The sequence below is a fragment of the Cyprinodon tularosa genome, unplaced genomic scaffold, assembly GCF_016077235.1.
Source record: "Cyprinodon tularosa strain WSP-4 unplaced genomic scaffold, ASM1607723v1 ctg729, whole genome shotgun sequence".
Lineage (NCBI taxonomy): Eukaryota > Metazoa > Chordata > Actinopteri > Cyprinodontiformes > Cyprinodontidae > Cyprinodon > Cyprinodon tularosa.
The window spans coordinates 190549-334727 of NW_024039484.1; the positions used below are offsets into that span (position 1 = coordinate 190549).

At 37.8% G+C, this 144179-nt stretch overlaps 6 protein-coding genes and 1 long non-coding RNA gene across 25 annotated transcripts; 4 read left to right on the forward strand and 3 right to left on the reverse strand.

Annotated features, from left to right (window-relative positions):
• Nucleotides 1–1741: 1741 nt before the first annotated feature.
• LOC119772772 lies at nt 1742–7666 on the reverse strand. Of its 3 annotated transcripts, none has more exons than XM_038269395.1 (3): nt 7546–7666; nt 6939–7088; nt 1742–3104 (listed from the first exon to the last, which is right to left on the reverse strand). In XM_038269395.1, exons 2-3 carry the CDS (start codon nt 7084–7086, stop codon nt 2128–2130), a joined length of 1125 nt encoding a protein of 374 aa, XP_038125323.1. In that variant the 5' UTR covers nt 7087–7088; nt 7546–7666; the 3' UTR covers nt 1742–2127. The 3 variants fall into 3 exon arrangements, with proteins under 3 accessions (XP_038125323.1, XP_038125324.1, XP_038125322.1); XM_038269396.1 differs by lacking the exon at nt 7546–7666 and adding an exon at nt 7257–7519; XM_038269394.1 differs by lacking the exon at nt 7546–7666 and having other exon boundaries at nt 6939–7192.
• A 4204-nt stretch (nt 7667–11870) lies between these two features.
• On the forward strand, nt 11871–36444 carry znf362a (zinc finger protein 362a). Of its 2 annotated transcripts, none has more exons than XM_038269382.1 (9): nt 11871–12128; nt 17936–17999; nt 22468–22708; nt 22816–22941; nt 25247–25574; nt 27587–27811; nt 30393–30471; nt 32115–32273; nt 32352–36444. In XM_038269382.1, exons 2-9 carry the CDS (start codon nt 17937–17939, stop codon nt 32469–32471), a joined length of 1341 nt encoding a protein of 446 aa, XP_038125310.1. In that variant the 5' UTR covers nt 11871–12128; nt 17936; the 3' UTR covers nt 32472–36444. The 2 variants fall into 2 exon arrangements, with proteins under 2 accessions (XP_038125310.1, XP_038125311.1); XM_038269383.1 differs by having other exon boundaries at nt 22501–22708.
• A 395-nt stretch (nt 36445–36839) lies between these two features.
• On the reverse strand, nt 36840–41963 carry LOC119772743. Its single transcript, XR_005279302.1, has 3 exons — nt 41832–41963; nt 39869–39955; nt 36840–38975 (listed from the first exon to the last, which is right to left on the reverse strand). It is a non-coding gene; the product is annotated as an uncharacterized LOC119772743 (long non-coding RNA).
• Nucleotides 41964–45649: 3686 nt separating this feature from the next.
• Nucleotides 45650–60617, forward strand: LOC119772774 (alpha-1,3-galactosyltransferase 2-like). 10 transcript variants are annotated; one of them, XM_038269401.1, is made up of 8 exons: nt 45665–45719; nt 47426–47477; nt 50082–50140; nt 52595–52636; nt 54930–55019; nt 55422–55517; nt 58764–58901; nt 58987–60617. In XM_038269401.1, the coding sequence occupies exons 1-8, from the start codon at nt 45682–45684 to the stop codon at nt 59669–59671; spliced, it is 1200 nt and encodes a 399-aa protein (XP_038125329.1). In that variant the 5' UTR covers nt 45665–45681; the 3' UTR covers nt 59672–60617. The 10 variants fall into 10 exon arrangements, with proteins under 10 accessions (XP_038125333.1, XP_038125330.1, XP_038125332.1 ...); XM_038269400.1 differs by lacking the exon at nt 47426–47477 and having other exon boundaries at nt 45676–45719; nt 50030–50140; XM_038269399.1 differs by lacking the exon at nt 45665–45719 and having other exon boundaries at nt 47207–47477.
• A 2444-nt stretch (nt 60618–63061) lies between these two features.
• On the reverse strand, nt 63062–113174 carry si:dkey-264d12.5 (coiled-coil domain-containing protein 30). Of its 7 annotated transcripts, XM_038269375.1 has the most exons (15): nt 112917–113159; nt 112591–112658; nt 93358–93531; nt 93131–93251; nt 90741–90952; nt 89926–90021; nt 88420–88585; nt 86677–86748; nt 83403–83518; nt 78224–78336; nt 75633–75774; nt 71810–71946; nt 68597–68714; nt 63800–63855; nt 63062–63714 (listed from the first exon to the last, which is right to left on the reverse strand). In XM_038269375.1, the coding sequence occupies exons 3-15, from the start codon at nt 93514–93516 to the stop codon at nt 63504–63506; spliced, it is 1719 nt and encodes a 572-aa protein (XP_038125303.1). In that variant the 5' UTR covers nt 93517–93531; nt 112591–112658; nt 112917–113159; the 3' UTR covers nt 63062–63503. The 7 variants fall into 7 exon arrangements, with proteins under 7 accessions (XP_038125303.1, XP_038125304.1, XP_038125302.1 ...); XM_038269376.1 differs by lacking the exon at nt 112591–112658 and having other exon boundaries at nt 63062–63669; nt 112917–113170; XM_038269374.1 differs by lacking the exon at nt 112591–112658 and having other exon boundaries at nt 112917–113158.
• Nucleotides 113175–115191: 2017 nt separating this feature from the next.
• On the forward strand, nt 115192–120939 carry LOC119772769 (epithelial membrane protein 3-like). Its single transcript, XM_038269389.1, has 5 exons — nt 115192–115373; nt 117710–117830; nt 117955–118057; nt 118210–118350; nt 120454–120939. Exons 2-5 carry the CDS (start codon nt 117753–117755, stop codon nt 120627–120629), a joined length of 498 nt encoding a protein of 165 aa, XP_038125317.1. The 5' UTR covers nt 115192–115373; nt 117710–117752; the 3' UTR covers nt 120630–120939.
• Nucleotides 120940–123064: 2125 nt separating this feature from the next.
• On the forward strand, nt 123065–141655 carry fam83e (family with sequence similarity 83 member E). Its single transcript, XM_038269388.1, has 8 exons — nt 123065–123896; nt 124405–124551; nt 128735–128859; nt 128942–129367; nt 136783–136839; nt 136924–137140; nt 137226–137426; nt 140476–141655. The coding sequence occupies exons 1-8, from the start codon at nt 123432–123434 to the stop codon at nt 140653–140655; spliced, it is 1818 nt and encodes a 605-aa protein (XP_038125316.1). The 5' UTR covers nt 123065–123431; the 3' UTR covers nt 140656–141655.
• Nucleotides 141656–144179: the final 2524 nt, after the last annotated feature.

Genomic DNA, 144179 nt, shown 5'->3' on the forward strand with positions numbered 1-144179 from the left:
CTAAACAGCTTGGATTTTTGTCTATTTTATGTGTTTTACTTAGTAAAACACATTAAAAATAAAGCAAGTCACTGGCTTAATTAATGGTAACATGTTGAAAGGTTAAATTGATATGTTTCCTGATATGTTCATTACATTTAATTACTAAATGACAAAAGAGTCCTAAAAAGAGCCCCCTTGCGTCTGCTAACTACCAGCTCTGTTATATTAATAAACCACACCTTGCTAAAGAAGCTAGGTGTTTCTTAAATATGAACGCTTCCCTCAGGAACAGTCACAGCACGTTAAAATTGAATAATCTAAAAGGTTGATGATTTCTGTTATAAGCAAAAAATCCAATAAGTTATTTGATCAAATAATGTTTACCTCTTGGAGCTGCATTTTGAATTGGTTTGAACAAATTTTAATTGCTCCAAATTAGTTAAAACCTAATTTGACCTCATTCCAGATTTTAACAAAAACTTTGGCTTTCACACATTTCAAAATGTGATATTGTTACATCATTTTGTCTATTATGGTATTCAACCATCTTCAATCTTTATGTGTTCTTAGGAGGTAATTAGTTCTGTAGAGTTTCAGTAGTTTAGGAAAGAGTTTTAACTGAAATATGTTGGACTTGAAGTCAAATAATTTTTCTTAAAACATTCTTATATCTGGAATGGAGGTGCGTGTGAATGTATTTCTTTAATTGTTGTCCTAACACACAGTTACTGTAGGTTCATATTCACAGAAAACCTTGACAGTCCGAGCATTATTTCATTAAATAACCTAAGTCACAAAAGCATTAAACTTCATAACAGCAGACAAGTCTCGCTGTGATCCCAGCAGCACCAATGCCATGATTATTATAACATATGCTACTGTACTGTAGTTACCTTCAGGGCAATTATACAGATTTTCACATGTATTCAGGGACAGAATGGGCGAAAAACCAACCTGCAGCTCCAGTCTGACAGGATGTATGAAGGTATCGTATGTGGTGACTGTTTTGCACATCGGAATTTTTTTGTGTCCCACAAATTAAAAATTCTCCCAGCTGCAAACTTTCTGTAAAAAAAGCTTTGCTTTCTTACATATAGTCCGTGTATCTTATTATATGCATGTATTGTAATTCAACCCATTAGAAGCTTACAAAGCTTTTGCCTCATTGTAAAAGACAAAAATATTTCCAAATTTCCCAAGCCTGCTGCAAATTCCTGTATATAGCCATGCTTAGCAATACTCTGCCCTGTAGCTCACCACTATCTGTTGTTTTACTAAAAACACTGTGTTAGAAGTTGCACAAACGTTTGACTGATTGTACATAATGTGGTTGTTCTCATATTTTCGAGCTGTCATGTCTGAAGGGAGTGCCATATGATTGAAATACACAACTGATGACTCTGAGCTGCCTTTGGGCCAGCTTATTAGTAAAAGAATGTATAATATTGGGTAAATATGGCTTTCTTTGAATATCCTACATGTCTAGAAAAGTTTGATATACGTAAAGTCAATTAAATTTTAGGATTTTACCAGATTTTATTAGAAAATATCAGATTTGGGGAGCTAAATGTGCCATATTTTTTATTAAAAACCATCAAGTCTTTTCATTAACTGCATACAGTACATCTATACAACTTTGTGTTGTCTACCACATTCCAATCAAATATAAAAGCAAGGTTTATGGCTGTATCGAGGCAACCATTTCTGACTCACCTCTCTAATCTTTATCTGAATGACAGCACAGCATTAAGACAGTCTGTTTGCCTTGAAGTCACTTGGTGTTTATTAAATAGATTTTTATTTCAGGTTGGATCAGCAGACTTTATGTTAAACCTTTAAAGACATTGATTACTCTTGGATCATTCTCATCCAAGCTGCAGTTTTCTGTAACCATAAACATCAGAGGAAACTGATGCTCTGAAGCAGTTTAAAAAGTGCCAGGTGTAGTCTCTCTGCAAGCACGCCCCGACCTGCCTCCTCAGCACCTCTCTGCACTTTTCAAATATTATTACCAACATAGGAATAGCTGCCAGGGAGCGTGTGTTTACCGTCCTGTCAAAGCTGTGTTAACAGGTAAAACAACCAACTGCTTACTACCATTCTCCATGGTCCCGTGGAAACAAACATCAGTCTTTTTTTTTTTTTTTAAACCTCTGTAACTTGGCGAGAGGCTGATGTGTTTCTGCTTTTGGCAAGAACAGAAAGTAAGGACTTGATGCACCCCTGCAGCAGAGTGTCTATAGTCCTGATCAGAAGAATATTTATGCTAAGGTAGAAGGGCAGTGTTAAAAAGAAAAGCACACTAAAAAACCCCATCAGTGTTTTCTCCTCCAGGTTTGAAAAAACCCATAGTTGCCACCGGCTGAGGCTTGTTTCATTGGAATCTAAATGTTGCTCCATGATGAAAGGCAGGGGGATTTGCTTCTGTGTCCTCTTGGTGTCCTGTCTCTCCCCCTTTTCAGACAAACATTCATGGGAAGTGAGGACAAAGTCTCTGTCAGCACACTTTGTCATCAACCCCTCTGGATGCACAGGCTTGAAAGATGCAGGCATGGCTTTGTTCAAGGCCTGCCACCAGCTGTCCCAATACGCCTGGGTTCTGTTTGGTTCTGCAGAAGTCCGTTTACTTCTCTGCAGGCCTGTGCTGATGGTCAGCATGAGCCCAAGCAGGATGAGGAAGGCGGAGCTCCAGTGGGGATTTATCACACTGTGCATGGGACTGAAGAGGTTAGGCAGACATCTGACAAGAGAGTGATCTGTGTCCAAACAAGCAGCAGTCCATCCTTCCTCCAGTGCCCAATGCCACCTGACACTGAAGGCTACGGCGATCCACACAGACAGGCAGCAGAAGAATCCGACCACCTGTGGAAGGCTCTCTCCTTTATCCAGCTGGCTGCTGTCCTCTTCCTCCTCCCCATCATCGTCCACAGTACTGGGAACTGCTGCAACATCAGGCCACAGCACTCTGATCAGGGTCTCCATAGAGATCAGAAACGTGGTTAGAAGCAGCACCGCTCCATAGGTGTGGCTGAGGAAAAGCAGGAACCGCAAGGCGATGACGTCACCAGGTGGGTTCAGCTCGGTCAGCCAGAACTTCAAGGCCCAAAGGAAACCCAGGAAACCTGTAAGAATAAAACGCAGAGATTACGCTGAAACCCAACTACTTGGTACAAAACTTGGTTGGACTTTTGAAAAAAAATTGGGCACTAGTGGATTTTTTTTGACAGTATTCTGTCAGGAAATTGGGTTGATAGAAAAGGGAATGACATGAGGCAAGGTCCTTGGGCCGAAAACAGATTCCAAACAATGCGACCTCAGAACCAGATACAGCCTGGACTGTTTTAAAGTGCAGTTCAGTGAACTTTACCAGCAATGACTGCCTTAACGGTAGAAGAAATGTTTAATATCACTAAATTTGATGAAAAGTAAAGAAATCCTCAGAGCAATAGAAGCTACTCGTTTAGTTGATTAGAATAATCTAAAACAGTCGATTATCCTTCAGATACGAAACCATACTGTCAGATACGAACTGTCCATACTTTAATCAAATATGGTGACAGGTTTATTTTTGTGCTCAGAGGCCCAAACATTTGAAATTAGCATATTGAGAGGCTCGACGTGTGATTTTTCGGCTTAATATTTAAGAAATACTGACTTTTTACTGAGCACAGTAAAAAACTGGAGGGGATAGGAACTCAAATATTATCCACAATTTATTTAATAAACGGAGGACAGTCTATTAATGTCCAAATGCAGATTCATCTAGGATTGTGAAAAATCTGTGCCCGGCTGTATTCAAAAGATAGTTGGCCAGTATCATAACTGATATCAGTTGTTATTCCCTAGATGTCCAGTATTTGTTCTCCCTGTACACACTTTGACTTACCCTATACACATAAAGGTGTGTACTGCTGTACTGTACAAATGTATTTTCAGCCATATGCATAAATGAACAAAACTCAGAGGTTAAGTTTGTCTGTTTTCTCGTATGATTTTATTGTCGTCAGTCTTTAGCTTGCGACTATCCAGTGCACTGTTATGGGCCCCACTGAATGTGAGACAAGAACCCTGATAGTTGTCTTCCACTCTTCAGGCCCTTTGCTTGTGTTAGATCTATTTTCCCTAGATGTGTCTTGTAGCACTTTAGTGGGCGCACTTTTTCATTTAGGGCTGTATTTACTTGCGTGGCCAGGGTTTAGATAAGGTGTTGAGTTATTGTGAGTAGAGAGCAAATTATCTTTGTTATACAAGCTGTAATCTTACTATTTACATTGTAAATAATAAGTTATGTACTATTGCAATGTAAGTTTACATTGTATAGACATGTCACATCTTCCTCTGTGTCATCCCATGAAGAGCTATCGTTAAGTATTAACATAAATGAGATGGTTTTACTCACTTTTAAGATACTTTAGGTGTCTGGCTCCTTTAAAATATTCCAGAATCAATTACTGAGATACTGAAACTCCAATCCTTGTTCAGAAAGAAAACAATCAAGATAAGCAGTGGAGGTTAAGCTGTTTGTTTAGAGAATGCCTACTCATCTAGTATGTTGTTTAATCTGTAAGCCTGAGAGGAGAAGACAATATTATATTATATCAGTACCTTGGCATCAATATCTGCTCAAAATGAAGGTGTTTGATGCTTGGTGTCAAATATTTTGTAAAAATTTAGTCTTTTAACCGTCTCAAGGAGGATGACGTCCATTGAAGAAGGGGGAGGAGACTGTATCCCTGTCAGACACAGACCCTTCAGAAAGCAGAGGCAGACCAGAACAAGACGGATTAATCCCCGATAGGTTGACTGCAGAAGCTACATGATCTGTTTCTTGATTTAGTCTGATGCAGAATATTTATTGAAAACCTTAAATCCATTGATAAAGAGTGAAACACGTGTTATATTTTAAAGAGAAGTAAAAGTAAAAAGCCAAGCTTGGTTTTTAGGGAGATATTAAACCCTTTCCACATTCACGCCCAGTGGGACATGGACCCCAACACTTCAGATTCAATATTGCAATAAAACCTTATTGATAAATCTTCTTCTAAGCTACAAGTGAACTCAGATATTTATGCTACTGTACCACACCTGTTTAATCTGAGAGGTATTGAGATGAACATTAGCCAGCAAACCATCTGTATAGGAATACTTTACTCTTATTCACAATGGTTCATGTCACATCTAACATCTGTTAGGCCTTTGAATGCCTTTTACAGGATAGCACAGGCTGAAAAGGAGTAGGGTAACCAAATCTCTTAGAAAGGTTATGTCTGATCAATCTGATTGGTTGAATCTCTTTAGGCAATTACAGGTAAGGGAGGAATAAACCCCTGTTTTAGCTAATTGGAACGCTAAATTGCCGTTACATCTTAAGAGGCAGGAAGAAGTAAAAGCACGCAGAGAAACAGTGATTATCAGTGAAAAGTCAGGCTGACTGTGTGGCAGCAGCACAACGCCTATCAGGCAGGGACATTCAGATAAGACGCTGCTGTTTTTCGAGCCAACAATCTAATCAGTGCAGGCGCTGTAGACAGACAGATTACATATTCAAATTCAAGACGTGCATTTAGATATCACCGCAAGGTTAGATGTTCAGAATCTAAAAAACATGCCTTTGTTCTTAAGTTTGAGTTCTTCCGAAAAATCCCTTCGATGTGACAGAGCAATATAAAGTACTGCCGACTTGTGAAGAGGAAGAGAGATAATCCGCTCTTTTTAATGTTTTACAGTTGAGTTTGGGAGGAATCTGTATTCAGCTCGAACGAAGTGAACAACCTTTTGGATCTTCAGGAAACTGAAGAAGTTAAGTCTCCTAATTAACCTCTTAGGATCGTCCTGTCCTGGATGACTGAGATCTACACCGACTCAACAAAGACCTAATTTTTTCATTCTGGTCTTTATCAACATTTAGTTAGCATTTCATTTACACCGCATTTAAAAAATAACAAAAGATTGCACAAATAAACATGTAAATGTGTGAATTAAGACTCTGCTAATCTTCTCAAATTGTTTTTTTAATTCATGGACTGTAATGTTTCTAGACCAAAAATTCAAAGAATGAACTTAAACTGTTCACAGGCTTAAAATATATATATAAAAAACTTTAAAAAAAGACACACATTATCTAACTTTTTGTATTACACATCCACTTTATAACGCTAAAATGTTGCCAAGATTCATGTTATATCAAAATATCTAAAGTAACATTCATTTGACCAATACTGACTTAATATGACTCAGTTTAGAAGTATATTTAGATTTTTATGGTAATGCTTTAATTTAAAAAACATATTACTATGAGTAATTTTATCTCAGAAATAAATTAGAACTTCAGTCAAATAAGTAGACAGCCTGAACAGATTCAGATTCAGGCTGCTTTTAAAAATGATTTATAAGCAGCATTATTTACTGCGTCTAACTGGTTAAAAGGATAGATTAATTTTATTTTATGTTGAGTGGAACTGGATGATACAAAGCTGAATATGATATGAATTGATTTGCCTTGTAAAGTGCTTCTGGATTATGGCTGTGGTGATGTGGTGCTATATAAACAAAGTAAGAAGCGTTGTCTTAAATCTGCAGAAAGCCTTGAGTCATCGGATCAAACGCAAATTAAAGAACCGTTTCAAAGCTTTGTGCAGGTTTAATGTCTGATCATGCCATGCAGCATATTTGGGTAAAAAAAAAATTGCTCTGCTGCACCTGCAACCACATGAGAGCAAATGAGAGCTGGACCAACTGGAAGCCAGAAGACCCCAGACCTAAAGGGAAGAAGTACTGAAAATCTAGAAAAGAATGAAAATATGAAGAAGCACTTCACTAATAGTAAAGAATTTAAATTGAAGGTGCGAGAGATGGCTTAATGGGCCTTTAGAGGGGCGAAAAATCAAATAAGACAAAACTACAAAAGCATTGAATAGGAGATTTACGATGAGTGGTGCACCTGATCTTGTTCTTACCTGTGATCAGGAAGTCTGTGAAGATCAAGAGGGAACTGCAACAAAAGCTGACAGGACTGTGGGTTGCAGCCAGAGAGGGCAGGAAGAAGAGACTGCAGGCCAGCTTACAGGCAGATAACACCAACGCTCCTTCCAACACGCCATCCATGGCTGAAAGGACATAACAAACACAGACCAACAGGTTTTTCCTTTGGCCCGAGGGAGGAGGAGCTCAGGCATGTCAGGAACTCGACCAGAAATAAACCTTCTACTGACAAGAAATGTTTATTCAGATATATATATATATATATTTTTTAAAAGCTATCAGTCACTGATTACCATTTGATTTGATACACTGGTAAAGAACCCTGGAGCAGGCAGTGTTTGGAAAAAAACAAAAAGAAGCTCAGGGACAAGCTCAGCTGCATCCCTGAGTCAGGAAGAATTATGAAAATAATCCACCTATGCAGAGACTGAAGGGTGTCTGAAAACCTCAACAGACCACAACAATTTACAATCGGACTGCTTCAAACCGGAAAGAAAGTATTTCTGTGGTCTTTAAGAAAGAAATGTCTCACACATACAAATAAATCTTTAAAAGAGAAGACAGCAAATGCCCTGGACTTACCTGTTCTCAAAAGACACTGCAGAGCAGCATGTCAATATAAGCTTTAAATGCTTCATCCGCCTTTCTCACCTCCCCCTTTTGCTCCACCCTCAAATGGACAACCTGTCATCCCTCCTCCCCCCAGGCTTCGTCCCTGCCCTTCCTGCACCTGGTGAATGCAGGTGACAGTGTGTTCCTGGAGGGTGTGGCTGTGTTTAGGCAGGAAACAAAACCAGTGGAACGAATTCTGCAAACAGATGCTCTTTTAATGTGTCCGTTTTGTTTTTTAAAGTGAAACCTGCTGACCTGGGCAAAGAGCAGGCTGGATGGAGGACATACAAACAACTCTGTTTGTTCAGAGTGAAATGATGAATACACTCTGTGCAGCAGGTTATGCAAAGATAGGTCAAATTGTGCATTTTAATACTGTGTTGCAGTCTGCTCTTATTCATGAATAATAAATGACTTTATGAGGCAAAGGTATCTTGTAGCACGGTTACAAGCAGAATTAACCCTTTTCTGACATAGCATGCCCTTTACATGTTCAAAGACAAGCTGAATCTAATTTAAATTCACAAATGAGTCAAAAACAGGCAGTGATAATTTCAGTCCTTGCATCACATCGTTAGAAATATATACAAGATTTTCGGAAGGGTCTAGGCTTAGTGATATCAACAGGTTTTCCACCACAATTTTTCTTTGAGTTGAACATTGAATTCCAGAATTACATCAAAGACGTAATATTTCTCGTCTTTTAAACCTCCAATTCATGAACGAGCATGTAGATTTTTATAAACTATGATTTCTTCAATGTCTAATGAATGTGAAGAATAAATTAAACCGCAGCTTGTGCAACTTCATCTGCTGAGAAAATCAAGTAGACACTAGTTGGTGAAGTTTTTATGCAAGCTGATGACTTACTCGGATATATTCCTATTTTAATAACTACAGTGCTTAAAAAAAAAAAAAAGAAAGAAAAAGCACATGAACTTGTTCCACATATTTGAATTTTTATTATTACTTGTTATCTGAAGCTTCTCTATATTTGAAGTGACATTGCTCTTCATCCAATGCTGTCTTTAGCCACTGCTGCCTTGGCTGGATTCTGCCACGATGCACATTTCTGTGCCCCAAACATTTTCTCTTAATCCAAGCTTTGTTAAATTTAACAGAGCTCTATGCAACCTGCACTGTTGCAAGAGTATTGCACAGCTGTAAATCAACACATGCCACCTCCACCTAAACTCACAGATTAAGCAAGGAGAATAGCAGCCTAGAAGCAACTGGTTTACTCTGGTTAAGTCAATAAATATTTATTTCAAACAGAAAAATGGTCCATAGTTAAATAAAACCAAAGGAAAAGAATAAGTGTAGGTGACACGCTACACATCTGGAAGGATAACAATTGTCATCCTATTTGAATGTTATGCATAAAATAAATAAATAAAATCTCTGAACACATCATCCTAACCATCAAATATGCTGGGGTCACCCTCAGTTGTGTTGATAATTCACAACTGTTGAATAAAATTATGGATCTTTTGCTAAGAACTGTTCATCTATGCAGAAAGAGTTGATACTGGCAGAAAGTAACAAAAATAAAAATCAAGCAAGAGCTTTAAATGAACAATACAGGTCACAGCCTGTTTATGTGCAAACATGTTGACAGCATTTATGCAAAAGGCTCTCCATCCATTCTATTTTGCAAAAAGTAGAGGGCAAACATGTCAGTTTCTATGTGATCAAAGCTGGTAGAGACTAAAAAACCAGCAGCTTTAAACTGCTGCATTTACATTTGAAACAGATAATTTCCAGTGCTTTGTGTCAGGAAAAAATCCAGAAAACAAGACTTGAAGTAAAAAAAAAAAAAAAACTTGTAAAAAAAAAAAAAAAAAAAAAAAAGGATATAATCATAATTTAGACTAAATCATTTGTCTAAATCTGACTAAAAATAGGCTAAACTGAAATTAATCAAATTAAAATAGGCTCAGTGCAACAGGATTTAAATTGAACTTTTTAAACAATTTCTGTAAAAAGGGAGATCAATTCTGACCTCATTGTATGTAAATAAAACTGAATTGATGTCATATTGTAATCTTATCAGGCTTTGATTTTACATTTTCACTCTAGGCAAATTAGTTGGGTCTCACTGACTTTTAAATGTAAAACTTATAAAAGGTCACACCAAGCAGCAGTGAGTTAATCAGGAACAAAACCATCACAGAAACTTTTCTGTGCTCCAGGGTAGCCATCCTTTATTGTTTCACCCCTGACCTTGCTCCTCCTAACAGCAACAACTAAAACCTGCTAGGTGGGATCAGGTTGGGGGGATTCTGGTATTTAGGAGGGCCTGAGATGCATGTGCTATATCAGAATAATCAGTTTCACCATACAATGTATTCAGATGTATATAACAGAAACTGCATCCAGAAAGATGCAAGCCTTTGCAGTGTGGTGTTCCCATACAATGGTTGCTAAATGGAGTTTATTAAGGTTACTATACATGTCCCAGTCGTCTCTGAATTAATTCAAATATATTAATTCCCCATTGATCCAAGATTTAATCTTGTTACTTTGCATTCTGCATATATATTAAATTAGAATCTAAATATGAACCTCAGTGCACCTGGCTGTTTTCTGACAATAAAATGTGATTGGTTAAGATCTTGTGAAAAGACCAAAAGATTTGACAACCTATTAAGGACAGATTTGTTTTTTTTATTTAAATTTTTTGCTTAAATATTTTCTAAGATTGAAAAAGGAAAATACAAATGCAACATTGGCGATTAAACAACAGGAGAGCAACCTGAAATTGATTTTTTTTTTTTTTTTTTTGGTAAAGCCAAAAACAAAGTGACATTTTAAAAAATGTATTTCACAAATGAAACATTTTTGATTGTCTTCTTTACATTTGTATTCAAACCCCTTTACTCTGACACTCGAAAATATAATCCAGTGGAACAGACTGCCATCCAAAGAAACATAATTAGTAAACAAAGTTAACCTGACAGAAATAAAATCATATAAGAAGTAGCCTAGAGCTGTTCTACAGGGAAAGTATATTAACCCATTATGGTAGAAATGTAAAGCAATATTAGTTTGAATATACAAAATTGTTTGACTCGTGTGAATTAAGCTACATTTAGGAGTAACATCAACATTTATAAATCATGTTTCCTAACATTGTACATTATTTTCTGAAGTGGGCAATTTTCTTATTTTCTAATTTTCTTATTTTTTCCTTAGTGATAAATATTTTTTTGTTTGTTTTATGGGTTTATATCAAGTGCAATACTTTTTATTGTCATTATGCAACCATATTGAATTGTCTGTTAAGACACGAGCTAAGAATACACATAATCTGCAAATTCAAATAACTTATGGAAAAACGTTTAAAAAAGCTTTCCTAGAAGAATCCCTCAAAGATGTAAAAACAACCTCTGAAGAAGTATTATATATCAAAAATGTTACATTTTTTATTCAATTCAGTTTATTTATATAGCGCCAATTCACAACACAAGTCATCTCAAGGCAATTTACAGTTCAACCAGATCATACAGTCACATTGATTCACAGTTTTCTATCTAAGGAAAACCAGTTGATTGCATCAGCTCAATGACTCAAAGGCCATTCCTCACACTAAGCATGCTTGTAGCGACAGTGGAGAGGAAACACTCCCTTTTAACAGGAAGAAACCTCCAGCAGAATCAGTCTCAGTGTGAGCAGCCATCTGCCGAGGCCGACTGGGGTTCAAGGAGACAGAAGCAGAGATACAAACAGCAACTGTAAAAGGTGTCCCCATCCAGGAAACACACAGCCAGGCAGACGAGCTCCGAGCCAACTCCCATGTCAGAGGATAGTTTGTTTCTTGTCACATTTTAAAAAAGGAAAGTCAACACAAATGCACAATTTATCAGCACATGTAGCTTTTCTAAAGCAGCTGAAGTGAAGCAGAAAGTATAACAGCCACATGTGTGAAAGAGATGAATGTCTCTAACTACAGTGAGGGGTCAAAGGGCCCCCCAGCTGAGGCTCAGTATGGCAGTAGTGCCCTCTCCTGATGAGCTCAGCACAGAGACTATTAGCAGCCTGTCATGCTGCTGCAGCTCAGAGGATTAAGACTTAAATTCAATCATTATCTTCCACAGGAAAAATACATAGATGCATCACTTTTTACTCCTCCACTATGTATCTGTCTGCAGTATGTTTGTGTGCTTGGTTTATATTTAATATTGGGTGAAAAAAAAATGAGTCACATTCATATTATAACCCATTATTCCCACAGTAGTGACCTACAGGAGGGTTTTATTATGAGAACCCCCTTTAATTCATGCGCTCACTTTTATTAGAGCTGCGGCGCACATCTGCAACATCTGCACAGAGACGGATGGGTTGAAATCATGAGCCAGAAAATGGGTTAAAATCAGCCTTAACTGGGATTTTTTTCTTTCTCTCTCTTTGCTCTAAAATGTGTTTCGGCTGTAGCACCCAGAAGTGAACAGCAGGCGACCCGGAAGGCTTGAAGTGTGGCTGAAAGCAGACAGAAAAAGCGGAGTCCTGTTCCGTTAGAAATTGTTCTGTTTCTTCTCCTCTCGCTGGCGCAGGTATGTTGGCCTCTCCGTGAAAATAATCCGCCTCTTTCCGCAGCTTTAATCCGCTGCTCTGCATCCTAAAAGTCCTGCGGGATTAGGAATAATAAAAATGACAATGTGCGTTGTTTAAATGTTAATAAATGTTGTCTTAAGCCTAAACTAAAAGCTTTCCTGATCGTCGGGTTTGTGGCACAGCTCGGCGCTGTGGAAAATCCACGCTCATTGCCGTGGGAAGTGTCACTGTGGTTTTTTTTTTCCTCTCTCCAAGCCGGGCTATTCAAACCTGCAAATCAAAGTAAACAATCATGCCTGCGCTTTATGCAAATATGCCGCATGCATTCGCGTCGCAGTGGCCTCTAATGACAGCCGGAGGGTTATCTGCTTCTTACAGTCCTTTCTGCAGAATATGGCGTCCGTTGGTTATAAAAATAAGACAGGGCTGCCATTTTTGTTTTCCTTTTGTCTGATTTTTTTAATAAACTGTCTGAGAATGTGGGAGAGGCGGCGGACAGACCGAGGCGCTGCAGGATTGCTCTCTGTAGGGAAAAAAAACCTCAGTTGGAGCTGGTTAAAGCTTTGCAAAAATCTAAATCTGATATATGCCATTTTTGATTTTTTTTTCTGAGGCAATAACTCGCATAAGTTGATCCTAACTTTATTTAATCTTTTTTTTTCTCCTGAAAGCAACCTTAATTTAGGCATGTAAAGATTTTATAGTTTTCTGTCTGTGAAACGTTAGAAGGGCTATAAGGAATAAATTCATAACTTTTAACCCCTGTGCAACAAATATATAGCCCAGTCCAACTAAAAGAATGTCTTGCAGGTAAAGGATACAATAAACCCTTCATAGAAGGATGCACACTCTTAAATTTATATTTTGATGAAGGATCCCTTTCATTTTCAGCCATCATCTTTGTTTTTAGCAGCCCACATCTTGAAATGGTAATAATTGCCCACTCAGCCTTGCAAAGGTCCTCCAGTTCCTCTGATTGTGAAGGTCCTATGGTGACATCTAATATCTGAGCTGATAAAGCCAATCATAAAAAATGTAACTTCCTTCTGGTGCAGTCATTCCTTTTGGTAATATTTCTCCTAAAAAAAAATATATAAAAAAATAAAAGATTAGCGGTAGATGAGCTTCCATTAACCATCAATTTTAGAAAATTGGAATTACGAAAATATATTTGCTGAATGCAAACTCATGTTCCATCCATCCATCCATCCATCCATCCATCCATCCATCCATCCATCCATCCATCCATCCATCCATCCATCCATCCATCCATCCATCCATCCATCCATCCATCCATCCACTTCTGCTTATCCGGGGTCGGGTCGTGGGGGTAGCAGCTTCAGTAGGGAGGCCCAGACTGGAACACCTCACCAGGGAGACGTCCAGGAGGCATCCTAATTAGATGCCCGAGCCACCTCATTCGGCTCCTCTCGATTTTATCCATAAACTCATGTTTATGAAAAAAAAGTTTGAATGAAGTTTTTTATGGTCGCCGAAATTCTTAGATTTCGCAAAATTGAACTGAAAATTGAGCGCTTTTTTTTCCGTATCACACGACTCATCTGCAACTGGAGCTTAGTGCCTTTCATGAAGACGAGAAGAAGACCCAGCATGTTTGGATTCTGGATGAGACTATATTTTTAACACAGATCTTGAGCACGATGAGCACTAGAGCGGTGACTGATATATAAATATATCTCATGTGTTAACACCCACAGCTGCCATGTTTTCCTTCAGAGTTATCACTAACAGATTCATTTTCACTATATTTCTTATCTAATGGAAATGCCAAAAAAAGTTTTTTTTAAAGTAAAAAAAAACAATCCGCTGGACTTGGTTTTTCATGTGAAGACATTTCGCTTCCCATCCAGAAAGGGTTTCAATTCAAAATACCTGGATTAGCTTTGAGTTCCAAGCTTTATGGAGTAGCCCAACAAAGCCTTTTTATGGCTTAGAAAACATGCAAATTGAACTGAAAGAACAGGTCCACCCTTTAGTAATGGGGAGTCATTGACTAGTTGACCAGGCAAGATGCTTTGAGATGATAGTGGGAAGGAATCAACTCTAATGCTGGCTGCAAACACCTTTCAAAGCCGTTTACTGTATGTTAAGAGAAAAAACAACTTTAAACAGAGGGGGTGATCTCAGGTTCCAGCTCTCAAAAACCTATAACGCAACAATAGTGTTGATTCCTTCCCGCTATAATTTCAACCCCCATCAACATGCAGGGGACCAAAACATTTCGCTTGGTCAGCCAGCAATGACTCTAAAGACTCCCTTTTCAGAGGCATAGGCCAGTATCAGGCATTGCAGACCACCAACGACCTCAATGACTACCAAGGGGTGGACATGTTCTTTCGGTTCAATTTGCATGTTTTCTAAGCCATATTAAGGCTTTGTTGGGCTACTCTGTAAAGCTTTGAACTCAAAGCTAATCCAGACATTTTTAATTCAAAAATCTTCCTGGATGGGAAATAAAACTGCTTAAAACGTGGAAGACAAAGTCCACTGGTTTGCTTTTTTACTTTTTAAACTTTCTTGTAATGACTACGACCTGGATGACTGAGAATCTTCACCAGCATGTTAAAGAAAAATACCACAATTGCATTTTCAAAATTAGCAGCATATCAACATAGTTTGCTACATCTTTAATGGGAACCCAGCTGTTAAAAATAAACTAAGTCAATCTTCTAATTTTATTTTGGAAGGTTTTTGATAAATATACTGTTCTATACTGCAACTTACAAAAACTGGCAATTATTTTATTTTTTTTAGGTAGCCCCACAGAATGATGCTGCCACTACCATGTTTCACATTGTGTTGTTCTTTTTTTTCATGTCAAACAAACCTTTATAACGTTGACCAAAATTTTTGTTTTGTTTCAGCAGTTTTGTGAAGATTTTACCCTGAGCCAGATGTTTTCTTTGAAGAAGGTGCTTTCTTTTACGTGTTAGTCCAGACATATGGAGAGGGAGATTGTTGTCACATAACACAGCGAGTTTAACCAGAAATTGCTAAATTTTCTTTAGTATAACTTTAGGCTTTTAGCATAGCCACTGAACAGTTTCTATGTTGTTGGGTTTTTTATCAGTTCTGGAGAAACATCCACTGTAGTATGTACGGTAATTTAGACCAAAATTAGGTGGATGTTTTTGTTCTCTTATCCTGACTGATACCTTTGCACAGAAATCATTTTATAGTCTCTGGTACTGGTGACATCAGGAAATCTATCCAAAAGACATATCAGTGAAATCCTACTGGAAAAGCTGAACTTGTGGTTTAATTCTGTATAATTCAAGGCATACTGACACCGGGAAGTCTAACTCTGGAACTGAATCACAAAAATGCTTCAACAAAGTAATAATTTAAGGGTGTGTAAATGAATGCAAACAAGCTATTAAAGCGTTCTGAAATCTTACAACTACATGTTGGTAGTCATACCCCTGAAGTTTTTTTTTTATTATTTTTTAAATATGTTACATTTGCAAACTTGAATTAATATAGATTTTGTATAACTGACGAAATGATTTATAACTGTAAAAAACAATAATGAGGCATAGTTTTCAGAAGTTTTTAATCAATCCAAATTCTAAAATGGCTGCAGGATTCTTACTCAGGCCTTTTCGGAGACGGGACATTATGATCCTTCTACAGAGAGAGTGTTGAGAGCTGATTTTCTTTTAATTTCATGCAACCGTTACCTACAGTTGATCTGTCATATCTGAGGAAAAACAACATGGTTTGTGGTTGCAATATGAGAGAAATGTAAATTAGGTAAAGTACCATCTCATGCAAAATATTAGAAATGCTCATTACTTTTAATGATAGGGAAGTAAAAGAATTGAGGTTTATTTGATCATTTATATTAAAAATGATTAAGAGATCAATCCTTGAATTAACAGGATTTAACATGTTAAAATAAACAAGCTACTCTCAATTCATCGCAAGATATGTATATACAGACAGACAGACAGACAGACAGACAGATAGATAGATAGATAGATAGATAGATAGATAGATAGATAGATAAATATTAAATACACAAAGTTACTCGGAACAGCCCTATAAGCTAGAGCAATAAACGGAAAAACCTCTCTTTTTTTTCTTGACTAAAAACCACTGCAATCAGATGCTGGTTTAAAAACCAACACAGCTTATAAAAAGCAGAAAAACTCCCCTGAGGCAGAAAGCCTCTATCGTTATAGAAAATTGCTTTGGAGGAACATTGTATGCTTGTACCTCTAGATGTATTGGTTTTGTTTCTCTTGGCTTGCACATGTGGACTTTGTTATCCTTTTGCTAAGCCAAACAGACTTAGGAATGGTGCTGTGTGCCAAAGCATGCAAGGCAAAATATTTCAAAAAGATTTTAGAGAGGGGTGGAAAGGAGAAGTTGTGAAAAGAAAGGCCTTCAAAGCACAAATTGGATGGTAAGGGTCTCATTCTGCTTGTCAGAGAGAAACATTTTCAGCCTTCCGGTTAAACTTGATTAGTCAGATCAATTGTTGTGCTTCTCAATTAGTCAGAGCTTTTATACTTACTAATAAATGTTTGATGTTATCAATTCAAACCTTGCTGAAAATATTCCTTGTCTACAAGTTTCCATGCAATGCAATTGTAGTTACTTTTAATTTGAGTATGCAAATAAGATGATCTTCTAATAAAATTAGTATTTTTACCCTAAAATAATATAATTAGGTATTACACAATTGATATAGAAGACTGCGGTTGTTTTTTTTTCCTATTTGAAATGTAAATTGTTTTATTCCATTGGTAAAATGTCTCACCTACACTTATTTAAGAAAAACTGACTTACTCAGAATAATTTTTTTTTTGCAGTGTAGCTTCTCACTCTGGAAACGTCTCTTCATTCTTAGAAAGTCGTCTAAATTTGCTCATTCTCTCCTTACATTTTACTAGTCTGGTCACCTTGTTTCAAGGAGGAAAGATAAAGAAAGCGAGCGATTAAAATCTAAGTCACTATGGGCTATGTTCTTTTCTGATAACTGGTTCTCAACTGTTAAAACCACGTGAGAGCATTGAGGCTCCTCCAGAAAATGTATGTTTGTGAATCCTAACAAAAAGCGGCAAATGTAATTTTGGAAATATAAATCCTATTGAGGTAATTCACCTTGCCGCCTCACAAACATCCTCCCTGCTTTATAACATTCCATAGTGACAGTATGAGGATGCAGAGTTTGGACAAACAGAAACTATATTTGTGGAAATACACTATCACAAGACTGATAAATACACCAGTCAGTTACTGCTCAGCTAGTGGGCGACTGTTGCGTTTTTTAACCACATTAATAAATCCACATAAAAGTTTACAGGTCACAGAGTTAAAGTAAAGGAAAGCACACATGCTTTAACAAATCACTAGCCCAAACAGTCAGAAATAACTGTGTGACAACTAGGGAGGCCCTGATGCAATATTGATATGGAAAATCGGTCTGATAACACAAATGTAGGAATATATCGGCTATCCACTTCTTTTTCAAGTCAGTGTTTATATTCCTTGGGTCAGTTCCCTTACCTATGGTTGCTGACTATTGCTCTGTGTTTGAGTATTTAATCAAGATGTTTATAAAATCCCACAATAAGAAATAAGTAATAAAAGCTTTTTAGGTTTGAGGTGATTTATTAGATCAATATTGGTAACAATCAATTCAAGCTGCAATATCTGTAAATAAAAAAGTTGTATTAAAAAAAAAACCCTGGTGACAACAGGGGCTGCAGAAGTTTAAATTTCTTCGATGGAGTATAAGAGATCTGGTCCCTTTCATAATCCTGTGTTTTTCTTTCAGGATGGCTGAACCCCGATTTAACAATCCTTACTTTTGGCCCCCTCCTCCTTCTATGCCTGGCCAGGTGAGACTCATGTTTTACTATGGAAAATATTGTTAGGAGAGTTTAACAAATAAATGTTAAAACATAGGATCCAGCTCCCTGTGTACTTCAGTTATCTGAAATAAAATCTATGATTATGATAAAAATATAAAACACATATTTTTTTAATCTATAAACAGCACATACAGAAGCATGACATCCTATTTTGCGGTTTTTACCAATTGTAGCTAACCTTAGCTTAGCTGAGTTCAGTTTAAAACAATTGGCTTATCTTAATCCAGAAGTTAGAAAAATCCCTTGATTAAATGCAAAACACGTTATCCTAAAAACATCAAATCATGCTAACTTGACCTGCAGAAATGCCTATTTATAAAAATTTTGCAAAACAAAAAACCCCCCCACCTTTACCCTCAGCCAGGGTATTACGTTGACACTGTCTCCTAAAACTCCGGAGTCATCTGGCTGTATTTTAACAAACATGTTAGTAGTAGCCATACATACGAATATTTAGATATAGTGGTTTGCAAAAGCATTCATAAGCCTTTCCACCTTTCCACATCTTGTCACAGTACAACCAAAAACATAAATGTATTTTATGGGAATTTTTTAAAGGCCGACATAAAGTGGTTTACAATTGTTAGGTTGAAAGAGAATGATTCAATTATATTTGTTGCTATTTAGCAACCCTGAGTTAATACTTTGTGGAACCACCTTTCCTGTGATTACAGCTGCAAGTCTTTTAGGGTATGTCTCCTCTGGCGTTGCACATGTTATGAATTACTGAATAAACAGCATGTATACACACTATATTAAAACAAACAAAAAAAACGTCCTCACCCACCGAGGGCGACCTCCCTTTTTTCTCTCCAAGCTTGATGGTTCTGCGCAGCACCTAGTAACACTAAAAAAAAAAATAAAAATTATATATTTATATATATATATATATATATATATATATATATATATATATATATATATATATATATATATATATATATATATATAATAGAGATAGAGAGAGAGAGAAAGATAAATGTGCATAAACATATGCTTTGCAACATGCAAAGATCCGATCAGAATATTCTATTACTCTTAACCCCACTAATAATAATGTTTGTTTTTAACAAAAAAAAACAAAACAAAACCATGAAATTCTGTTTAATATTCAGCGAGTTAAAGTTGATTAAAATTTATTCTGTGCCTGCACTTTATTACACTAAGCGGAGCTGTCGACCGCCCCAAGATGGCACAACCAAATCACATCAGTGCCAATAGGCGAAAGCTGTCGATGCGGGGTCTACTCCTGTTTATGTCTATGTTCATTAAAAGGAGTTTAAGGGGAAATTTTGTTTTCTCTTTCTGAGATTCACAGTTTTTCCTTACATTGAAGATGGAGGTTACTTATTGCATTGTGTTTCTGGAAAAACAGAGTGCTTAGTGCAGTAGAATCACTGATCTCTATTCACTGGATTGACCTTTGGTAGTACATGTTGCTGTGATGTCACCAGCCGCCATTTTGGTACTCTCTTGTTAAACCTGTCAAAATGTAAAAGATACGTGCGCTACAGCATCGAACAACGATGATTTTCTCATTTTCAGGGGGCTTAAGACTTTTAAAATAAATATAAATTCATCATTTTGACACACACTTGCTGTTTCATAGCATCACTAGATTACTGTATTTTATAGTAAAAGATTGGCACATCACATGGCATATTCAGTAAGAAGTCTATAGATCATGTAATATAATTATACAAATTCATCACAACAACATTAGTGTTTTAATGGAGCACTATAATACTGTACTTAGATATTAAGAATACACACATAGAGACAAACACAAACATATTGTTCTCTATCCTCATGGGGACTTTCAATTGACTTCCATTCATTTCTAACCCATTTCTGCAGCCTAAATTTGACCCTTACCCTAACCATTACGGTTCATACCTAACCTTAATCTTAACCTAAACTCAATTCACACCTTAGTCCTAAACCTAACCCTAAAAGAAGCATTTGTACCCATGGGAACCAGACATTGGTCCCCATTAGAGCACTCGGTCTCCACGATGTACTAAAATTTATGGAAAGTGGACCCCACCATGTAATAAATGCATGCCCACGCACACACCCAATCTGTCTAAAGTGCTAAATTGATGATGTACATGTAATATACATGTATACATTACATTGTTATGGTACTTACAAATTTCAAGCTTTTACATCAAGACTGAATTATAAGTATATGTCTGTTAATGCTATAGTATTTTTCCGTTTGCAAACTGTATATATAATAATATATACAAATGATAAGATTTTTTTTATTATTATTGGTTTCTTTACTTAATAGAGCTGCAATACTATCTAATGCAACCACATAATTTTGACCATTTTGTTTTTCAATCCAGTTTAAACTTATTAATATTGCTATTAATTTGACTGCATTAACTGATAAGTCGTCTGTAGTACTTTTCTTCATTCCTTTGTCTAGATGAGGAATATACACTGCTGCCCCAATGCGGCCTGATTCTGGTTCTTTTGATCCATCTGTAAACTTTATCTGAAAAACATTTGAATATATATATTGTTGTACAATGACACATTGTGGAACTCCTTTTTCTTTAGTCTTTATTAATTTATGCAAAACTCTACACATTGATTAATAAATATTCAGTATGGAATATCTGAGTAATGTACAGATAGACTTATCTATTTTATACAGCTCTGCATTTTGAGCTTTTGCATTAGAAATCCATCCAAAACTAAATATATTTACTTTGCTGTGTTCCCAACACTCCTGTAAGATGGTTTTGACCAGATGTGACTGCTCATGACCTTTAATATTAACACACTAAATTAACATTTATTTTAATCTACTAATTCGTAGAGGCATTTCTCCAGTTTCAACTTGTAATGAACTAATTGGTGATGTTTTAAACGCTTCACCACTTTATCAAAGGGCTTTTAATTGTTCAATATCAAGAAGCTTCAGATTGATATCTGCTGCTGCTATATAACTAATGCTAGCATAATCTAGAGTTAAAGGCATAAGAGATTGTAAAATATTCAACAATGACGTTCTATTTGTTCCCCATTCCCTTCCTGCTAAACAAAGTAAAATATTTATATTTTTACATTTTTTCTTGACTTTTTCAATACGTTTTTCATTAAACACAAATCGAATAACTTTAACATGTTCAAGATTTTGACCATACATTTTTAAAAATGTATGTTTTGGTCTCATTGAAAAACAGATAACGTGGGACTTTGTTATTGATAACTTAAAAATTTGTTGGACCATGTTTCAACTTTATTAATTGCATTCTGCATTTTATCCTGACATAATTCTAGGTTACGACCTCAAATCCAAAAGGCTCCATCATCTGGTAATAAAGATTTTCCAATTCCTGGATCTGCTTCACCAAATATGTGATTAATCATTATCATAAATAATATAAGGCTGCATACACTACCTTCAGGAGCAGAGAAAATTTAGTTGCCTTTAAGGGTTTAAATTCAGAGCTTTACCGGGTCATCAGGTGTTTCATATCAGCAATTACTGTAAGTGCTGCAAGAAAGGTAAATGCCTAACCTAACCACAAGGGGTCGCAAATCCTTTCCTATGGTGTCCTATTGCTAGATAGAGTCTGTCCTTAATGACAGCCTTACCAGCCACACTTGGACAGAAAAACATTTTAACTGTTTAAAGTATAAATACCTTAGAGGAAAAACAGATTAATGCTACGATTTTAACCCTTTATGTTCAAATGTTTTTATTTCCTGTGTTGTTTTTTTGAGTCTCAATAGAGATTTCAATAGTTTCCCAAATCAGTTGCTTTGTTTGTCTTTCATTTTTTTTTTTTTTTTACATTTCCAAGCTAAAATTATGACCTCTTTGGTCGATCAGCACAACATACTTATTCTTGTTGAAGAGTGTGTTAGCACTTAATTTTATCTGAAGACATAGGATGTGCACGACCATGATTATATGACTTATGGATTTACTGGATTAAATTTGCCACAATCAATAAACAGATAAAGGTTTTTCTTACAGAAACAACATATTCTTTCATGCATTTTCCATCAAGCTTATCCCAACAACATATGGTTAGAAAGGTTGAATATTAATATAAAAATCTATTTCAGAAACTGTCATTATTTCTAAACTTATTATTTATTATTTCAGAAGTCTTTAGAGATCATCAATAGATGATGATTAAAAGACCTTCTTGGAAAAGTAGAATAAAAGGCACTTTAGGACCTCTGTCTTGTAAGAAGTGTAAATATGTTATCTTTTTTGGACAAATTCTACTTTCAAAATATGTGACAGTGTTAGGATGTCATCCTAAATGGCATTCCTTAAATGTCTCTAAGCTTTGCTGCAGTGTCATGTACTGACCAGTAGAGGGTACCATTGCCCTGTAAAGTGTCACTGATTGAACTGATGCTGGTTGTTCTCTTGTCACTAATGTTGGTTTCTGGCTGTCAGCTGGATAACCTAGTCTTGATCAATAAAATCAAGGAGCAGCTGATGGCGGAGAAGATCCGGCCACCACATCTGCCCACTTCTTCGGCCGCCTCCCAACAGCCTCTTCTGTCTCCCTCCGGCCCGGCCGAAGGCAGCCAGCACGGCATGTCCAAACCTCAGCAGGGGTCAGGGCTGCACAGTCCAAGCCCCTCTCAGCCTGATATTGCCCTGCATGCCCGCCCTGCCTCCAGCTCTGTCACAGGTACTCCAGCTGCCTCCACAAGCCTGAGTTCAATTTTCAAATTAATTTAAAACAACACACACATGTTTAGGTAAAGATATTTAGAGGTGTGTTTTGTTTTTTACTAGGTCGTATTCTTGGAGACGTGAACTTGAATCTGGATGACAAAGCAGCTCTGAAAGCCCGTGGGCTGTGGGAGGACTGGCATCTGCGTCAGCTCATAGACCATCCCTCTAGAACGAACCATGTCTCAGGTAAGCAAACATTTCACTATGTCCTACCAGACAAACAGAGGTGGTGAAGATTCTCAGTCATCCAGGTCATAGAAAGAAAATTAAAAACAATCCACTAGACTTTGTTTCCAAGTTTGAAGACCTTTTGCTTACCATTCAGGAAGCTTTCTCAATTCAAAACTTTGGATCCACTCCTACACTTTAAGGCATGCCAGGTGTCTTTATCAAACATGTGTACATGAAAAAGAGAAAAAACATAATAGGAAAAGTACATTGCAGATGCATAAATGGAGTTAAATAATAATTGAACACAAATAATTATAAAGAATACATTTAATAATGAAATTGATAGATGATAAACAAAACAAAGTAATGATAAAATGATTGATAATAAAATGATAAGATACTCAAAGGAAAGTTGGATTGCAAAGCTTAACTAATATTTTTTAGATAGCACGGTCAAAGCCCTCTTTAAAAACAAATACGTTTTTAGTCCAGTTTTTAAATAATTTATAGTTTAGTGCTTTTACAAGTTTCCGGGAATTTATTCCAGATTAGTGGAGCATATGAACTAAATGTTGCTTCTCTGTTTGGTTCTGGTTTTGTGTATAAAGAGTAGATTAGAGCCAGAAGAAGAGACGTCTGAAGGCTGATACTGATAGCAGGTGCTGTGGTGATAAGCGATGAGGTCATTATTTTAAAGCTCAGAGATAGGCAGAGCCAATATAAGGACGGGGGTGATGTGCTCTACTTCCTTAGTTTAAGTAAGGACGAGGACAGCAGCATTCTGGATCAACTGCAGCTGTCCGATTAATTTTATTAGGCAGACCTGTGAAAACACTGTTGAAGTCAATTGTTATAAAATATGAACACATTGATTAGTTTATTAAGCTCCTGTGGAGACATTAGTCTTTTAATCCTAGGATTTTCATTTTGTTTATACAAGGCTTATATTCTTCCTCTATGGATTTACAGTATGTGTGTGGTTCTCTTTCTTATCAGAGTACTGCCCTTCATTTCTCTATACGTGTTCCTCTTAACTTGTTTTTATTAACAGCATCTATATTTTCCCAATGACACCTAATCTCGAGTAAACTTTTCTGTTCTGTTCTGTTCTGTTTTCTGTAAACTGTTCTGTTGGAGGCATTCATACTTACCCATAATAAATTATAATCAGTTTAAGCCACTCCTGTTTAGGTGAATTGGACTGAATTGTTAAAATCTCACAGGGTCCCTATGTAGTCTGAAAAATTACAAAAACAAATAAAATTTGATTCAAGTATTTTTCAAATAAGAAAATGGAAAAACCTGTTACTGTTTCAACAACGCCTATTTCAAACTGACCATTCCCAACTTATGCACAGATGTTTATCCAGTTAAGAAACTCTGCAAAGTTTCTGCAAGGTCACCTTACACCCTTGTGACCTTCAACAAATACACTGCTTGCTTAAAAAAGTTGAACACACAATTTTAACTTCACAGTATCAAATGAACTAGATGATTATGGGTAAATCCTTCATTTTGTTAATAGTTGCAAATACAGCATAAAAATGATCTTAAAACATTTATATAATGACTTTGGTCATCGCAGTGTGCCAGGAAGTAACTGCTCTGCTGAACCATTAAGAACAAGAGAAGCTTGCATCAAGAAAAAAGTTCAATGTCAAAAATGATTTTCTAAAATTAGCTCCTTAAATCTAATTGTAAATGTAACCATCATAATTATGTGTTTCTTATTTATTGGGTCAAATCAGTTAGTGATTTTGTTTTTGACAAATTGTGCAACACTCTTGCGTAAGCATTATGAGTGGCTTTCATAGAAATCAAAAAAGCAGCTTGGTTGGTGCTGTAGTTTTTAACTCAGCTGCCTTCCAACAGGGCGATCGTGGGTTCGATCCCAGCCTGAGTCATTTTTCTGTTGAAAACTGTTAAGTCTGAGTAGGTATTACCTAATTTCTCTAATAAATTGGAGTCCCTGTTCTTAGCCAAACTTAGTGTGAATTGTTACCTTTGATTTTTGGAGTAAATTCTTTTGGTCGCTACAACTGCAAAGAGTTAATGTGGAATGTACAATTTGAAAGTACAGGGAATATCATTAAAATCCTATTTCTTTATACTTTATTTCACAGATGCCAGTTTATTGTAAAATGTTATATTTAATTTTATCAACAGTATCTGACTTTCTGAAGTTCTCTTTCAGCTGTGCTTTTTACTAACTGTCTGAAGCAAGGACAGATGAGCTTAAAAAGCAGGAAAATGTTTCAGCATAACGCTTAATAATTATATTATTTAAACATCCTCTTATGTTTATTGTTGGGCCTGTCAGGTGTGGCACTGGCATCCAGAACTGGGAACCTCAGCACTTCAGAGATCATAACCCCCACAACTCCCACCTCAAGCAGCCACAGTCGGCTTGGTGGAGCCCCTACCCCTCAACTCATCTCAGGGTTAGCTGGAAGCCACGGCATGGAGCACGGGAAAACAAACGGAGGCTTTGTTGGACTCCTCGGCCCTCCTCCAAAGCAGGAACGAGGGCGCAAGAAGATCAAGGCAGAGAACGGGTCTTCACTTTTGGTGGTACCGTACCCGATCCTCGCCTCTGGCAACGATCAGTCCTGCGTCACCATTACTGCAAAAGAGGGGAAAACATACAGGTGAGATAAAAAAAAATGGTTTGCTAACAGTGCACCTCAGATTCATTGGATTTTTGAATAATGATGAGGTCAGAGTGAAGTTTAATCTGCTGTACCTCAAACCACACAGATACACAAAGCAAGAAACAAATAAAGATAATAAAAGATTTAAGATGTCATTAAGCTTTACTTAGCCGTTTAATTTACCATCAGAAAACTTTGTAGATCATGAGCAAAAAAAAATCTGCAGCCGTAATTAATCATCAGGTCATGATATAATAATACTGTAATAATAATTGAACTTTATTGATCCTACATTGGAGAAATGTACCTCTGCATTTAAACACTAGGCCACCACATGTTTTCCAATTCTTAAGAACTGATGAAAAATAAAGACAACTAGTAAAAACACAAGTAGTGACAGGTAAGTGGAGAAAAGAGAAAAAAAAAAAAAACAATAAATCATACCAGAGCAGGATTTAAAAGCAAAAATAAATCCAGCAGAAGTAACCTAGTTATGCGACGTATCAATTTAACAATTCCCATATCTACCCCTGTCTTGCAAAAAAAATGTTTTATTACTTCCTAGTATATATTCTAACCTGTAATAAGAATAGAGGAAAAACATCTACAGTTTTTCCGGTGGAAACAAACCACGACAGTGAGTAAAAATAGAAATTAATTACACGGATACTGATATGGTTTTATGGGTTTGTTTGTGTTAACATCAATCATTGTGGGTAATTGTGGAAACTTAAAATTCTGTTTCTGAGGTTATTTCTTAGAAAACGTTGTAAAAAAAATATAAAATTGTAAACTTGCTCAAAAGGAAGTAAATATACTTGCATGTAAAGTATATGAGGACGCCTCACTGCATCCATGCAGCGTGGCATGAGGGACCAAGCTGCAATTTTTGCTATTTAGGAATAAAACAGCAACCATTAAGTTTTCTACATTTTGTCTGTTTCATCTTGACATCATGATCATTTTTGTGATTTACCTTTGCTGCATCAAAACAAACAGAAAACATTGAAATGTTATCTTCATTTAAAAAAACAGCTTTTTTAAAAATCCAATTAGCATTAGTTTTACTCTCTGAATTGTTTACTTGATTATATATTTATTATTTGAGATGCATGTTTATATCTGTCTGGTTAAAGTAACAATGTATCATTTTGTCAACCAGGGGCAATTTCCCTGTAACTTTTCAGGTTTAGCCCCCTTTAGCACCCAGCACTGCACTGTCCCTAAATAAAATGGCCTCCCTCTGAATCAGACCACTTTGGACCAGCAGACTGAGAAGTGATTGAGTTACATGTAAACATAAGGCCACTCTATATTAAATCCTAATTCATTGATCATTTTATGAAAACAAAACTGCACTTTGGTGCTGTAACAAGCTGTTTTTTTAAGTTCTTTTTAAATAAAATTGCAATTGACATCAGAAAACTAAAAATATGTCTAATGAGGTAAGGGTCATATCTGTTTTATTCCCTAACAGCAATATGCTGGTGGAGATTTTCAGTCATGCAGGTCATAGTCATTCCAAAAAGGTTTAAAAACAATCCAAGTTTGAAGATGTTTTGCTTCCCATTTCATTATTATTTTTTTTGACTTTTTTGGAAACCCTAACAGCAATGTTTAGCTTAGTTAGCTCTCATGGTTAAGGAGAGCTCAGATATCCATAAAGCAGTGCTCCAGATCACATGACCCATTCAGACCTTCTAAGGTTACGTGGGTAAAATTTTAAGAACAGAGCTGAACAATAATTTAATATGTGAAATAGAGTTACTATTTGATGCAGTGTTGCTTTTATTCCTGTATTTCATACTAGTTTTCTCTTTTGCTGAAATGCCTCCAAGTACTAGTATATGCCTCTATGGTAAAAAAAAAAAAAAAAAAGAAACAATCATTCCTTAACCTTAAGCTAGTCCTTTCTCTTCATGAACAAAGCTTCATCTTCTTTAACAATTTTCTTATTTCTGTTCTGTGTGCTTCTCTGCTTACATATAACCACTGTTTTCTTTTCTCAGATGTAAAGTGTGTCCGCTGACCTTCTTCTCCAAGTCAGACATGCAAATTCACTCCAAAACACACACAGAGGCGAAGGCCCACAAGTGTCCTCACTGCACCAAGACCTTTGCAAACGCTTCATACCTGGCCCAGCATCTGCGCATACATCTGGGCCTCAAGCCGTACCGCTGCTCCTACTGTGAAAGATGCTTCCGTCAGCTCTCCCACCTTCAGCAGCACATAAGGTCAGTCCTCTCGCAGAGATCCAGTGAATCTATAGCAACTAGATCTAAAGCACAATGTTTCCAATTGTACTCATCCTCGCAATAATAATCTGCTCTGCTGCTTTACAGAGAATGCAGATTTATGTAATGTATTATGTTTTATGATACGGTGTATCTGACTTCTTGGGTCGACATTTACTCTCTTTATTGACCACATTTGTGTATCTTCAGAGTCACAGATACTAAAGCTCATCAATAGCGGTCCTGATATTACATCTTAAACTTAGACAAACTTAATTATCATTTTGTATACAAAACGAAATTTTGATACATACAGCTTTTCGACAGTGGATGAGCAGCAGCTTACAGGTGAAATGAACATTTCCATTTATAAAGTGCAGCAGTGATCTAAATGTAAACAGTGTAGGAGAGACATGGTGCAAAAGGCATTGATGTGGAAGGTTCAGAGCAGTGCAAAAATAAATAAGTAAACATGATGCAAAATGCAGTCGAAACACTGAGTTGAATTCTATTTTAAAGATTCACCATGTAGTGCAAGTATGATGTGTATGTGTGATGCAGAGTCTCGATTTGTGACTTGATTAGAGTTTTATGGCAACAGTCTTATGGCAGTGGGGAAAAAGCTGTTACAGAATCGGCTGGTCCTGCAGCGGATACTGCCATGCCTCTTTTCAGAGGGCAGCAGGGAGAGCAGTCCATGGTGGGGTGTGAGGGGTTGCTGATGTTGTTACGGACTTGGGACACGCAGCGCTGGGATGACTTTACGGAGAGGAGTGGAGCCTTGATTATCCTTTCTGCTGTTGTTCTCATGTTCTTCCAACCTGAGGTGCTGCAGCCTCCACACCACACACTGAGACAGCTGGTCAGAACTCTCTCTATGGTGCTTCTGTAGAAGGTCTCGGGGATGGGTGGGGGCAGTTACAGCAGCAGACTGCAGTCCTTTTTCTCTACTAAGTGTGAACAAACTGGAATCATTTTAAGTTTTAACCAAGGGGAGAAATGTCTGCAAATACTCAGAACAAGGTAGCAGTTCTCATTCAACATCCATCTATCCATCCATTCATCCATGCATCCTGTCATCCATCAGGTTCATGGTTGTAATGCAAAAGGCTGCTCCTTTAATTTTTAGAATAAAATGGATTATTTGCCAGATTAACTGCTTATATGTAAATTTGCCTCTGTTAAATCCCATGAGTTCAAGATCATTTGAATACATCATGGTTTTTATGGTTCAATTAAAAATTAATTTAAAACAGTGCAAAAAAAGTTTGGTTTAAGGAGAAATAGAAAGAAATGTATTTATATATTGAAGTTTTTTTATAACGTTGGTTATGTTTTATGAATTGTTTATGCTCTTTTTTTTCAAACTTTTGAGCTTTAGTTTTGGTTTTATAAAAATTTTAATATTTCATTTAAATCAAACACAACAAACATTTAAGGAAATACTAACACATTTTTTCCCCCAAAATGTCTCAGAAAGTATTAAAAGATGAACATTTTGTGCAAAAAACGTTTTTTAACTGCTAGATTTATTTATGATTCTAGTATAAAAAAAGTAAGCAAAAATCTGAATTTCCAAAAATGAACATATTTTACATTGATTTATATGTTGCTTTCTGCTCTTGGTTGACAAATTAGATTCTTGTTTTCTTTCAGCCTGTGAATCATTTCGATTTTGTAATCATGCTCACTCATTCAATAACCTACAAAGCATCAATTAATTTCTTTTTCCAGCTCTGAAACCTGTTAGTCGTGGTTCTAAAGCTAAGTCTTATTAAAGTTAATGAAATAAGGTATGATTGTTGTTGATAGTCCAGATCCTCTAGGTTCAACTGATCTAAGTTTGTCCAGATCTTTAAGAGATCGAAAAGACTTTATTGGAAATTGTAATAACACCCAATTTAGATAAGTCTAACAGTTTAAGTCAGATTGGTGAACAGAGGGGTACCTGAATGTTCATTTGTAGAAAAGGGAAAAAGTCTAGAATATTTAGTCAGGAAATCTAGGGAAGTTTTACTTGTAAGATTTCTTTAACAATCCCAGAAGAAATTTTATTAATGGGAACTAATTTTGGATGAGATGGAAATCCCAACAAAAAAGCTGTGAAAACAATAAGTCATAAGATTTATTTTAAAAATATATTCTACTCAGGCATTTTTGTATCCCTCTATTTTATGTGATTGCAGCATTTCCTTTAGCAGTGCTTTTGTGTTTCTCTGCTTGTTTCCATGTTTGGAGCACATTGGGCCATGAGCACCTGTCAGCCACCATACAAATCTCCTCTGAATTAAAAGCACATTCCCTGTAACTCTTGTAATCTTTCTGTGAAAAGTATAATCACTGTAATTACTGTAAATATTACATGATTCAACATTAGAGAGGAAAGAAAATAATTTGAAACAAATTCTTCAATGGATTTGACAGCATTTAGTTTGTTTTTTTAGGAGTAAAAACATTAGCCTAATTATCTTTGTTGTTTTTTCTGTGGCTTTGTATTTTCTTTTCCTGTGTCGGTTTATCTCTTAGTATTTTATTCCAGTTCTTTTTTGCTTTCCTGTCCGACTTGCTTTTTGTGTTTCAGGATCCACACAGGTGACCGCCCCTATAAATGCCTCCATCCAGGATGTGAGAAAGCCTTTACCCAACTCTCTAATTTGCAGGTAAACATGAGCTGTTTTCTCCACCTATGCTTTTAAACCCTCACCTAAAAATAGCTCTTGTTTTACATAACATTATCCTTATGATCACCATAACTTGACCTCTTCTTTTTGAATTCTTGCTTGGAAAAATTTAACTTCACAAATTCATTACCGAAATGTTTTTATACATGTTTTTGTACACCATGGGTTTAGCTACAAAAAGACAAAAATATTGTAGTACACTGTTTTACAGTGCATTTGTTGTTGTTTTTTTCTATTGTTTTTAATCTTGCTTAAACATTTCCTAACTAAATAGGCACAATTCTTAAATATAAATATACCAATTTTTACATTTTTTGGGTGGAAATCGGGGAATATGTGTAAAAAAAAACTGCATTAGGGAAGAAAAAAAAAGGAAAAAACGATTCAGCCAATCTAAAGTTGTTGAACTTTAGCTTTGGGAGATGCTTTATAGCAGGCTGCAAAAGATTTTGTGCCACAATTTACTAGTGTTTACAGCTATTTTGAGCAAAAACCTCTTTTCCATTTAAATAAAATAAACCCCAGATCATGATGCTTCCATCCCCTTTTAAGTTATAATGTAAAATATAAATAAAGTATCAACAAAGGCTGAGGATGGAAATTACAAATCAGGCTAAAAGCTTTGGGGCCACATATATAGCTTAGTGACAAAGTGAAAAAAAATGTTTTGGTTGCATTTATCTAAATCTCAGTTATTTATGAAGAAAAATCCCCCAAATTCTGACTAAGCCCTCAGGACAGGTTATTCTTTGTTGAAATGTTTTGTCTAATTCTTTGTAAGCAGAAACCAAAAATTTCTTACAAAAAAAATGTATAAAGAAATATTGTTTTAAAAATTTTGGCTGGTCCAAAAAATATACCTTTTTTACTTGAGGTTATGAAAGCTTTCTATATTAGAAAGTTAAAAACGACGTGAGATGGAGATCAGGCGTTGCCAGATCCTAGTAGCTCCGTAATAAAGCTGAAAAACGTCTTCCTTTGCATTACATTTCTCAGACTAGAGCCAAAACCGATAGAAGGTAAAAACTAGTCAAGATTTTTAGCACTGGTGCTGAGTTAAGGAAGCTGAGGGGTTTGGATGCTACATAGAGGTGGCTGCTTTCCTACTTTCCTTCTAGACAGGTGGGTCATGCTGACCAAATGTTTGTATTAGCTTTGGTTGACCTTGCAACTGACTGGCTAACAGTACAGATGAGGGGTGGAATGGGAGCAGGCGAGCGCAAGTATGCCACGTTCCCACTGGGACGGGTTAAACTTGTACCTTTAAACATCCGGGTTTTAAAAAAAGAGTTTATTTTTAGGCAATATCTGTATCACATTTATACCACAGACATGCTACTAGGAATATGTGTTTTTGTTCACTCAAGTTTATATTTATAGGATTAGATAAACTACATTCTTTAGGGTCTTGCAGTTTTTGCAGCTTTAGATCAGTTTCCTTTACCTTGAAAGTGGACAAAACGCCTCTCCAGGTTTTAAAGGTTTCTGACTTCTGGCCAAACTCATAAGCAAACATGTTCAGTAGATCATATGACTTTGCTGTAGGTTTCTTAACAAACACATCTGTCTTTAGCTTTCCCTGAAGCACATAACGGCTGATCTATTTGCTTTGTTCTTCAAAGTCTCACCAGAGGCAGCACAACAAAGACAAGCCCTTCAAATGCTCCAACTGTTTCCGTGCCTACTCAGACTCTGCCTCGCTGCAGATTCACCTCTCTGCGCACGCTATCAAGAACGCCAAGGCCTACTGCTGCAGCATGTGCGGCCGGGCGTACACCTCAGTGAGTTGAAATGAGATTACCTGTGGAAGCTAAGTGAAGCTGTAATGTTTAAAGGTTTTGTCCTGCTGTTTTCTATAGGAGACTTACCTCATGAAGCACATGCCGAAACATGCTATGGTTGAGCATGTTGTGTCCCATCATTCGCCACCCAACAGGACAGATTCTCCCTCTATTCCCATTCGGATCTCCCTCATCTGAGGTTCACAGCGGCTTCCAGCCCTCTGAGCACAGACTCTTACTACCAAGATGGACCATTTAGCTCAGAAATAGAATTCAGAAATTTGAAAAAGGGAAGCTCATCTGATGAGCGGATCCTTCTTCTATAAGTTGTTAATGAGAAAGTATTAACGGGATCATGCAAAGATAATTTCAGCACTTTCAGGCCTGACTCTGACAGACCGAAAATTCTTATTTTTATGTGACCTAAACAAGTATTGCTCCAGGCAGCTACATGGAAAACCTTTTTAAGCTTTGTGTTATACATATAACTTTCTTTTTTATACACTGCTTTAATTATCTCCTGTTAGGTTATATTATAATCTTAAGCAGTCTTCCATTATCGGCAGACCCAGGAAACCCAACCCTGCTAACACCCCTGTTTTGTACAATCCCTTTAATCACATGCATGTTTTATTACAGCTGCGTAATGTCACACAGAAAATGTCAGAAAAAAATCCAACAACTAATTTGAATCCAAAAAATTTCCCAATTTATAAAATAATTCACAGGTGCATAAATGATATCCTTTAAATCAGTGTTTTTCAACCCTAGTCCTCTAGGCACTCCGCTCTGCATGTTTTTGATGTTTCTCAGCTTCAACACACCAGATTCAGATGGTGGAGTGCAGCAAAGCCTGATAATATGTTATCAATTGATAGCAGATGTGTGTAAACTAGCTCCATCCGCCAGAATCTTTTCTGCCTGCGAGTGGTCTAGCCTTGATCAATGCCCCAGGCCCTAGAACTGGCGGGCCAATCACAATACAGAGATGTGTTTTGATATTTCTGGATGCACAGTGGGTGGGGTTTTGAGGGCGGGACGACAAAGCTGCGTGACGCTTGAGAAAGCAAAAGGAAGATGGCAACAACTATTTAACAGTTCACGTTTGACTCAGATTTGGAATCAGTTTTGGAAGGATTAGACTTAAGGTTTTCATTGAATCGTGAGCAGGAAGAGGCTCTACGCTCATTCATTTTTAAGAAGGATGTATTCGCCGTTTTACCAACAGGCTGTTTGTTCACACTCCCCCACCAGCTTTCTGTCAGTTGCGCTCATTGGTCAGAGCTTTGGCCAATAGGCACAGACATGGTTGGAAAAACAAGGGGTTGTTCTCATCAACAATCTTCCGATGTCTTATTCATCGGGGCAGGACTAAATTACACGATTCATCTTACATTTAGTCTGGTGTATCAGGCTATGAAAGCTGAGAAACACCTAATGCCCTGAGGACCAGCGAATACTTTTAAGCTGACAAATCCATTAGTAATCCATGATTTTCTTGGTTTCTTTGGATATAATTATGGTGTTTTGCCAAGAGATAGCTTCATCTGAGCAACTATCGCAAACGCTAACATGCAGAGTTGCTAAACACCACTCGTTACCATCGTTACCACTGTAACTGCTTTGGGCAGATTGGAATAGAAGTCAACCTCTTAAAAAACAAACACACCAGTTGGGTTTAACTTGAAATAATGAATGAATACTCTCAAATTCACCTCATGCCCATTTTAAAGCACAGCAGATGATCTGTGATGCTCTGGGTTTGTTTAACTTGGAGCCAACATCATAAATAACGTAAATGTAATTGAACATCTGTTTGGTATTTGTTCATTCTAAATACTTTTCCCTGAGAAGGTTAATAAACTACTGGCCCCTGTACAATGTAGCTGTATTTCAAAAATATTTCACATTATTGGACAGGACTACACTCTTGTACAGAATAGATAGAATACACAAAAAGAAATGGCGTGACAAAGACACAAAACCTAGATTACAAGTAAAATGAGTTACAGCAGTTTTTCAACTAAAAGCTAGAAAACGAATATACAAGCTAAAAACTCTGATCAATTTGGAGAAGGGATTTAAAAACAGTAAGGGAGCCTGTCTGATGAGCATTCGTTCTATATTTAGGAGTCCTGAAAAAAGCACAGTCCCCTCCAAGCCAAAGTAATTCAGAAAAAAGAAGAATCAATAGAAATAGTTCACTGGATACCAAATCAACCTTTTTTCATCGATCCTTCTTGTCGTCAGACCGAAGTGCTGTGGAAAACCTGTGGAATGAGCTGCAGACAAGGGAGCACAGAAGTAGAAGCAGGAGTCCAGAGCTCTGGGCTCTTTCTGCGTTGTAGTGTATGTGGTCTCCTGGTACATGTATGGCTTCCCTCTGGGTACTCTGTTAGGTTAATCAGTTTCTCTAAATTGCCCTTACATTGTTGGTAATAGCCCAGCAAAGACAGGTGATCAAAAAAACAATAGGAGGAGGCAATTTGTCTTTCCTCCGCTGACAGATCTCCTAAAATTAAAGGCGGGATTTCTTTCTCATGTTTTCTGTTAATTATTTTACTGCACAAAAAGTAGATATATTTTAAGGTTTGTTTTTACACATATTTATGACTGATTGTCAACATATTTCTTAATATGTCTTAGTTAACGTAAAATGTTAGTTTGAGTCCATGTGTGTTTTAACACTAATGCATTAAAAGTGACGTTCCCTTTTTGCCGTACTCATAATCAGATAGATAGGTTTGATTAAACTCTGAATCCGAACATCACAGTTTAAAAAAAAAAAAGGTGATGAAATTTGAGTTTTTCACATCAACGTAATTGCAAAATAGATCAAGACAAGCTTGGTACTTCTGCTAATCTTGAGCTGTTGTTCAATATGATGTTGCACTAATGTGAAGAGAGAAGAGATGAGAGAGAGTAGTAGAAGTACTAAGTGTTAAAATCCTGTATACTTCTTTATCATTTCCCTTTTTATTCAGTTATGCTTTATTGGGATTTTGCTAGAAAGACATTTAATTGAAAAAAAATATATTTTAGCGTTAAATGGTTTGATGTTCTAAGTATATCTGTGATCTCTGGATGAAGAAGTTGCATACATTTGCATAATGCATTCCCAGATTATTCCAAACAACAGCTGTGAGGTTTATCTTACAAGATGCCTTTTTTTTTTTACTTGTCGTGACCTACAAACTGAAAGGCACGTGCACATTTCACAGGTGCTCATCCTCAGCGCATTTTAGGATCATTTCTGGAAGTCTGCTTACAGCTGGTTCAGAATTCAATATTTAAAAATGGGAAAAAGGGAACAGTGAACACTTTTAACAAGACACTTGCCATGCTAGAGGAAGGCATCAGGTTTGGTTCTCTGAAATCATAATGGAGCCAATATTTTAGGTTGAGTACAGATTTAGTTTGTCTCTGCAGCTGTGATCTGATCATTGCATACAAAATGCAAAGTGTAGAGTGTATAAATACATTTGTTGCTTTATGCTTTGCATAGCATTGCTTGCATAATCTGTTTTGTCATCTTACTTTTATAAGACTTTGGTCAAAATGCATCACCTAAGCTCAAGCTTCTAAGAGATTACCTGTTTTACCTGTAATGCAAAGTGATTGGTGTGGTGTCCTTTTTTTCTATTGAGCATAGGTACCTCACAATGCAAACATTTGAAAAAAAAATGCAAATGCTAAAGGTCTGCAGTTTCCAGGAGGTGGACTTCTTTTCAGTGATTTGTTTTTCAGGATTATTTCTTAAACAACATTGTGATCACTCTTTAAGGGTTTCAACTAAATTCTGAATAATCCCTCTCTAGAACCTTCATTCTGACAAAGAATCTGGACCACAATCCATCTTCATTTTAACTGGGATCTATCCACAGTCATTACACTTTTGACATGCACATATTTTTATGTGCCAGTCAAGCATCATTACCATGTTTTTTTTGTCAAGGTTAATTAGACTTTACTGTTTGCAGCTGTAATAAAAGGTGGAGACATCACACATGGAGCTTTCTACTGATCTACAAATACATATTTTGTTATTTTATAAGCATTTATGGCCTTAACTTTGTGTACAACTCTTGAGTTTGTTTTTAATCTGCTTAACATTTGCTTTTTATGTCAGAGCATGAAGAATACTGAAAATAAACTACTAACTATCAAAGCATTTCACAATAAAAATGCGTCAGTTTATTTTACTGGTTGTAAGAGAAACAAAACAAACCAAATTTAGATAATGTACTAGTCATGGGGTTATGGGCACACTAGTATTTCTACGGTAAGTATATTTTTATACTTTTTCCATCATATTTTTGGCAGGTTATTGTACAGCAAAAAACTTTAGGTTCAGTTTTAGGTAAAATTATTTACATTTTATGTGGGTTTCATTATACATATTATAATTGCATTAGCTATGAACAAATGGATGTCAAAACAATTCAATTCAATTCAGTTTATTTATATAGCGCCAAATTCACAACACATGTCATCTCAAGGCACCACAGTAACTCACAGGAAGTGAGTTCCTACGATCCTCAGCTAAAGCACTATTGTAATTCTTCCTAAAGAATGTTGATACCAAATTAACCTTAAACCAAGGAGAGAGTTTCACCTTGATCTTCATGCAGACATCTCCTCAAAAAAACAGAAAGGTTAGATACAATGGGCCTAAACATGTATTACTTTTAGTAGATTTAACAAAATGATAAACAGAAGCTATTTTAAAATGTTTCCACAAAAGTTTCCATCTTAAAGATATTCTGATTGGATATTAGATCATTGTTCTTAACAGAATTTGGCAGGGCTCATTGACATTTGTTTCCTATGTTGTACAGACTTGATAGGTCCATAAATGTTCAACAGGGTCAAGGTCAGAACAATTCCAAAAGCTTAGTCTTAATATATTCATCACAAAACCATCTCTGTGGGTTTAAACCATTATTTCCCATTAATTCTCCAACTGTGTAATTTTTAACATTCTGACCCAAACCCTTGATACAAGGATATTGATTTGGATAGCAGTTTGCTAGTTTTGGTGTAGTGTTAAGGGGTAACAGGCTACAGTTTGTCCAAAGAAAAGCAACTGAAGCAGAAAAATACTGAGCTGCTTGTAAAAAAGCAATATCTCAAGAATAACTGAGAAACAATGATTCAGTTATTGTTTCTTTGCAAGTTACTTTATAGGTTCCTCGTTTTTTTCCCCACTCCAAATGTTTTCCTTCAGCTCTAACAAACTGTAGTTTCATCAGACACCATAGTTTCCTGCAAAAGCTTTGACTAATCTTGGACTTTTTACACTTTTTTCTCATAATCACAAATAATGTATTTTATTTACATTTTATGAAATGCAAGTATCCTGTGAAGGCCATGAAAGTAATCATATATTTCCAGCACCACCCCCATGCTTCACAGTAGGGATGGTGTTCTTGAGATGGTGCTCATCAATCTTGTTCCTTCAAACACGGTTAGTGGAATTATGCCCAAAAAGTTCTATTTTGGTCTCAACTGACCACCTGACTTTCTCCCATGAGTCCTCTGGACGGGCCTTGATACGTACCGGTTTCAGGAGGGGAACCATGATGTCTTAGTGCGGAGGTCTTCAACAGGGGGTCTACAGAGGTATTGCATGGGGGTCGCGAAAGTTTTGGTTGTTTAGGCTTTTTTTATATTCCCTGTAGTGACTATCAACCACCTTTTTGTCGCTTGTGGGTGCGGGGAATCTAGAATTTAACACGCTTAAAAGAGGATGTCGAAACCAGGATATAAGGTATGGGCGTTCCCATTTATTGAAGTGCGTTTGTATATGAACAAACTTTCCAAACAATCCGAGTGGCGGTCTTTACAACAAGTGAGATGGAAAGGTAACTATGGAGAATGTGAAAATAACAGAATTTAACCAGAGGAAGCAGGCTATTGTGTGCCAAAGAAAGCGGTAAAAACTGTATGACCTCCCGTCACCCAAAACCCTTTCTGCCCTCTCACATCTTACCTATAAAGCCTTCCCCTCCACACCGCCACCAGTGGTAGAGCAGAATATAGGTCACCACCACCCAAAACAAATAACCCAGAAACAAACAATACCTAAACACCAACAACTATAAATGGCTCCTACACACCGGCCCCAATTGTGTAGACAGCACAATTCAACAAACATCAAAACAGGAGCCCCAGAAATGTGCAGGCCCAAGCATTTTTTTTTTATACTGGTTCAAATGGCTTCTTGAAGAAGAAATATTTTGGAGATGGGTCTTTCCAGTTGTCCTGTTTGTGTCTTCAACTGTACAGCATGCACAAGTCCATGTTTATCTGGGTAAGTATTTGTAACTCTTCCGAGGATCCAAGAACCACGAGGAGCAGAACGATCCACAACCACCACGATATTGTCAACAGCAAAACTTCGCCGAGGTCTGGACCATTTCTGTCTTTCTTGCAGCAAAGGTAGAAATTCCTTTGTCCACCTTTTCCAGAACAGGTCAGAGAGGTAGGCTACTGCACTTGTCTCCAACGTTTCCTGAGGTAAACATCACTTTCTTGAAAAACACCACGAGCAACAGTAGGCTTTCCTTTGAGCAGCAGAATATGATTTGGAGTTAGAGCTTCCAAATCATTTACATCATCCGAAACCTTTGTAATGGGGCGATCATTAAGGATAGCTTCCACTTCACATAGAATGGTTTGAAGACTTTCGTCATCCAAGGTCTGCTGGTGAAGAACAGAAAGTAACACCCTTTTGACCATTCTGATGAGCCGTTCCCACACTCCTCAATGATGGGATGCAGCAGGTGTGTTAAAAATCCAGTCAATCTCTTTCAACAACAGGGCTTGGTGGATTTTGGTATGATCTACAGCTGCCAAAGCCTCCCTTAATTCACGCTCTGCACCAATAAAATTGGTGCCATTATCCGATCTCATTTGGCATACTGGACCTCTGCGACATACAAAACGCCTGATGGCTTTGATGCAGGAGTCAGTTGTTAACGAATGAGCCACCTCCAGATGTATGGCTCGACTGGCCATGCATGTAAAGATAACACCGTATCTTTTAACCATAACACGCCCTTTCTTAACCTCAATGGGCCCAAATTAGTTCACACCTACATTAGTAAACGGTGGGAATTCTGGGCAGACTCGCTCCTGTGGCATAACAGCCATTTTCTGCTCTGCTGGTTGTCCTCTGTGGCATCTACATACAACACATTCAGATAATATCTTTCTGCAAGCTGAGTTGGCGCAAGTAATCCAGTATCTTTCTCTGAGAGCTGACAGCATATAAATTCTACCTGCATGACCAAGCTGCTTGTGCAGGTCTCTCAGAATTAGTTTGGATCCTTTTTCTTCCTTATCTTGTCAGCTTCCAGTCTGTGTCTCTGCTCTAATCGGTCTTTGACTGTGTACGTCACTTCCGCAAAAGCGCAATGCATTTAGGGTAGTTAGCGCCATTTCCGTGGTGGAGAGACAGCAGCAACAAACAAAAGAAAACTAACAGAGAGTAGAAGTGTTCTAGTTGCTTCCTTTGGAAATAATGGGACACTGGTGCTGCGTCAAAGGATGCAATAGTAATTCTAAACAGAAAACAGCAGATGATGCCTTACGGTTTTTCGTATTCCCCACTTGGAAAAGAAAATACGGAACGCAGACAGAGGACTTAACAAAGAGGCGTCGGGCTGCATGGGTTGCTGCTGTAAGAAGGAAAGACATCACGTTTCATAAAATATCAACACGCTGAAATGGTTTGCTTATAAAGTTGCAGGAGTTCATGTAAACCTACTGAAACATGCTGTGGAAGAGAAGCGGAGAGTGATGTTTGTTTTGTTTATTTCTTTTTTAGACCGCTAAAATTTAATAAATAATGCATTCTCTGTATATAATCATTTACACAATCTGCAATACAAATATTTTTTTTTAAATGAATAAATATATATAAATACGCTGTACATATAAAAACACTGTACATACCCACTCGCCAGCCAACTATCTACTTAAGTTTATTTATTATAATCCTTTGTTCGTCTGTAAGCTTTTCAGTTTATTTATTTACCTCTGGCCTGACTAGTCGGATGTACTTGTGCTGTTTCGGTATAGCAAATTTCCCCACTGTGGGACACATAAGGTTATCTTATTTTATTACACATCTAATCTAATGGGCTCTGTTATTAAGGTGCTTTATATAGTGTTTTGAATAGATGTGTAAAACACTCAACCTTTCATCTACTTTGCAGGTCAACCCGCATATGAGATGATGGAGACTGACCCAGACTGGGCTCCATCCCTGCATCTGGGCCACACTGACATCAGACCAACAGACACAGACCGCTCTTTAAGACGTGGTTATCGGGAACAGCTGAAAAAGAATGCCCTGCAAGCAACTGAAACGGGGCTCCATCAGGCTGATGAAATCCTTCAGCGACAGGATGAAGTTACACATGAGGCGACAGAGAACCCTAACCAGCAACAGACTGACACGCAGAAGGCTGCTGAAAACGTTGGCCGGCCAAACACCAAGGATGACACAGAAGGTGGTCGTCAGGAAGGACAGACAGAATGTAACCTGTGTGTGCTCAGGTGTGCAGAGATGAACCGTCTTTTGGAAGAAAACAGAGAGCTGCGGCGTGAACTTGATGAGCTGCGGTTCTCTGATGGCTTCTTTGGAGACAGTAATGAAAAAGTCCAGTACTATACGGGTCTACCAAACTTGGCAACCTTTATGGCTTTGTTTAATTTTCTGCTGCCTCTCATGTCTGCTCAAAACAAAATTCTCAGTCCATTTCAAATGCTTCTGTTAACCTTCATGCGTCTGAGATTGGATCTGCCCTCACAACACCTTGCTTATCTCTTCCGTGTTTCAACAAAGACAGTGTGACTATAGTGTAAAAATGAATGCCAGATCAAGTACTGTTTCAACTTTATTCTTCTTTTCACACAAATAGAATTTTGCTTTTTTTAAAGTTACTTTTGAAAAATAACAGCAAAACAAATATAAGTTTCACCATCATTCAAATATTAACAATGTTTCTGAAGTTGTAAAAATGTGTGTACAATAGAGTGGGGTTTGAAAATCGAAACAAGCGTTGTTATTATCTTCTCAGTCAAGCAGAGAATTTATGAAAATGCAATACAAAATCTCAAATACATAAATAATGCAGAACAGTGCAAAGCTTCAAATGTTTTACTTTGTCTTCCTCCCTTGTATATAGCAGATTGCTCTTTAGATTAAATTAGAAGATTTTCATTTTCCCTGGACTTGTTTTCACTGTGGTCTGTGGTCTTCCGTAGAGATATGACCTAACAGGTGATATCTGTGAAGAAGACTGCAGATCCCAGTGAAAACAGGCCTGGGTAAAGTGAACAGCAAATACAGTGTGCAACTTATCAGTGTGCAAAAATTATGACAAGTGTTTTCGTTCAGTCTAATGAGCAGCACAAACTACTCTAATAACTGCAGCTATCTGTGCAACTGCCCACAACATCTGCCTTGTCACTGACTTATGACATTCTTAGACTTTTTTTATTTTTTCTACTGTTTGTTGTTGTATCTGTGGTTTGACATGTTTTCACCTGAGTTCCTCCAGGTGCAGTAATCTCTTGAAGAATCACCTGTCTTCTAACCAGAGTGAAATACTTACTCACAAGTTCTGGAAGGCACACGCAGTTAAAAAATTGCTGCGCCTTTTTAAGGAGAGCACTCCAGAGCTGTAACCTGAGTTACCAGAGCTGTGCATCTGGCAAAATACGCACCACAGCACATTCCTTTTGTGTCCACAAAACAAAGTCACAGTATTTTAAGTGTGTAACAAATATTTGGGTCTGAGCTTGTGTGTAATATGGACGATGCTTTTTAAGCTGCAGCTTTCCATCCAGTTTTTCCAAACAGAAGTACCCAATGATGGCCCAGGGTTTCAGTGGGGTATCATTAAGACATTGGGAATGAAGGACCTGTAAGATGAGATTTAAGAAAAAAAATATAGTAATCTGAATAAATTGGTAGGCTTGAGACATTTACTGTAATCGTCTTCTTCTCATATTTAATTAATAACGTGTAAATGCTTTTAAACTCTTGACTGTTCTGCTCTGATTCACAGTTCATGCAACTTAACTCATTTACAGCTTTCTTACCTTGGTTGTGACAATCGTGTTTGTACATTCATCTGGTTGAAATGACAAGAGATCCTGCACCCAGCCATTGGAAAAGTGCCCATGGGCTTCAAGGGATTTGTAGTTCCGAAATTCTGAAAAAGTGTAAGCGCTTATCCCATACACAAGGTAGTTGGTAATATCCAGAGAGGTAGTTGGAGGTAGGAGTTCTGCGTCAGACTGCCAACTATTAGCTCTCACTTGGTATGGATCAATGTTGTTTATGGAGGCTAAATTGGCATAATATCGTTCCCTAGCAGCTTTAGAAAGTTTGTCCGGGTAGGGTATCCGTTCAGTTTTCTTGTTCTTTTCCATTTAACTGATAATCCTCGCTGCTGGCTTGCAGCGCTCTCCTCTCGTATTCTGCTGTTTTGTTTTTCTTCCGCTCACCACAAAAATGGCGCTAGGGGGCGTGTCAGTCCCGTGACTGACAAAGACCGATTCCTCCAATTCATGTTTCCTTTTCAAAGCATCTGCCTTTGCCAGTAAAGCTGCTTGATCAGCCAGGGGAGCTGGTCAGGAGCTGCATGCACATGTCATCACAGCAGGGCTACCAGCGAGCAAAGGAACTTATAATGGAGCATTTTGGAAATGAACATCACATTGCTTCTGCGCTCCCACATTCCCCCCTGCACTTTTTTGCAGTAATTGAAATGTCTTTAAATAAACATTAACATGAATTCAACACGCTGTAGTAAACAGATAAATGGAGGCAGAAGATGTCTTTCTGTCATCAATGCACACATTCAGCAACACACAGGAGCTCTTTCAAGCTGGGCACTGTTTCATTCACAACACCTGTCCCATCAACCAGGAATCTGAATGAGAAATACTGTTAATAATCCCAGGGAGAAATGACTTTCGTTACAATACTCCATCTGTAATAGAGGGACTATAGGACCAGTTTGTTATAACACAATTTCATACAATATATATAATTAGGGGGTCCCCGCTCCATCTCGCAATCAGTTGGGGGGTCCTTGGCCTGGAAAACGTTGTTGACCCCTGTCTTAGTGTAGTGTATTGACAACAGTAACCTTGGAAACGGTGGTCCTAGCTCTTTTCAGGTCATCGAGCAGCTGCTCCCGTCTAGTTCTTTCTGATTTCTTAGGATCATTGAGACCCCAACAGCTGAGATCTTACATGGAGCCCCACGACATTGGAGACTGACAAGCTTCTTCTATTTTCTAATGATTGCTCACACAGTGGAACTTTTTTCACCTAGCTGTTTGGCAATTTCCCGGAGCCCTTTCCTGCCTTGTGGAGGGGTACAACTTTGTCTATATTGACTTTGAACATCTCTTTGGTCTTGGCCATGTTACTGGTTGAATTGTAACTGATTGTATGGGATGGACAGGTGTCTTTCTGCAGCTAACGACCTCAAACAGCTGCATCTAATTTAGGATAATAAATGGCGCGGAGGTTGACATTTTGAAAGCAGAATAACAGATCTTTCAGGTATTCAAATACTTATTTGCAGCTCTATCATACAAATAAATGGTTTTAAAAAATCATATATTGTAATTTCTAGATTTTTTAGAGTATGTCTCTCACAGTGGACATGCACCTATGATGATAAATTCAGAGCCCTCTATGATTTCGAAGTGTAGGAGAACTTGCAATACAGCAGGATGTTTACTTATTTCCCTTAATATATATATGTATATAGCATCCAATCTGCCCAAACTTTGAGCAACCTTGTGAATGTTCTCTAGATGAGCAAAACTGGGACAGACATAACTCGGAGTGAATAAATGCATATGTTTGCCACATCTTATTCATAGTATATATATAAATAAACAGCAGCATTACATTACTTCAACAAATACTCAACACATTGAAATGGCTCAGTCAGAGCAAAGCCCTGGCTGGATAACAGGCAGATGGGCTTATTAGGGCTGTAAATTGGCTTGTGAATAAAGGTGTGCAACTATGAGCCATAAGTTGTAACTACCAGAACTGACTAGAAAAGACAGACATTTTTCTGTGCTTTAGAAACAGCAGAAGGAAGGCTAAACCGGAGAACATCATCAGCAAAAGAAGGAGGCAGATGTGAGCATCCACTTTAGAAGATTTTTAAGCAACAGACTGTCAGTAAGTGGCTTCTCCAGAATTGGTGCAATATTAACACCTACAATAGCTTTTTAAAAATTAAGGTATGAGTTACGGCAACATTTAATTTCCCTTTGGGATGTTTAGCAGAAGATTATGAACTGGCATATGGAAAGTGAGTAAGTGCTGAATCTGTTGATAAAGAACTTCGTCATTTGCTTCCAGGCAGGCATGCAAATAGTTATAACACCTTATATTAATTTGGAAAGGTTCTTTGCAGAGATGGGTACCATTTCTTACATTTACTCAGTTACATCTACTTCAGTAACTTTTTGGAAAAAGAAATTACTTTAAAAGTAATTTTATTGTTTTGTTTTTATTTTTTCTTGTGTAAAAATATGATCTGATGCTGATATGATATATATAGTATATGGTGATGAAGTAGGAAAAAATAAAGATATATAGAAAATAAAATGTAGAAATCTAATCTTGCCCATTTACTCCAGGAGTGAAATAGTTCTGCAAACTGTGGCAATTCTGGAGATGTCCACCCTAATTCTCATAACATGATGTTTTTCTCATATTACCACTTTTGTTTTTTAAATTTAACTTTATTGTCCTAGGACTTTTTTTTCATCATATTTTAAACTTTATGTCCTTAATCGTCCCCCAAAAAGTCTGTTCCTAATATGTGTGTATACTGGATCTTAAAAGGATGTCATGTGACACTGTTTTATGAAATAATGAAGACCACAATGTTTAGATTTAACTAAAATAAATATAAAAAAATATATATAAAGGAAAAACAAATAAAATACTGACTTTGCTGTACAGTGTTTTTACAAACATAAATAATGTGTATCTGAAGAAAAGATAAAATATCTATAGCTGGGGAGATTTTTTACAGTATGCTGAAGAAAATAATGCAACTGTTTTCGGTATTTGATTAATCATATTTTGTTACTTTAATTCAATTCTTTCATGTTAGCAGGGTGGGACATAAAACAATTGTGTTAAAATAACTAAATATGATTAAGTAAATGCCAAAAGCGGTTGCATTATATCATTATTATAGGGAATCTTTTAAAGTACACACTAAAATACTTTTTCTAAACAAGGAAGGTGTTGTTTTCATGCCCCTCCCTTTTCTAAGTACGTTACAGAGTACCTATAGGGTTGGTCCACAGACACACTGAAACATGCAGTTGCTCTCTGCCCGTTGATGTGTGAAGGTTTTAAACAAGTGAATAACACCTCCAGGTAGGATAGCTCCTTATTTTATTTCAATCTCAGGTTCAGATTCAGTTTTTTATGAGCTATTGTCTGTAATCTAATATTGACATATTTAGATAATTTTGTTAACTAGTTTTAGTCAATAATGAAAAAAAGATGACAAAGCAGACTTCTAAAGATCTTTTGTGTGGGTTGCTAAACGGTCGATTTGATCACAAAAAAAAAAATTTAAAGGCACCTTGAAGAAGGACTCATGCCACTTAAATTTGTCAAGATATTTTGATTATTAGGATTATATGACAGATTATCACAAGTACTTCATAGGCATGAAGCAATTTTTTAAGTGGTTTGAAACCTTTTTCTCCCACTTAGTCCTTCTCTGGGTCATAGTGGGGTTGGTGCCAATCTCCAGCATTCTATGGACGAGAGGCGGGGTACGCCCTGGACAGGTTTCCAGTGACTAGAAAATCATCTTAATGAAACACTTAGACCAGATCTGATGGCCTGTAATCTGTTAGGATTTACACAGTGCATAAATCAGAAACAATCAGATTAAATCAGTTTTTTATATAGTGCCCATTAACAACACACATCATATTACTTTACAGAGCTAGCTTAATCATATTAAGTCCTAAATATGGATAACTTTAAAATGTTCTATCTAAAGGAAACCCAGTAGATAGCATTGCATCATTTTTGTGAAATTACAGTAACTTCTGCTGAATAATCATGTACTTGTAAGCTCATCTTAGTCACAGACACTCAAATCCTTTTTGCATTGCAGTGTATATTAGGCAAGCCTGTTGAGACATAGTAGTGGAAAACTCCCTTAGGACCGCAAGTTCCTCCAGGAAAAACAAGCTTAGTTTGAAAAGCTTTTGCCTTGCACTTAGCAAACATAGCAGACAAACAAAAGCAACACAGAGGCACTGATCTAATAGCAATAGGTTAGAGCAATGGCTCCTGAAGTGGAGGCTGAAAACTAAAAGATCTCCATGGAATTCTACTTTTAAACATTCTACAAACCACAAATAAGACTGAAATAATTCATCTTTTTTATTTTCTTTCGACTATTGAGCTGATGCTCAAATGAAGTGAATTTCTCTCCACTGTGAGATCAATAATGTTTAACTTATCTTAAACATGTAGGAAGCTTGGTCATTTGCAGCTTTACAGTATACACAGAAGGGAGAATTTTTAAATTATGTTGTAGATTTTACATGGAGCCAGTAAAGGGGAGTTAAACTTAGACAAACTTTGTCTTTTTGTACACACAGGGTGTATACAAAATGTTATTTCGTTTAGTACAGCTCTCACAACATCTCCGTTGAGAGCAGGAGAACTATTGAAAGCAGGAGAAATGTAATCTTTCTATGTAACTTTAATCAAAAGTGATGATGCAGCAATTTGCATCGACTGAAGGCTTTTTATTGCATTTTGCAAACTATCTAATTGTAAAGAGAAACAGTATTCCAGGCTTGAAGTAAAAAAAAAAAAAATCACAGGATTTTTTTTTAAATCTTGTTTTTTGGTAGTGTTGCGCTGAGAGGTGTGGTGTGGAAGGAAAAATCCAGCAAAGTTGGTTGGAGGAAAAACAAAAGGTCATTTATTAAGTCTCTTCCATCAGAGCATGGTTATACTGAGAACAAAATGGCAGCTTTCCCATCAGACTCTTACTACAGCCATCAGTCTACCTATATACTGTTATCCCTGCCTTCTCAATTTACCCTCAGCAAATCAAAGTTCAGCCATCATGGCCCCCTCTATAAGAGAGCTGGGTTTGAGGTGGGCCTCCTCCTTAGCAAGGTTCCCCTCCAGCCATCCAGTTCTCCTTCAGCATGTCCAAAGGGCCTCTAACGTGTCTCCCATAAAGCAACTCAAAAGGAGAAAAACCAGTTGAGGCTTGTGGTACTTCTCTGTATGCAAACAAAAGAAAAGGCAACCATTTATCCCAGTCTTTCCCAGTTTCATCAATAAACTTTCTCAACATTTGTTTTAATGTACCATTAAATCATTCTACCAAACCATCAGTTTCTGGATGGTATGGAGTAGTACGAATACCTTTTACTCCCAGTTGATCATAAAGAATTTTCATCACTTGTGACATGAAATTGGTACCTTGATCAGTTAGAATCTCCTTAGGGATACCAACTCTGGAGAAAAGGTCTACCAAACACCGGACAATGTGTTTGACCTGGAGAGAACGTAATGGAAAAACATCTGGATATCTGGTTGCATAGTCACAGATAACTAATGCATATTTATGACCATTACTGCTCTTAGGTAAAGGACCTATAATATCCATGGCGATTCTCTCATAAAGAACAGTCATTATTGGTAAAGTCTGCAACTGGGCACGGTCTGAAACTTTAGTGGGGGCTACTAACTGACAATCATGACATGATTTGCAGTACTCAATCACATCATCAATGTCTGCTAGATACAAAAGTTCGTCCTTTATAATAAAAGGCTCTCCTGCTAAACTTTTGAACTCCACAGTAGTCTCTTTTTCACCATCTTTGTTTGCTTTATCAAAGAGAGGTTTCAGAGATGGATCATTTTCTTGTCTTTCTTTAAAGTTATCAGGAATTTGCCACTGGAGATCAACACATGGAATTAATGGTAATGTAGGTTCAGGAAGTTTTGACCTGCTTTTGTTTTTGTTTTTCCCCTGTCTACGTTGTCGTTTTGATTTCCTGATTTTACTTCCTCCTTCATACAAATCATCATCTGCATCTGGCAGAGGTTCTAAGCCCTTTTTCATGGATCGTGTCATGACAGCACAGGAATATACCACAGAATTTTCTTAAACCAAACTGTCTAAGATTGGTAAATCTTCCCCTAGGATAACATCATATGCTAACTGATCCACAACTCCAACAGTCAACATAAAAGCTTGGCTTTCAACTTCAATAGTGACATCTGCAGTTGGATACTGTTGGATCCATGAACACAAGTAATGTTTACCAGCTTGTTAAAGTTAGGCATTATATTGTTCAACAAAGAAGATTTCACCAAAGTTTGTGAACTACCCGTATCTGCAAGAGCTTTTACAGCTTTGCCGTTTATCATCACATCTACCACATTTTTATGTGGAATCAAACCATCAGAAAGTTCATAATTATGTTCTTTGGAGGGTACCACACATAACTCAACTGACTTAGGTTTTCTTAAAGGACATAAAGAAGCTTTGTGACCAGGCTGCTGACAATAGTAACAAGTGAGGTTATACTTTAGTCTGGATTGTTCAGACCCTTACTTCTTCTTCTTCTTCTGTTGTTTTATGGCGGATTGACAGGCCAACGTAAAAGGTGCATTTCCGCCACCTACTGATCTGGAGTGCGGAGTGCACAATTTTGGAAGACTGCGCTATACCCAAAAGGAAAAAAAAAAAAAAGAATCCTATAACTAAATCCTATTAATTGTTCCTGTATCTTTTAGATATTTGAATAATATTTCATTAACTCTTGTTTGTCTTATCTCGTTTCCTAACAATGCTTTTATTGAATTCCCATTAATCCCTATTTTTCTCAACTCTTGTATGAACTTCATTCTCTCCCTTACATACGCAGTACACTCAAAAATAATATGTTGTACTGTTTCTGGATCTCCACATTTATCACAATTTCCTGTTTCCCTATTTTAAAAAGACTGTAGTTTAATGCTGTGTGACCTATTCTTAGCCTTGAAATAGTTATATCTTTTTTCCTATTTCCATATCTTTTCCTCTCCTTTCCAATAAACTTTTGAATCTGATATAAATGTCTTCCTTTTGACTCATTATTCCATATCGTTTGCCATTTCTTTCGAGTTTCAATTGTTATCAATGTTTTAATTTCTGATTTACTTAAAAATACATTCATTTCTATTTGCTGATGATTTAATGCTTTCTTTGCTAGCTTGTCCGCTTTCTCATTTCCATCTACACCCACATGTGCTGGCACCCAGAGAAAGTGTACTAGAATTCTTAATTGCCTTATTCTAAATAGACTTTGCAATACTTCAAATATTAAATCTCGCCTAGTTTCAGATTTTCCATTTAGAAGACTATTTAGCGTAGCCATTGAGTCGGTACATATTATAGTTCTTAGTGGTTGAACTTCTTCGATCCACTGTAGTCTTAATATGATAGCTAATACTTCAGTTGTAAATACTGACACATGATTAGATATTCTTTTTGCAATTTTTATTTTGAATGTCGGAATGTATACTGCTGCTGCTGTTCTTCCAGACTCTGGCTCCTTAGACCAATCTGTATATACCTGTAGAACAGACCCTTACTACAGCAATCAGTCCACCTATATACTGTTATCCCCGCCTTCTCAATTTACCCTCAGCAAATCAAAGTTCAGCCATCATGGCTCCCTCTATAAGAGAGCTGGGTTTGAGGCGGGCCTCCTCCTTAGCAAGGTTCCAAGATGGCTTCTAAAAAGGAAACACCCACAAAGGTAACAAACAATTCAAAAACAAAGGATCACCTACACACACATTCTAGAGCCTGAACATTACAGGAAATCCTATTGCTTCTTAACAGGTAGTTTAATTTCTATCTAAGTTATTTTTTCCCCCCAACAGAATGGCATCACAACTGACTGTGACATAGAATAGAATAGAAAATCCTTTTTAGGTCCCTATTGGGGAAATTCTGGTGTTTACAGCAACAAAAACATTATAGAAAAAAACTATCACACAAATGTGGACCTTAGAAATATGTATAAGAATTACATAATAGTGAAGAGTTAAAAGATAAACAATAAAATACTGTACTGTAAAGTGTTTTAACAATATAAAAACTGTGCACCTGGAGAATAAATAACCAATATACAGCTATGGACATGTTTACAGTAATCAATATTTGAAAATAGCAGCAACATCAGAGATGTGAAAAATGACAGCAGCATGTTATTTAACTGACTAAGATAGAAAACTTGCAAAAATCAGCATGAATCTATCAATTGATTGAGGCTGTTTGGATTCATGGTTATAAAGTCTTAGATCTGCTGGGAGGAAAGAAATGTGAACGGTTCAAGGTTCATTTACAGTCTGTCACTAAAAGAGCTCTCCAGTTCTGCAACTGCTTCATGCATGGGGTGGGAAACATTATCCAACAGAGATGTTAATTTAGTTACGATCCTTTTGTTTCCCACCTCTTGCACTGAGCCCAGGGGGCATTCGATGGATGTTTTATAAGTTTTATAGCTGCTGTCTTTCTGTTGAAGATGACTTAAAGGACCTTCAGGTACAGCATCATATTTGCATTTTTAGTGTTTGTCAATTGTTACCGACTTTGAAAACCACTCGAGTCATTTAGTCTCTTGGATTGAGTCTAATTACTGCAGGTAGTCCCACCTGACCGAAATGATAGAGGCTAATATACTAAAGATCACACACTAGCATTAGAAACATTAATGACATGTCCTTAAATTCCTAAAAGTGCTAAGATTTAATATAGTGTCTGTGCGTAGAGCAAATATTGTTATAAGGAACTCCAATAACTGTTCACATGATCCATTAGAAAACCCCTATAAAATTTATTTTATTTAGAGCCATTTTTAGAATAATTTAGGTCAGCCTTTTATGTTCAACAATAATTGAATCTCCAGAAATCCTCTGTATGTTGGCAGATTTTTTAAAAATAGCCTTTTTCAACTTACACCAGCTGTGGTTGTCTGTTTATAAAGCCTGACTTTTTTATATTTAGTTCTTCCTGAAGCCGTTATTGTTTAGGAATACAACCAGAAAAAAAACTTTATGTGACATTGTCATCAGCATTTCAGCAAAAGGTTTTGCTCTGAGTCACCATCACATAAACTAGTAACAGCCCACAGTGACATGTTGCTCAAACTAACATTTCATTTTTGACATTTTAGCTCAGGGTGTTCCAACGTCTTCAAAAAAAAGCTTTAAGAAAGATAAGGAATCGGGTGCTTTGTTGGCGCAGTGGTTAGCGCACACGACCCATATATGGAGGCCTTAGTCCTTGACATGGCCACTAGTGCTGTCAAAAAAAAAATAGAAAAGAAAAACAAGGAAAAGTTGTTTATCTGGCTTTTAGAAATATACTGTTTAAACACCTGCAGGTGTTATTGCATAATTGCTTCAAGTAAAGTTAATGCTTTCTAGGCGGTAATTGGTAGATATTTTAATATTTTTGTTTACTTTATGATTTGAATCTACTTTCTTACTGCCCTATCACATATGTGAAATCTACCAGGACACAACATCAAAAGCAACATCTTTAACATAAAGGACCATGTGATTTATGAGTTCTTTAAATAAGGAGACAACCTTTGCCTCTTTCTGTTTTTGCAGCCTTACCCAAGGTTTTCATTTAAAGAAAAAGAGAAAATGAACACAGTTTCATTCACACAGTTGCAATAATATATGGGTAAGTAAATCTACTTTCAATGACTGGTTTGTCGTTGAAATGAGCAACTATCCAGAGATAAACTCGAAGTAAAGAAAACTCTGTGGATCTTTTTTATGTGTTTCTGCTGATACTCTACAATATCCATGATACTATATTCTGTTTATTTCCTAAACAGATTTCTTAGAGAAACTAACTCATCTCTGTCTTGTTGCGCTGTTGCTAATCAAGTTTTCCTTCTTGTCGTTAACCTCTGAGAGTTTACATTGTAAAGCTGCAGCCTGAAACCAAACAAACCAGGCCACTCTTAAAGCCATTTAGATGTATATAAAGATTTCTAAACTTCTAACTTCTGCTAATGTGCCTTTTTGTTGTGCTGCAATCTACTAACTCAGTAACAGTGCTTTGACCTTCCAGGATTGGATCTTTTTTGTATTTTATTTCAAAGATGTTAATTTCAGATGACATGAAACTGTTTCCTTTCTTGTCTTACAGCAATTATAAATCTATGACCGCTGTCACTCTCTGCCCACAGTTTTCTTCCTGTATACAGAGTTCAACAAAAACAATCGACAATGTAAGTGAATATTATTGTGTTTCTATGAGCATAAAAAAAGGCTACTCAGGCCTGAAAAAAACTTTTTATATTCATCCTTTGATGAATCATATGAGAGCTTTTTTCCACCTTTGATGTGACATATTTAGCACAATCCACAAAAAAGGGGAAATAGTAGATAAAAAATCTGAGAATGGGGTAATTATGTACATCGTTAAACTACGGTAATATGTTGCGGAAGCATCTTTTTAATTAGTTCCCAGTTCTTATAGACATCTGCTATCAACTGCAGTGATGATGGAAAACATGGAAGACATTTCAACAGTTCTAGAACTTTGCAGAGATTTAACCCACAATTAAAATAGTCTCATTGTACAGTATAAAGATAACAGTCAGGAGGAGAGTGTAAGTGTTTTTCTTGACGGGAAGACAGGGAAAGTGCTGCCAAGAGGTGGACATCAACAATAAAATGAGGTATCTAGTTAGGATTAGTTGTGTTTTAAATGCAATACCAGTTTTATCAGTTTGTCTAGACTGAAAGAAGCTTCGGAAGAATGGAGCAAACTCTGCCCCATGCGCAGACACACACAAGGGTAAAGCCTGATGTAGATAGTGAGGTTAAGAATTGAAGACAGATTGATATTCTACACTTTTATTTTTAATATAATATATGAATTATATTTTATAGTATTTAATGTATTTAATTAATCTTTTTTAATTACCGTTAATTATTACCGTTATCTCCCACAAATTAAAAACATCATAAACATTTAATAAATTGTCAGCCTGAAGCCAAGTTTGGGAACAAAATAATTCAGGAAAATACTACCTGCGACCTCGGACGGCTTTATACATATGATCAGTCTACATCTGACACTCATGTTTTCATTTAGAATTACGAAAGAGGATTAGGGCCAGTTTAACATGGGAGAAAAATTCTGACCTTTTTTCTCAAAATTCTGACTTTAATCTCAGAATTCTGACTTTTTTTCCCCAGAAATCTGACTTTAATCTCAGAATTCTGACTTTTTTCTCAGAATTCTGACTTTAATCTCAGAATTTTGGATCTTAATGTAGATGGGCACCATCAAGGAAGAGATGTGGGAGCACTCAGCTTCAATGACAAAGATGTGAGTTGTTTGAGGTGGCCAGTGACACATTGGTGGAAAATGACGAAATTAAGCAACTTTTTACTTGCCCGAGGGGTCCCCTCATTAATGGAGGAGCAGAAGGTCATTAAAACAAGAAAACTAGTCTCTAAAACAGACATGGCTATGGCTTGATGCTAACATGTTTATTAGCTGTCAGAATTCTGAGAAAAAAGTCAGAATTCTGAGATTAAAGTTAGAATTCTGGGCACCATCCCATATTAAACTGAAATAAAATGTAAAAATCAGTTAACTTTTTTTTTTATCCTCTTCCGTATATAATAGTATAATAGTTCTTTTTTATTTCTTACGCAACTGCTTTGGCTATCAGACAAATCTATATGACTCTTAAGCTCACAAACCTGTTTCTGCCTCGGTTAAACTGAGGTTTTTTTTGCCCTCTTCCTTCTGGTTTGCATCTGTAACAATAACATTGATCAGCTGGCTCGCTTCAATATACAACGGTATTTATGCGCTGCTTTGCATGGACCATGCAGGGTGGTCCATCATAAGGTGGAACCTTTTATGCACAGGTGTAATAAATCATAGAAATTTTCTGTTTTTTTTGTGTGTATAGTGTGATAGATCTAAAATGTATTCTATCTGAGCCACTCTCGGCCTTTGGGCATGTTCAAACTTGTAGTATAGGTTCCATGCATTCTTTGATAAATGAGACTGCTGCACCTTAAATCAACACTGAGCTATTTTTAAACTCCATAAAGTTGGGAAAACATGGGAGGGGTAGCATCTTGCTGTGGGGCGACTTTTCTCCAAAGATGTTGGCAAACAGGATGAAATAATTAGAAGCTCTAAATATCAGTCAGCTCTGACCCAAAATCTTTGGGTAAATGCTAGAAACCTTGAATATAAGAACTTTTTTTTTCAACATTACATTTAAAGACAAGGTGAAGGGATGTAAAGTTTTGATGGGGTGGACAAGAGAGGTCCTCACTTCGTTAGATGTTTTGTATGAGATAGGTTGTGAAAATTCTTCTGCCTTTAGACAAATTCTGCAAAGGTAAAAACGTAAAAAGGTGCAAAAAAGTTACTGAAGCATTTTCCATTTCATTTAAAATCCTGGCATCTAGACTTTTTTATATCCACCAAACATATATTTTTTCTCTTTACCCTCTAATGTTGATATTAAAAAATACTTTTCTTGACAGGATCATTCAGAGGATAAGGAGCATTTTAAAACTTTTGCTGTTCTTTCCAATTGCATGGTGCATCATGTTCTACACAGCTCCATCTGTCCGGTAAGTTGCTGTAAGTTGATGTCTGTATTTAAAATAGTTAGAAGAGGCCTAACTACTCTGCTAAATTACATTATAATGGAGTCTAAAAGTATTATTCTTCTGAAGGTATAGAATAAATTAAAGATGAATTAATATTGCATTCTTTGTATGCATCAAATTAGAAAGTTTAAAAGGTGATAGACGTGTACCTTTCAAGCTGCAGAGATGAGATTTAAACAGTTTCTCCTGTCTTTTTTTACTCATGCACAGATCTGCTAACTGCATGTAATTCGATGTACCTTTTTACAGTTTAGAAGAGTAAATGCATCTTTTTAATTGCCTTAGTTCAGAACTTACAATATTCCCCTTAGAATAAGACAGAAAAAAGAAATACAATAATTAACTGACTTTTTCACATTTCAGATTTTTGATAGGACTCATACCGATGGACGAGTGTCCTTTGGAAAATGTAAAGATGCTGGCCCTGGGTAATAGTGCCGACACAGACCTTAATCTTTGGTAAGAGTCCAAACTAGCTTTTCTTGCAGATTCGTTTATTAACAATCTCTCAAGAAGTGTTCTCTCCAGCTGCACCGTATTTCTCAACCACAAACACCCTCACCAATAGATAGCAAGGAAGCTGTAAAGCTGTAAAAGTCAATGTTTCTCAGACTTCAACGTTGAAACACTTCTGCTACTTAAAGGACTTTTATTGTTATTTAGGAGGATATGTGAGAGTTTCATACGTTGTCTGTTGGACTCAAGGATAAGAAGATCACACTGTTCTATGATTTCACTATACTGTTTTTTTTTCTTCTTTCATATTAGTGTTTCAATTGACCATCTGAATGTTAAATTACTCTGAGTTCCCAAAGTAATAATTAATTTTAGTCAAATAATTTGAGATTGGGCTGTAGGTGTTGTCAGCTCCAGAATCCGCATAATCTGCATTTCCACAGTGATTACCTCATAAGGCTCGGTGAAGATGCTGAGGGATTCCAAAAAAGTTTAAAAAGTAAAAAAAAAAAACCCGAAACACTGGACTTTGTTTTCCAAATTTAAACAAGTTTCACTTCCCATTCAGGAAGCTTTCCCAATTCAAAATGTCTGGAGTAGAGCGGCCAAAAAAAAGCCTTTTTAAGGCTTAGAAAACATGCAAATTGAACAAAAAAAACAAAAAAAAAACAGGCCCACCCCTTAGTAATGGGGAGTCGTTGAGGTTGTTGTTGCCCTGGCAACCTTAAACAAAGGGGGTGGATTCAGGTTCAAGCTTTCTAAAACCTACAATGCAGCGATAGAGTTGATTCCTTCCCACTATCATCTCAACCCCGTCACTATGCAGGGGACCAAAACATCTTGCCAGGTCAGCCAGGCCAACAATGACCCTAACGACTCCCTTTTAAGAGACATGGCCCAGCATCAGGTACTGCAGACCAACAATGACCTCAGCGACTCTACTTTCTGAGGGGATGGACCTTTTTTTCCTGTTCAATTTGCATATTTTCTAAGCCATAAGAAAACACTCTATAACTCTGGAACTCAAACGTCACTGCAGCCATTATTAATTGAGAAAGCTTCCTGGATGGGAAGCGGAAAGTCTTCAAACTTGGAAAAAAAAGTCCATTGGTTTGTGGTTTGATCGATGGAGGAGAATTTACTTTTTAAGTTGCTTTAAAGTTTTACAGCACTTTAAACACAGAAGATCTCAGTTGTATCAAACATTGCAGAATCTTCTGGAAAAAGGCTTTGGGAGATCATACTCCTGCCTCTCATTGCTGATTTCCCTGGAAACAACATATGGCTGAACCCGTCCAGACACAGTCAATGCTGTACAGCATAGATTGTGACAAAGGCGCTGTCATAATGAGTCCCACAATGCATATCAACACTGATGTTTGACCAGACTGCTTTTTATGAGCTGAAAAACGAACGTCACATCTGCACCTGGTGGACTGTTTACAAAAACCTTTGTTCAGAAAATATGCTTCTGATCCGCTGTCATAATCCTTGTTTGATGCTGTTATTGTAAAATTGTTGATATGTAAGGTGTCTTCCAGGGGTAAGTTTCATGAAGCAGGTTTACCGAAAACTCTTAATTTCTCTAAACCTGAAAAAAAGGGAAACTCTGACTTTTTTGGTTCACAAAGAGAGTTTATTCAACCTCTGTTTCAGTCACTGCAGTAATATTTTCCCCAGAGCTAACCTGGTCAGGAGAAGGTTTTCTTCAGTAAACTCGGGGTGTCCTCTGTCTCCATTATCCTTACAGCCAATCACGCTGTTTTATTTCCTGATTTAGTCTGACTTTTGTCGTAGTTTTGTGCATAAAAAATATATATACAGTATGTATCATTCACTGCCATAGCCTACTTCATATAAACTTACGCATTAACTGGAGCAACAACCTTCTCGTTTGCCACCTTCCTCTCCTTTGTAGTTGTAGCACTGTTTCTCTGTCTTTAAAACACATTCTCCTTTTTTATTTTATTTTTTGGCATTTCTGCATTAAAATCTCTAGTTCCAGTGGGTTGAAATAGGCACTTCCTGTTGCCGCATGTCATGGGGACTCGTCAAATCAGTGCTCCCATGATAATGGCTTTTCATACTTGCACACATGCTTAACTCTGAGTGGACCTAGTTAAAATTGATTAAACTAATTGATAGCCGCCGTTGTGAAACCGAAAAACTCAGAGTTCCCAACTTCTGGCTAGATCAATTTAGAGTTGTGGATTTGAATCGGAATTTGTTAAACCCGCATTATGAAACGGATCCTTGGTTTCCAAAAAAGGATTTTCATGGTGTTTATACCTTCAGGACAAGCTAAATAAAAAAATGTATCTTTTCGGTTCGGCTTGAAAAGCATTATTTTAATTCTACTTTTTCACTGGTACCAAAAGATTTTATTTAGACCTGGCACTCATGGAGCTATTAATACTTTATTTCAGTTGTGATATCAAGTGTAATATGATTTGGCATCATGACTTCCAAAGCCATTATAATACAATGTACGTATTCAATAGTTTTGAAAGTGTAGAATAAAAAACATGGCATCTCATAATTCCTCACTTTTTCTTATATGAAGAGGATGGGAAGGGCTGAGTCGAGGGAAAGATATTTGGATGGAAGTTCAAAAAAAAACTCAGACTTTCACGCTGACCTTTTTATATCTGTACTTTATGTTCATCTTGGAATTTACCAAAGTGTTTCCTCAGATGGTGACTATAGTTACAACTCTGAGAAGGGCCGTTTCAGAGTATTCTGTCTTAACACAATAACTCTAGATCAGGCATCCCCAAACTCAGTCCTCAAGGCCCCCTGTCCTGCAGGTTTTAGAGGTTTCTCTGCTTCAGCACAGCTGGTTATAATGATTGCAGTAGACCAAAAGCCTGTTAATCAGCTTTCAATTTAAATCAGCTGTGCTGGAGCAAGGAAACCTCTAAAACCTGCAGGACAGGGGGCCTTGAGGACAGAGTTTGGGGATGCCTGCTCTAGATGTTTCAATAATGTAGCATAAATAATGCTAACTTAAAGAGTAATAAAATTAAGAACAAGAAGAAAAGTCTGTTTTCATAAATAGATGCCTGACAGGAATCATAGTTTTTTTTTTTGTGTCTGTTTCTGTGTTTCAGTTGGAAATTAGCCAACCAACAGGTTGATAAAGAGGAAGTGTGTTTATAAGGAGATCTGTATCTAAAAAGCTGAATTAAATGTACAGTGTATACTACAACCCTTCATAAAACTTAAAGCATGCGTCTTCCTCTGTTTCAGGTCTCGAAGTGACGTGCAGACATGCACAACCTGGAATGCTCCCATCATCTGGGAGGGAATGTTTAACCCCAGTCATTACGATCAGATACACAGAAGCCGCGGGTCGTCTGTCGCCTTAACTGTATTTGCAGTTGGCAGGTTGGTTTTTAAATCAATGTGAGGACACATCCTGGTGCAACTTGATAAGGAAAACAAGTACTACATCCTTGTCTCTGTTTTAAAGGTACCTGGATGCCTACCTTGAGGCTTTCCTTAAGTCATCAGAGCGTTATTTCATGCTGAGTTTGCCTGTGATTTACTATGTGTTTACGGACACACCTGAGAAAGTACCAAACATCAAGCTCGCCCCTAATCGGAAGATGAAAGTAATCAGAGTGGAAAAGCACACGCGGTGGCAGGACATCTCCATGTTGAGGATGAAGTCCATATCAGACATTATAGAGTCGGACATCCGGCACCACTCCACGCATGTCTTCTGCTTTGATGTCGATCAGGTTTTCACAGGAAGATTTGGCCCAGAAGCTTTGGGAGATACTGTGGCTCTGCTTCATGCCTTCTACTATCACCTCCCAAAGAGGCTGTTCACCTATGACCGCAACCCAAAATCCAAGGCATTCATGAAAACTGGAGATTTTTACTACCATGCCGCTGTGTTTGGAGGCTCCTGGAAGAACGTCAAGGCCCTCACAGAGGCTTGCTATAAAAGCATCATGGAGGATAAGGAGAACAATGTGGAGGCGTTGTGGCATGATGAGAGCCATTTAAACAAGTACTTTTGGCTTCACAAGCCCAGCAGGATTCTTTCTCCAGAGTACTGCTGGGACACCAACATTGGTTACAGGGCTGACATACGTGTGCAGCGGCTGTTGTGGGCACCCAAAAATTATGATGAGCTGAGGACATTATAAATTGAAGCATTTGAGCTTTTTTAGCTTCTAAATGGACAAAATGTTACTTAAAAGCCTAACCTCACCTGCTGTGGAATAAAGGGGACTCTTTGTTGATAATGAAATCCCATCAAACACTTATTTCATCTCAGGTGAACCTACTCTATTATTTGGATTAATGCAACAAAGAGTGATCGATTTCAAGTGTTAATTTTCAGTTCAGCGATTATGCTTGTAGGCATTGGTGGGTAAATCTGTTTGAAGTAAATAGCAACCCTGCATAGTTTTCCTTCACCCACTTCACTTAACCAGGGGGTTTTCAACATTGGTCCCTGCCGTTGCTGTGAGAGGCACATGGTTTGAACCGATCTAGAGTACAGGTTTCATAATTACTGATCCTGGAGTACCCACCTCTGCTTGCGGCTAATGAAAACCTAAATGCGTTTCTCTGAATTTCAATATTGACTAGAAAAAATGACTTTTGATGCACGATCGTTAGCTTACTGGACTGATTCATCAGCAAAGCATGTTATTACCGTAAATCACATTTCTCTAGAATGTTTTTTATGTTTTAAAACCATTCCCAGTTCTCACATCTCCTGAATGCAACAGTTGGGAACCTTGGAGAGTCCCTGGTTCCATCCAAAATGGGCGAATCAGTAAGGACACTTAAGCCAAAGTACAAGTGTGTCAGCATACACTATGATAAGTGCTGTCCAAATAGTGCCGGCAGTAAGGAAGGAAGAGAAAGTAGAATGCCATCTATTGATAGTTAATTTAGCATAGGGACCTCCCAATGTTCCCAACCGACATATAGGATCTATAGTCGGCAACAAACCTTTGCATGACAGGACATATAGGCACAGCTCATCTCATAGAGTTAAACAAAAAAATACTTTTTCAATTTTATGTGTACCCTGTGTACCCTATGCTAATGTACACCTCCATACTGTACACTGCAAAAAAATGTAAATCTAAATAAGTCATTTTTGCTCAAATTGCATTTTTTCTTGAATTGAGGAGGGAAGTGAGACACTTTGCCAATGGAACAAGACAATTTACATATAAAATAAGAAAAAAATAACAATTGCTTTTTCTTATTTCCAGTATATTATCTAATTATCTTATTTTAGGAGTAATAATACTAATTCCATTGGCAGATCATCTTATTTATGTGCTCAAATTAAGGGTAAATACACTTAATTTAAGACATTTTTTACTCATTTCTAGATGTTTTTTTGCAGTGTATGTTTTGGGTTTTATAAGAGAGAGCTTAAGATGTACATTTGTTTAACTTTTGGTTTTTGTAGCTCCTTTTCGTTTTCAAATATTTCATTAGGTTTTTGTTTCAGTTCTTATTTTTTAACAAACTTTATGGCCTTTAACCTTAAAGGTTAGAAAACTGGACACATTTAATTTGGTATGGCAAACCACCGAACCCTGTGATTGGATCTATAAAAGTTTTTTTTTTTCTTAAAAATGCTGAATATTTCGTATTTTGCTAAGCAGAGAAGCATAAAATAATTCATAGAATAATTTAGCTTTTTTGATTGAAAACATAATTTTTGCCCTGAGAGGTTTGTGAATTTTGAAAGAGGTTCAGAAAGTTTGGACTCTACTGTCCTGTGCAGTGACTGCATATTGAGACCTTAATCCTGCACTAGATGCTTAAGCTGAAATATTTCTCTGTGAAATTCTAATTGATCGCATTGCTAACAATATTAAATACTCTAAACATTAGCTACCAGGAATGTGATAACTGGGAATTTTCTTTCAGGATTTCCTGTTGATTGGTAACCAGTTCTTAAGGTATCTCAGGATTATAAATAAATAATTGTAGCAAGCTAGGAAAAAACTGTTAGCTATATATTGTGTGGACCATTTATGGTTGAAATCTTGCTGTCCAATAATAGGACATAAGTGATAAGTTTGTTTTTAGAAATATCAATCCAAACTTTGATCTCTTAGTCAATGCTTAGAATGGTACTGGAGATAATAAAGAGAACTCTCCAATAATGGAAGCAAATGCTTAAAGCTTGCACTCTAACATGAACAGAACTCAACATTTTATATGAAGCATTGTGGAAAAGATTTAGAAGAGAAGAACTCCCACAACGCTTATATGGATATAATTATGTTTAATAGACTAACCAGCTCTCACATGTCTGTTTATCAAGTTTCCATCATTCCCAGTAAAAAGATGTGAAATTCACACAGACTAATTATGCAAATTAAGACTTTCTTAGTTTGAGAAGCTGGTTTGTATCGACTGAATTTAAGAAGCGCAGAAAGATGTCTTGATCAAAGATAAAAATTTTTTTGCAATGGAGATTAAGGGTTTGTCAAATTGCTGGTAAATGATCTCATCATTGTGAGAACATATTTATTCTTAGTTAACTTTTTCTGTTTGTACACTTCTGGCCAATGAAGCCACATCTCTAACAGAAAATGTAAGGCAAGCACTGCTTCACATTTTGGTTAGTCATACATGTAGGCCTTTGCGGGTTTACCATTGTTCCATTGCATTTTTCTAAGGTTGATCTAGTTTCACTCTGTGTGGTTAGACTTGAAACCTGAGAGTTTAACTATTTGCAGTCTGATAGGGATTGTTTCTCAACTGTTCTTGAATGTTTTTACCTCTGGGCATGGTGTGCTGCTTTTTGAAATAATTTAGCTCTCTTCATACTCTCAGATAGGATCTACTTAAGGGATATTAAAAAAACTTCTTTTGGTAAATCTGATAATTAAACAAGGAGGACAATTAGTTCATTTGCAGTTTTTCTTATTGTATATTGTATTTACTGTGTTATTTATGTATATTTTTTATTTGATAATATGAAATGTAGACGTGACAATTAGCCAGATGTAGACAAAGAAAATAATCGAAAACTAATTTTAATAATAGGGGATTGAGTAAGATGGAACATGTAACAATGTAATATTCTGCCAATTAAATGTATAAAAATCAATCAATTTTAGGATATTTTCAAACTGTTATTTTTATCATTAGAAAGTGAAACAACCCTGGAACTATTATTTAGGCAGCTGTATCTTCTTGAATATTGTTTCTTTTTGTTTGCAGTCACTAAACATCTGATTTTGATATGCTGGGACTAAAAATGACTAACTCTGTATTTTCATAAATAGCAGGGAATTGGATGTTTGTTTTTTTAAAGACACTGGTTGGCTAAGTTAACTTTTTTAAGAACATTTTTCATTGCAAGCATAAGGATTTTTTTTTTGTAAAGTTTTGTTGTGCGTTATGTCTTTAGAGATCCCTTTCAGGTATACCCATGTTTTTTTAAAGAATGTGAGACTTTGTTCTACTTTTATATCAATGCAGGATAATCTTTTTGTTTATATGTGACAATAATTTGAACTGAAACTTCACAAACAATGCATACTGGCTGCATTGTTAAATGAATAATGTTTCTGGCAGCTTTAATGTGTTTTCTATCTACAAGACGGTATAAAAGTTACATGTGTAAAACAAATAAACAACAAATAAAATACAACAAAACCAAATCTTTCAATTGTACTTGTTTGAGAAAGCATGAATGTAGTTACGATAGAGGTTCTCATCATAGCTCATACTACATACAGAGAAAAAACAGGCAGAGAGAGATAGCAACCACAATGCTGCCAGAGGTAAAGCCTTTCCAGTCTCTTCTTGCTTGTGACTTTAACCAATCCAAAGCAGAGTGGAAATGTTTCAGTTTAGCTATTCTTGTAAAGTCACACGATTTTCCTGTAATAACTGGCGTGGGGAAAAATACAGGATATACAATACATGTTGCACAAACCTCTAAACGGAATGGTATTAACAGGTTAATCATATTTAAGTTAGAAAATCTTAGGAAGTTTCATTCTCTGAAGTCCTGAAAGCAGACTGTAGCTTTGACTTCTCTGAGGCCCTCTGTGTTGAGCTGAGGTTGAGGTAGCCAACCTCTGCTGTTCGGCTCAAGGTGGCGGAAGCAATACAGCCAGGGGAGGTAGTCAGATCTGCTTGCTTGGTGTCACTATAATATGGACGGTCCAATGAGTCCTGAGCTTCATGCAACAACCTTAAAAACAATATACACAAACATACTACTTATTTTATCCAACTGATATGCTTTAAACTAGTTTGCAACCAGAATCCAGACTCACCTTGTAGTCAAGGGGGGTGTAAATGTATGATGTTGAGTTGACATTTTCTGTAGTTCCTAAAGAAGCCAAACCAAAATATGACATTTGTTATTCATTATTAGGCTTTCAGTTAATTTTTCTGTCTTTTTTTTGTCTATTTTGCACTGTTGATCTAACCTAACTCTTTTAAGCACTAGTAGTTATTTTCAATATATATATGAAAAACCATAGCACATAACTAATTAGGGTAAGCAAAGAGTTTGATCCAACCATGATTAATGCTGTCCAAAACTGTACTGCATCTTTTAAAGTCAATGATAAAATGTATCTTTCAAGTGAAGATGATAATGTTGGTTCATCTCTTATTCATTATTAGGTTTATCCTGCATATCACAGCAGAGTTTCTGAGTTCTCATTATGTCAGATGAAATCACTTGATTATCATATGAATCTAAAACATCTGCAAAAATTTTTTTGAAGGTTTTGGTTGGTTTAAATATGTTTAATCTAATTAAAAAAACAACTTAACTTGCATGTTTCAGCCTGTTGTCCCTTAAAGGAAAATAATCATTGGCAGTCTTATCTGGCCTTTTCTTATATAAAAAAAATGCCATGAAAAGCATACATTTTTTTAACAAACTGCTGGAAAACCAAGCAGCTGCTTTGAAGTGATTGATCTAATTTATATAAGGTCCCTCTATTTATACTAGCAAATCACTGTAGAAGCTGGCCTCAATTGAATTTATCATCAAGACACTGAAGGAGAATAAATATTGTCTTAACCTGCCAAACTGGGCAACAGGGCAAAAAGGAGGCCAACAGACACTCATGTTTGCTCTGAAGATTATTCATTTATTGTTACCTAGGTTCCTTAGGTAAAGGAGAACTGCAAAAAAGGAGCTGAGAAACCAATTTATATTTTTCTTGAAATTCACCAAAAGCCATATACAGTAGAAGTAGTAGTAGTAGTGGTTGATAAGATGCATACCATTAGCGTTCCACCACAAGTCCAGAGCTTTCAAGACCTGCCATTAAGGTGATTGTCTACTAAGTTATCCTATGTCCTTGCATTTATTAATCACGTACCCATTTGATCATGTTTTTCTTTTATATCTACAATCATTTAAATACAGTGAAGTATGAAATACTTGCTGCTGGCTAAACAATCTTTGACTTTTTTTTTTTTATGAAGCGATCATGTGAACAAGCCTGACAACAAAACTGAACCATGGTATCAACAGTGTTCTGTAAGAACTGCCAGCAGGTTAGAAAAGGATCAGTAACAACAGGCTTTATTAATAATGTCTATGACTTAATAGAGAATGACCCAATGCACATAATAACACTCTCTGGCATAAAAAAGTAGAAGACATCAAAACACAGTATCGCATACTTCTTCATCTAGGAGTTGCCTGCTTTTATACCATTGCCTGTGAGTGATCCATCGCCTTTGTTATTCACTTGTTATTTTTATTTATCTATAATCTAAAGTGTTGACAGCTGCTGTCATAGAGTTATGTCTGTTGTCATTGCTTAGTCCTGTTTCAATCATAAAAAAAGCTATGGGCTCAGCTTTTACTATGAATAACTCTATGGGCTTTCTTTCTTCCCTTTGACATTAAAACTGCCTTAGAACTAGCCTGCTTAACTGTTTCATTCCTAGACAAATCCCCTCGTGGAGCTAGTTGTAGAGGAGTGGTGGCCTAGTGGTTAGGGCATTGCACTTGGAAGTCTGAGGTTCTGAGTTCTAGCCCCACTCCCACACACTGCCGCTCTGGGTCACCAAGCAAGACTCTTAACTAGGGATGCACGATATAATCCGCCCTCTATCGGTATCGGCCTGTATCAGCCTTAAAACTGAATATCGGACATCGGCCACCCCACCGATATTTGATCAGCTTCTGAGTTTCTAAAGTCTAAAAAAAAAAAAAATACTACTTCTTTTTCCTCAAAACCTCTTTTTTACAGACTTAAAAAATTCTAAAGATGAGGGAAAAAATATTGATACATTAAAATATCACAATATCTTCATATGCTGATATATTGCCATTTAAAAACACCATATCAATCTCTTTTACTAATGAAATATTGCTATATGTCATCGTTATGCTACGAAATCCTAGCCTGGGTGCCATTCCGAACTTAGTCCCGCCCACAAGGTTTGAGGTCGGGAAGTTCGGTCTGGCATTGCTCCATAGTAGCGCGAGTATTATCGCCCACTGTCAGGCGATCCAATCAAATTGTCAGGGCGGGCTTTATACGATGATAGACAGATGATCAACAGTAACGTAATCAACCACGTGACCAAAGCGCGCTTGGGTGACAACAACAATGGCTGCCGCCGGAGAGTTGAGTCGAGTAGATTCTGCTATTAGGTCTGTTCTAGAAGATATCGACAGCAAATTAATTTTAAAAGAGGAACAGAGAAACGCGATAAAGGCTCATCTTCTTATTCTAGGCGTGAAACTGCACGCTTTGATTTTTGTTGACAACAACTATGCGTTGCTTAACATACGTCACGCACTCCGTTGCTCTTATTGGTTGTACGTCTGTCCAACTGAGTGCAGAGGCATTTTTTTTCCTGGTTCGTTCAAAACACGCCCCATAATTACAGCTCTATGGAGCAGTATCAGACTCATATTCTGACTAGAATTGAGTAGGACCATGTCAGGCTAACGAAATCCCCCGAAAATTCACGAAATGTTGCCATATTTTTATATGTTGATATATTGACGCGGTATCGATCTATTTTACTAACAAAATCTCACAAGAATTTGCAAAATATCACGAGAGTTTGTAACAGAACAATGAAATTTCACAAGATTTTAAAAGTAAAATAGATCGATACCGCGTTTTTAATAATCAATTTGATATCAGCATATGAAAATATATTTGAGTATATTATTTTTTAAAGTGTCAGAAATGGATAACAAAACTGCTATTTTCAATAACTACTTATTTTTGTCCAGCTTTAACATTGGTATCGATATCGATTATCGGCTACATGAGTTTTAAAATATTGGCATATCGGATATCGGCCAAAATCCAAATATCGTGTATCCCTACTCTTAACCTCACACTGCTCCCCGGGTGCCGCACAAAGGCAGCACAGTGCTCCCCAAGGGATAGTTTAAAGGCAGAGAGTTCATTTGGTTGCTCTTTACTTGTGACAGTGAAATGGCAATTTAAAAAAAAAGCTGGAAAAAAAGTTTATTAATGCCTTTTCTAACAATTATTTAAAATATAATATTTATAGATCAGTGATTCTATGTTCATTTTCTATCTCCGTTTCTTTTTCTATGTCTGCTTCTGCCTCCTTGAAACCCAGTCGGCCTTGGCAGATGGCCCCTCACACTAAGCCTGTTTCTGCTGGAGGTTTCTTCATATTAAAAGGGACTTTTCCTCTCCACTGTCGCTACAAGCATGCTTAGTGTGAGGGATTGATGCAATCAGCTGGTTTTCCTTTGACAAAAAAATTTGAACCAATCTGACATGATCATGTGACTAAATTGTTTCTGCTAAGGGCTTCTGCAAAAATGACATGTGTTCTGAATTGGTGTTATATAAATAAAATGAATATTTTTACTACGATTTTGCTACTAATATATTTACTACTATTTCTGCTAATTTTATTTTTAAATGTAACTAGCATTTCTTGTCTTAATATTTGATAGCTGATTACCTTAGTAGGATTCAGCCTAAGTGCAAACAGCTACAATCTATCTTCAATAATTTTTTTTTCTTTGTTACTTTGCACTTAGATAAAATGTTATGTCTCAAGGTTATCTCCAGATAATGTCTTTACTGCTCTATAGTGGGGTGGCAATGAGCTTTAGGCCCCGTCCACACGAAGACGAACCCTGGCCTAAACGCACAAATTTTTCACCAAACCAGCCTCTCATCCACACAAAGCCGGCGTTTCGGGGGTCTGTAAACGATCTTTTTTTTATTCAGCCTTCAGAGTGGGAAGATTTCGAAACGCCGTTTTCGCGTTTCCATCTTTACGCTCTAACCGCCTATTTTTTTTTTACATGCATGCGTCATAACGTCGCCTCTAAACACGCATGCGCAACCAGTATCACAACAACAATGGCGCCGTTGCTGCTAATGCTACTCACCCTGCTGTCGGGCTTACAACAGAATCTTCTTCTTCTGGAATATCTCCAGGAAGAACAGAGCAATATCGACCACATAGTTCAGCACCTGAATTTGACTTAACCACGAAAATGGACCCGCAGGGCAACCATGTATAAATATTAGTGCGCATGCCCAACATTTCGTCGCTTATTTTTGCTTTGGCACCACAGCGCCACTTACAGGCCTGGCATACATTTTGCAGCGTTTTCATGCATTCGTGTGGACGCTCACATTTATTTTACGTCTCTGTCTTTACGGCAAACGTTTTGGAAAATATCAGCGTTTCGTGTTCGTTTTGACTTTGTGTGGACGGGGCCTTAGATCACTATGTTGATCCTGATCCTCAGGGCCCACTCCGCATTACATTACTTCTGTACCCCAGACTGTCAGTATTTTCAGACAGGTTTCTGACAGTAGAAAAAAAAGGACATAGACCTGGGGCCATAGAGGTAATTGGAACATCTTAATTCAATAATTTGGACGGTTGGGTAAATACTATTGACAATATGGTGTACATTGTTATGCATTTTGACTAAAAAAAAGATTTTCTTTTTAAATAAAATATGGGGAAATAGTCTGTAATGTTTTTTGTTGTATAAAATAGAACTAAATTGTAATCTTAAACCTTAAAATGTGTTTAAAAAAAAAAAAAAAAACATCACTAGCAACAGTGACTATTACCTCAGTAAAGTGCAAACACTGCATGTTCTGCAACCTGCGTTCCAGGGTGGCAATCAGGTTGGACATTTGCAGCATTTTGTTTCCCAGATTCTTGTTCTCCGTCTCTAAATACTCCACCCTTAACATAAAAACAATATTAACCACTCATGAGGTCAAGGCAATTCATAGTTCAAATACAGCTCAAAATAGCCCCTAAAACATGAGTCAGTCATTTCATTTGTGCTCATCAACACTCTGCAATTTTTCCAGATGTTTCTTGAATGCTAAAATTTTTCTCAATTAATAAAATGTTGTCTTTCACCATTATTTCTTCATATTCTCAGCCCCATCAGCTTTATCTACTTTATTTAGTAATTAATTTCACATATTAATAGTCATATCAAAAATTTGGCTATTACACATATCCTGTAGATTGTAAACCTAAATGCTTAAATTTCCATAGATTGTTATGCTTAGATAACCCAAGGTCGTCATATCACTGAGCCAAGAAATCCTGAGACCTCCCTGAGTGGGCCTTGCTTCTGATGAAAATTTAGTCTATAACTATAGACTTTTATAGACTGGTCTTCCTCATGAAAACAAAACCTTTCATTTTTATTTGAATCAGTTTCCTCTGTAAATCCTGACCTTTTTCATGTTTTTGGTGTTTAACATCAAACTAAAACAACATGCAAATATTATTGCAGCTCTTTATAGGCTTCTTAGTTCTATATTACTCTCATTACTGTTGCATTCCTTCACTGTACTTCATTTTATTCCACATTAAAACTCTTTTAAAATATAGTGTCTGCTAATTTTTCACCTTGATGGCAAAACACAGAAATCTTGTGTGGAAGCTATACAGAAGAGGATGTGACTTTTATAGACTTTTCTGTTGATTATTCTTGTCCTGTTTGGTGTTGCTGCAGTCATAATAGTAAATATAGCTTAGCATTAGAGATGCACCGATCCAGTTTTTTTCCCAATCTGATACTGATACCTGGAATGAATGTACCAGCCGATATCTAACACTTATCCGATTCAACTGTTGAATAAATGAACCATATATCTTGACGCGCGAGTGAAGGCTTCAGCAGTGACATAAACATTGCTTAAAAAGATAACAACATAGCACAGATATACATGTACTTTTTATAATTAATTAACAAATAGGAAGGAAAAAAAGAAAAAACTGTTCCATGTAAAGTGCACTTGATTGGATCTCCATTATCAAATCATAGATATCCGATCCAGGTATCGGATCTGTGCATGTCTAATTTGCATAGAAGGTTATTTGTCCATCACAATGCTAAAACAAATATTTAAAACGCTAAATAGAAGATATTTATAAAAATCTGGGATTTATTTGTAATAAATTTCGACTCAACTGCGGACATCTATGCAACTGATTGCTAGCCTCGTGAGACCATCCTGATCTAGCGAGCTTTCAAGGTTTCACTCGCAGATCAGTTTGGAGGCTCTCCGTTAAAGAAAATTTGGAGCCGTTCACCAAACGAACGTCCAATCAGCGTTGGCTTTGAGGCGGGTTGAGGTGTGACGCAACGAAAAGCGCGACAGTTCAGTCTAAAGAACATGGCGGCTTCAGCCGATGAAGCTAGCGTTAGCGTGGCTATCGAGCAAGTTTTATCGGAATTACAGAGTATTTCTTCACTGAAAGAAGAGCAAAACACTGCTCTGGAGGCTTTTCTCAGAGGAAAAGATGTTTTTGCTTTTCTCCCGACTGGTTTCAGCAAGAGTAGCCTGGCTTGTGGTTGTGTTTTTGTCGTCGTTCTGTTAGTACGTCATGTGCTTCGTTGATCTGATTGGTTTATTTGGCCCGTCTATCACCAACATACACTCACCTGCCACTTTATTAGGTACACCTGTCCAACTGCTCGTTAACACTTAATTTCTAAGCAGCCAATCACATGGCGGCAACTCAGTGCATTTAGGCATGTAGACATGGTAAAGACAATCTCCTGCAGTTCAAACCGAGCATCAGTATGGGGAAGAGAGGTGATTTGAGTGACTTTGAACGTGGCATGATTGTTGGTGCCAGAAGGGCTGGTCTGAGTATTTCAGAAACTGCTGATCTACTGGGATTTTCACGCACAACCATCTCTAGGGTTTACAGAGAATGGTCCGAAAAAGAAAAAACATCCAGAGACTGGCAGTTCTGTGGGCGGAAATGCCTTGTTGATGCCAGAGGTCAGAGGAGAATGGCCAGACTGGTTCGAGCTGATAGAAGGGCAACAGTGACTCAAATAACCACCCGTTACAACCAAGGTGGGCAGATGAGCATCTCTGAACGCACAGTATGTCGAACTTTGAGGCAGATGATGAGTTCACTGTACTCAAATGGCCTCCACACTCACCAGATCTCAATCCAATAGAGCATCTTTGGGATGTGGTGGAACCGGAGATTCGCATCATGGATGTGCAGCCGACAAATCTGCGGCAACTGTGTGATGCCATCATGTCAAAATGGACCAAACTCCCTGAGGAATGCTTCCAGCACCTTGTTGAATCTATGCCACGAAGAATTGAGGCAGTTCTGAAGGCAAAAGGGGGTCCAACCCGTTACTAGCATGGGGTACCTAATAAAGTGGCCGGTGAGTGTAGGCCAATCAGCTAACCAGTATTTTCGCCCCTTCCCAAAATTACTTCAACGGAAGGTTTCCAGATGGATATGCGGAGCAAATCCATCTGGCGGAGTCAGGTTAACTGATTGCATCTCAATGCTTTAATTGATTGAAAGTACTACTTGCAACTGAACATAAGGTGATATGCCAAAGTAGTACCCTTTCTGAGTATATGTGTTCGGATGAGGCATATTTGAGATCAGTTGCAGATGTTAAAATAAAAACTTTGGGTAGATATCATGCATTTTTTAACACCAAAATTATGTCAGAATTCACAGGGCTTTGTCTTCTCATTAATTCTTTGCGGTTGACTATGTTCTTTAGATCTTGCCTTTTAAAATTTTTAGTTCCGAAACTTACTTTCTTTTTTCCTGCAAATTGTTCTTCCCACCTCAGGTTCTCTGCTTTCACATTGCAAGAACTATTATCTCTTATCAGCACATTTGATTCCATATCTGCGTTAGTGTTGAAATGTGTCTGTAATTTTCATATATATAGCCCTTGACTGTGCAATATCTGATCTGTGCTTTAGGCACTCCCTCTAAATATGAAAAAAAAAAAACAATTCCATGAAGTTGGGTGAGTTAAGTACCTGGTTTTAGTCAAAGAAGCTGTTAGTTTGAGGTTTTTCATGTTGTCCTCCTCCTCACTGAGCTGTTGTAACAGTTTCCGCCTCTCAGAAAGTAGCTTTTCATTTTCCGTTGTTACGCACTTTACAACTTCTTTCTCCTAAACAAAAAAAATAATATATGTTTTTTTTAATTCATTATCCTGAATCGGACACCTGCTTGCATAAACATTTATCTCCTTAATGGGAATCATTTGACCTATGAGTAATTTCTTTACACTTGAGCACTCAAAAGAGCCAAATACTGGATAAAACACAGAATATACAGTACTCAAAAAACTTAAAGGAACACTTTGTAATTCGAGTATAGCATCAAGTTAATTACACTTCTGGGATATTGATTTGGTCAGGTAAGTAGCAGAGGGGGTTGTTAATCAGCTTCAGCTGCTTTGGTGTTAATGAAATCAATAACAGGTGCACTAGAGGGGCAACAACGAGACGACCATCAAAACAGGAATGGCTTTACAGGTGGAGGCCACTGACATTTTTCCCCTCCTCATCTTTTCTGACTCTTTTTCACCAGTTTTGCATTTGGCTAGGCTCACTGTCACTACTGTTAGCATGATGTGCTACCTGGACCCTACAGAGGTTGCGCAGGCAGTCCAACTCCTCCAGGAGGACACAAGGTCTACAAGCCATCAGCAGTACCGGTATCTGCTCCTTTGTGCAAGGAGGAGCAGGAGGAGCACTGTCAGAGCCCTACAAAATGACCTCCAGCAGGTCACTGGTGTGAATGTCTCTGACCAAACAATCAGAAACAGACTTCACGAGGGCAGCCTGAGGGCCCGACGTCCTCTAGTGGGCCCTGTGCTCACTGCTCGGCATCAAAGAGCTCGATTGGCATTTGCCACAGAACACCGGATTTGGCAAGTCCGCCACTGGCGCCCTGTGCTTTTCACAGATGAGAGCAGGTTCACCCTGAGCTCATGTGACAGACGTGAAAGGGTCTGGAGAAGCCGTGGAGAACGTTATGCTGCCTGTAACATCGTTCAGCATGACCGGGTTTGATGGTGGGTCAGCGATTGTCTGGGGAGGCATATCCATGGAGGGATGCACAGACCTATACAGGCTAGACAACAGCACCCTGACTGCCATGAGGTATTGGGATGAAATCCTTGCACCCATTGTCAGACCCTATGCTGGTGCAGTGGGTGCACGACAATGCCCGGCCTCATGTGCCGAGAGTATGCAGGCAGTTCCTGGAGGATGAAGGAACTTATACCATTGATTGGCCCCCACACTCGCCTGACCTAAATCAAATAGAACACCTCTGGGACATTGTGTTTCGATCGGATGCCGCCAGGTTGCACCTCAGACTGTCCAGGAGCTCAGTGATGCCCTGGTCCAGATCTGGGAGGAGATGCCCCAGGACGCAATCCGTCGTCTCATTAGGAGCATGCTCCGACGTTGTCAGGCACGCATACATGCACGTGTATAATTTTCACTGTGATTTTTGGGGTGTCTTTGAATTCATCCCTCTGTAGGTTGATAATTTTCATTTCCATCAAATGATGTGGCATCCTGTTATTCCTAACACATCACCCAGTCCATATCAGTAAAAATAAACAGCATGATGTTTTGCTCCATTGAGATCTGATGTGTTTTAAAAGTGTTCCCTTAATTTTTTTGAGCAGTGAACATTATAATGGAAACTGTTTTAGAAAGGAAACTGCATTCCAAAAAAATAATATTACAACATCCTAGGGCTGGGCGATATAGAAAAAAAGCTTATCGATAAAAAAAAATGCATATTGATCGATATCGATAATTATTGAAAAAATTTGAAACCATATTTTATGTGCAGCTCTGCCTGGACATTTTATGATATTGCTAAATGATTTAATTATAATAAAGAACACAAACACAGACTTCTAATTAAATCTTTATTTAACCAACTTTTTTAACCATAGCAGAATTGTTTTAAAGAAAAATAACTTAAGAGACCTGAGTTGTTAAATACTGACAAAGAATAAACTAAAGTGACCAGAAATGTAACAAATAAATAAATGGACCCACCAACCCCCCCCGGCCGCCACCCGCATTCCTGCTTTAACCTGAGTTATTAATTTGAAGTTGCTGGCCCCTCAGCATTTTTCTCTCAATTGTTAGAACTACGTGGGAAACTGCCCAGAACTGAAAATATATATATATTTTCCCGAAGATTCCTTGGAGGAGAGCAGCGCCGGGGCCTACACAGCTTGTACTCCTGCGGCTGTGAGCGGCTGAGATGATTAAAAAAAAAGTTGGTTGCGTTATCAGACTTAGTTTTCCCTGGTTCCCTACACATTTTACAGATGACTGTGGTTTGTTTTTTGTCCGACTTGCCATGACCGAAATACTGCCAAACTGGCGACCTACAAAAACCTTTCTTTGGAACAATTTCCACCGCCTCTCCTTGCTGTGACATCTTCATGTGCTCTGTGTTGTGGTTTGAGAGGTCGGCGCTTTGTGACGGCGTGCCTGGGTCTGCGATTGTGATTGGTTGGGAGGAAGTAGTGATTAGCATAAACCTACATGCTAGGCTACAATGAGAAAGAAGGAAAACTGCGTTTTTTTATCGAACTTTTATCGACTCTCTTTTTTTCTATTGCGCCACACGTCTATCGTCGATATATATCGTTATTGAATTATCGCCCAGCCCTACAACATCCCTCACAAAGTTTCGGATTACCAGCTTCAGAGTTAACTCTTTAAAGGAGAAGTTCGGTTTTTTACACTTTAAGCCCATTTTCTGTAGTGTCCAGGATGAAATCGAATGATCGACACCAAAAGTTTGACAATTGCTCCTGTCTCTGCTTTTTGGCTCATTTAGAATCCCCCCCTGGCTGCTTTAGAATGGCTAGCATAGAGCATGTCCGATAATGTCCTGAAAACAACCTTAAACGTTCTTTTTTTTAAATATGCTACTCACCGTGTCGTCAGCGCTGTTCAATGACGTTCCAAAAAAAGTTTTGTGAAGAAAAAACGTTCCTGTAGTGTTTTATTTAGCATTTTGTAAATCCCATTGAGTTCTGTAGGAATAGTCAATATTCCGCTGCCACCGGAAACGGAAATGGGGCCTGTTTACACAGTTGTAGTCTTTTTGCTTCACTCTGTGTACTCCGACGTCGAGAATCAAGAATCCACCTTTCGTATTCCATTTTCAGAGTTTTTTAAAGTGTTTAACAGAGACGTTAGCACCTCGACATCGGAGTACACAGAGTGAAGCGAAAAGACTACAACTGTGTAAACAGGCCCCATTTCCGTTTCCGGTGGCAGCGGAATATTGACTATTCCTACAGAACTCAATGGGATTTACAAAATGCTAAATAAAACACTACAGGAACGTTTTTTCGTCACGAAACTTTTTTTGGAACGTCATTGAACAGCGCTGACGACACGGTGAGTAGCATATTTTAAAAACAGAACGTTTAAGGTTGTTTTAAGGACATTATCGGACATGCTCTATGCTAGCCATTCTAAAGCAGCCAGGGGGTGATTCTAAATGAGCCAAAAAGCAGAGACAGGAGCAATTGTCAAACTTTTGGTGTCGATCATTCGATTTCATCCTGGACACTACAGAAAATGGGCTTAAAGTGTAAAAAACCGAACTTCTCCTTTAACGGCCTGGTCAAGAAAAATGGTTGACCAAAATGCAGGTTGGAGGTTGAGAAGACAGTTAAAGGGTTAACAAATGATGTGGAAACAATAGGATTAAATACAATAATCAGTTAACTAAAAACTTAAATGCAATAACTTCTAAATTCCAGCTGCTGCACAGAAAATAGAGAGAAACCTGCAGACTGACCTTTTTCATGGAGTGGTAGCACAGAGACAACTCTCTCTCCAGGTTGCTTATTCTCTTATCACGCCATACTGTTTCCTCGTCCAGTTTCTGTTTGGCTCGGCACAGTTTTTCCATAAATTTGTCTTTCATATTGTGGTACTTACTGAATAAAGAACATGGACAAAGTTTTGTATTAAAATGATGAAAATGCCTTTTTATCATACAATTATATACATTTCACAAAATAGCTGGGAAGTTTGATTAAATTGCATCAAACATTTAATTTGTTTCTTTGAGACTCTTGAAAATATGTTTTAGTTAATTCTTCAGTAAATAGGTTTGATGCTTTTCTGTTTAGTCTGTCTCCTCTTATTCTATTTTTCTCCAAGTCATAGAAGAGTTTACTCCAGTGCTTTATATAATTTGGGTAATATACAGTTTGTATTAATAGTACAGTTAAAAGAGCAATTAGGGGAATTTCACCAATGAGTGAGCTGTTGAGCACTGTTTCATCTCTCCTAGCTACTAGGACCATTGTCTTAATAAAGCAGCTAGCTAACAAAGCCAAATCATTACTATCCAACTTTCGCTCCCTTCTCCCCCAAGAAACTTGAACCAGCAGCTCTCTTCAAACCTGAAGGGGACAAGGCACACTTTTCTGGTCGGTAACCATAGCTAAGGACTTGGGGGAACTTATTCTCCTCCTGCCAGCTTTACACTTGTTTGCGAACCGCTTCACTGCATGTTGTAGTTCTTGGCAGGATCGAGCCAGCAGAACAACGTCATAAAAGCACGTATCAAATCTGCTGGTCCCCAAACCGGACCCCTTTTGGCCCTTGGCTGCAACTAGAAATACTCTTCAAAAAGGTTATGAACCAGAGCGGTTACAGTGGGAAGCACTGTTGCAGTTGGACAAGCACCGCAAACAAGTACAACTCGATGGTAGCAATGTAGACCAAACTCCTGCTTTGTTTGTACAGGGACTGGATAGTCGCTTGTAAAGGGCCCCCAACTTTGTTTTCATGCCTGTCCTACCCCAAGCTCAACATCTCTTCCTCCACCATGGAGGAGATCTCTGAAGTTTTTCTTACTGTACAATGTCCGACAAAGTCCCACTCCCACTAAAAACACTGTTAACAAAGCACTGCTTCCCACTGCTTTCCCAGGCCAGAGTTTTTGCCTCTTTGACCACCTGGGCTTGCTGCCTCAAGAGTTCCACAATCCAGCCAGAATAAATAGAACTCCTTTTTCAGCTTGACAGCATCACTTAGTACAATTGTCCAACACTGGTTCTGGGATTGTTTTCACGACAAGCACCGCAGACCTCACTGCCAGAGCAACGGGGAGTCACAGACATAATATAGATAGACAACATAATCCACTCAGAATCCATGTCCCCCCGTCTTCCTCGGAATCTGAGAGAAGGTTTCCTGGGGGTAGAATCTGATTAGCACAGGCTAATCCAAGCTTTAGGGCATCTTGAATTGCTCTTTGTATGACCTGTGACCAAGAGACATTTTGCCTTGGGAGACCCTTCCAGGGCCATTCAACCCCTTGAAAACATAGGCTCTGGCATCACCAGGAGAGATTCACACGGAAAAAAGCTGCAATTAGAAAAGTTATTGACAAGAATACAATTATTTCTTTGGCACTCGTTTAATTAAGTATTCAAAAGTACATGCATTTAAAAGTACTTAAGTATTCAAAAATACATATAAAATATTGTAATATCAGTCCATTTCTGTATAATTTTCAGAGTATGCTGGTGAAGATCTGCATTTCCACAGTGATTGCCTCATAAGGCTTGGTGAAGATGCTGAGGGATTCCAACAAAGTTGAAAAAGTAAAAAAAAAAAAAAAACACTTGACTTTGTTTACCATTGTCTTGATTCTCCTCACTTTCACTATGGAATAGGTTGAATCTATTACCACAGAGAAACAGAAACTCTGATGTAAGAACTCATCTTACTGAACAAATTGGCCACAAGGCGACAACTAACGCCTTAATAAAATGTATAAACTACCAATAATATCTTCCCTCAGTTCCTTACATTTGTGGAATGTCATGAAAATCTCTAAGACACTGGTGTCCAGATTCAGTCCTGAGGGCTGCTAGCCGCATGTTGAAATTGGATTTCAAGAAAGAAGAACGGCAACTGGAGATTACAAAGCTAAGATGAGCTAAAACGAACAGGTAACTAACAGCTTCCTCAAAATGTAGTGGAGTAAAAAGTACACTATTTGACTTTGAAATGTAGTAAAGTGAAAATTATCGGTATATCCAAGTAAAAATACTGAAAAAAGGTATTTAAATACAACAAGCAAGTAAATTTAGTTTGTTACTTCCCACCACTGAAAGCCGTGTTTAAAAATAGCCCTTAAAAGGTGGTGGCATGCTTGTTTTTGATCCACCTGAAGCAAAGGAGGTTTATTACCGGGTTTTTGAAGAACTTAGGTAATATAAACCTTTAAAACAGCTGTGTTGGACACCAGCTGCTGGGGGCTGGAGTTTTGATTTTAGGTTTTGTGGCATAATAAAAAACAACTTCCCAACATTTCCCAAAATGCATGTTTTGAATGCTGTGTTTTAAAAAACTGTAAGGGACTGTTACCTTCGCTCTTCATCAACACAATTAAGGGCTTCACAGATCTCCCTCTGTAAATTCTCATGCTCATCTTGATCACACAGCAAAGCATTCCTTGCTTTCAAACAGCCAGGACATTCCTGTGAAACCACATAAACAAAACATCAACAGAAAGATAGACTTAGTAGTTTTCCAGAATGGTCCATAAGATTATTGAAGGGTGCATGGATCATATAACCGCTCATCTGAAATTCATTAAAGTGTCAGTTTGACAAGTTTAACAAAAGGATGACAGCATGAATTGGATAGTCATGAGAAGAAAGCTTGTCTGAAAGGGTTAGGTCTGCAACCCCTTGTTCTGCAAGAAAATCCAGTTGTAACTAGATATCTCTATAAGGTTTACCCCTGTGGTTTTGCTTTGGTAATTTTCCTAAGCTGAAGCATTGCTTTTATAAGGGTAATAGACTATAATTAGGTTTCTTATATGCCTGTTGACTCATCTCTGGCACCTTTTGCATAAGGTGAATTATGTGAAAAGATTATTTTTACGTCTTGGCAGATTTCATCAACCCAAATAATATAGGTTCTCCTGGGCTAAAAAAGACAAGAGATTGGGAAATTCAATAATACCAGTTGTGTTTATTGTAAATGATAAAGGGTTTTGATGATGGACAAGACAATTTAAGAACCTGGAGGCCTGAATCCTTTAACATCTAGAAAAAACACATTTATTGTCAAATATGATGGTAGTGTTATGGTCTGTGGCTGTTTTATAGCTTCCGGACTGGGTCTTTAACAGAGAGCAAATGTTTGACCATCAGTTTGTGATGAATATTTCATAGCAATAGATGAAGGGTACACCACAGCCAAGAATAATTGGGTTAACATCTAAAAGTTTTACTTGGGTTGTCTTTGTTTGACATAAAATTTTGCTAGGTGATGTTGCCAGCACCTACCAGAAAGAGCAACAAGAGAATACATCTGCAAGGGTTAAACAGCTTTTAATGGGACTGTATAGGCTTGAAGACTAATGGTGCCTATGCCTAGACATACTTCCTTTAATCAATAAGTTAGCATGACTACAGCTACTAACACTGGCCTTTAAGTGTCCCTTCTTCCCTATGGACCTTAGATTGTTACTTTAATGCTTAATTGGCAAAAGGCTGACAAAATCTTCAAATCTAATGTGTTTCACGACACATGGTGGTTAAAAGCTCAATAGGATACAAAAAAGAGTCTATTGCTGTACACTGCTCAGACTTGCTGTTATCAGCTGAACATTTTTGCCAGTCTAATTTCGACATGTTTAAAATTCTTTCCTTTTTCCTTTTTTTCTTTACTTTACTAGATTTCCTTTTTGACCTCTTTCTCAAATAAGTTAAACTTCACAGTTCAGAAAAAAATCTGAACTCTGTAAGAACCATTAAGGTTTCACAAGGCCAACTCTAACTGCATCTTTATCTCTTAAAGATATTCAACCTGAGGGTAAGATGATATCTGATATTTTGTATGAAAATTCAGATTTCAAAAAAATTTTTTTTGTCAATCTCTTGAAATGTCTGGAGTGTATACGAAATATTAAATAATAAATATTCAGAAAACTGCTTACGCTAAAAAAATGAAGAGGCAGGGATTGTGCTGTCACAAACATTTTTCTGTAAAATAAGGTTTAGAAGTCTCTTCTCCATCAGCTTTTATTTACTTAAACATCCCTCCTTATTTTCTATAGACAGTCTTTGCAGTTACTTGTTCTTGCACAATTTGCGCAATCTGTCGTTATCTGTAAGCTCAGCTTCTCCACCCTGTTGAAAACAGACAACAGCATTTATTTTTCACTTCCCAATTAGAGAATATATTATATCATATCAATAACAGGACAAGCAGTTTCCAAGGAGATGTAGAGGATTGCTCCATACAAATGTATGTCAGCCAATCATTGACAAAAAAATTGAGCTCAACGCTCCAAATAATTTCCAATTTAAGATGTTCAGTTTTACCTGTGTAATTAGCCTTCAAGACCACAATTTTCCAAAAGATGTTTAGATATTTGGACTGTCTATATGAGGTTGAATTGACCTACTAATGGATAGTTTAGAGATGATGTTTGATTTTTTTTATTAATTACAAATAGAAAAACTAAATTAAACATTTTGCCATCAAGGAAAATCATGTCATGTCACTGTGAGGTTGTATTAAAAAATAAAACCACCTCTTTCTATCTCCATAAATAGACAAATGGTATTTAGATTTTAAAAAAACAGGCTTGAGGACATCTCAACATCTATCCAGGAGTCTTAGTCCAGCTCTAAGGTCCCAGCAATCTGTAGTTGGACTGTGGTGTTTTCAAGCAGCATAGGGGTCCATCTTTCTTGGCACATTCCAAACTTTTACATTTCAAAGACCCACCTATTGTTCTCCTGGGTTGTTGAAGTGTTTGTTGTGTAAAGGCTAGGCCATTGCTTTAGGCTACAGTATATAAATTACAATGAGTATACTTATGTAATTTTTTTGTAATAAGTTCCAGGACCAAATTGTAGATGATTGGAAGCTGAAACCACAGGCATCCGATTTTGACATGATACTGCATGGGTTACAACAATATTTAGTGTTTAGTCACTGAGCACTGCTGCTGGGCTATGTAAAGAAAGACCCACTTATTTTTTTTTATAGGGGAGTGGAGGCCTAGTGGTTAGAGCCTTGCGCCTCGGTAACACACTCCCCCAGACTGCCATTGTTGGTCCCTGAGCAAGACCCTTAACCCTTAGCCCATTGCTCCCCAAGGGGAAGGGTTAAATGCAGAGGGTGAATTTCCTTGCTTTGTACTTGTGACAGTGTAACGACAATAAAGTTGAATTATTTTATTTTCTTCTTATCCTTAACATCTCCCATATCTTAATTTTAATATTTAATTAAAACACCTCCACAAAAAAATCCAGCACAGATGAATCATAGCCATGTTAATGCCCGTGTAAATGATCTTCTGTACGGGTTGGAGGTTTAAATTAGAGAGAACCTGACATTTTTAACATCTATGCATAAATCTTGTCTGCACATTGAAGAGGATGGGAGTTTCAACCACAAGGTTAACCAGAAACCTGCACACAAGGATCAATGTCTTCACTGTCTTAAGAAATTGAGAGGGAGGAGCAAATTGCAACCAATGGAGAGAAATAGAAAGAAAACAAGTTGTTAGGAAATCACTTCAAGCATGTCATAACCAAAGCTGGGGCTTTGTTAAGTCAGCCAACAAATCAGGCATAAAAAAACTGCAGATCTTAAACAAAGAGGAGAAGATACAAGGACATAAAAACACTCACATTCCAGGAGTTTCTGAAAAAACTAAGGAGGAATTTTCCATGATACAACCTGTTGGGGAATTTCAAAGCTAACACCTGAGACAAAGAGTGGTTCACCCAAAGGCCAAAAACCCAGACAAAAGCTGAACGGCATTGTACATGATGCTCAGTGCATCTGCATGGATTCAATGCAATAGCGAATGGAAGACAGAAGCTTGAGGTGTATTTCAGCAGAACACTTTACATCTAAAAACAAAGGATGCAGTTTTGATGACAATAACATTCAGGTTTCATAAACAGAAAACAGATGGTTTGAAAAAGGGCTAAGGGAAGCCTTCTTTTGTCAAAATAGAGAAACCAGCATTGAACTGAGTCTTAGGGCTACAGTTTCAGCATTGAAACTCAATTCAGAGATATTACAAAATAGGTTTATATGGATTCAGGTGACCAAGTAGACAACCCACACCAAACAAAAACTTGGGCAACTAAAGGGAGGGATGGGTCTCCATGTGCTTAAAAACTCAGGTTGCCTTGGTTTAAGTCTGTTGTAGCTGCTATGTCTGAATAATATTGCAAGTCTGAGTCAGCTAGCACCATTTGTACACTGAGATTGGCTTTTCTGACCTCCCATAAGTAAGTTCTATTGTTGATACCACTACAGCAAAGTTTCTCTTATTGCAATTTTAGTACTTTTACATTTGACTACTTATTAGACTATTCAATTAAATCAAAACATTTAATAAAGATATTCTACAAAATGCAATAGCTTACAATATTTATCGTATTTCATGTGTTTACACTGCAATGCTGACATTTATTGGTGATATACTGGTAATAAACACTGCCTCAACAATGACAGTTGCAATAAATACGATTATGATAATTACATAGCATCTAGTAGAACCTTGTAGTAACGTATAAATATTATTTAAAAATTAATAAAAAAATAGCCTGATAGACTGTTTAATATATGACCCATGAATTACTTTGAAAATAAGGTCTGCCTATTATAGTCCCTTTATTTGATCCTGCACTGTCTGTAATGCTGCAGTCAGATACTCACTATTGTTGTAATAACACATCACTGCATTCTGCATTAGTTGCTTCATAGGTTCACAGTTTTAACAGATGGCTCAGAGGAGTTTATGCTGTCTTTTTTATTAAAGTGGAAGGGTTCCAAACAGATTTTGGGCTGGAAACACACAGATATGACAACCCTGGCAGTGAATGGACTTTCTAGCTAGCGATTCTTCTAAGTTGTGGAAGATTTATTTGAAAGTCGTGTTATTCGTTTTCTACTTTTTAGTGTTAATTAAAAAATATGTTTTGAAGCTGTTTATATGCATGAAATACACCGTAGTCCAATTTTTTTGTCATTGTTATGTTTGTAACAGTGGCTGTTGTGGCTATATATGAGCACATGAAGAATACCAGCAGAAAACTGGAATGCCAACACTTCAGACAATCCCAGCTTACCAGCTCAGAGTTATGAGCTACACAGTGAAAAAAACCTGATAGACTGAAAAAGAAAAAGAGAGAAAACACGTTGTAATGTCTGAATCTTGTGATTCATGTTTTAATTGTGCTTTATCAGTCTCATAAAATGCATATAGTTATTTTTTGACAGGGTTCTTTTGTAACATTCTTAAAGGAGGATGTGATGAATGAATTATGTTTAGGTCCACTAGTTGGCGAACTCAGCTTTTATGTGAAAACATAAAAGAGGTCTGTTTGGCACACCTTTGTGAAACCTGGGTGAAGAGACCTATGAAAAAGAGTCTGGAATGAAAGTGTGTGAGCAATACAAGATGCCTGGTCATTTTCAAAAACGAATATAACACAGAGAGCACACAGGTAATTTTGCCCACTGCTAATTTATGTAAAATATGTTATCTGAGGAAGCATCTCACCGTCTTCTTCAGGGAGTTTTTCTCTGCATCCAGGGAGCGGACTCTGTTTCTCAAGGCTCTGATCTCAAGGTCCAAACGGTCATTAAGCTCTTTGGCCTTCCTCAGCTCGACCATTTCTAGACCAAAAACAAGAAAAGCTAAATCAAGAAAAGCTAAATAAAAGGTCATTCGAGAGAAGCTGCTGGTTCTGTTGCAACCCTGAGTGTTATTGTGTTTATTTTATTTTTTTATTACTGTGTTCTTTGTGAGTTTTGGCTTTTTCTTTTTTATGTGTTCGATAATAAGTTCCTCATTCTTGAGCTGCTCCATTATCTCTTTCCTTATTCCCTGTGTAAATCATTGTGGTAAAACTTAATACTCTCCTGTCTACAAAGAGGCCGAAGCAATCACAGGCTCATAATGCAACAGTACTTTTTCTGTAACCATTACAGTCAACACTGCAACCATAGTGGTGTGATGTTTTATTGATGCACTTAATTATGACTCAGTAAGCTGCTTATAAAACTAATATTTTAATTGCTGGCTTTCTGTTTTAAATGCCTTTTTTTTTCAGTCACATCCATGGTTATCTGATTGGTTCTCAACTGTTTTCTCATACTTTTGGGCTCCTAAAAAGTGCAATATAAGTTACTCATCTGTCCAACAAAGCAGAAAGTTGTCGCAAATATTCTCAAATATACTGAATTAAAATGCATGGATGAAAAAGCTTTTAAGTTCTAGATACTTTAGGGATTTAAGTATTTTGAACAATACATAGTCCATGTAAGAGGTTAAGTTAACGGTTTATATTTTATTTATTATTTTGGTGGCACAGGTGTTCAGATCTTCCCACAGCTGGGTGTTGGGTTTATTCAATGATGATTATAATATTAATGTGTGCTTATGAAACATTTGTGCAAGGGGATGCTCCACTCCTGTCTCATGATCCAGTCAGGAGACCATCCTGCCTTGTCATTCTGATGGAGCATTCTGTCTTCATGAACTGATCAATTGTTCTGTTAGAACAATACTCTGTTTGTAACCATGTGTCATGTTCTGTTAATAAACGCTCTGCAGAGGAGGTCCAGTGGGAGACAGTGTGTTTGAGTCTGGGGTTCAACTGTCTCTCCTTCCTGCAGGAATAGTATCAATAAGTCTGTATTTCAGTTCTTCTTAAGAAAAAAACTATTCACGAACACAACATTTTTGGTGCCGAAACCCGGGAGTCAAGATCCAATTGTCCAGGACCGTGTGGGACTCTGTCGACAGCCGTCCTCCCTTCGCCGGACGGGGCCAGTTTGGTCCAACCCTGCCCTGGGCATCTTGGTGACGGCTCCAGAGGAACTGATTCTACACGACAAAGGTAGGCCTGAAGCTTTTGATCAAAAGTTGGTCTAGGACCATTTAAGTTACAGCTGTAATCGCAAGAATATTTGACGAGATCAAGTCTTGTTGACGGATATGGCATCTGGGTATTGTATGCGTTAGAGTGTGAGACTCTGTGTTGTTCTCGAGTTAGTAAGGTTTGCAGCTGCCGCAGCAGGGGTATTTGACAGATACGACATCTGGGTATCCGGTGCGTGCGAGGGCCTGGAGTTGGAGACTCCAAAGTGTACACGATAGGTGTTTTTTGTCTATGTTGGTTAAAATAAAAAATATATAAAAGGCCTTAGAATAGGTGTGACTGTGTGAGAGTGTGTCAGGAAACAATCAAACCTTTCAGGTTCTGTTGAAGGTAGAAGCAGAAATTACCACAACAGAGTGTTTGGGTGCTGTCCTGCACTAAAAGCTAAATATCATCAGCAAACATATGACTTTGGACACTGCAGGAGTCCAAAGTCAGCACAGCCGTCAACCAAAAAGTTTTAAGAACACTTTATCCTTCCTTGTGTTGACAAGCTTTATGGAGGATTGGATCTCATTTGCCAGGTTGTTTTAGAGGCAGCCTTTAGTTCATTAGCATGATTTATGGAGCCAAACACATATCTTCTATTCTTTATGGGACAACTATCTTTATTGTCACTGTAAATGTACATTACAAAGAAACTAAACCTCTGGTTTAACTCTCTCAGGGGGAAAGACAGACCAATCTGGAGCCAAGGGTCTTGCTCACGAAACCAGAGTGGCAGGCTGTTGGGTTTAAACTGGGTACTTTCAGTCTTCTTAGATTGCTAGTGCTTCCATTGTCCTGTACTTACAGATCATTGTATCTCAGCATTGCAGCCAGACTCACTGGCTCCATACCATTTTGAATTGATGCACAAATATATGTGAACCCAACTAGTGAGGGAACATGAGGTGCAGCCTATGGACACTTCCCTCTTCCTACAAGCTGGAATTTATGTGTGAATATGTTTTTGTGTGTGTGTGTGTGTATGTGTGTGTGTGTGTGTGTGTGTGTGTGTGTGTGTGTGTGTGTGTGTGTGTGTGTGTGTGTGTGTGTGTGTGTGTGTGTGTGTGTAAAAAAGTAATATATATATTTTTCAAACTTTTGGATTGAATCACAAAAGCATGTTGAACCTTATATAAGTGAACTCTGTTATCAATATTTAGAATTGCGCATCTAGTTGGACTGGACTAGAAACACTGAGGCAGTCTACAAAAAAGGCCAAAGCCGACTATTCTTCCTGAGGAGGCTGAAGTCCTTTAACATCTGTGGGGCGATGCTGAGGATGTTTTATGAGTCAGTTGTTGCTAGCACGCTTTTCTTTGCTGTCACATGCTGGGGCAGTGGGTTGAGGGTCGCTGACAAAAACAGACTGAACAAACTGATCAGGAGGGCCAGTGATGTTGTGGGGGAGCAACTGGACACTCTGACGTGCGTGGCAGAGAGGAGGATGCTATCCAGGTTTCAGTCCATCTTAGACAATGACTCACATCCTCTCCATGACACAGTGTTCCAGCAGACGAGCTTCTTCAGCAAAAGACTCCTCTTACCCAGATGCACCACAGAGCGCCACAGGAAATCATTTCTGCCTGTGGTCATCAATCTCTATAACGCCTCCCTCAAGTGATTCTGACACCCCCCCTCTGTAATTGACATTTATGCACTATTTTTGCACGTCGCGTATCACTTTACTTGGATTTAGTTTTACATATGCATATATATATATATATATATATATATATATATATATATATATATATATATATATATATATATATACAGAAAACTGTATATAAAACTGTAACTGGAGTGTATAACAAAAGTAATTTCCCTCTGGGATTATTAAAGTGTTTCTGATTCTGATAATTCAGGTAACTAATTCAAAAACAACTGGAAAGACGATCTCACCATGTTGCTTAAGTTTTTCTACTTCCTGCCTGAGCTGCTCCACCTGTTCTGTCGCTGCCTGCAGCTCGGGCTCTGAAACACAAACAGCAGAAATAGACTTTAACAAAGCTCCTCTTTAAACAGTGAGCGACAAAGTCTACTGCTTTTATCAAAGCTTTGATACTAGTTTGCTGTTTTCCCTCTTGTGTCAGACTCCTTTTCCCTAGCTCCCTTCTTGCTTCTGTTCATACCTGCTCCCAATCTGCTAATTAGCCTGGTCTTTTTTTTCTCTCTCCTATATAATCTCCTTCTGTTCCGTCACTCTTTGCTGGTTTGTCGTAATTTCTTTGCCCCCTTGTAGTGAGTATTCTTGGTTTTGAGCATTTTTTTTTTTTGTGTGGATTTATAGTGTTGGATTTTTGCTTCTGTTAAACTTTTCCCATTAAAACATTCAAGTAACCACCTCAAGTTTTTGTCCGCATTTGGGTCCATGTGGCCCTTTGTGGAAAAAGCAATTACCTTCTTATGAAATCATTTATTAACTGAAGAAACATATTTCTGGGAAGAGCAATGCCACTAGCCACCCACATAGATGTGTACTGACAGTGCTGCATCAATAGTGTCCTCTGGAGATGTGGCAATAAGAATAATTGTCTTGATGCCAAAAAGAGGCCAACTGATTTTGCTTTCACAAGCGGAGCAGTATGGCTTTTGCCATAGTGTTCCGCTTGATTACAGATTATATGGACACTACGATGGGAAAGTAAAACAGGAAAGGAAAACCAGGAAAAAGAAAAGATGAATGAAAGAGGAGATAAAAGAGAGACAATGATAAAACGTTGGCCCAAAAGTGGCCAACCCAGGAAGTCCACCCCCCAACCAAGGAAAGAGGGGAGACGGCCCCCGAGGAAGTCCCCCAGCTGCCCCCCATGCCGGAGCCGCCAGGGGTTGCGGGGACGAGCCCACAAGCTCTGCCGGCAGCCAGCCACCCCTAAGTGTAAACGGCCATGGGCCCCGGGGACCCAGGCCCCGCAAAGCAGCCGCCAGGAATAATCCAACACCAGCCCGGGCATCCGTCCCCAAACACCGAGCACCACCAATGCCCCAGCGGACCAAAGCACCAACCAGCGGAGAGGGGCAGGACAGGGGGGAATGGGCTCCACACTTAGCGGAGACTTGAGATTTTCTTGGTAGAGGGAGCAGTTCAGACCCAAGTAAAAATAAATAAATAAATAAGAAGAAAAAAATAAAAACACAGTTTCAATCACGCCTTCCCACCCTAGTAACCCCACAACATACAGACTCTTCAAAAAAAAAAAAAAAAGACAACGTACGCACATTAACACTTAACACTCACATCCAATAATCCTAGGACCGAGGACCTGGCAGCGCCGGAAGGTAGCTGGTTTCAGCACACCCCCCCAATCAACCACCCAGAACCCTCAATGTCTAAGTGCCAGAGGGGCACATCTACCAGTCTGTAAAGGGTAATAAAGCCACTTGTAATGAATTGACATACAAGTGTGATAAGCTCCACGAACAGAGTGCAAGCAATAAACCTTCCCAGAAGTCGGGAACCTACCAAAAATACTGTGAACAGCGCATTAACAACATATAGAATGTAAAAAGAAATGCACAGAACCTTTTTTCGCTTTCAGTAAATAAACGTATGGTTTAAAAAAAAGTTCTGTCATTGTTGTTTTGCAGTAATAACAAAACAAACAAGTAATCAGTAAGTAGCAATCACTAACTGATATGTTTTACCATATGTTTTCTGGGTACAGTGAGCAGACTCCAGCTCATCTTTCAAACGCCGAATCTCAGTGTGGGCCATCGCCAGCCTACGTGAACCCTCTTCCACATCCAGCTCCAGTCGGGAACACTTCTTCTCCAAATGTCTTGGCTGACCAATTAAACACGTCTCCCCATCCTGGAAGGAGAATTACTTAGAAAATGGAAATATCTAAACCAATTAAAATAGAACAGAGAAAAGACTGTGAGCAACATTCAATACAAACGTGCTGGGACAGAAAGGGCACCTTGAGAAGTGACCATGATGCATCAGTGGTGTTGGAGCATAGAAATTCTTCTATCATGCAAAGATTCCTATCAGGTGCTGGAAACCAAAGTTAATATCACTAGAACAATAAAAAGAGCAGTGAGTTTATAGTTGGAAATTTAGGAAATATCATGCAGAAAAAACAACCACAATATCAGTTCTAACTGTTAAGCTCTATCATAGATTTAAATATGCTGCTGTTAACTATTGGAAGTGCTGTTCAAAAGTATTCATCCCAATACAGATTTCATTTAGTTTTGCTCATTTGTCACACTTGCATGTCTCTGATCTCTGATGTTGAAATCACAGATATTTTGAGTAAAGAAAGTTTTTTCTTTGCTTGAAAAGTAATTCCCTCTATTGACAAATTATAAACAGTTTTCCGCTGATTTTTTTTTTGTTCAGTTACCCCAGCCACACCGAGAACTATGAAATAATGAAAAAAAATAATCAGATATGAAATTATCTGGCATTTATAAGTCTGGCAAAGGCTACAAAACCTGCTGCAGGGCTTTGGCCTGTCATTTAAAGGGGAAAAATATATGAGACACGGGGAAACGGGGAGACACTTGGAATCATTCCAAGTGGGTCAACAACGCATTAACTTGTTCACAACTGAATGTTAAGCCCTGTAGATCTGCTGTCTCTATTATTATGATTGATTGTCAAACAAAACAGATTAGACACACTGGCATTTATAGGAAAGATCATAGTGGTAATAGTGTTCACAGTTCTATTCTTCACCAAAATAAAAAATAAAAACATCCCACAGCAACTATGCTTCTGAAAAAATAACCTGACAAGCTAAAAACAAATGTATCACTTGTTGGTTTGAGCTAATTGTCAGCTGTTTTTCTATGGGTAGCACAGCTCATTTTAAGGTTAGGTAAGTTTAACAATTTGTTTTAAATCTAGAAAATCCTTGATTCTGATAGCCTCTTTCTAATTACAATAACAATTATAATTTTAAAACAGCCTTTTACACTCTGAGCTTTATGTTATGGAAATTTTCTGAAAGTTGTACAGACAAAAAATTGTTTTGTATACAAGCTGTCAGAATCGGAAAAGTTGTGTAAGTCATTTTGTGTTTCCTTAAGTTATCTTTAAGTGATCCTTTTAACTTCATAATTAAATGAGACAGAAAAGGAAAACAGATAAAATCTGTAAGGGGACAAATATGTTTTCTTTGTCTTTAAAGCATATATACATACAGGTACAAAGGAGTGCTTGGCCTCTGAAGGCTTATAGAGTCCAAATATTTTCTTCCATGAGCTTTGCAAATGTCGTGGCGGCCTCTTGTGGCTAGACTGAAAAATTACAATTATTAGGGTTTATCGATACAAAAAATTACGTGAAATATAACAAAAATAGCAATTATGAGAAGAGATTAACATGAAAATCAATCAGTCAATCAAATAATTTATAAACACAGTTGAATCAAATAAACAGATTACTAAACAATTTTATGCAAATTATTTTAAATTAGAACTAAGGAAACACTATGACAGTGAGATACATTGTTATCAAAAAAAACAATGCAGATATTTAACATTTTTCCTTTACTCAAAAAACAACAAAAATAAAGCTTCCAGAAATTAACAGGCTTGAAAGTTGATCTACAAGAGCAAGCCATAGGAATCAATGGAAGCCCTACCATTAGTGTTAGCTTTAATACAAAATATTAACAAAATAACTTTGCCAACTAACAAGATGAATAGTCTGAAGAGATTAGACAATGACTTATTAATGTTTAACACTTTTTAAAACCAATGGGAGCGATTTAAATCAGCTCCATAATGCACCTGTTACTGATGTAGAGACATCCTATTGGTGCAAAAATTAACCTTAATCTGATTGATCAGAAAGCAGAACCATGCTATAATCAGTTCATTTTATAACATAATCATTTCTGCAATAACATAATCTATTTGTATTTCTGCAATAAACTAATATAAATGTCGTTGACAGCTTGTCTGTTTTCATCTGGGCACAGAAATAATAGTTTTGTTCCTGTTTTTTTACTGACTGGGCATTTGCTGGTGTTTACTGGTTCTGGAAGAGTCTTCCGTTGATTCCCTGTGTCTCCATCACAAGTTAGTTCACAAGGGTCCTGATTCATCTCAAGCAGAGAAGCCCTTTCAACCAGGAGATACGCCACCTGCTCACTGGGGCTGCTGGGAATCAGTTCAGTGAGACCATGCTGGTACAACATTTTGGCAACCTCATTTGTCTGGGCATCTGGAACAAATGAGTAAAAGAGGCCAATCTGAATGTGCTTCATAGAAATGACCAGTATGAGGTTGAGAGTATGCTGATGAACTGGGCTCATATTCACATAGAACCCTGAGACTAAAAGAAACTCTTAGTAAAGCAATTTTAGAAAATATCTTTCCAAAATGTTATATTTCTTCTTAGAATTTTAGTTTAGTAAAAGAAAAAGCTATTCATAGAGCAGTCTAGGCCTGAAGAGGGCTCTGAAAGTCTAGAAATAGTGACCCTAACAGATGAAAGGTGCACCTCCCACAATGTAGTTTTAGTGAGAATAAATGATAAGGAGAATCATTGAACAGTCATGAATAACAAATGGAAAATGCACAACATAGTACAATACTATAGTACAGGAGAATTTCAATAGTACTTATAGTCTGTAAAAAATATCTTAATAATAGACAATAAAAAAAAAGTTGTAGAGGACTGTGTACATAAACACTCTAGTCAACAAAAAGCACACTACTATATACTCTATATGCATAGAGGAGAGATGTATGAGAGGTAAGAAGGTATTTTGGATTGTGCATGATTATCTCCACTGCAAAAATGGTCAGCTTGATGTTTACTTAAATAATTACATCTTCTGTGGCTTTAGATCACTGCATGTAGCACTTCTCACTTTCAAGGCTGATGCATAAAAGCAAACAAAAAGATTTACAAATGGGCTCTCTGCATTACCTTTAAACATCCCTTTAAACACTCTTATATTTTCCTCCCAGTACTGTGTGTACAGAGACCAAGACATTGCTCCTCTGTCCAGGCCATTTCTCCTCGTTGTTTTGCCAAATCAAGCCACTTAATACAAGCTAGCAATCCCAGCAATATAACCCAATGAAATATAGAAAACTCTTCCTCACCCCTGCTTTTTCTCATAGTAGCTTTGCCTCGTCTCTTCCTGTTTGACTGTGACACCACCCTGGAGAGATATATCAGCTGTGCTGCTGCCATCAACACCTTTGTTAAAAGATGTTTGAGAGCTGCCTGTTTTTCAGTGTAGTCCTGTTTCCCTGACTGTGACTGGCTGAATGTGCTCTCTTCATCTTCTGACATGGGAGCTGGCCCGGAGCTCCCATGACGGGGCCGTCTTTTACAGTTGCCTTTTGTATCTTTGCTTCTGGCTCCTTGAACCCCAGTCGGTCTCGGCAGACTGCCACTCAAACTGAGCCTGGTTCTGCTGGAGGTTTATTCCCGTTAAAAGGGAGCTTTTCCTCTCCCCTGTCGCTACAAGCATGCTTAGTGTGAGGGATTGCCTTTGAGTCAACAAGTTGATGAAATTAACTGGTTTTCCTTAGACAGAAACTTTAAATCACTTTGACTGTATGATCTGGTGAACAACAAAGTCACTGGAGATGACATGTGTTGTGAATTGGCGGTATATAAATAAACTGAATTGAACAAATTTTAACTTATGTGCCGGATTCTCTCTGGGGCCTATTTTAACAGTCAGCAGGTATGTATTATAAGTGGCTTGATTTGTATATATGAAGTGTATAGGGCATGAGGGCAGGTGTTTGTGAGGTTTCACTTTTAAAAAGAAGTTTAGTCCCGCTGAGTGCTAACCCAGCCCATTGATCAGGAGGTTTTCACTCAGAAGAACCACTTCTTCTATTTTGTGTTTTATTTTACAACTTTTACTTGCCCCATCATTTGGTGTCTCTTTGATTCCGCCACCGTGATTGACTTTTCATTAAGACTTTCTTTTCCTCTTAGCATTTCTCTAAAATCAGTTTTTGTTCCTCACAGGAGAAATACGGCGCTCTCCCTTTTGCACTCATGACTGTGATTGGTCTGCTACCTTTAACACCCCCTTTTATACGTGCGCCATCTTACATTCATTAGCTTTCTGAGAAAACTCTGGGAATCTTTGTGAATACTGGCCTTGATGTTACATTAAGTCAGTCACTGATTATAGCAACAAAACAATAACAGAACAATAAAAGATTATGCTGGTAATAAAAAAGTAAGTAGAAGAGGAAACAGAGAGTAAATAAGTCCCATACATAAATATTCTCTCAGTATCTAGATCATATGATAGACAATAACATAAGGTAATGTAATCATAAATAAGAACTGAAGATCTAATATAAATCATATTCAAGTATCTTTCATTACTCCAGCGTTTACTCACTGTAAAAGGTTTCGTACCTTGCAATGATAAAAGGTGCAGCAGCTGCTTTCTGAGTTGTTCGTTCTCATCTTGTATCTCTTGAGCCAAAATATCTTTTTGCTCTGTGTAGATTTTGATCTGCTCCAAAGACTTCCGTACCTTACATCCAGAGAGATTAAAAAAAAGCACAGAACAGGTACAGATCTCATTGTGCTCATGACTGCAGGACATGAGAGTGCTGATAAACTGAGCAGCAATAACCTACCCCTGCCATCTCTGCAAAATGTTGCAAGCGGTTGGTTTCTAGATCCTTTGTCACACTGTCCAGACAGCTTCTTGTGAAAAGAAAGGTATGCCACAAAAAACTCAGCTGATCTTCTTTGGAGGACTCAAGTGCAAGACCTTCCTCAGCCAACCAATTCATGATCTACTCCAACTCCTGAAAAAAGGATGGATGGATGGATGGATGGATGGATGGATGGATGGATGGATGGATGGATGGATGGATGGATGGATGGATGGATGGATGGATGGATGGATGGATGGATGGATGGATGGATGGATGGATGGATTGGTGTAAGAATAAATGGGGATTCTAACAATATTAGTATTAAGTACAATATGATTAGACTACACCCTAAAAACACCCATAAATTGGTTTAATTTTAACCAATCTGGTTGATAGCTTTGTGTCCAAACCAAACATTTGTTTAGAACAACCAATCTACTTTGGTAATGTTTTTTAACCAATCTCTATTGGTAAAAGGGCAAACCAATGCAAATTGGTCACTTTAAACAAAAATATTGATCAGTCAGTGTAACAACATTGAAAGCTGGTACTGGGTCTTGAACCTCCAACCCTGCATTGCAGAGATTAAATGCTGCATCTTTCCCCACTATCACCACTAATACATGAAATTTCGAACACATTTGTGCATTTTTTTTCCTTGTGCGGGACTCAAAGATTAGTTTCCTGCCTTTGCAGGGGCTAACTCCTCCATCTGACGCCACTGTCGCCACTAACACATAATGGAATTTAATACTACTTAATGTTAAGACCATGATTGATGCCAAGATTTGCATGCTCTGCATGTTCACATCATTGAAATTGTCCATAACTATTCCACACTTCATTTGACTACAGCCAAACAGTCAGGGTAGAAAACCATTGGTTACCATTTTTATGGTTTTATTGGTTAACCAAATAAACAGTTTGAGCCTAAACGAATGGCTAAGTCAGTTTTTGACCAATATATTGGTTAATCTAATCAAAATTGGTTTACCCATAGGCGTAACTTCCTTAAGGACTGGTGTGGACATGTCCCCACCAATCTTGACCGGTAGGGGGACAGTCCCCACCAATATTTTGTACACGTATTTTGCTTTCGGTGCTGTGTATATCTGATTAAAACCCCATTTATGCCGCTCCTCAGAAAGAAAATAAAAAAAGTTCTCCCCGCTGCTCACCGTCCACAAACCCCGACAAAAAACTCAGAAAAAAGAATCTGTTGCCTCTCGCTTTCTCCCCATCACCCCCCTCCGCCCTCTCCCCATAACACCTGTCGCTTCCCTCCAAAAATGCTAACCCATTCAGGGACGGAAGTGGACTCAGACTTGCAGGTGAGAGGGACTTGTGGAAATATTAAGACCTAATTTTAGTCAGGAGAGACTTAAAGTAGTAAAAGAATAGAGAATAGTGTAAAAATAAGTTAATACCGTATTTAAAATATAACTGAACCGTTGGAAAAAAAACTCAAACCACTTTTTTCCGGCCCTGTTATGTCAGCTACACTAGAGTCCTGCAACGGGTCGGGTACCCGCGAAAAATACATAAAAAAAAATATGAAAACGGGTCGGGCGTATATTTTTTTAGTGCGGGCGGGTAGGTGGTGATTTTTTTTATGCGTGTGTGTTGTTATGGACATCAGAAATGTTATATTAATCAGGCACTGGGTGCAGCGCAGCGTACAATAGCCTATGATGGGTTAACGAGTCGGGTTGCGGGTTAAATATCAACGGGTCGGGTCGGGTTCGGATTTGAATTGAAGATATCCGCGGGTGACGGGTCGGGTTCGGGCGGGTGCGGGTTGGTAAAACTCGACCCATGCAGGTCTCTAAGCTACACTACATTCAGTATCGTTGCCATAGAAACAGACAACAGCGCCAATATATCAGAATTATACTAAAACACACGCAAATAATTTCCCACATAAAAAACAGGACTTTCAGTCCATTACAGTTTTCCGTTTTTAGAGGGTTGTTTATTTTGCGTTTATTAAGTGATGGCTGTGGTATATTAGCTTTCACTGCTATAAGCTTTCGCAGCAGTGATTGATTAATTTAAACACCTGCTCTACTGATGGTCTATCGGAGTTGGTGTTTAGGTTGAACATAAAGAACATCTTTTATTTGAAGCTTCTTGTAGCTACTGTTTTATACGGAAGAGGATTAGGGCCACTGGAAAAAAATTAAAAGTAAACTGATTTTTAAATTTTATTTCAGTTTAACATGGGGAAAAAAGTCAGAATTCTGAGATTAAAGTCAGAATTCTGAGAAACCATCCCTTCTCTTTCTTGTTTTCCATCTCTCTCCTCCCCCCACCACTCCCACACTCCTCCAAATCCACTCTCCCAGTCCTACCAGAGCCCCGTCTTCACTTTCAGCCAATCAGACGTCACCTGCGCCACTGCTTCCCCCCTCACAAAGGAGTCCAAACAGGGAAACACCACCACTCTAATCACAGAATTCTGACTTTTTTCTCAGAATTCTGACTTTAATCTCAGAATTCTGACTTTTTTCTCAGAATTCTGACTTTTTTTCTCAGAATTCTGACTTTAATCTCAGAATTCTGACTGAATTTTGACAATAAAAAAAAGTCAGAATTCTGAGAAAAAAAGTCAGAATTCTGAGATTAAAGTCAGAATTCTGAGAAAAAAGTCTGAATTCTGAGATTAAAGTCAGAATTCTGAGAAAAAAGTCAGAATTCTGACTTTAATCTCAGAATTCTGAGAAAAAAGTCAGAATTCTGAGAATAAAGTCAGAATTCTGAGATTTAAGTCAGAATTCTGAGAAAAAAGTTACACCCTTGGGTTTACCCAACTAGACTGGTCGTTTTTCCAGTCCATTATTAGTGTAATTAACATCCTCCAACGATGAAAAAAGTATTTCAAAACTACCCCTTTGGTGGTGAAGCAAAATAACTAAAAACTGCATATTTATAGTTTTTAATGTTTTCAATACAAGCTAAAACATGCATGTTGTTTAAAATTTGAAAACTAGATGTTTACTTAGTTGTTGGTAAATGTAATGCTTTGATTTTTGTACAGTTTTTATTTCTATTTGATGAACCAATGAAGACCGTTTCCACCGTCAGCTACACCATTATAAAGGAGTAGCTGTTTGATTTAGCAGAGGCTGTTACAAATATATTGAAAGTTCAGCTGATTTCTCTGTGGCAGGCCCTTTTAACATTAAAATCAGCTTTACCACACTTACATTCTAGAAATCTTGAAATGTTTTTTTGACAAGTCATTGTGCTCAATTAAGAAACCTGTATTTATATTTAAATTAGGCAAAATATTAATTTCACTGGCATTTCATTGCTCATTTGAACTGAATGCAAAGTATCTGAATAATAACTCTAATTAAATTCTGAATAGTCTAAAAAATATACATAGTTTCATTTCTGTGAAAGAAAAACCACAAACCAGCAAGTTCCAGTGGTTGTTTATCAGTACATGATGGAGCTACATTAAAAATATCTCCAGCAGCCATGTCAAACCTCAACTTTCCACACGTTAATGATTTCTTTATCAATATCAATGTATTTCATGGGGCCCAACATTCCTGGCGGGGCCCCTGCTTACAATAAGGTGAACCACTGCTCTCTATGGAGGGCCAATCCGACCATAATTAAAAATAAATACAGAAATAAATAAATGCTCGCAAAATAAATAAGCTTACAATTAATTGTCCCCCAAAAATACATTAAAACAAATAAATGTAGGTAGAAAGTAAAAAAAATGCAAAAGAAGAATAAACCAGATAAAAATATTATAACATGCACAAAAATAAATACTTAAATAAATAAGTAATAAATAAATAAAGTTGAAGAATATAATGGCCAATAAAGAAATAAGGCAATTATTCTAAAGGCAATTATTATAAAGGCAAATAAACAAAGAAGCGAATTAAAAGATATATATATATATATATATATATATATATATATATATATATATATATATATATATATATATATATATATATATATATATATATATATATATATATATATATAATAGGGTGGAATAGTTCACAAAATCCACGGTTCGGTTCGGTTCACGGTTTCGTTGTCACGGTTTTCAGTTCTGTTGGTATATGTTTATTGTTACACAGAAAAATAAAAAAAAATAATAAAAATTATAAAAATTTATGAATTTTTTTTTTTTAATGAAATTAATGAAAGAATCCAAAAAAAATTAATGAATTGCAATTATTTTTAAAGGGATAGTTTGGGATTTTTGACATGAATCTGTATGGCATCCTCATCACCAGTGTCATGCAATCGCACTGACTTACCCCTGGCAGCATCCTGTGAGCAGAGTTCTCGTCCAGCTTTGGTCAAGCCGAAAGTAGTCCGGCAGGTTTGCTAGACCCAGCGAAATAAAACGTTTCTCTTCCCAAAACATTATGTGTTCAAAAGAGGGATATTTTTGCATCCCAAAAACATTGTAGTGGAAAAAGTCACACGTCGTTATCACTTGGTCCTATTTTCTCTCTGTTCGTATCAGTGCGCGCCGTCATTCTGACAGCGAGCTCAACTTTGAGGAGGGCAGGGAAGTTGTTTGTGAGGCAGACAGCAGCTGCTGCAACTCCGACATCCTCATCAATGGAAAGGTTCTGTATCTCGGGCATTACTAAATCCCACTCGTGGCAACAGTAGCATCCACCTCTGTCTGCATTAATTCGCACTTGAAACAAGTGCACCATGATTTGTCGGCCACCCTGGATATCGCAGCTCCAGCTGAGGCTCCTGCGGCTCCGGCTTCAGCTTCCATCACTTCTCTGTCCACCCTCTCTCTTTCTGCCCGATCTAACTCCATATGTCGAAGTTCATCGTCAGTGTACTCGGGTTCATAAAGATATCCCTTTGGCTCTAAGTGGAAGTCGATGTTTTCCTCGTCGCTCTCGTAGTCAGACATCTTCCCCAGTAGTAAACAATCGCGAATCAAACAGGTAGGCCCTTAACCTGACAACAGCCAGATGCATGCCTCGCTCCGCCCAGCTAGGAGCTAGGCGGAGCGAGACATGCATCTGGCTGTTGTCAGGTTAGTAGGCCCTAGCTGTCAGGTCATGGTGTCGCGCGCACTGATACGAACAGAGAGAAAATAGGACCAAGTGATAACGACGTGTGACTTTTTCCACTACAATGTTTTTGGGATGCAAAAATATCACTCTTTTGAACACATAATGTTTTGGGAAGAGAAACGTTTTATTTCGCTGGGTCTAGCAAACCTGCCGGACTACTTTCGGCTTGACCAAAGCTGGACGAGAACTCTGCTCACAGGATGCTGCCAGGGGTAAGTCAGTGTGATTGCATGACACTGGTGATGAGGATGCCATACAGATTCATGTCAAAAATCCAGAACTATCCCTTTAATGATTCACGGAAACCATGGATCATTTCCGCATGTTTTGCTGCTTTGAATTTAATCATCTCACGCATGCCCTCTACGATCTACAAGGAACTCAGAGCGGACGGGAGCCACAGTGGAGGCTGTAGGCTTTGCTTTGTGCAGGCGGTCTGGAGCGCAGCGGGGTGGGGTGGAGCGCTGACGGAGTATGTGGGATTTCGGGGTTAGCATGACATGTTGGTCATGTTGCTGTTAGCATAAACAAAACGTGTTGCACAATGCTTGCACACTGTTGCACTTTTATCCACAACTTTCTTTCCGCCGTCATCGTAGGTCACTCTAAATGCAAAGTGGTCCCATACAGCAGACCTATAAAGTGCTGCTGGCGCGTCTTCCAACTCCTGTCAGGGGTTAAGGTTAAGGATTTTTACCACTTGCCCTTTGGGCAAGTGACTTTCACATTTCATTTGCCCAGAAACAATTTTTACTTGCCCAGTATAATGTTTGATAAATATAGTTCCTAATATTCATTTTTGTATATATATATCAATGAAACATGTTTGTTTTTTAAACGTTTTTTGTAATTCAGTATTTTTTAATTTTACAGGTTCCTGGTGTGTATATGCATGACTCAGATAATGAACTCAAGCCTACATTACCGTGTTAACATGCCTTTCAATCCATCCTGTACATTCTTTTCAAACTAAACTTTGCTTTAAATTGTTGTGTGCTTGGGAAAAATACAAATTGTAATGTTAAAAATCTAAGAAAAAACTTGACAGGTTAAAAACTTAAGATAAATCACAAGATAGAAGTCAATGTCACAAATGAATAACTTATTTTAAAGTCACAGTATGTTTATACAAGATAATACTATTAATATAATGTGACTTTTCTAGAGAATCATTATACAGTTATTTTATACAGGGTTTCCACAGTCTTACATATTTCAGAATTCCCTGACTTTTAACTTACTCAGGATTAGTTTTCCCTGACAAAATAAATGCAGCAACAAGACAATAATAATAACATAACAGGTCACCAATTTAACATGTTTAGCTCTATAACACTTAAATGCACCTCTCCAATGTCTGAGAGAAAAAAATTAATGAACATTTTTTAATGTATGACCACTGTACAGAAGACTGCCATATGATAGCGCTTTCTAGCTTGTTTGTCGTTTTGGTAACTACATCAAAATTACCGCTAGGTTGACAAAAATCACGCATCTGGCGGAAAATCTTGCGGCGTTTTCAAATCACGCGAGAATGTGTACAAAACAACAAAAATGGCGCCGGCTGGGTCGTTTTCAGCTAATGTCGGTGTTTTTTTTTTTTTTATAACTTTATTTTTATTTTAATCGTTATTAACAAACAATACATAGAAACTATAATAGACAAAAAGTACAGAACAATCGAAGCAAAAAACAAAAAAAACAGGGGGAGACTCATATTTTAGTAACTCAAAACACGTGGGGACCATCCATTTCCAAAATTAGTCCGGTATCGTTGATGTGAAGTTTCTCCATTTTTCCCATTTGTCTAAGCATTGCTGCTCCTGCGTCCTCAGCCTATGTGTTAGAAGCTCCATCTCAAATAGTGAAATCACAGTCTGTATCCACTCCTTTGTGGTAGGAGGTTCAGATTTGCACCACCTCCTGGTTATCACCTTTTTAGCTGCCACCAACAGAATTTTTAACAAATAACAATCATTATTAAATATGATATTGTCCAAAAGACCAAGGTATAATACCAGACCGGACTTGGGTATTGGGTAGCCCAGTATTGTTACAATCTTACTGTGTATTTCGTTCCAGAACTGAGTAATTTTAGGACTGTTGGAAGCTGGAGAAGTACCTCCTTTCTCCAGCAGAGTCCGCCGTGGATCCTCCTGAGCAGAGCCTCCTGCACAGCTGCTGCTCATTACCATCATCAAGAGGATCCACTACTTAAGCTGCCTTCAGACCTTGCCTCAACGCCGCAGTGTTGAGCCAGTTGGTTAGAACCTAAACCTAGAACCTCTGAGAACTTAGTTTGCTCTGAGTCCTGACTGGATCCTAATCTTGTCTCTGTCTTTCCAGGAAAACCTGATCTTCCCTTGCGAAGCTCAGGAAGAGCTTAACCTGCCGAGCCTGCCCTCTGAGCCAAACCTGAAGATTACCTCTGGATTCACATGCAGCTCTGGACCAAGAGCTGGAAACCCAAAGTCAAGGTCTGCTACCTTCCTAGAAGCAAGACGCTGAAGCAGCTAACGGACTCTGCTAACCAGACTCTCTCCAGTTCCAACAACCTTCCTCTCCAAGTGCTATTCAAGGACCCTCAAGGTACAAACCAGAAACTATCTAAGGACAGTCCTCTAAGAACCCAACTAACTAAACTGTCTTCCTCACAGACTCCGGTGAACCCGTTTTTCCCAGGACCAGAACCTGAACACATTATCTCTGAAATTGTATTCAATAAACTCTGTGAACTTTTCAACTGTTTCCTGCCTCGTGGTGTTCTGCATAATTGGGTCACATTCGTGTACCGATCATGACAGAACACTGCGGCCAAACACAGGACCCAGCAGAGCACCTCCGGAGGAGGTTTGAAGTACTAGAAGCTCAAGTCCATGGTCAAGCCAAAACTCTCCGTGAGTTGAATGCTTTTGTTGAACACCATAACCAGACTTTACAGTCTTTCACCGGCTATTTTGGAAGCGCTAATGCCGTTCCGGCAGCGCAACCACTTCCGGGTCCAATTCCCCCTCAGAGGTCACCAGAAGTGACGTCATCAGAGTTCCGCCTAAGCCTTCCTGAAAAATTCTCGGGTAATATGAAGGAATGCAGAGGATTTTTATTTCAGTGCAGATTATTGTTCCAGAACTCTCCCAACAGTTTTTCGACGGACTTTAAGAAAGTAACCTTTATTCTCTCTCAACTAACAGGAAGAGCTTTGGAGTGGGCCCAGGCCAGATTTCCCTCAGATGAAAGTCTCAACTGCCGATACTCTGATTTCATTTCTGAGTTCTCCCAGGTTTTTAATCAAGAAACTGATCAAACAATTGACTCTCGTGCTCTTTTCAGTATTAAGCAGGGAAATTCATCGGTGGCTGATTTTTCGATCAACTTCCGGGTTAAGGCAGCAGCTTCCGGATGGAATCAAAGTGCTCTGAAGGGAGCTTATTTCATGGCCTTAAATGAGAATATTAAAGACGAACTGGCAACTCTCGACGAGCCAGCCTCCCTTGAGGATCTAATCAAACTAACAATTAGATTGGACAACAGAATTAGAGCCAGAAACAGCTCCAAGATAAGAAACTCTGGGTCTCACGCCCCTACATCTGCCTCAAATATCGTGACTGTTTCTTCTCCTCCCACAGAGCGACCAAAGGCCCAGTCCCTCCCTCTGCCTGTTCAGGCTTCACATTCAGGTGGTATGGAGGTCGAACCTATGCAGGTGGGACACACTCGGCTTACTCCTGAGGAGAGACAAAGACGTTTTTTGAGCAGACTTTGCATCTATTGTGGTGAAAGTGGACATTTCATTGCTTCCTGCCCGGCTAAATTAAAAGGCAGGGCCCGCCAGAGGATCTGAGGAGTCTGGCGGGCCAAACCAACTCTAAGAAATCTCCTCGATTGATGCTTCCTGCCACTTTGTTTTGTGATAATCAGAACCTCTCCTTTTCTGCCTTTATTGACTCAGGCTGTGAACGGAACCTCATAGACTCTAACCTTGTTCAACAGTTGATGATTGAAACTGTTCCCCTTTCTCAACCTCTCCGTGTCTCAGCCATTGATGGGAAAAATCTCCACCAAGTTACTCATCAAACTCAACCCCTCGAGCTCCTCCTCTCAGGTAACCATCGTGAAACTATCACATTTTTTGTCATTCCTTCTGCATGTTCCCCGTTGGTGCTCGGATTCGAATGGCTGGAGAAACACAATCCACGCATTAATTGGACTGAACGTCACGTGGAAGCATGGTCTTCGTCATGTCATGAGACTTGTCTTCGGTCGGCAGCCCCCGTGGTGGGGCCTCCTAGAGGGGGGGGAGAGATGGACTTTCCTGACCTATCTTCAGTTCCCTTTGAGTACCATGACTTGGCCCCGGTCTTCAGTAAGGTCAGTGCTACGTCCCTTCCACCACATAGACCATATGACTGTGCAATTGAGTTGTTACCTGGAGCACCGTTACCCAGCAGCCGTTTATATAACATCTCCAAACCAGAACGAGAGACAATGGAGAGGTATATTAACGAGTCTTTAGCTGCTGGAATTATTCGCCCGTCCTCTTCTCCTTTGGGTGCTGGTTTCTTTTTTGTTGACAAGAAGGATGGTTCATTAAGACCATGCATTGACTACAGAGGGTTGAACCAAATCACTATAAAGAATAAGTACCCTTTACCTCTCCTAGCCTCAGCTTTTGAACCTGTTCAGGGGGCAACAGTCTTCACCAAACTGGATCTGAGAAACGCATATCATCTCCTCAGAATCAGAGAAGGAGATGAATGGAAGACTGCTTTCAAGACACCATTAGGTCAGTTCGAGTACCTGGTGATGCCTTTTGGTTTAACAAACGCCCCCGCCTGCTTTCAAGCACTAGTGAATGATGTTCTCAGAGACTTTTTAAATGTGTTTGTCTTTGTCTATATAGACGACATACTCATTTATTCACGGAACTTAACTGAACACAAGAAACATGTCCGCCTGGTGTTACAGAGGCTACTGGAGAACAAGTTATTCGTCAAGGCAGAAAAATGTGAGTTCCACCAACCATCAGTGACCTTTTTGGGGTTTGTGCTCGAGGGCGGGCAGGTTAAGCCTGCTGAGGACAAGATAAAGGCGGTATTGGACTGGCCGATTCCTGAAACTCGAAAACAGCTTCAAAGGTTTTTGGGGTTCGCCAATTTTTACCGTCGTTTCATTAGAAATTATAGCCAGACGGCTCAACCTCTGACCTCTTTAACTTCGGTTAAGAGGAATTTTCAATGGACTCCCGAAGCTCAGTCTGCTTTTGACAAACTGAAATCTTTGTTTTCCAGAGCACCGGTGTTAATTCAGCCTGACCCTTCTAAACAGTTCATCCTGGAGGTCGATGCTTCGGATTCTGGCGTTGGAGCCGTCCTTTCCCAGAGACTCGACTCAGATCAAAAGATTCATCCATGTGCTTTTTTCTCTCGCAGACTCTCATCAGCAGAACAGAACTACGGCGTTGGAGATCGAGAACTATTAGCCATCAAATTGGCGTTGGAGGAGTGGAGACACTGGCTAGAGGGAGCTGAGCACCCGGTTCTAGTCTGGACTGATCACAAGAACCTTGCTAGCATCCAGTCTGCCAAACAGGCCAACCCTCGTCAATCCAGGTGGTCCATTTTCTTCTCCAGATTTAATCTCGTTATCTCCTACAGACCCGGATCTAAGAATGTGAAACCAGACTCCCTCTCGCGCCTAAACTCCGTCGATCAACCCGAGACACCAGAGCCAGTCCTCCCGGCCTCTTGTACTGTGGGAGTCGTGAACTGGGAGATATCCGATCTCATTAACTCCGCCCTGGCCACGGAACCCGACCCAGGTAACGGTCCGGCTAACAGAACTTATGTTCCGTCTTCTGTCAGGTCCAGGCTCATTCAATGGATGCACACTGCCAAATTCTCGGCCCACCCTGGAGTCAGTAGAACCATCGCTCTCATCACCAGACGCTTCTGGTGGCCCACTCTCCACAGGGACGTAAAGGAATATGTGCTGGCCTGCCCCATTTGTGCTAGGAACAAGGCCTCGCATCAGCCACCCTCTGGTCTGCTACAACCTCTTCCGATCCCTTCACGTCCATGGTCCCACATTGCCATAGATTTCGTCACTGGTCTCCCCGTCTCTCGAGGTATGTCCACAATACTCACCATCGTTGACCGTTTTTCCAAGTCCTGTCATTTAGTCCCTCTCAGGAAGCTCCCTTCGGCGTTCCAGACTGCTCAGCTTCTCGTGAAACACGTCTTCAGATTACATGGCATTCCCCAGGAAATTCTATCAGACCGTGGTCCTCAATTTATCTCTCAAGTTTGGAAAGCCTTCTGCTCAGCTCTGGGCTGTAAGTCTGCTTTAACTTCAGGTTATCATCCACAATCCAACGGTCAGACCGAGCGCATGAATCAGCACCTTGAATCCACCCTCCGCTGCCTAACCTCCAACAACCCCACCGACTGGAGCCAATACCTTCCGTGGATCGAATACGCCCATAATTCACAAAAGTCAGCTTCCACCGGCCAGTCACCATTTCAGGTCAGTCATGGTTTCCAACCTCCACTTTTCCCTGCAGACGAGAAAGAAATAGCGGTCAAGACCATCAACCAACACATTCGTCGTTGTCAGAGAATTTGGAAGGAAACCATCACCACCCTCAACAGATCATCCGAGACCAATAAACGCTTCGCTGACTCCAAAAGACGTCCCGCCCCCGAGTACGCCATCGGACAAGAGGTTTGGCTATCTACCCGAGACATCCCCCTCAAGGGGATGTCTCGGAAACTTTCTCCCAGATTCATCGGTCCATTCAAGGTTTCCCAGGTCATCAGTCCCTCTGCAGTCCGCCTCCAGCTACCTCCGAGTCTACGCATCCACCCCACCTTCCATGTCTCTCAGGTTAAGCCCGTGTTTTCTAGTCCCTTGTGCCCGCCATCCGACTCCCCACCACCCGCCCTGGAAGTCGATGGCCACCCTGCGTTTACCGTCCGTCGCATTGTGGACTCCCGTCGGCGAGGTCGCGGCTGGCAGTACCTCGTCGACTGGGAGGGCTACGGACCTGAAGACCGTCAGTGGGTTCCTGGCTCATACATCCTCGATCCTTCCTTGATCGAGGAGTACGAGCGTTCCTGTCCATCTACTTCCTCCGGACCGCCAAGGGGCGGTCGTTGAGGGGGGGGTACTGTTGGAAGCTGGAGAAGTACCTCCTTTCTCCAGCAGAGTCCGCCGTGGATCCTCCTGAGCAGAGCCTCCTGCACAGCTGCTGCTCATTACCATCATCAAGAGGATCCACTACTTAAGCTGCCTTCAGACCTTGCCTCAACGCCGCAGTGTTGAGCCAGTTGGTTAGAACCTAAACCTAGAACCTCTGAGAACTTAGTTTGCTCTGAGTCCTGACTGGATCCTAATCTTGTCTCTGTCTTTCCAGGAAAACCTGATCTTCCCTTGCGAAGCTCAGGAAGAGCTTAACCTGCCGAGCCTGCCCTCTGAGCCAAACCTGAAGATTACCTCTGGATTCACATGCAGCTCTGGACCAAGAGCTGGAAACCCAAAGTCAAGGTCTGCTACCTTCCTAGAAGCAAGACGCTGAAGCAGCTAACGGACTCTGCTAACCAGACTCTCTCCAGTTCCAACAACCTTCCTCTCCAAGTGCTATTCAAGGACCCTCAAGGTACAAACCAGAAACTATCTAAGGACAGTCCTCTAAGAACCCAACTAACTAAACTGTCTTCCTCACAGACTCCGGTGAACCCGTTTTTCCCAGGACCAGAACCTGAACACATTATCTCTGAAATTGTATTCAATAAACTCTGTGAACTTTTCAACTGTTTCCTGCCTCGTGGTGTTCTGCATAATTGGGTCACATTCGTGTACCGATCATGACAAGGACAAAGCCAGAAAATATGCACGTGATTAACATTAAATTCTCCACAATCTCTCCAGCATGGCTGAGCTCTAGATTTGAATTTACTAGTAATTTTGGGTGTTATATAAAATCTGATTATATTCTTCCAACAATGTTCTCTCCAAATTCTGGAGGAGGATGTTGTAGTTTGGGTCTTCCAAATATTCAGCCAGCCTTCGTCGGTTATTAGAATATCAAATTCCCTTTCCCATTTTGTTTTAATATTCAATGTATTAGTGCCTCTATTTTCTAACAGATATTTATAGAGGAAAGACACTGTTCTTTGTTTTTTACCCTTATAGGTCTCGATCAGCATTTTGATAATCCCATTTAAATTTGGGTCTATTTTTTGTTTTATTTCTTTGTTATAGAAGTCCCTTAAATATAGATATCTAAAGTGATCTTGAGTTCTTAGAGCAAACTCTTGCTGTAGTTCCTGGAAACTTTTAAAGTGCCCATTGTTAAGGACTACGCATAACGCTGTTAAGCCTCTTTCTGACCATTGTTTAAATCGTGTGTCTTGGATAAAATATTTATTATAGGCTGGCCACTGGATCAGACCCAACTGTTTCTCTAATTTGCATATTCGGATTATATGTAACCATTTACCCAGAGAAAAACTAGTAATGGCATTAACATTCTTTAATGTATTCTTAGTGGTCTCTATATCACCAATGATACTCCGCAGTTCTCTTCCGTTAACTCTTTGTTCAATATTTTTCCATTTCGCTTCATAATTTATGTCACTTATATTTATTATGGGAGTTATTTGGGCAGCGTAATAATATTTTCTAAGGTCAGGTAAGGCCCTACCTCCTTTCTCCTTTGGTATATGTAAAGTTTCAAATTTTATTCTGGGTTTTTTACCGTTCCATATGAATCTAGAAATAATCTGGTTCCATGTTTTAAACTGTCTATCCGGGATTTCTATAGGTAATGCCAAGAAGAGGTACAATAACCTTGGTAACATGTTCATTTTTATCGCTTCAATTCTGTAGCTGAAGTCTAGTGTTAGGACATCCCACTTTCTAATATCCCTCCTAATTTCTTGGTCCACTTTAGTAAAGTTAGCTTTGTACAGATCACCTATGTTTTTCGTTAATCGTATTCCTAGGTAAGTCATCATAGTAGAGCTCCAATTTAAATTATATTTTCTACGTATTGATTCAGATGGTGTATAAGCGAATGTCAAAACCTGTGTCTTTTTCAAATTTAGTTTGTATCCTGAATAGAAGCCAAATATCTCTAACTGGTTGATCAGACAAGGCAGCGAGTTTTCAGGGTCTGATAAATAACAAATAACATCGTCTGCAAACAAACCTATTATATGGGACTCATTATGAATATCTATATCTTTAAGATCCTTATGTTGTCTTATGTGTTGTGCCAGTGGCTCAATAAAAATTGCAAATAAAGTTGGTGACAAACAGCAGCCCTGACGGGTAGAGCGCTCTAGTTTTATATTGTCAGTTAGATTTCCATTAATCTTGATTCTGGCCACAGGTGACTGATACAAAGTCCTCACACACTGTACAGCTTTTTCATTAAAGCCAAATTTTCCAAGTGCTTTATATAAGAAGTTCCAGCCTACGCTGTCAAAAGCTTTCTCCGCATCGAGACTGATTAAGATAGCTGATGATTTTTTATTTTGAATATGGTCTATTATGTGAAGTGCCCTTCTGATGTTATCTCGCGTTTGACGACCCTTAATAAATCCTGTCTGGTCCTCATCTATGATATCTCCAATGAATTGCTCAAATTGTTTCGCTAAAATCGAGGTATAGATTTTATAGTCCATGTTTAGGATGGATATAGGTCTATAATCAGAGCATGTTTCACTCTTCCTTTTTTTCGGAATGACTGTTATGATTGCTTCTCTCCAAGATGGCGGGAGCACTGCATGTTCCAGTGTATAATTAAATGATTTTTCTAGTAGTGGTAGGAGATCTTCGCTGAAGGATTTGTACCACTCAGATGGCAGTCCATCACTTCCTGGTGTTTTACCATTTTTTAACCTATTAATTGCCTTTTGTATTTCTATCCTAGTTATATAGGAAGTGAGAAGTTTGTTTTGGGTTTCACCAATTGAGGGCAGATCCAGTGACTCCAAGAAGGTTTCTATCTGTCCATCATTAGCAGAGGGAGGCTGACTATATAATTTCTGGTAGTATTTCATAAACCTGTCCTCAATAGTTGCTGGGTCATGTATCATTTGATTTGTTTCATCATCCTTTAATTTATAGATATGTCTATCTGACTGTTGCTTTTTCAATTTCTTTGCCAACAGTTTTGTTCCTTTAGGTCCCACCTCATGATATGATTGTTTAATAAACTTTGATTTCTTTTCAATTTCATATGTAAGCATTTTATCAATGTTGTTTCTTAGTTCTTTTATTTTTATTAACAGGTTGGGATTTTGGGTTAATTTGTGTTGTCTTTCCAGATCTGTTAGTTGAGCTCTTTCTTTTTCATAGGCATCCACTCTAGATTTCTTAAAGGCCGCTGTTTTTGAGATCAATTTTCCTCTTAATACTGCCTTAAGTGCGTCCCATAATATCACCGGATTAACCTGTCCATCGTCATTCTCATCTATGTAAGTTTTTATATCGTGAGAAATTCCGGCTTTGATTGTTTTGGAGTTCAACAAGCCTACATTTAATCGCCATGCTGTTTTGCGTTTTTCAGAAGATAAATTTAGTTTTATTATTAGCGAAGAATGATCAGATATACTTGTTTCTTCTATTTTACATTCCTTTATCTTATATATATCAGATTTATTCATGAAAAAGTAATCAATTCTAGAATAACTTTTATTAGGCGCTGAGTAATGGGTATAGTCCTTTACATTGGTGTTTAGTTCCCTCCAGACATCAACAAATCCAAATTCCTCAAGTGTCAATTTAAATTTTTTTGTAGTTGAATTTTGTTGTTTTTTACCATTTGTTGTATCAAGTTTTGTGTTTAATACCATGTTGAAATCCCCTCCCCAAACCAACATTCCCTCTGTTTCCATAATTATTTTGTTGAGGAGGCTATTAAGGAATTGTTTATTACTATTTGGAGGATTGTAAACGTTGACCAGTGTTACCATTACATTGTCTAGAGTCCCCTTCACCATCACATACCTCCCCTCTTTATCTGACAGATCATAGCTACAATCAAATTTTATTGAATCATGAATTAGAATTGAAACTCCTCTTTTGTTTCCATGTCTGAAAGAGCTGTAAAAAACCTTTGAGTAGCCAAAGCCCCTGAGTTTTTTATGTTCCGATTTAGACAGATGCGTCTCCTGTAAATAGATTACCTGTGCTTTCTCTTTTCGCATTTTAGTTAGAATTTTTTTACGTTTTATAGGGTTATTCATACCATTCACATTCAACGAAACTATCTTGATAATATCAGTCATTATTTAGTTTTGTAAGGTCACCGTGTGATTCTAGAAAAAGATCCCCCAACAAATAGCTGAACAGGCTATTAAAACACAGATGAACAGATAGAACAGAAACTTCCAAAGGTGGAGATGTATGAAAACATCCCTCAGTGTCCCTGCTGGTGGGGTGGGGGCAAAGTACCACACTAGGGTGGGGGCCCCCTCTAGTAGTAGACGGAGATCTACCTGTACTAGGTAAGTCCAACATTTGGTAAGCGCTACAACATTCACTCCTTTCGGCACTTTGTTTAAATATCTATCAAAAGACCTATGAGCAATAACTTCAGTAACAGAGGGGAGAATATCCAAAACAGGACTAAAACCAGCTGGTAAAGACATTCAGCTCTTAAATCGCCCGTATGTTATTTTAATTTTTTTTTTTTTTTTTTTTTTTTATAGTAGAGCAAACCTGTTATGATTCAATGTTCAGAGTTACTGGTCCTCACGTCTGAACTCTGTGAGCCTCTCCCTCGCGCGTTGTCCTGCACCGGTGTTGTTGATCCGTTTCCATGGTAACAGTGAGTCGAGCCTCTCCTTGGTCACTTTCAACTTGTTCTCTCTTGGTACCCAGGTCAAGTCGAAGCCTCTCTTGATCATATCCGACGCTGCTTCATCTGCGTTCTGGTAGGTCCGCACTCCAGAGTCCCAGAAGATTCTCATCTTTGTGAACGGCGTCTGGAATCTGACGCCCTTCTGCTTCAAGACTGCCTTTAATGGGCCATATGCTTTACGTTTTTCTATAACGTCCGAAGCATAATCGTTATCAAAGTAAAGGCGCTTGCCCTCCATCTCCACTTTCTGTTCCCAGGCTTTTCTCAGAATCATTTCTTTTGTGTTGGATTGCAAGAAATTCACAATTATAGACCTCGGGGCCGCATTGGGAGGCGGTCTGGGTGCCAGAGCTTGGTGTGCCCGCTGAATCTGTGGTTCAGTTCCTTCCGGAAGCTTCAGCTGTTTGATCAGCAGATTGGCGACAAACTCGGAAACCGATCTACCTTCTTTACCTTCCGGAACTCCATAGATGCGAAGATTATTTCTCCGGCTTCGGCTCTCCAAATCCACAAGTTTGTCGTTCATAGCTCTGTTGCTTTCTAATGACACAAGCAGCGCATCTTTCATTTCCAAGCACGCCGCCTCCAGATCAGCTATTCGGGTCTGCGCCTCGTTGATACTGCCCTTCTGGTTCTGCAGTTCGCGCATCATTTCCTCCCTGAATCTGTTGAAATCTTCTTTCATTGTTGCCTTTACATCTTCTTTGAGTTCTTCTATGTCTTGCTTCATCTCGTTTTTAAACTCTTTTAAGTCTTTAGAAAGCATCTTGATACTCTCCAGCAACGCGTGCTGTTGTAAGCCAACGCTAGCTTTGCTAGTAGCAGCGTTAGCCTCATCCTCACTACCATCTCCCGACTGCTCACCAAAATCTTGTGTTTTAGACGTCTTCTTTTCGGTCTTGTTAATTTTCGGCATCTTCCCCCTTTAAATGGTTTAGACTGAAGTTTTGATAGTTATCTGAAATAAGCAAGGGGGGAGATTTAAATACCGAAACGGAGGAGCCTGTTCCTACGTGGCCATCTTGTTGCAGCGCTGACCCGGAAGTCCCCAATGTCGGTGGTTTTAAAGTAATTTTGAGTGATAAATACTTTTTTTTGCGATAACTGCACTTGCCCGGCGGGCAAATGCAATGAAATTTGTACTCTCCTGACAATAAAAAGTACTTGACTATATATATTGTATAGAGGGGTTTGAGTCAGAAAAATAAAAGAAGATGTGAAAACTGGATAAAAGTATGTTTGAGCCAAGTGACCATTAATAAAGGATTGCATATCATTCCACAGAGAAGAGCTATGTGAACAGCTATAAAAATAAATGGTCTAATGTTTCTATTTCCAAAGAGCAAAAGGAGCATTTTTCATCTACAGCTGCTTCGCTTCTTCTTCTTGTTGTTTACTACTGGTGGTTGGCTTTGGTTGCAGTACCGCCACCTTCTGCTCTGGTGTGTAAACGCTTCGCCTATAAGAAAATGGCGCAGCGCATGAACCGAACGCAACACACGCAAACCGAACCGAGACAGTCGAACCGAACGGTTCGGACGGTTTTCATAAACCGTTCCATCCCTAATATATATATATATATATATATATATATATATATATATATATATATATATATATATTTATAATATTTTTGTCTGGTTTATTGTCTGGTTTATTCTTCCTTTGTATGTTTTTACTTTCTACCTACATTTATATATATATATATATATATATATATATATATATATATATATATATATATATTTTTTTTTTTTTTTTTTTTTTTACATATATATATATATATATATATATATATATATATATATATATATATATATATATATATATATATATATATATATATATAATTATACATTTTGTTTTTGTGGAACAACTAATTGTATGCTTATTTATTTTTCGACCATTTAATTATTTCTGTATTTATTTTTAATTATGGTAGGATTTGTCTTCCACAGCCGACGATAGCGGTAATTAAAAAGGCAAAGGCTTTAACAAAAATAGTAGCGTTTCTAAATAACAGAGTGAGTGAGCGTTCGGAAAAAAAATTGTTCCACAATAATGTATAAAGTAATACTTTATGTTATATTACATATAATTGAGTTAGTTGCCTCCAGTTGAGAAGTTGAACTGTTTTGGTGGCAGTATATGCTGGGTTTCATTCCCAATGTGAGGAAATAAATATTTTATTTTATTTTTTTATTTTTTTTATTTATTTTTTTTTCAGATACATGTGCAAGATGGTTCTGTGAACAGTACCTTGGCTTGAAGGAAGTTTTCCTGGAGGAAGTTCGGAGGGTATCTAATTGGAAACGTCCTTTATGTTGCTGAAACCAAAGTTCCATTTGGAGAAACATTGTAAATGTTCTCAATGCTTTAATGATGGGGTTCAGTGCGGTGGCGCAGTTTCTGATAAGTCTACGCTTTTATTTTGGCACCTGAAGAACATTCAGTGATTCACACACACTTTAAAGCATCCTTTTCACCTAAATCTGCGTGCATTAGTAGAAACTCTGCTACATATCACAGTCTTTTGTTTCGGCAAACTGTAGCTTTGTTATTAAAGAGAAAGGAAAGTTCAGTACCTTTGTTGGAGCCATCTGTCCTTTCTTGGAGCCAAGTCCTCTGTAAACAGTGTCGCGCTTTTATGAAGAAGCTTTTAAAAAAATCCCTCTTTAACCTTTAAAAATGCTAGAAATGTCTCAGACTACATGTGATTACAGCGTATTTTTTAACAAAACACACGAGTCAGCTTTCGACTCTGCTTTCCCCTGTTGTTATAAACCAAGACCGGGAGATGCGTTTGAAGGACTCAAGAATGTGATAATGGAGATAGAGAGGCCTAAAAATTTTAAGTAATAGTAAGAAAACTTGAACAGCGGAATAAAAAAATGTTGAAAGGCCAAATTGTGTTGTATGATTACTGGGTGGCAACGTCAGCAGGATAGTTTGAACTGTATAACGTGAAAGCAATGATTTTTTCCGGCAATCCTTAAATGCGTCACACGGTTCCAAACAACGTGAAACGTGTTGATAATTTCTGAAACATTCTCTGCCTAAATTTAACAAAACTAAAATAGAGAATTTCAGTGGGATTATTTATAATCTCAAATATGTTTTTTGTTTGTTGGTTTGTTTTTCTACAAATTAATCTAAGAGTGTTTTTGGTAGTTCATGTATTAACGTTAAAGTTCAGGCCTTTTTATAGAACCTCAAGCAGATTTATGTCTGGACATTGACTGTTGCCTTTATGATTAGTGGTTTGTTTTGATCTAACTGTGACTGTATGCTTAGACTGCTTTACTGGTGAAATCCAGGCCTCTCACCCAGTTCTCAGTAAAGCTGTCCCCTCTATTATCTCTGATCAGTACTCCTGTCCCTACTTAGGAAATGCATGTCCTCAGAATAATGCTGCCACCACCATGTTGCACAGTTGGGGTACTTGTGCAGGGTAAAACTTCTGTGTTAGTTTAACACTATAATGTTTATACTCAGGGCCAAAAATTTCAGTTTAACTGTCACCTAACCAAAACACTCTTTTCAATATATGGATTGTGGGAACCTAAAATTGGTTTCAACAATTGATTTCTTCTTGCGATGCTCCAGAACAAAGACCAGATTGGTGGAGTATAACTTTTAGTTTTTCTAGATGAGATTCTCTCATTTGAGCTATAGATCTCTGCAATCTGCATGCAGCTTTTGCCCATTCCTATTCACAAAATGGCTCCTTTGCACTGAATGCAAAGTATCTGAAAAAAAAAATAAATGTCCACAGAATTTCCTTTTGGAATATATCAAATTTGCACAGTTGGCAAGACTTTTATCAAGCAGTAAGATTGCATTGAGTTTAAAGTCTAGCCTTGGGTCTTATGCATTAAAAATGAATGCACTCCATGTGCCAATTATAAATTAGATTCATAGATTATCTCTAAGTACTCTGGCTTCCCACAACTGTCCAAAAAGATGATGTTAAGGCAAGAGGTTACCCACCTCTTGCTCAATCACCTGCCAGACATAGGCACCAGCTCCCTATCGTGACCCTGCAAGGATAAGAGTTTTTATGGATGGATGCATTTCATTCATGGATATTATTGTAAATGGCATGGAATACAAACAAACACTGTATTTCACAATTATGACCAACTTTAAGTCTATCACATGAATCCCAAAAATGACATTCAAATGTGTTATCCTAAAATCGCAAAATGGCAAAAAAAAAAGTAGAAAACATATGACCAAGCACCATATAGTTGGTATTATTGTTAGGAACTACTTTCTTTTAGCTTGAGGTTCAGATTCATCATGAATGGTGGGCTTATTTTATAAATCAGCATATCTGCATAAACAACTGTAAGTTAGTAATCAATTGGGGGATTTAAAAAAATAAGGGTTTTAGATTAGTTTGGGAATGGTATGAAACAGGGATGATAATAGGTTATGTTGATGCAATATAAGCCCATTTAAAAAAAAAAAAGTTGACAGTTCTGTTCTGTTCTGTCGTGCTTTGGGTGGTCTGAGACTTCCTGCTCATTAAGTATCAAAAGTAACCAGCTCTTTCCTGTCTCTCTGCCACATTTAGGAAGCTGTAGTTTTTATGCACAGCTGGACGGACACCAAGAAGACATTTGTAGAAATGTTCAAATGTAGCATTACTTTCGCAAATAGTAAAAGTCTCTGCCAGATACAGTATGGTGTTGCAGTCTGTTTCTTTCCATCCTTTATAAGGACTTCAAAAACAGAGAGGCTTCAAACATGTTATGCAGTACAGCTTTGGATATTTGTAGTGCATTTGCCCAACACAGTTCCAGAAATGTGTTGACCACAGTTCTTAGGGGGAGGGCAGGGAAACGATTTTGAGGAAATTAGTGTAAAGAACTCCTCCTCTGCCCAACTCTGCATTCCTCCTCCGCACCCTTTTTTTCTTTTTAAGTTAATGGTCCCCAATGTTTCCACAGACGGAAGAAGAAAGGAAAGCAAAGGAACAGCAACTGCAAACACTAGTAGATAGAGGTGTTTATATCCTGCTGCTCTGAAGTTAACGGGTGAGTTTTTTTCTTCACAATTGTCTGGTGTGTGTAAACCACACAAAAAAAGATTCCTGCATTTGTTTTGTTTTTTTATGAGGGTGTTTACCAGAGAGTTTTCAGAAAGACTTTAAAGTCTTAAAGTATACTCAAAAGGCGTGTTTCACACAAGTAGAAATTTTGTTTGTTAATATGATCATATGACATAATAAAGGTTCATCTGTATATCGTCAGGGAAAGTGATGTAACCACATTCCTCTCCAACCATTTGACAATAACACAGCAAGGGGAAGGAAACCAGTCTCTTTCTTCCAGGTTTAACTACAAAAAAATTAGGTTACATTGATTTATTGCTTTAAAGAGTATATCAGTTGTGGATTATCAACCAGTCTATTTATAATGTAAAGACATGTAAATTACATAGTGAAAGTGAACCAATGGTATATATAAATTCAATGTTAGACTGGAATTGAATGAACACAAGTGCAGGACGCTAAAGTTTCATGTCCGAACTTCAAGGATTTTAATAGTGTATTTGTTTTGGGATTTATTGAAAGATCAATGCAAGGTTGAAAAAAAAGCCTATAAGTCAGATAAGCAGGCTACACTCTCAGACATGGTGCATTTATTTCAGATAAATAAAGTGAAGCAAAATGTGCAGAATGCAAAGACAAGGGTGGACCAGTGTTAACATCAGACAAACCGATCTATGGAGAACCATCTGATAGTGATGAGAGTTCACTGAATATAGGGATGGAAAATCATCCAGAACCCGCTCAAGGATACAAGTCCATTTAAGCTGCTCACTTACCTCTCTCTAAATATGATGTTTTAGTTGTATCAAAATAATTTGACACTTTTAGGCAAAGCCTGCTCTCTCCCTATGACTGCTCATCTGCAGAGCAGAGAGTTTGCTTGATACTTTGTTATTTATTTCACTGCATTTTGTCTTCTCGACATACAAATAAACTGACTATTTATATTAGTTATTTTATTGTTTTTAGGGTTTTTTTGCATTCATTTCATTTCTTTATATTGCTGTTACAGTTTTGGGGGGGCCAAGGTAGATAGACCAGATGACATTTTTATTGTAAATACATTGCATTCTATTTTATTTTACTAGCGTTAACACAAAATTATATATACAGTGACTGGCCACTTAGGTACACCTTGCTGGCACTTGTTTGACCCCCTTTTGCCTTTATGGCGTAGATTTAACAAGGTTCTGAAAACATTCCTCAGAGAGTTTGGTCCATATTGACAAGATGGAACCAAGCAAATGCAGCAGATTAGCTGGCTGCACATCCACATCTACTGAATTGAGATCTGGTGACATTGTAGGCCATTTGAGTACAGTGAACTCATTGTCATGTTCAAGAAAGCAGTCTGAGATGATTCACGCTTTTTGGCATGGCACATTATCCTGCTGGAAGTAGCCATCTGAAGATGGGTACAATGTGATCATAAAGGGATGAACACGGTCAGCAACAATACTCAGGTCGTCTGTGGCGTTGGCACAATGCTCAGTTGGTAGTAAGAGGCCAAAGTCTGCCAAAAAAAATCCCCCACACCATTACACCACTACCACCAGCCTGAACCATTGAAACAAGGCAGGATGTATCCAATGGTTTTGATGTTGTTGATGGAAAATTCTGACGCTACCATCGAGAAATCGACGCTCATCACACCAAGCAACATTTTTCTGATCTTCAATTCCATTTTTTTTTCTGGTGAACCTGTGGGAATTGCAGCCTCAGTGGCCTGTTCTTATCTGACAGGAGTGGCACCCGGTGTGTTCTGATACTGTAGCCCATCTGCCTAGAGGTTAGCTGTGTTGTATTCAGATATGTTTTCCTGCATACCTTAGTTGTAACAACTGGTTATCTGAGTTACTTCTGCTTTTTTATCATCTCAAGGCTTCTGCAGTTCTCTGGATATTTCCTCTTTTTTGGACTAACAGCTCTTGTATAGGAAAAGTATATAAACATTCAGGAATCGAGAATAATGTATCAGAATTATATCAGAAGACTCAAAATATGGATCTATGCATCTCTAGTAAATATATCTCTGATACCATCATAGAGTGAACACAGCATACAGTGACTCCGCCTGCATTTCTTTATTCCCTGCTTGTAGTTTGATGAATTTGCAGAAATGAAATACATGGATAATAATAGATTTGAATGATAGAAAGTGTCAGTGCAGAAGAAATGCTGCATGACTAAAGAGGTAAGAGGATTCCCTAAGGAGCTTTTAAAAATATATAAAAAAGGTGAGATTTTAGAATGAATTTTGAGTCACTTGGAAAATATTTGTATGATTTAAAATACATTTCTTCTGTTTTAATTCCTCAGAGTTGCCTGGCTATAGGATACATACATCTTGCTGCATACAAATATGGTTTGTCTGCTGGTGTCCATCACTTTGCTGCATTTGGTCAGCTTGGCTATGCTTTTCATCGCCACTCTGGAGAAGGTTAGACTCAAAACCAGGCTGAATGTGATCTAACCTTGTTTATACACTAGAGGTCACCATCCTACTTTGATGCTGAATGCAAGGCTGTTCAATGGTCCTATTTTAACTTCTTTCCCTTCCACAGTCCTGGTGGGTATGGACAGAGTCAGAAATCACTGACCTCTGGCATAACTGCTTCTATATGAACACCACACAAACCTGGGTGTGTGCAGCCACAACTGAAAGCGGTAAATAATCAACATATTTCACACTTTTGTTAATGAACTAATTAATTAATGTAATTATTCTTTGATTATTTCATTATTTCATTTTTTTTTAAGTAGTGGTGCTTTTTGATGTCTCCAGTTTAACTTTACGCTCTTTTCGTTTGTCCCATCAGACTGGCTTCAATCCGTCCAGGCCCTCATGATCCTGTCTGTGGTCTTTTCATCTGTTTCCTTGCTGGTGTTTCTGGGTCAGCTCTTCATCTTATCCAAGGGGAGTCTCTTTTACTTTACAGGCCTCTGCCAGGCATTTGCAGGTAACTGAATACTTGATCCTGATAAATCTCAAAGGATGACTTACCCCCAAACTAACTTTTACCCCCTGTATGCATCGATGACTTATAGTGCTGTCTACGTTATTTATTAATAATGTAATTAATGCCGGGTATTATTTTGAAACTGTTTTGACAATGTACTGTAGATTTGTTGCAACCCTGCTTTTGTGTTCTGTCTGGCGCCCTCTGGTTTTAAGGGGCTCACGGTATCCAGACTACCTTGTGTTGGCTTGCTTGATAAGAGACCTCACTCAGAGAAACTGATGTCAGCAGCTCTGTTCTGGGCAGCTTCCCTCAGCTCACTCACTCCTCCTGTATGTGATGCTTCTCTAGGGACCTTTAACAGATTTTGTAACTAAACACTTTTGGGAAACAATTTAAAAAGGTCATAGCAACTACTTTTTTTAATGTAAATGACACATTTTTTAAATATAATATATCCACAGAATGTCAAGAGTTGTAAAGAACAAAATAAAAACTTTACTGACAATATATAATATATACATAAGTGTTTTAAAAATATTGATTGGTCCAAAATATATAAATAGTTACCTCCGGTAGTAAAGATGCCAAATTCTACGTATGTTTCTGATCCAATGGGAAGAGCAGATTGAAGTCAAGTGACAAAGAGTTCAGCCGTTGCCTATTCCTATTTACTCTGTAAAAAAAAAGAAATGTTTCTTTCAATGTTATGTTTCTCAAATTCTAGCAAAAAATTTAAAAATAAGAAACAATAGGGTTAATATAGGTAGAGCCTTTAAGCGTTGATGCTGATTAAAGGAAGCAAAGGGGTTCAGAAGCTACACCGATGCTGTCACTTTCCTTCAGAAAAGGTAGGTTAGATGTAAGGGGACCTGGCAACCAGCTAAACAACACTATAGAACCAGAGCTAATTAGTATGAATGCACCAGTCACTGGCCAGGAGGAGCTAAACTTGTAGCTATCACATTTTACAACTTTGATGTCTTGAGACCCTGTGACATAAAGATAGTATCAAATCATTATATGACTAGAAAGATGAGGGACGCTTGTTTAAGCTGAATTTTAATGCATTTTTTTATTTTAAATATTTTTATAAGTAATGAAAATTTATTATGATTTTCATTTATAATAAGTTCACAACAAAATTATTTCTCATCTTTCAAGTTAAAAATAAAGAATTCACATAAATTTTGGTTTATTTTTTGTTTATCAATAAATAGAGTTTGGTTGAGATATTTACTGATTTCCCTTCCTGAACCACCATATGTGGAAGGAGGGAGCAGCCATTCACCAATAAGAACAGAGTGCGTGGTTTACTTCAAAGAGGGGGACTGCAGGAATGTCTAGCTCCAACAGTTCAAATCTATAACGTCAGGACCTCTGGCCTTTTCAACAGAACCTTCCTCTTTTCCCCTCATTTTCCTAAGTCTCTAGAGGAGTAGTGGAGAGAATCCCTTTGCCTCCAAAATTAGTAAAAGAAGAAGATGAAAACTGATCATGGAGGCTGCCGAGAAGCCTTTAGAAACACCAATGATTTCACAGTAATTAAATTTACAGTTATAGCATGTTTCCCAAACAGAATAAAAAAGTTCATAAAAAAAAAGAAAAATGCAGGATTTTTTGGCAGATACTGTTTGTCTTCCTGGAGAACTGTCTTCCCCATGTGTCTTGATAACATGCTTGGATAAATATTACTGAGTGAAGATAAGGTATGAATAAAGGTATAGATTAAAGATGACTGACAAATCCACAGGTGTTTGAATACAGTATTTGTTTAGATGATTGCGCCTTATTTTTATTTTACACATACACCAATAGATTGGTTTTGCATATTATTCATACATGGTATTTATCATATTGAAAGTAAGGAAATGGTTTAAACCGTTTATCACACATGTCATATTAAGATCATATTATAGCCCTATCACAATTTTGCATATCTTGTACTCCTCTTAGGTCATACCAACTGGTGTCTTTCCAGGTTTCCCATTATTCAATTACTGAACTAAACGACGGAGTTCACTGTGTTGAAGCTGAATGTGACCGCACTCAGATACTGTAATAGATTTGGTAAATATGACCCTTCTATTGTGTTTCTTGCAGCTTTCACTGACTTTGCTGCTTGCCTCATCTTCACCCTCCACAAAAAAGAGATTCTAAGCAATTCCAGAGATCTGAGCAAAGGGCGCCCTGGCTACTGTGTCATCATAGCATGGCTGTGCGTCCCTCTTCTTCTCATCAGCGCAGTCCTGTACGTTCATCTGCGGAAGAAACAGTGAATCAAGGATAAATATATGCAGACAGCGACCAGGTTTTTCTGACACTCTTTACCCATAATAAGATAAAATTAGGAGAAATATTTCCAAGAGTGAACTTTTTAATTTTTTTTTATTTTTGTATGATGGTAACGTAAGGTAAGGTATCTAAAAATATATTCAGTTCTATTGAATTGTATTGTGTTTATCAGAAGCGTGTTGTGATTTGTTATTTCTGGAAAAAATGCTATATGAAAAAGAAATACTTACAGCTTGATTTCATTGTATTCTGAAATATAAAAATCGGTGAATAAACTCATAACCTGGTTTTTAATCTTTGTCAGGGATTGTTTTAAGGTTCTCTCTTTTTTTATTTTAGTGTTTCAATGACATTTTTTTTTTTTGCAAGGTCTCACCTTTGCTAAATAAGGTTTCTCTATTAACAGGACTAGGATTTGCATTTGGATTTATAATACTTTGGTTCATGCGTAATACAAAGGTGGTGCAAGCCTATACAACAATGCAGCTGCTATGAGAGGGTGTTCTTCTTTGTATTTTAATCTTCCCCAATTTCTGGAATTCATTGTTTATCTTTTGAAAGTATGACCACACTTCTTTCTTAAGAACTGAATAGAAACATACAAGGAAGAGTTGTACGAATGGTAGCCTTTGTGAGCTTTTTAATTTTAATTTCCTACTAAATCAAAATGAAAGCGATATCATTGGACCTATTACTAGCTGAAAGAAAGGCCGCCTCAATCCATTTCCAAAATGTTGCGTATAAACCTACCTGTCAGGCTGAACCAGTCTCAAAGGAAAACTGTGAGGTGAACATCAGATAGCTGGAAGCATTGTTCAAAGCCCACACGCCTCTGGGAGAGGTGGAGGGAGAAACTAAAAGAAACATAACATCTCAGGCAGCGCTGCCATTTAACTACACCGCCATACAAAAAATACTTTTTTTTTTTTTCTGAAACCGTACTCACAAACTTCAGCTATGAAGATTTTTAAGTTAGAAACCAACACAAAGTACAACAATATCATGAACGAAGGAAAGTAACGCAGGGTTTTCAAATTTAGTTTAAGGCAAAGGCACCGGCTTCCAAAATGTTTCTATGTCACATATTTGGGCCAAGATAAACTGTAAATGCGATAACTTATGACCTAATTTCAAGAGTAAAATTTGTCATCTAAAGATGTAACTTCTTTCGGACTAGCATTGACAGTTAGCATCAAACTGATCCCGGCCTTCATAGATCCAAGGTGGATCCATAAGCATCAAATGCTAAGTCTCACTAAAGCCTCAGTATTGGTCATGTTGCTGAAGACACCACTGACGATGCACAAACCTGAACAACTGCTGTAACTGTTTCCACTCAGTTTAGTTCAATTCAGTTTATTTATTTTAGCAGAGTACTTTTAATGCTTATGTTAATGCAGTATTCTCCCAAACTTTAAGAGTTTAAACTACATGTACAGTTATTCTGGGGGTGGTAAATTATTGCATTTGCAATATAATGTTTTAAAACCTTTTTCCCTACATCCCTTTAGGTGGCAGTAATATGCATAAGTTGGGTTTTTCACCACAGAGCTGACCAGCAGATCTGTGCATACAGGTCTGGACCAGAGAGCATTCCATGTCACTTAAATAGGAACCAAACATTATGCACATGGTTAGTACATTTTAAATAAAATCTAAATTTAGGTATTTTTCATGACTTTGTTGAAGCAGGTTGAAGGTCTGAATTCAGGTTCTCTCTTCGTAGATACTGAATGTTCTACCGTCATTGTGTAGGATTTCTCTGGCTTCCTCTCACAGTCCAAAAGGCTGTGTTTTCATGTAAACAAGCATATGCATGGTTGCATGATTGCTGTGATGGAATGGCTACTTAGCCAGGGTGTACCCTGCCTCTCAGCCAAACCACTAGAGCTTTGAACTCGCCCCCTCTGAACCAGTGAGCACGTCTAGATAGTAGATGGATGAGTATCTATGTGCCGATTTTTTAATTAATTTTTACCTCATACCTAAATGTACACTTTTTTTTTTTTGTTTAAAATTCAAACCTGTGTTTAAAGACCTTGTATCATTTTCATTTTGCTTCACACTGTGCAGGGATCTGTCACATAAACTCCACGTAAAACTGCATTTAAAAGTTTAGTCATAGTGTGATAAATTAAAAGAAAGCTCTGAAAAAGGTTTGTAGGATGTCAATACTTTTTGCAAGGCACCGAGGTACTGTGAGGGCTGAAGGGTTTGGGCGATGACAGGGTGTCTGACTCCGCAAAGCCGTGTGTCAGCTGCACTGAATGTCAGGAATCTGAGAACAATGTCAGCAAAAAGGAGTGGAAGAGTTTCAGGAGAGCGATAAAACTCACCCAAAAGGGAGGGACATGTGACGCACCACAATCTCACAGGCAACACTTCAGCTCTGAAAGACAAAGCAGGATTGCAGGTGAGTGTCATTGTGTTCTTTTTCCAGGCAGCTAAGCACCTCTGCTTCCCAATTCTTCAAGTTATGGAGGTGAAGCTGCTGGTGTTACTATAAAATGTGGATACGTTTTTTTACATGAAGAGAAACAGGGGAGACTGTTGGAAAGAAAAAGCTATCTGATGCCCTCTGGACGGATTGTAAAATCTACTCTAGATTTTTATCTCACAAGACTTCAGTGAAGACATCAATACTGGATAACTGATATACTCTGGACTTTTATTGACAGCCTGGACATAGCAGAACCTTCTGTGAAGGGGATGAATGGAAGTTGGATTACCTTTTCTCTACAGATATACAATACACAGAAATAACAGCAAAGGTATAATCTGAAATCATGTCAGACTTACAGGAGAAAAGTTTGAATGAGAATGTGGTTTTCCAGCCACTGGATGAAACCTGTCCACAGTTTCTTTACTCGGAGAGGGAGCGTGAGGCAGTGGAGAGACTCCTCAGTGGTGGGCCGGAGGCCTTTTACAGCTCCATTGGCCCAGAGCTCTCAAGCTGCTTCCTATCCCCCGAGGAGGTGAGTCAGATGAGCAGCTCTGTTCAAAGCTATCGCTCCAATGAGCCACCAGTTAAAGACCAGCATGGATTTGAGACAAGCTTTGATTCTGAGAACTTCTGTTCCACCTACGACCCCACTATGCCGGACATGCCGGTCCCAAACCTGGAGCTCGGCTGGCCGCAGAAACCCACCTGGGTCCTGAACAACAGCGTCAAAGTCTACTCAAGTTCTCCTGCTGAGGGACAACTGCAAGTCAGAGAGGTTATCAGGCGAATCCTACAAACAGCCAGAACTGTACGTAAGATTAAAACAACTTATCTGTAGGTAGATTTGAAACAAGAAAGTTATTCTGACACCAAAGAATCATGGAAAGAAACTTAGATGTAATTCATTTTAAACTATTTAAAATGTATATCCCAAATGCATTGCTTAAATTTAAGTCCCAAATGCATGAATCATCAACTATAAATGCTCAAATTTTAATCCATTTTAAAAATTTATAGGGAGATTGGCTCTAAATCCAAAAGACTATAAAATGTGATTTAACTTGTTTTGCACTTTTAAAAGTCAGAAAAGTCAGATACTTTTGCTTCTGCATCCCACCCTCCAGCAGAAAGCAAACTCAAGCAGGTCAGCTGGAACCAGAACAGGACAAACACTGAGAAAGAACAATTGGAATTATAAGCTTCTTCAGTTACAGTTTTACCGAGCAGCATTTTAAAATACATTTCATATCAACAGACAATAAAAGACCAAGAAAAACTGGGTTGTGGTTTCTAAAATGTTCCTGTGTGTTGTGCAGGTAATTGCTATTGTGACAGACCAATTGACAGACAACACGATTATCTTTGATTTGCACACCGCTGCGTCCCGAGGTGTGCCCGTCTACATCATCTTGAACCAAAGATCCCTGCAGGGGAACTTCACCCTGAACAGGCTGAGGCATCCAGTGAGTAAACACGCTACACATGGCCATTGTTATTTGATCACCACGGCTCAATAGGAGCCGCATCTGAAACATCCCAAAGACTGCAAGTTTGTCTTGTGGCGTAGGCATGCTTACACTGGGAATGTTAAATGTTGATTTAACCGCATGTGGCCAAACTGGTTCTTCTGCATTCATTTCTATCCACGTTTCTATGGAGTGATGAAAATATAGTCTGATCAAATTAACAGAAATATCTTTGGTAAGATCAGAAAAAAGAAAATCATGGATATTGTTCACCATCTGAAGCCTGGGTTTTGTATGGCCCCCAATCACAATTCAAGTGAGGTATTTAGCCTACTAGCACACGTTATGTTCTAGATGGAGTTTTTAACTTTTTTAAAGACAGTTTTAGAGACTATTTAAAATGATAAAGATGAAAATGCTATTGATTTATCTTTCTATAGTCATATTCTTAGAGCTTCTTTTGTGTTTCATAATAATCAATTAACCATCAGGTTTTTAAAAAAATCTGACCTTGGTGCACACAGATAAGCATTAAACTGATATGGCTTGGTTTAATATAGGAATAATATTTAAAGATAGAATACCCTAAATCCTCTTGTCTTTGGATGGAACAGAATTTTATTTCTAATCTATATAACATATATTAATTAATGAAATGTAAACAAGCCCGATGGAGCTCCTGAAGAATCACTGAAATCAGGTGTTTTCTGTAATGTTCAGGAAATGTTCAGTCAGACTTCTGTACCTGTACGTTCATTCCACTGTTAATGAGCAAGGCACTTTCATTTGTCTGGGACATTTTGTTCTTTAGAAATGTTTTCTTTTTTAAACAAAAATTCAACACAAATTCATTTTTTAACAAAATTATTATTTGGTTAATTTTTATTTGTTATTACTTCTTTAGTTGTGTGTTATTTGAAATACTAGTGTGAAAATATCATTTTCTTTGGGGGTATGTAAACTTTCAAGCGCAACTATATGCATTGCCCTTGACTGGGCAATGCTAACACAACATGCAATACTTCAATCTGAGTCATTCCTCTGCAGCTTTTGCATTTTTGGTGTTTGTGTCCCTGCTAGAAAGTAGACTTCCAGCATCTCTTCAGTATTTTTTCTTTTTTTTTTTTTTTCTTTTTTTTTTTTTTTAAGTAGCTTCTAACACTATGGTGTGCAAAAGCTTCAACTTATATGGGCCAAAATCAGGAAGTTTTTTGGACTTGTAGGTCACATAAATACCCATAAGCAATAGGCTTACAAATATACAGATATAACTGTCCTGTGAAATGTTTCATTTCTTTATTTTCTCAAGGTAACAGCAAAGTTCATACAATCAAGCCGTAATTATTCTAAGCACCTGGAAAGCAGCAGCCTTTGCCTCAAGCAGCTATTCAGCTTTCAGTATTTAAATATATGGAGGTTGGGTACATTCTCCATTTTACAACAAATATTTTCTCAAGGCAATTTACAGAGTCAGTGTGATCAAAGAATAAAGATAGATTGGTAAAAGTGTTCTATCTAAAGAAAGCCCAGGAGGATGCAGAACAAGGCTCAGCGTTACGGGCCTTCTGCCATGAGCGAACTTAGAAGGAACTAAAGCAACACAGAAGGTCTGATAATGAAGCACAAAATAATGGTAAACTAGCCTAATATGTGGTTTGTCCCTAAATAATATATATAAACAGATACAAAACTTTAAGATGTGTATGTGTTAAAACTTTCTCTACACTTTGTAATAACATTATGTCAAAGTAAATTATAGTAATTTCCCTCAGAAATGTCTTTCTTTCTTTTCTTATAAAACCTGTACGTTTTGTTTTGTTTTTGTTTTTTTTTGGGGGGTGGGGGGGTGGGGGGGGGGGGTTCCACGGCATATTTGACAAAACTATGTAATACAGTGTTGCTAGGTTATATTGCATCGCTTTTAAGGACTTATTTATACATTAGAAAGCTAAAGTCCTGCTCTAGTTTTAAAAAATAGTATGCTCAACTCATGCTTACTACCTTTTTCGGTTCAATTGTTGCCTTGTTGTTTTCTGCAGAAAAGGACTCTACTTCCTTGTGACTTTACTTCTAACTATGCATTCAGTTTCTTTTTCTTATATCCTGTTTAACTTCACATTCCCGTTTTTTTGCATTTGCTTTGCTTTGGACCAGTGAATATTTTTGCATTTCCGTTGACCTGGTTTGAACTATCGGGCTTGTTTGCCTGTTTCTCTACCTGACCGAGACAGTTGAAGAGAAATAGACCCAACTGCAAGCATTATGTAAGAGCCGACAGTAAAGTGGAAACAAACAAAATACCAAATTAATTACAGAGTAACTAAAGAGATCTACACTAGCAGGTTCCCCCATCGATACCACATGGAGATGTTAATAGGTAGCTTCCAACATTGACAATAACCCCATCCATCATTCATTCATTCATCCATCCACCATTCATCCATCCATCTATCATCCATCTATCATTCATCTTTCCATCCATTTTTCATACCTCAGTCCATACATCCATCATTTATCCACCTATCTATCTATCTATCTATCTATCTATCTATCTATCTATCTATCTATCTATCTATCTATCTATCTATCTATCTATCTATCTATCTATCTATCTATCTATCTATCTATCTATACATCATTCATCCATCCTCCCATCCATCCATCAATCATTGATCCATTATTCATTGATCCATTCATCATTATTCATCTTTCCATCCATCCATCCATTCATCATCTATCCATCTATCTATCTATACATCATTCATCCATCATCCATCATCCATCCATCCATCCATCCATCCATCCATCCATCCATCCATCCATCCATCCATCCATCCATCCATCCATCCATCCATCCATCCATCCATCCATCCATCCATCATCTACAGTTAAGCCATAATGATCCATACCCCTTATGTTAATAGAAAAAGTATATAAGATAATAATGCTGATATTTTGGAGAGATTCAGCTATAGCACTGCTTTAGGTCTAACAAAGAATCTCTGGCATTATTAATAAAAGATTAAATGTAAAGAGGCCTATTAATCTCAAAGCCTACCAGTGAAAATAGATTACTAGAATACCAAAGGAAATATAGCAAAAACTGGATATGAATTATAAGAACAATTTGATTGTTTGCCATTGATGATTGAGTTAGCATGGATAACGAACAAATTATGTATTTTTTTTATGTAAACAGGTTAATTGGCACTTACAAAATAGTTCTTGGTTATTGGTTTTATTATCTTCTTAAAGAAATCTCATTAATTTCCAAACAGAAACAAACTGCTGTGTTGAATGAAGATAATTAAAATTTCAGTTCTTAATGCTACTTACCTACCTACCTACCTACTTACTTACCTACCTGGACATTTATCAGACCGGTTGCAGCCTGAGCTGTTATGCTGGTATGTTAAGTGTAGTTTTACCTTTCATTTTGTCAACCCAAAGTTGTTCTGCAGGATTAAACTGTGGTAACCCCCATAGTCATATCTAAGTACTCATTTTAATTTCCTCAGAAACCTTTCAGCTGAGTGCTTTGAATTGTTTTCATTCTTTTATGTTCCTCTTCTGCCAGACTTCTGAGGAACGAAAATTCCTCTTGTCATTTGATTTTATAACTTCAACCAATATCTATCTAGGATTGTTTAGATTTGGTACTGATGTGTAAAATAGCCCTAAAATAACATAGATTTATTGATTAAAGTCCAATTTCTATGTGTAATTAAAATTGCAGGCAGGTTGTAACCGGATATTTAAACAGGGTAACATAAATTACAACCTTTCTTCTGTGTTTGCCAACAAATGAAATGCCAACATTTTTAATTTTCAGACCAGTGCAAATTATGAATCAGTTTTGATTTGCAGGATTGATAAAAAAAAAAAAAACAACACTATTTTTGGACTTATTTTTTAGAAGTCAGAAATTTACATAAATGTTCTTAGGTGAGTTTGGGATTTTAAGCTTTAAAATGTCTTAAAATCTAACTCTGACCTACAATTTTCCTTTCGAGAGACAAACTTGTGAGAGGAGACAATTCCACCAAATGCTAAAAAAAACTTTTTAACTTTAAAAAAATCAAATTTTTAGTCTAATTATCTGGTTTTAGCAACATATTCAAAGGAGAGATGCTCCTTTTCTTGCCACTACAAATTTAACTTTAAGATTTTTCTTTAACAGAACATAAAGACTCGTATTCTTGGAGGGAAAACCTTTTGTTCGAGGACTGGAAGGATGGTGGTTGGGGATGTGAAATCCAATTTCATCCTGGTGGATTTAGAGACAGTGATTCATGGCAGCTACAGGTAAAAAAGAAAACTCATTGCAAAGCTGATTAAACTCTCTTTAAAGTCTGCTACCAGAATATTTTTTTGGTTTTTCCTTCAGCCTCACATGGAGTGACGTCCATCTGCACCGGCAACTCATCACAGTCCTTAGAGGACAGATTATCGACTCGTTTGACCAAGAGTTCAGGATCCTGTTTGCTGAATCCTTACCAGTGCCTGACACTTGGATAGTCCCTGCTGCAACCAATGCATACATGCCTCACCAGGCCACTGACTCCTCACAGCTGCAGCTCCTAAAAGATCTTTCTGCTGAGTCTGAACTAAGTAACCCTCCATCTCCACCTCCTGATGTCCTCCTGGACTGGGAAGCAATGGGTGTTGTTCACAAAGACAGCGGCCATTCTGCTTCTCTTCTAAATGAACAAAATGGAAATATTGCAGAGAAAATGTTACACCTGGAAATAAATGAGGCAAAACCCGCTAAGGAGAGATTACCTTGCAATGAACACCTTGAGGAAAGAAAAAGGTATAGTAGCTGGATGATCTCTATGTAACCAGGCATTACAGCATAGACGAGGCATGGATGGGAGAATATGTTCGCATAACAGCAATTGTTTACACCCATTCTTTGTCCCTGTCCTGATACAAGATGCATTTGCAGATGTTAAAAATCTTTTCCTCTCTATTTAGCTTCTTTCATCTTCCTTTCTGTAGTGAGATTCAATGCTTCTCCTAAAGAAAGTAACCCCACAGCATGGTGCCTCTGCAAACATGCTTTAGGATAAGGAAGAGGTGTCATGGTACTGTGTAATTTTAGTTTTCAGACTCAGATTATTTCACACATAGGTCAGAAAATTTTGTTTTACGTCTTATTTAACAAGATCACCTTTATCTGCCTCTGCTGTTTACCCTGCATGGCTTAAAGTTATAGTTCTACATTTGTCAGCAAAAATAGAGAAAATATTCTCTTATTGGCCTTTGTTCATGTACAAAAACTAGAGCATAACTTAAAGACGTTAGCAAGAAGAAGTCCAAGGTTCAGCAGAAGGTTCTGCTAAGAAGTCCAATCTCTTAAAGGTTTGTGACCTTATTTCTCGTAATTTTAATCCATATTAGGATGAATCTTTTCTTTTGTTGTACAGAGTAAATTCCCTTTAGATTCCAAGAGGGCCTTAAAAGTCATTCCTGAATGGTTTAATATTTGGGTCAAAAACTAAAATGAATACAAAGCAGAAAATTTGACAAGGCTTTGACCAAATCTAAATGAAAATATGTAGTCAAAATTAACACTCCTGTAGTCACTAATGACAGATTTATGGGGCCTACAGCTGTTAACAGATTCTCCCACCTGTTCTTTTTGGGGTCTGGGCTGTGGATGGACCTGGGGCCTTTCAGTGATTGAGGGATGGGTTACCGAACTGGTTATAACCAGTCTGCTTAACACAGCTCCTGGTTGCGGTGTTTGGGGGGGTGCCATTGGCATTGTGTGGCAGCTGTTGGATATGTGACTTTACTAATTTGTGTTCATTCAGCTTTATAGGTCATACACAAAATGCAAAATGGTGGGCTTTGTGATGGGGCACACTCTGGCATGCTTAAATGCCTCTGAGTCTGTGTTGGGGGAATATGTGGGGTGTGCAGTCTTTATTGCGCTGGACTGACCTTCCTGTTCTCTTCAGCCTGCCACTCTGGCTCCTATCCTGGGGCCGACTGAGGTCGCTGTCAGGTGGGTGGGTCTGTTAAGTGCACCTTCTGGCAGCACAGCGATGGCTGGCAGGTTGTACTTGGCATGGAGGGGTGGGTTGGCTTTGGTGTGAGTTCCTGGCTGGCGTGGACAGGTTTTGTTTTATTAATGGGAGAGCTGAGGTTGTTGACATTGGCAGGGTTCTCTGGTTTCTTATCTGCTCGTTGTTCTGTTGGCGGAACGTCAACCAGGCTGGTTTGGAGCTGCTGCATATTCAGGCAGAGGGTCCTGTTGAGGGGTTTCATCCTTTTTCAGGTGTAGGGCGGCTGACTTTTAAGTTGGTTTAGTGGCGGTGATGGGGCTAGGCTTAGTGATGGTTGTCCCTGGCTGACGTTGCAGTGAAGATGAGAAGAGTTTGTTTGGTTGAGGGCACTTAGTCGGGGCTGTTGGCCCCGGCTGTGAGCCATCTACAGGGGATGCCTGTTGGGGGGTTATTCCTGTCCTTGGGCTGGGTCGGGGGAAGTTTCGGTCAGAAATAAAGCGATACATCAATTCAATTCAATTCAATTCAGTTTATTTATATAGCGCCAAATTCACAACACATGTCATCTCAAGGCACTTTACAGTTCAACCAGATCATACAGTCAAATTGATACAAAGTTTTCTATCTAAGGAAAACCAGTTGATTGCATTGACTCATTGACTCAAATACAATCCCCCACACTAAGCATGCTTGTAGCGACAGTGGAGAGGAAAAACTCCCTTTTAACAGGAAGAAACCTCCAGCAGAACCAGGCTCAGTGTGAGCGGCCATCTGCCGAGGCCGACTGGGGTTCAAGGAGACAGAAACAGAGATACAAAAAGCAGCTGTAAAAGGCGGCCCCGTCCAGGAAACACACAGCCAGGCAGACGAGCTCCAAGGCAGCTCCCATGCCAGAGGACGAAGAGAGCACATCCACTCAGTCACGGCCAGAGAAACAGGACCACACTGGAAAACAGGCCGATCTCCAACATCTATAAACAAGGGTGTTGATGGAAGCAGCACAGCTGATGTTTCTTTCCAGGATGACGTCACAGCCAAACAGGAACAGACGAGGCAAAGCTACTCTGAGGAAAAGCAGAGAGAGCAGAAGGTTAGAGATTGAACTAACAGATTCTGCAGAATAGGAGAACAGAGAGAGAATGAAGCAGAATGATGAAATGGGGGTCCCTATGTCCTCCAAAAGTCTAAGCCTATAGCAGCATGACTATAGAGATAGCTCAGGATAACCTGAGCCACCCTAACTATAAGCTTTATCAAAAAGGAAAGTTTTAAGCCTAGCCTTAAAAGTAGACAGGGTGTCTGCCTCACGGACTAAAACTGGTAGTTGGTTCCACAGGAGAGGAGCCTGATAACTAAAAGATCTGCCTCCCATTCTACTTTTAGAAATTCTAGGAACCACTAGTAAACCTGCAGATTGAGAGCGAAGTGCTCTGTTAGGAACATAAGGAACAATCAGATCTCTGATATAAGATGGTGCTTGGCCATTTAAGGCTTTATATGTGAGAAGGAGGATTTTAAATTCTATTCTTGATTTAACAGGAAGCCAATGAAGAGAAGCCAGGATAGGCGAGATATGATCTCTCTTTTTAATTTTCATCAGAACCCTGGCTGCAGCATTTTGGATCAGCTGAAGGCTTTTAACTACAGTTTGTGGACTTCCTGATAGTAAAGAATTACAATAGTCCAGCCTTGAAGTAACAAATGCATGGACTAGTTTCTCAGCATCACCCCTGGACAGGATATTTCTAATTTTTGCAATGTTCCTCAGATGAAAGAAGGAAATTCTAGAAACCTCTTTGATATGGGATTTAAATGACAGGTCCTGATCAAAAATAACACCAAGATTTTTTACTTTATTATCTGAAATCAGTTTAATCCCATCCAAATGAAGTGACTGGCTAATCAGTTTCTTTTTCAGAGACTCTGGTCCAAAGACTATAACTTCTGTTTTATCTGCATTCAGAAGCAGAAAGTTAAGAGTCATCCAGGTTTTTATGTCTTCAAGACATGCCTGTAATCTATGTAATGGGTTAGCTTCATCTGGATTTATAGACAGATATAGCTGGGTATCATCAGCATAACAGTGGAAATTAATCCCATGCTGTCTAATAATTCTACCAATTGGGAGCATGTATAAAGTAAAGAGAATTGGTCCTAGCACTGATCCCTGTGGTACTCCACAGGTAACCTTTGAGCGTGTTGAAGATCTATCATTAACATGAACAAACTGAATTCGATCAGATAGATAAGATTTAAACCAGTCTAGTGCTGTTCCTTTAATTCCAACAAAATATTCAAGTCTTTCTAAAAGAATATTATGGTCAACTGTATCAAATGCAGCACTAAGATCCAACAGGACGAGCACAGATACAAGTCCATTATCTGAGGCCATGAGAATATCATTAGTGACTTTCACCAGAGCTGTTTCAGTGCTATGATGAGCTCTAAAGCCAGACTGAAACTCTTCAAAAAGTTCATTATGGTGTAAGTGATCGCAAACTTGTTTGGCAACTACTTTCTCAAGAATTTTGGATAAGAAAGGAAGATTGGATATAGGTCTATAATTGACCAAGTCATCTGGGTCAAGAGACGGTTTCTTAAGCAGAGGTTTAATTACAGCAACCTTAAAAGCTTTAGGTACATATCCCTGTAACAGAGATAGATTAATCACATCTAAAATGGAGGAGGAGATCAAAGGGAATACCTCCTTAAATAACCTGGTTGGAACTGGATCTAACATACAAGTTGAAGGCTTAGATGAAGACAATAATTTTGCTAATTCAGAGAGTTCAACTGGATCAAAGCAGTCTAAACCCGGTTCAGATTCCATGACTACCTCAGGTACAATCGCGGATAGAGGAGTGCTTATGATCTTATTTTTAATAAGATCAATCTTATTTATAAAGAATCCCATAAAATCATTGCTGCTAAGAGCAGGTGGAATGGACGGTTCAACAGAGCTATGGCTCTGGGTGAGTTTGGCAACTGTATTAAAAAGAAATCTAAGATTATTCTTATTCTCCTCTATTAATGAGGAGAAGTATGCTGCTCTTGCTTTACAAAGGGTCCTCTTATACAGCAGTAAACCATTTTTCCAGACTAGGAAGGACTCTCGCAGGCCTGTGGAGCGATATTTTCTCTCCAGTTTCCTAGCATTTTGCTTCAAAGTACGCAGCTCTGCATTAAACCAAGGAGCAAGCTTTCTATTTTTAACGGTTTTCATTTTCAAAGGAGCTGCGTTGTCTAAGGCAATACGCAGAGAACTAGCAACCCCATCAACAAAATCATCAACCTGTGAAGGGGAATAAGCTAAGCTTTTGCACTCTGCAGCACTGCTCAGTGACACAGAGGAGAGAGAAAGTGAAGCAGATTCTTTAAAATTTTTAACTGCACTATCTGATAAAGATCTACTAAAATTGAACCTTCTTTTGGGGGAGGAGAACTCTGTTAAAGTAATCCTGGAGGTTATTAGAAAGTGGTCAGAGAGGACAGGGTTGTGAGGAAATACTGTTATTTCTTCACATTCTATGCCGTATGTCAGCACAAGATCCAAAGTATGAAGATGAGAATGCGTGGGACTATTCACATTTTGAACAAAGCCAACAGTGTCTAAGATAGCATTAAAGGCTGCTCTTAAGCTATCGCCTTCAATGTCAGCATGGATGTTAAAATCTCCCACTATGATGACCCTGTCAGTATTTAATACCAAATCAGAAAGGAACTCTGAAAACTCATCTAAAAATTCAGAGTAAGGACCTGGTGGACGATACAAAGTTACAAAAAGAAGAGGTTTTCTTGCCTTGAAATTTGGATCAGGGAAATTAAGGGTTAAATGTTCAAAAGAGTTGTAGGTATTAATTGTTTTGGGAGTAATCAGTAAGTCAGACTGGAAGATTGTTGCTACTCCTCCTCCTCGCCCAGAACTTCTGGGGATGTGAAAATTTAAATAGCTTGAAGGAGTTGCCTCATTTATGCTCACATAATCCTCTTGCTGCAGCCAGGTTTCTGTAAGGCAAAACAAGTCAATGTGATTATCACAAATCAAGTCATTAACTAGTAGACTTTTAGAGGAAAGCGATCTTATGTTAAACAGACCGCATTTAATTGTTTTAACTTTTTCCCCAATTGGAGTTATTTTGATTTTAATTAGATTATCATGATTTACTCCTTTGGGAATCTTTGCTAATTTATTAGACTACAACTCTGCTTCCTGGTCTGCACCCTGGGTGGTCAGGGTTTTGGAGGACTAATAAATGTGGCCAGATTCCTAGAAAGAAGAGCTGCACTATTGTGGACATTGCGTCTCATGCAACAACATTCTTGTATACTTGTTCTAACTGACTTTTCCTACTACTGTGGGAGATCTATATCAGATTAAACCAATGTTTTTAACTAAAGATAACTGAGTAAAGAATTCTCATAAACATTATGCATTCCAGCATAATTCATGTATGTGAGACAGCAAAAATCTTCTTTTAACACACATGCACACCTGTACTGTACATCTCCAGACCACATTTGCCATCCCTTCATTACATTACATATTTTATGTAAGAACAAAGCCAAGGTGGCTTTGAAGTTAAATGAATGCATGTCTTAACATTAGAGGAGTTTCAAGCAGCAACACGTTGCCAAGCCTCTTCCTGAACTTTCAGATGGTATTTAATCAACAGTAGCTTGATCTCTGACTGTTCTTTCTTTTGAATAAATGGTGTCCCCTGGATACAGACATATCAGCTTTAGGTTTATTGACAAATAGTTTTGCAATCAGCCAATAAAAACATAATCTCTAGTTGCATAATGTAGCCCAATAAAATTGAGAATTGCTTCTAAGTAATAACAACTCTCGTCATTTAATGAAAAACTAGACTGACTGATTCCGCAAGATTCCTACGTCAAGTCTTGAGCATGTGTTCGTAAAATGTATTCGTACTTGAGAGATGATTATAAATGGGAGAAAGATGGTGAATGTGACATTGTTCACACAAACGCTTGTTGAATGAGGCCCAATATTAAGATTCTTTTTTCTTCATTGGTATTGGCCATTATATTCATATATTAGCTCATTCATTAGTGCAGTGGTACCCAAATGGTAGGTCCACCTCCCTCGGGGTGGAACAGTGTAATTGAAGGAGGTATGGTAGAAAGGAATTAAATGGAGGACATACTTCGAATGTTGTTTTTGCTTATTTATGTATTGATAGCAATGTTCAATTCTGTTGAGTATAGAACGCAGCTAAACTTTTTAAAAAAGCATTCTAGAGTGATTCTTTTGCTTTTCTTTGTCCAGTTGTGGAAGAGGTTGTCTTGGGGGTCGCATAATGAGTAGGTAAAATAAGAAAAAGGGGCCCAGGTCTAGAGGAAGATATTCAAAGGTTTTGGCTCTCCTCTACATCTATCTCCTTCTTTATGTTTAAACCTTTATCCACCTTTCTCTCAGAATTTGGGCCATATGATTTTAGCATTACAAATTTGCATAATAGCACGGTTCCCAGGGCCTTTGAAAAGGAACAGGTAACATAACAGATCCACTTAACTAAGGGAGGAGTGTCTATTTTTTAGGGAAAATCTGCTGTAGTAATTGTCTGGAAGTTCAGTATTATATTTAACTGCCAAAGGTAGATTCAGAAGAAGCTCCAGAAGAATTAAATAAAATCCATGTCTATGTTTAAAGGGCTTAGACGATGCAGTCTTGCTCAACACCTACAGTAATTGCAATAAGATTGTTATTTCTGTCGAAATATACTTACCTGGACACAGAATATCTTATCATTGTTGGGCACAGGACCAAGGTCTCATTTGTTGCAACAATGAATGCTTATATTTTTGTGTGTCAGTTTGCTGACTCTCAGAATATACTAAAAAAAGACATAGATTGCAGCCACCGTTGAGTCCCAGATTAGGAAGAAACACTTTACGTGTTAAATGTTTACATTTGCATATCCTCTTCTCATGAATTCGATCAGTTTTTTCATCAGCATATGATCTGCATATTGATAATGGCACTGATGCAAAAATGAATGGCTGTCTGCTGAATTGGAAAAGTAAATCACCTTTGAGCTGCTCTGAAGATCTGTTGTGCATTTTTGTTTTCATATTTTTCATAGCTAAAATGATTGCTTAGCACCATACTTTTTTTTTCACAGTGAACTAACTTTGAACTTCAGCACAGGTTTAATGCAAAACTTCACTCACAATTGTTTAATCTCTACAGCAATGCACAAGTAACCTCAGAGCCAACACGCCTACCAGTTTCAGATGGAATAAAAAGGTAGGCAAATAAATATAAGAATCTCCTAACACAGTGAAATTAAACTGATGTGAACTCAAAAGTAAAAAGCTGTTTTTCCTGCAGGCCGGAGCATACAAAAGAAAGGAGCATATCCAGGGAACGCTCTCTAGAGAAACAGCCAAACCAACATGAGAGGGCTGTAACTAGAATTGATGTTCCACCAGATCCAATCAATTCATATCCTTATAAGAGAAGAACACTGACTAGGATGCAGTCCTTTTCAGAAGAGGACAAGAACACAGACGATCATAGCTCCAGTACAAACACAGACTCTACCAGAGTAAGTAGCTTCCTCTCCATGCTAAAACAATTAAATATAAATCAAAAATTTTCTATAGGACCTGAGATCCTTTCTTTCCTCTCAGGAGAAGAAGCCTTTAATCGTAAGAGTGCCGCACAATGGGAACTTTAGCTCTTTGAGTGATATCATGAGAAGACTCAAGCGGGGAACACCAGGGGTTCACAAGAGAGGGATGAACTCCACCATGTCAGACCAGACCCAGTCCATGTGGGACCTGAGCACCCAAAGTGACAGAGAGGTCCCAGTTCCTCGGTTTCTCACCGGTGTGAGTATTCACAACTAGATCTGATACTTAAATCAACACTATTTTTTGTGATTATACGTCGACTTACAACTAGTTGAATTACAAAACCAAAGTTAAGCATTACTTATTTTCAAAATCGTCATATGACATTGTTTACATTGTTTACCTCATCACTTTTAGTTTTCACACAGCCACTGGAAATAGAAATGTAGCTTAATCAATCTCAGGTGGTATTAACCACGCTGGTCCTCATGAAAAATGTTACCTTCAGGCAAAGCAATACATTCTTTGTCCACTGGGGTAACCAAAATCGACCAACACCGAAAGTTATTTAAAACTTCTTCAATTTAAAGATACGTTAAATGCAACTGATGGGTAAGCATTAACATTAAAAAATGATAACCAAACTAAGTTAAAGAAAGATATAAAGATAAACAGAAATACAACAAAATGTTGCTTGTAACACAAAAAGTGTATTTTTTCATTCTAACAGTAATTCTAATTTTCTTTCAAATTGTTCTTTTAAAAACAGTTTTAAAGGGTATTTTGGTGCAATATTTTTTTATAAACTTTGTTAAGTTCCCCAGTACTGGCCCAACTTAAGGCACTATGCAACGTTCTGTAGCTCCACGTTCTTAAACTCAGCTTTTAAAGTTGGGGGGGTTGTTTATATGTTTTTTTAATCTATCTATCTAGACACTGACTAGACTACTTTATTAATTTAAAAAAAACATCCTATCAGAATTGCCAATGTCTTCTATACACTATTCACTATTTTAAGCTCTATAACATAATACAATAAAATTCATTTCAGCAACTGAGAAAGAATCTTTATTAACTGCTAAATGGATTGTAAAAAATTTAACATTTGTATTTATTTATTTTTTATTTAAGCTTCCTGAAGTTGTACAAAACCCTGACTGTCTAACCCTAAAATGTACCATATTGTAACTGTTTTGGTGCCGTTGTAACAGACAGACATTCACTCAGCAAGGTTTTTTTTTGCAGCCTTTAATAAATTCAGCTGCAATAACAGTTGCACGTCCTCCAACTGCAACCTCTAGAGGAAAAAAAAAACAACCCTTACATTGAGAACGTTTAGTTAGGAGGAGCATAAATATTTAGCCACTGTCACACCCACATTTCCCTACTGTGTGAAAAATGTTATGGGCTAATCAAAATACTAGAATATGTCAAATGAAATTCAGCAGACTATTATCAAATTTTAAATGTAACACTGTTTGATCCTTTTGCAAGATAACAGGGGAAAAAAAGAAAAAAAAAAAGAAAAGCTTATCTGTCCTGCATAATAAGGCTGCTGTGTTTTTGTGTGATCTTTCTTATTACCTTTTAAATATTGCCTACCTCTGACTTCACTGTGAACTGTGTGAAGCTCCAAACTGACTTGCATGTGCAATATGAACAATAACAACATCGTCATCAGCAGCATTACAGTAAACATGGTAAAATAATTATTGTTTAAGTGCTTATTAGAAGCCATTTATTGGGTCAGTGGATACTGGGTGGGAAACACATAGATAAATGCAGAGTAAAACTCTTTATTTTGTGGCGTTTTCATGAGATCTGATGCCTTTCACCATAAGAAATTGTCTCTCCACATCCAAAACAATTTCACAGAGGACCAGTTTATACAGAGCATTATAATGTTGAGGGTGATTTTGGGTTATATATATCTGCACCTCTCCTCTAAGCTCCACATCATTGTAAAATATTGATATCTACATAATCTACATAACACTGCCTGCACGTTGGCTCCATGAGCAAGACCCTTAATCCCACACTCCTCCCTGGGTGCTGCACGGTGGCAGCCCACTGCTCCCCAAGGAGAGGGGTTAAATGCAGAGGTCAATTTCTCCAGTGTGAGATCAATTAAAGTCGATTTGTCTTGAGGTAAGCGTATTTTTTCTTGATTTGATCCTTGAAATGGGACAGTTTGCCAACGGAATTAGATTATTTTCATGTACCAAAAGAAAAAACAACTACTGTACTTTATCTAATTCTGTAATATCTAATTAGCTTACAAAATCCTCATTCTATAGTCTTATTTACCTTTTCCAACTGAGGACAAATACAATATTTTTAAGAATGTTTAATTTATTTTTAGATTGTTTTTGCTCTGCAGGGGACTGGATGACATCCAGTGTATTAGGCCAGAACAAGGCAGATCATCACATGTTCGCTAACCTCTATAGTATATTAGAGGCCTCTGTTTGAAGAGTCGTATATCAAATTTAAAAACCAACTATTGTTTACATCCAGGCGGTTCCTAACAAGCTTTTCCATTAGGCTTGAATAAAGTTTTAACACGGTTTATTAATGTCTTTCTGTCTCTCCATTGTGCATCACTGTAAAAACTGAATTATGGCATATTTTTTAAAATAAGCGTATTTTCTCTTGCTTTGTGCGGTTAAGTATTAAAAATTTACCAGTGGGATAAGATATTGAGCTCTTAAATAAGAAAAGGTCGGATGTTTTGACCATCACAAAATAATGGCAAATATTTTAAAGAAAATTGTACTTATTTTAGATAATTTTTTCCAGTGCTACTATCTCAGCTCCTCTCTGTTTTGCTAACTACTTTTGTCTGGCTCAAAATTGTGCCAAATTTAATGGAGAGTGACATCAAAGTCTAATCCATCTAATCAGCCTTAGTTGTTCCAAGTGATGTCACATTCCACAAGATCAGAGTCAGATTCAGGACCGCATATGAATGTGACTCAAATTTGACTTGAAACTTTAAAGCTTTAAAACAAAACATGTTTTTCAGTGTAAATTAGCACTACTACAACAAAATCTGAATTTGATTTATAAATGCAGACCATCTGACATATTTTACGTTCACATCATTTGTGTTTTATACTTATTTCATAATAGCATCATAAAATATCAATTTGTTACATTTACTCTGATGCAAAAATTATTATTTTTTTTGTTGCGCTTAAGCTATATGGAAAAATTGAAAGATATTGTTGAAAGATTTATCAACCTGTAAAGAAAGAATCTACATTTTGCTCCATTTTTTCTCTTTTTCTGTTTGCTCCTCATGCAGTTCAACCCAGAGCACATGACCCCTGCTTTGGTACTGATGAGGAAAAGGAATGATGAACTGAAATCTTCAATAAACCGACCTTCAGCTAAATTCACGCCGGCAGAGAGACCTCGCAGCTCCACCTTAAACTCCAGCATTTACCTGAAGAATCTGTCAAACAGCAAAGAATCCACATTATGAGTGTCACCGTTGAACCCAGCCATTGTTGCAGCATATTCTGTGACTGTATGTTAAAACAGTAGGAGGGGCTATTAAGCTTTTAAACTGTATTTTGGCTTTAAAGAAGAGTTCTACTCTCCAACTGTATAAGTGAGACCGAAGAGAAAGAGGGTGGGGCAAACAAAGGGCAATAAAAAAGTAATAATTTAAACAAGCCCTTTCCTAAAATTGTGACTTCCATAGAAATTCTCCCTAAACTTAACTCATACAAAAAGAGAGCACCAAGATCAGTGTAAATGTATATTATTATTATTATTAATATTATTGTTAATCTTAAAACATAAAGCAGTTGTGTTATGTTTACAATTTTGTTTGCTTTTTTCACACTGGTATAATTGAGTAATATCAAAAATATATGGGCAGACAAAATGACAGGTGATATCACATATTGTGACCATAACGTAACTTAAATACTAACCAAACTGTTTCTCGTGAATCATTACCTCAAAATAAAAATAACCATTGAACAATTTATATCCTAATTATAATTCAAATATATATATATATATATATATATATATATATATATATATATATTCCAAAAGACAGCTCTTATTATGATCATACTGTGAACTATAATATTAGACTAAATATTTAAAACTATCTGTTTGAAGTGTCTCTTGTTAGCTGGCTACTCAACTCTGAGTTTGGCTCATGATTTGTCTGTGGTACCAATTTGTTATTCAGAAGATGAAATGTTCCGAAACCTCTGCTCTAACTTATGAAAAAAGATTCAATATTTTGTTACTCTTTTTTTTCATTGGTACTCTGACTCCCCTGGTAAAGAGTTTCAGGTGACTCTTTACTTTCTTAAGTGAATAAAAACTAATATTTTCACTTTCCGTCGTGATTAATTTTGAAATATACCAGGTCACAGGGTATGAGATCTGTTACCATATGTTGTGAATGTACAGTAAACTATGATACCTGACTTAATGATTTAAATAAACTGTTTCTGGAGGCTTTTTATTGTCTAAAAAAGCGCAAACATTTCCTTTTGATCACTGACTTTAAAGCCCAGTGCTTTTAAATGCTAGAGTATATTATGACTCATATTCACCCTGTACAATGATCCCATTTTCATGCAATAAATTAAAGTTACAAAAGCTATTTTAAAAATAACATAACATCACCTAAAACTGTACTTTTCCTTAAAAACAATATTCATAAACCAACGATAAATCTTCAAAGGTTTATGAAGAAATTGCTCATCCTTAAAAGTGGAAAAACTGAATGAAAAATATTTTTATTACATAACTGCACATCCACTCTTTCAAATAAAAAAATCTGACGAAATTTGTCATTATTCTAAAATTATAATAATAGCAATCCTAATAATGACTTTAATAATACAAGATATTACATTTTGTAAATCAGTTCAAGATAAAAAAAAAAATCATACAAATTAAATGAATGAAAACAATGAAAGAAATAACGTTTGCGAAGAAAAGTACCATGCATAGACAGTATGTAGCCTATGCATGGTACCAATTGGTCAAATGCATCATCATATTATTTGTTCTTTAAGAGAATAAACAATGGTGAATATTGAATGAATGAACAATTAGTCTGACACTTTCTTATATTACATTTAAATTATTTAACAAATTCGACAAGTCAATTAAACATAAATACCCAGCTTTCATAAAAGCACATAAACTTCAAATGATTTACCCCATTTGCCACATTAAATTGAAGTGTTTAGTGAAAAAAAAAATCTTGCAGCACCGTCTAAAAGCCTGAAAAGCTTCACTTCACCCATAACGATGGAGCCTCCAAACAGAGAAAAATAAATATGCTGCTCTCTATCGACTGTGGCCTAAAAATATTGATCCGACCTACACAGAACATTAAACATTGGTTTCCACCTTAAAACCTTTCACATAAATTCCAAAATGCTCATTTTAAATATAACACAACACGTATGTTTCAATCTGAGCTTATTAAGTCTGTTATTTTTACATTTATTAATAGCAACTTAAATACACAGTTGTCACTGATGCCAGCCACACTCCCACCAAATCGCTGGTGATTGTCAAATAAAACTTAATTCAAAAGAAATTAAATGTAAACAGCGTCATAGATAAAATATAAAGTTTTAACAAAGGTTATGAGCTACTCAGCTTTAAGTAGAATAGGCCTAACTGTTTGCTGAATGAGCCTGCTTCTTAAGATAAACTGGCACATTAACCTTTTTCCCTTAATAATCCTTTGTCACATCCCTTATCAGCAGCTCCAGTTTGGTAATGATTTCCATTATCACTACGATACACTCCTGTGACTTTGACCAGCTTCCACTCATTTCTAGCTAGACTGTCATTGATTTAGGAATTTCTCTGTGTCTTGTACTATTTTTTTCTGTGCTGAAAATTTGGCGACTATTTCCTTTTTTAATTGGTCCCAAATTAATTAGCCATGTAATTCACCATGCTCCATTTCTTTGAAAGATATAGGTCTTCCTTTGCTAACTCACCAGGCGGCTGTAAAATCACTTAAGACTGGTGAGGATGAGATTCTGCGTAAGGTAGAGCAGTGGGATCACAGAGCAGGTAAGCTGTCAAGGGGTGACTTTGTGATCTTCATACCCCAATAAAAATGAGCATGTAAGGATAAAGTGTCAAGACTTTTGGATGAGTGATCCACAATAGATTTCAACACACTTCATATAGTCCCGATGTGCCTTTACCAGGCCATGCCTGTAATGGGTCTTTGACATACTCTCTCAACTCATGATGTTATGGAGCCATAAGAGGATACAACCTTCCTTTAGGACGACTGCTGCCTGGAAGGAGATCTAATAAATCAGTCAACTCTTTGAAAAAAATCCTAATTCAAGTCACATATTGAGCAGATACATTGAAACTCAGCAATGCATGAAGCAGGTTGATCATTTCATTTATATGTGTCTCTAACCTGAAATAGCACGGCCTACACTTAAACGCCACTCCTGTTTTGCAAGATTCTACTGTTATAAAGAGAGTGACCCAATAAATTAGCCACAACATTGGACTAGGTTTACAGTTTATATTTACAGTGATTGAACTGCAAGAAACAGTCAGGAGCACACACTGGAACCAGTGGAACCAGTTTCTGTCGCAGGGCTTTCAGTCGAAAAAGGGGCTGTTGACAACTCAACTAAGACTTTATGTTCTGATTAAATTAATTTTTTTAGTGGGATGAGATGACGTGTGTTGTGAAACTGAATTGAATTATGGGGATCCTCTTTAAGGAGCTTGAGATCAGGGTTGAAGCAAGGGAGGCTAGGGTCATACACAATGATTCACAGTCTGGCAAAGGTACCAAAGCATGAGGCAGGCAGGCTCTTTAGATAATTTACATCATGCATAATTTGCAGCATCACATACAGAATATATAAGGAGGATCACATGCATCTAGTTCCTCTAATTAGCAGTGGCAGATGTTGCTACTTGGGTAAGAAAGGAAAGGTAGGAATAAAACAACTCCCACAACACCGTGCCGATGCA

Bases quoted from the DNA above. Each gene is read 5' to 3' on its own strand.
- znf362a (XM_038269382.1), top strand. From the start codon at position 17,937: ATGGCTGAACCCCGATTTAACAATCCTTACTTTTGGCCCCCTCCTCCT. The intron at 18,000-22,467 runs GTGAGACTCATG...TCTGGCTGTCAG, and splicing joins CTCCTTCTATGCCTGGCCAG to CTGGATAACCTAGTCTTGAT. The intron at 30,472-32,114 runs GTAAACATGAGC...TGTTCTTCAAAG, and splicing joins CCCAACTCTCTAATTTGCAG to TCTCACCAGAGGCAGCACAA.
- LOC119772774 (XM_038269398.1), top strand. From the start codon at position 49,896: ATGTATACTGCTGCTGCTGTTCTTCCAGACTCTGGCTCCTTAGACCAA. The intron at 50,141-52,594 runs GTAACAAACAAT...CTCTGCCCACAG, and splicing joins AAAAGGAAACACCCACAAAG to TTTTCTTCCTGTATACAGAG. The intron at 52,637-54,929 runs GTAAGTGAATAT...TTTTCTTGACAG, and splicing joins CAACAAAAACAATCGACAAT to GATCATTCAGAGGATAAGGA.
- LOC119772772 (XM_038269395.1), bottom strand. From the start codon at position 7,086: ATGGATGGCGTGTTGGAAGGAGCGTTGGTGTTATCTGCCTGTAAGCTG. The intron at 3,105-6,938 runs GTAAGAACAAGA...TTATTCTTACAG, and splicing joins CACAGACTTCCTGATCACAG to GTTTCCTGGGTTTCCTTTGG.
- fam83e (XM_038269388.1), top strand. From the start codon at position 123,432: ATGTCAGACTTACAGGAGAAAAGTTTGAATGAGAATGTGGTTTTCCAG. The intron at 136,840-136,923 runs GTAGGCAAATAA...TTTTTCCTGCAG, and splicing joins GTTTCAGATGGAATAAAAAG to GCCGGAGCATACAAAAGAAA. The intron at 137,141-137,225 runs GTAAGTAGCTTC...CTTTCCTCTCAG, and splicing joins CAAACACAGACTCTACCAGA to GAGAAGAAGCCTTTAATCGT.
- LOC119772769 (XM_038269389.1), top strand. From the start codon at position 117,753: ATGGTTTGTCTGCTGGTGTCCATCACTTTGCTGCATTTGGTCAGCTTG. The intron at 117,831-117,954 runs GTTAGACTCAAA...TCCCTTCCACAG, and splicing joins TCATCGCCACTCTGGAGAAG to TCCTGGTGGGTATGGACAGA. The intron at 118,351-120,453 runs GTAACTGAATAC...TGTTTCTTGCAG, and splicing joins CCTCTGCCAGGCATTTGCAG to CTTTCACTGACTTTGCTGCT.
- si:dkey-264d12.5 (XM_038269375.1), bottom strand. From the start codon at position 93,516: ATGAATTGGTTGGCTGAGGAAGGTCTTGCACTTGAGTCCTCCAAAGAA. The intron at 86,749-88,419 runs GTAAAACATATC...TTTGTGTTTCAG, and splicing joins CTGTACCCAGAAAACATATG to AGCCCGAGCTGCAGGCAGCG. The intron at 71,947-75,632 runs GTCAGTCTGCAG...TTTTTTGTTTAG, and splicing joins GCTACCACTCCATGAAAAAG to GAGAAAGAAGTTGTAAAGTG.